Below are 121896 nucleotides of genomic sequence, written 5' to 3'. Positions count from 1 at the left end.
TTTGCAATTTGAAATCATGATGGAAACTGTACAGAGGAAAGATTGTGTTGTAGCTACAGGCCTTCTAAAATAATGCTTCATGGATAAATATTAATAGTCAGCACTGACTTCTATTTTTGCAAAGCATAACTGAAAAGTTATACATATGAAACTCAACAAAAAATGTCTTCCTAAAAAAAGGAGAAAAACCAACTTCAAGTATAAACAAAACAGAACGAGTTATTTCGGGGCATGTTTCCTTCTACTTTTTTTTTTTTTTTTTCTTTTATCATTACTCTATCTGTGAGTAAAACCCCAACATGGGTTTCTTTGGGAATCTTTGAGGCTGTGTAAATGTTTATTTCTGCTAGGTTGTGAAGCATCCCAGCTCCATGGGATACACGCTGCATCTGCAGAGAAGGAATAAAACTATCAAAGGCCACAGATCTGACTCCAGGTTTCTGCCACAGCAGCCTGGAGATGGCAGCAGCAAGCAATGGCCAGATTCCTTCTGGTAGGAGATGCACCCCTCAAGGAGGTGCATCCACCTGTGACAGAGACACTTGCTTTGGGTAGTATCTGGTCTAGGAACTATAATGCTGGTCTAAGAACTTGAAATACTCTAAGACGAGAGCCAGCAGCATTTATACTAACACTATTGCTCAAATTTTTCCAAACGTGATTATCGTTCCTGCACTGAGATTTTTCTCTTCACCCTGTTCAGTCCCCTCCAGGTTGCAGCCTGGGACATTGCAATGAGAGGACAGGATTTGGCCTCACCAGGTTGGTGCATCTGGGCAGCAGAGAACCTTCTTCAGCTGAGTAAGAGCCTGTACAGTAAGGTCTCCCTGACTCAGTGCCTGCTGAGTGACTCACTGGTCACTCATCTATTGCCTCCCTGGCAGCCTGTGTTAAAGCCTTTCACCAGATGCTTCTGGTTTCCCCCCTTGCACACATCCCTCAGTGCTTTGCACCATCCAAAATGAAACCCCCTCCAAGACCTGGTGCGCAGACAGCATTTTTCCTCTCTCCAAACTTGCCTGTCTAGGACATTCCAATCAGCAGAAGGCAGAAACAAGAAATTATGGGATTGCCGCTGCTGCGCTCCATGTGCCATGCAGTAAGTCCCTGACCTGCTGAAGAAAAAGAAACAGATTGGAGCCTGGCAGGAACAGGCACGGCCTCAGAGGCACAAGTTCAGCCAAACGTCCCCAGTGAGGATGGGTGGCTAATGGTGCTGGCACTGCTGATAATCAGCATCTCTGGGTCCAAGAATGCAGCCAGACAGAGCCTGGAAATCAGCTGGGATGAAAGTGATGCAACTTCACCTTCTCTGAAATCAGCTGGGATGAAAGTGATGCAACTTTAAAGAGCCAGGATGGGGCTAAGGCACATGAATTTTCCCTCCTCCAAGGCAGCCAAAGGGCAAAGAGCGTAGCACAGCTGATGCACTGACCTTTCTCTGGACTGCAATAAAGCTAATTGTCTTCTATTCCCTTCACCCTTTCTCTGTTTCTTGCACAACATAGCTTTGATCATAAAGCTCTGGAGAAGCAGGATTTTGAGCCCAACTCTGATCTCACTTATTCTGGCATAATTCAGCAATAACTACAGTCGTACTTGTAGAAGATCAAAATCAGTCCAGTTCCTTTTAACTGGGCAATATTACTGGTCCACAGAAAGAAGAAAATAATCAAAGATGTGAACAATAGAGCCAGCTGAAGAGGGAGACTGTTTTCCTCTTCGAAGTTCAATATTTTTGGCTAGCTCTTTATATGATGCAAAATTTTATAGAAGAAAACAAAAATTGAAAAATTCCCATCAGCTGAAACTATTCCTGATTTTTGTCTCCAGTAGCAACTTGTATTATAAGACAGAGTACAGCACTGCTGGGATGGGTGTTTTCACTTATTTAAGAGTGCTGACTGAACCCATTGACCAAAGTCAAGTGGATATTCAGAAAACAGAGCTGGGAAAACACTGCTCTTTTCCCATCCTCGTGTGTAAGGTCAGTGCTGAGGATCAGCATCCAGCAGGCAAAACTTGTGTAAGCCAGCCTTACTGAGCTGCCATGATCAGTCAGCTACAAAGCCACCAGGAGCTACAAAAGCTCTGCAGGGATGAGTGAGAGTCCTGCTGTGACTGCCATCCCTGCAGGCCCGGTTTCAATGCCAGCAGCACCTGGGAACCACCGGGGTTCAACCCCGCTGTGCCCTGCGAGGCTGTCGGGGCGGCTGGATCCTCAGGAGCTCACAGGGATGCACGCACAGCACGCGGCGTGCTGACAGCACAGCCAGGGAACGGGGGAAGCTGTGGATGTGGTGCCTTGCCAAAGGGTGTCTGCCTGCCAAGCTACAGGCAGCCACGCTGGGAGAAGACGGGAGGAGAGAGGAACCCCAGGCACTGACTGGGTTTATCTTCCAGCTGAGAATCGGTCCAGATTGACTGCATGTGTGACCACAGAGGCTTAAACTCGTTCCTCGTCGTGGTGGTGCAGCATGGCTGTGAAGCACAAAAAATGCAAGAAACAGAGGTATTTAGAGCCTTCACATAGTACAGTCCGGTGCTGCTTCGCGTGACTCGCTGGGTTTAGCAAATGAGAGGCTTTATGTGCAGTCAGCCCACTTAAGCATGGAAAAGGCCCAGGGAGGCTAAAATCTTGATTTCTTGAATCAGAAGATCCCAAAGAATTTTGATGCCAAGAATTTTGACCAACTGCTGGGTCCACAGCAGTTCTGCAAGAGCTCAGCAGCATCAGGACTGTGTTTGAGGGAGCCAGTGGCAGGAGAGGCACCCACAGGCAAACACAGGAACCCTCTGCTCTTCTGAAAACTGCTCTCAGACCGTGGAGGCCTGACTGAGGCAGCCACGAGAGTCAGGATAAAGCACCAGCTTCACGTAAAGCACAAACTCCAGGGCCAGGCTGCCTCAGTGTCTTTCCTTTCAAGGCGAGCAGTTCAGACACATTAAACTGATACATATCTGCCTCAAAAGAATAGGCCTTTCTGTGTTTTCCATCACCCAGCACGGCGGGCCGGTGGAAGTGACACTCTGCAAAACCATGCTGTAATCTGCATGGGGACTGAAATGCGTCAGCAGACACGCGCACGGCGTCTGTTATCCCACACTTCACAACGCCGGCTGTGAGGAAAGGAAATGGAGGTTTTGGGTCAACCACCGGGCCAGTAGGTAGCAGTGATGAGTGATGTGCTCTTCCTAGGCTTGACCACTGCTTTAGAGCTCAGACTGTGCACTTGAATCACCAAAAATGCACATTCTTCAGCCACAAAAATGTTTTAAGGACACAGTGTGTTATATAAGAAGTTATTTAACATTATTAGTCAGTCTCCTTAGACCTGTAAAGCTCATACAGATCGTGTGCAATGGAACCAGAAATATAACAATAATTTTCCATTATTATTTTTTAGCACCAAGGCTTAGTTCTTTAATTACTGTTTGGTACACTCACATATTTTAGAAAGGGTGGGGTAGGCTTAACATTTTTTGTTGGATATAAGCCTTTATGATGCTCTTTATTACAGGACAATCTGCTTCACAGACATATCCTGCTAATGCAATGGTCCTGGCCCTCTTGGTTACTGGCAGCAATACCAAGGGACTGGCTTGCTAAAGGCAGCACCTCCCTCTGCAAGCTGGGATCACTGAAAAAGATGACCTGACACCCCGTGCCTCCAAACATTGCTAAAGGTCTCCAGTGCCTGCCAGCTTACATAGAAGCAAGAAGAGTGCTGCTATTGAATCATAGAATCATAGATTGATTTGAGCTGGAAGGGACCTTAAAGCTCATCTGGTCACAAACTCCCTGCCATAGGCAGGGACATCTTACACTAGCCCAGGTTGCTCAGGGCCCCATCCAACCTGGCCTTGAACACTGCAGGGATGGGACATCCACAGCTTCTGTGGGCTGTTCCAGTGCCTCACCTCTTCCAGTGCCTCACCAACCTCACAGCAAAAAATTTCCAGCAAAAAATGCTGCCTAACAACAGGCAGCTTCAAGAAATCACATGTCTTGAAAGTGGGCCTGCGACGAGCCAGGTGCTTTGCCATTGTGCTTCAGTGCAGTGCTTGAGGGGAGCAGCCCTGAAGTGCTGTCTCATCCCTCCAGCACACCCCCTTGCATTATATGGATTAAACTTGAAATTACTGATTTTCTAATTTGTGAGTGAGAGTTTTCTCATCTCACTTGTGTCTCTTGAAACTGGCTTTTTTAAGTGTCAGTGGCAACATGCAGTTCAGGGAAAACAGAACCAGAAACTCCTACACTGGTCTGAGTGTTTGTGTCGTGTGGCTGGGGTGACCAGTCATGGGAGGGGTTGCACCAGAGAACACCTGAAAAACTCAGTGCCTCCTTCTTCCAGGGACACTTCCCTGATGAAAAAACTTTGCTCTTGAAGACAAGGAGGGACAGGGAAAGAGTGCTGGGCTTCCCCACTCCACACCTCCTCTGCCCAGACCACACTGCTCAATTGGAAAGTTAAAGAAAATAGATGAGTTTTCATACACCCACCTCTGCAGACTCATCCTGCAAGTGAGGCAGAGTTTGTTCTCCCTCCTTCCCACGCATCGCCTCTGCTGCTCAGCCTTGGCCCTGGAGCCCCTTCTCCCATGCTCCCCCCGCCCCACTCCTGGGTGGAGAAGGCACCATAAACCCACTTTAATTGCTCTGACCAGCGTGGTGTCCCTGGGGCCCGTCCCAGGGGCGCACTGGCAGCGGGTTTGTTTCCACAGGTGCGCCGAATTGTGGCTGTTCTCAGCCCACGCCCAGCCGGCCCATGCTCAGCTCCAGGGGGGCAGCGCAGCCAGGGCCCCATGGGCTCTGCTGTGGTGGGTCTCCCCTCCCTCCCTCCCTGCCTGCCTGGCTGACGGCGCTGGTGGGAAAGGCTGGGGCTCCTGCTGCCTTCTGAAGCTTGCTGCTGGTGCCATCACCATGTGCTGGCAGGGCACATGGGGTTCAGCACCACGGGAGTAGCTCTCTGTGCTGGTGGGGGAAAAGCACCAGAGTAACTCATTATATACACCAAAAGGTGCGGGCTTAACATAGTGTCGTCATCTGACCAGGGCTGATTTGTTTTGTAAAATAAAATGTACGAGAAACCCGTGGTAAAAAATGAAAACAATAAAAAGAAGAGATTGCCATGAGGATGAGAGCTGGATCAGCTCAGCCCAGGCAGGAGCCCTGGAAAGGGTCCAGGGTGGCCGGAAAGATCCGTGAGGAGTTTCCTGCAAAGAAACTGTTCAAGAAATTGGGCAGAGGCAGCGTACGTGTGACGCCTGTGCGGCTCTGCTTGGGTGGAGGGGGAGCTGTTGTCTGGGAAAGCAGCCCATCCTGGAGATTTGGAGGGGAGTGAGTGGGAAAGAAGGTGCAGTCTGGATCAACCTGATCCAAAATATGTGGTTTGTATTTTCTAAGTAGAAAATTAAAGAAAAAAGGACCCCCAACAAGTAACTAGAGAAAATGATTTCATGTTGGAGGAAATGTAATTTTTTCTATTAAAAACCAAAACAAACCAGACCAGAAAACTCCCAGATTTTACAGTTAAAAGATTCATGACATACACTGAAATATTTTCTGGCAAGGCCCAGAGGTCTCTCCTCCCCCCCAGTACCATGAAGCTGCTGTTATTGGAATGTCCCCCAGCTGGATGGGAACACTGTCACAGGGAGCTTTGGGACCCCACACCATGTGTTTTCTTGGAGGTTTTGCAGCTCTTCCACCAGTACCCACTGCCAGTGTTTGCTTTGTTACTCTGGACCCAAAAGCTCTCCATCAGCAGCACTGGAAACAGGATGGGTACAGGAGCTGAGTGTGAAACTAATTCAGAAGAGGTGCTGGAAACTGACGCTGACGGCATCTTTGGAAACTCTTTCCCCAAGCTGAAAAGAAAGGGATTTCCTAAAATGACTGAAAATGAATTTGCTACATCTGCAAAGAGTGGCTTGTGGGTTATCTGTCCCTGAAAGTAGCTAAGGAAGCACTACAGTCAGCAACTTTTCAGTTCAAATGACAGCTGCGAATGTACCCATGGGTGATGGCAAGTTCCAGGTACACTACCAGTTGTCTTAAATCCTGAAAACACAACCATTTGAATTGTTCAAGCTCTACAAGTTTGCACAGTACAAAAAGACAGTCTCTTTGGCCAAAAAAAAGATACTTTTGGATTCAAGGACAGCCTGAAATTAAAGCCAACAGTTTGAGAATCTGTAACTGATCTGCTCAGAACAAATTATTTGGCTACCTGAAGAGAATCAAAACATTTTTCTTTTTTTGGAAAGAAATGCAAAGAAGGAAAATATTAACTTTTTGAGAAAGAGGAAATTGTATGGACAAACTAAAACAGGCAAGAGCTTGACCTCCATATTGGGCAAATGTGTGTGAAGGTGGAGAAGAGATGACTCAATTTGGTTTGAAGAACAATCCAATCACTGCTTATGACATAGAAGTATACTCTATGTTTGAAAAAGAGCTACAGAAACAAAAATGATTTTGTGCCATTGACCTTAACGCTCCTCTGTAATGTACTTGATGAGGGGGATTTTGTTTTATTTTTACTGAGACAAATTCAATAGATTTACAGTGATGAATGCAATAAAATTATACACATGGTGAAGGAAAGCTTAGCTTCAAGGCAGTAGAACTCTGTCCAAGAAACTTAACTCCTCGAAATTTGCCATTTTCAGCTGGAAAGGAAAAATCTCAAAGGCATGACTCCAGCAAGGCTATTTAGTCAAACAGCACCAGATGGATGTGTGGGATTCACCTTCTGCTTTGGATATGAATGGAAGTAGTCACTTAGGAGTCTGCTGAAGGCTATTTTTGCCTGGAGAAGTCTGGTCAAGACATAGTTAATGTAGCTGTGCTTGGGTCTGCTGTGCTTTGAGTGAATGATGTGTGGAAATGGGAGGGAAAGGAAGCTCACAGGAGGTCAGGTAACACAACGACTGAAGTAGGTGCTCCAGTAAACTCAGTTTGTGACATTTTACTGTGATACAAAATGTCATGGTGTCCAGGAGAATTTGTGACTGAGTTTTCAGTATTTTCCTTTTTCCAGGAACCTCACCAACAATACAGCTCATGCTGCCCATGAGGCACAAATAACACTGTGTCCACCCTCCAGACTGGGAAGAAGAGAAAGAGTTCTTTGACTAATCTCTGAAGAGCTGGGCCTATCTGGGTTTTGATGGGCTTGGAGAATCTGCCTTTCTTTAAATGGCCTGGGGTTGGGTACCAGCCCCAGGGAAGGTAGATGTGATGTCTGAGCAGGGAGTGATACTTCATACAGGAAGAGAAACCCAAGGCAGAGCAAGTTCTTTCAACAGACTTCAATGCACATTTGTGTCTCCCTCTCCCTGAAGAATTTTTGAGTGATTTTCAAGTGCTTATATAAACTCAGACTACTGTGGTAGGCATGCTTGTATACTTTTCATCTTGCCTTCTGTCCTGAAAAATTGATGCAGCTCAGGTTTTCTCAGCATTTCATGGCCCAGCAGGTGTCAGATGTTGGTAAATACAGAGGCACCAGCTGATGAGCTCATGGAAGCCCAGAGCTGTGTTCAGCCCAGCTTTGACTAAGCTGACACCCTCCTGTTGTCCCTTCTCTGGGGCAGAGCAGTGAGGAGGTTCAAGGAGCAGGACACATCACACAGATCAGATCCATTGATCACATCATAAGCAGCTGGTGGCCAGCGATCCCCTCCTGCCAGCCCATGGCCAGCCTTTCTCTCTCAGGGTTACCGAAGCCTCCAGCCCAACAAAAATATCTCCTCTATCTTCTGCACTGAAGGCCACAGATCCCAAGCCTACCCTTAGCAACCCACGTGTTTCAGAAAAGTTCCAGGGAGGGCAAAAGAAGCTGCTGTCCAAGCAATGCACACAGATGCCAAGTACTTTGTTGGACGATTAATAAGGTAGCTTGTTTCACCACTTAAAATTCATCCAGAGGGCTCAGTCAGAATCCTCCCTGGCAAGGGTATTTTTGAACGTTCCTATTTTTGAACATACCTACGCTCCAAGTTCAGAGTGTTGTGGCTTTTTTGGTTTTGCTTTGTTTTCAAAAAGGTTGATGAAAACCATTTTCCTAAACTGACAGCAACAACCATAACACATGTACAGAAACAAGATAGCAGTCTCATACAGGAAGTATTTCTGCTTTCGTTTTTATTTTATGAATACATATATAACAGATGCATAATCTTCCATTATCCAGGCTTAAAAGTAACAGGTTGGGGTCTTTTTTTTTTTTTTTTTTTCCCCAAAATAGCTTAAAGAGGAAAATAAAAATCAGAATGAAGGAGATGCAACATAGCCAAACCATACATTTGAAAACTTTGCTAAAATTACTGCTGTAATGTGCCTTTGTGTGTGTGTGTGTGTGTGTGTGTGTGCATTGTCCCACATGGTTAAAGCCTCACCCAAGATATTTAATACATGAATAAAAAAATGCTTTGGCATAATCAGAGATTCCTCCATGCACAGTTTATTGACATTTCTGAAATAATGAGAGAATAAAATCTGAGTATTATATCATATATAATTTCCTCTTCCTGGGAGCAATGTCTTTAAATGCAGTGGGGAAATGAAGAGGAGTTCTGTTGACAAGAGACTTTGCTTCCATACTAAGATGATTATATTAGCAGGATGCAAGAAGCTTCATATAGAAGAGATGGAGAGATATATGTATATAATGTAAAAATGGTATTTTATATGAGAAAAGAAGATTTTTCAAGATAACATAAAATGAACCACTCTAAGACTAGCTTCCAGCAAAACATTTTGCTTTATTAGTTCTATTTTCTAGCTACAAGTCAAGCTGACATCTGTCGAGCTTTTTAACTTTTCATATGGCAGTCTATAAGAAACGTTTCATGCAACGTCTACAATGCTAAATACAGGGTAAATAATTGGGATTAAACAGGTGAGGAATAACAGACTATCATAAGGACCAGTAACAGCATATTATATACATAGAGCCATATTATATTCTCATGTCTTCACAGTAATGTGCAAATGTGACAAATATGGCTTTCATCTTTTTTTTTTTTTTTTTCCCTAAAGAAAGTAAGACATAATTATACAGAAGAATGTTTTAAAACACTTAGTTGGATTTCACCTTTTTGTGAAACCTGTTCAGTCTTCATTGCATCGGGGTTAAGGAGCCACCCCAACTCGGGGGTGTAGTTCGGGTGTGTTTCCAGGAGGGGGCACAGATTCCTAAGGCACAATATTAATGTTAAACATTTTTAATTTAGTCATGCTATTTTATTTTAGTTTTGTTTTTATTTATTTTTTTTTTCTTTTGGTTATGTGAATTAATAGGTTGTTGCTAGTTATATAATAAGCAGTTGATTGTAAAAAATACAATGTTGAAGGCTACACTACATGCCTACCTGTAGCTCCAGGAACATTAGCTAATCTGAAAACACACTATACAGCGCCGCATGTGAAACCGAGGTGGGTTTTTGGTAACATCCTTTTCCATACACGTAGCAGAGAGTTATAAGGCTTCTGCGGAATAATAATATTATAACTGAACAAATATTTTACACTCTTCCATAATGGTATTTACAGTTACTACAACTCATATTCTGACATTTGGTAAATAACATGTATCTTGTATGCATCCTTCTTGCCTATCTAAAGTGCTTGCTTAACTGCGTGAGGAAAGAAAATGCATACCTGCTTTAGGTGCAACAAACCCTCAAAAGAAGTAGCTGAAATATTTGCTGTGGATTTGAAATGCATTCTCAGAAATTGAAATTATTGCTAAATTCAGTGCCCTTACTAGGCAATCATCTATATTATTTGTCATATATAAATATATGCATATATACTAGTATGTATGTACATGCATACACATTCATCTATCATGTAAAAGATAGATTTCAATTTTTTGTCCATCAACCTTTTTTATTTTTGTGCTATTCAACTCACTTGTGCTATGACAGAAGCCGGATCAAAATCAAAATCTTACCATGCTACTACTACCAATCCTATGATTCATTAGCACGTAATAAAGGCAATATGCAAAAAGAAAGCTGAGATGATGACGAATCAGGAGGCTTTTGAAATGCACTGAGAATAAGGCAATAGGCTGTACATTACAGCAGAGGAAAAGCTGAGGAAATTCTGGAATTCATGAACGTGTCTTACTGGAGTCGGGATTGCTCTCCCTACTCTGCTGCAGAGTCCTTTGCTTTTTTCCAGTATCACTCTCCAGAATTCAAGCTCTAGAGTTTCTGCACCTACCAACACTTTTAATGGTAGCGAATTCAAAGCTTATTAAAAATGCCCTGATGCCATAACCTGGTAAAATAAGGCACTTCCAGGGCTGTATTCCAGCGGTGCCATGCCAAAAAGGATCAGCAACGGGAAGAAGTGCTCAGATTTTGCTGAGTTTCCTAGTTTTGTCCCATGAAATGCGCCGTCTTGGAGCATACTCCCTTCTTCTCTCTTTTGAGATGATTTTCTTTAAAAAAAGCTGTTTCATCAGTTGAAGTTGAGGAGCTACTTCTTTGCAAGCAAGAGGTAAATCTTCAGTTCCTGACATTCATTAAGGTGAAAGATCGGAGTGGTACCAGGCAACGTCTTCAGTTCATTCGGCATCTCTCGACTCGAGGTGACGTGCCAGCCAAGTCAAAAGTGTGTATTTCATACCAGGCCCACAGTGAAAGCTATGAGTGGACATTGGTACTGGAAAGGTCATTCCTTATAATTTCATTTACTGCAAAGAAAGAAGACAAGAAAAGGAATCGATTAGCATCCTGCTGCTGCAGGCAGTTGTCCTCAGTCCACAACCCCCCTGAACTCGCTCTCTTTCCTTGACAGCTTCAGTACAGCTCTGAACAGTAAGTGTGACATCACCAGGCAGCTTGTACAGGCTGATCACAGTGCAAAACCAGCAGGATTAACCAAGGTTATTAACATGCTAAATACCATGTAAAACCAGGCATCAAAAAACCAGCAGCATCCTGGATCCCTGATTGCATCAAACATACTTAACATTTCAAATTGGTTACAGGTAGAACATTTTATTTGCTCTAGAACTGCCTCAGAAATGTAAAGCCAGGAGGACCATAGGAGATCCTAGAATAATTTACTCCTTCCACAAAACGCTGCTTGGAAAGTGTATTAGCCATGGTAGGTACTGGTGGCAGAAAGCTGCCAGTCAACCACTGAACCTGGGTATGTGCAGCTGCAATGCCTAGATAGAATAGAACTTCACATGCTGATTTTTTCCACTGTGGGTTGATATTAGGAAAAAAAAAAAATAAAAGAAGAGAGGAAACTGCTGCATGCTTGCCCATTCCCTGGAGTTGATAACATGTTTAAATATATACCCTCCCATTGTGGTGACCAACACATGTGGACATGCACTCTTTACTTCTATCCACACAAACAGATGAGAGGGACAAACAAGTTAAAAAAATTCTCCTGGCAAGAGTCAGAGGAGGGAATGAAAAAAGTCTGCTATCTCAGCATCAGCCAGTCAGACTGCATCTCCCCTGATAAAGTGTTGTTTTCTTTATTCACGAGTCTTCTTTCTTTCTTTTCCCCCCTCCCCTGAAGATCATCAAGCAATGCAGTTTCCCACACTCCAATTATGTCCATGTGATTTTTGGCAGATGGACAGGAAATGACTGAACCTGGCAAAGGTCATCGACAGTGGACTACACAACATCCCTTTTATTTCCACTCCACCTCCCTACAGCAACTGCCACCACCTGATTTACACGGAGATAGACAAAATGCCATCAACAGGACTATCACTGCTTCTGAGTTTCTCTAACATTGCCAGGACTGGGAAACACGTGCCCACGTCATGGAAGCACCACGGAAAAGCCTGCATTTTCCTTTCCTTGTGGGCTGGTCTTCACAGTAATCCAGATAACTTCATGTGTTTACTGGAAAAGACCAAGCCTGTGTAAAACCAGCTTCCTGAAGCAATTAGTTGGGTACGTTTGGTGTTGGCTTTTATGGCTGGTATTTTTTTCCTGCAGACCTATTGCCCACTTAGTAATTGCAGCACATGAATCAGTCAGGATTTGTGTCACAGGTCCTGGCCACCAAAACCAATTCTACCAATGGATACACACACCATACTTCAGAGAGGAAATGTCAGTTGCATTTGTAACTATCTGTTTACAGCAGCAAGCTAAGAAGTATGGAAATGAGCTGTGAAAAGACAAAGCAGTTCTTCCTCTTGAGAGTGCCGTGGAGCTCATCTTTAATATTACCAAACAGCAAAAACAAATTGAAGCGGCAAGCCCTGCACTGAGGCAAAGATTGTTTTGCACGCATCCAAACCCAGCCAGAAGTGCCTCCCCATTTACATGTGGCCAGACTCCAGAGAGCCTCAGGGACTGAGCCTCTGCCTCGAATGAGAACAGCATACTTCTGTGGAATGATTCTGCCATGATTTTTTTGTAAAGACTGCTTCCGTGATGAACTTGTCAAGGCACTCTTGGGTCTGCAGCAAAACTACACAGCGATACCTTTGTGTTTTATGTGACAATGAAAACGAATCCTCCTACCAGCCAGGCAGCATCATAGTCTTGCTAACTTTCCCTCAAAGCTTCTGTTAAATCAAATAAAAGTAAGACACTAGTCAGGGCTATCCTCACTCTTGGTACAGTTACGTTGTGCTTAGAAACATGAAACAATGCATCTTCACAGTGCTTCTGTAAAATGTGAACATAAACATCACTGGTATTTCATGGGGACAGGGAGGTGGAAATGTGAAGGACCTCCCCATCAGGATTAGCACCAAGATATCTCAAATCTCTGACTAATGCTGTAGCACTTGCTGAGTTACTCTTACTTGATTCTTTCAGTAAAACTTTCAAAAGCGACAGCCTCAGCCTGCCAGCTCATGCTTTCCCCTATTAAAGCATGTAGCAAAGGTATTTTGGAAGCAACTTGATTTGAAGGTCCATCTCCAAAACCGGCTTAGGCACTCAAGAGGCTGCCCCTTCCAATCACTCCAGGTACCCTCAGCTGATCCTCTGTCACTTGAGGGCTGTAGGACACGTCTTACTCCACATATGACACGACTTTTCCTTTCAGCTGGGAGCCCATCTGCCTTGGCTCAGGGCATAAGACCACGGTGCTCCTTGAGTCACGCTCTCTCCATCTCTCAGCAGCCAAATCAATTTGCCCCCAGCTGAAATCACTCATATTTTGTTATTGACTCACAGTAGTTCATTGCTTGTTTTTATTTTATATTACTTTCTTAAGAGAGGTGGACTTCTGCTATCTTGATGATTAAGCCTGGTGTCCTCATGCAACAGCATCTGGCAGCTGTTCAACAATAGTCACTAGACAATGTCACCATGGACTTGGGAGACAGCTGAACCTCAACATAAGCGCATCCATTGCCACCAGACGTCACAATCAAACAGGGCCAAAACCACCAAGAGGACTCTCGACATCTCTCTCCTCCACAGTGGTCTGTGGACAGCGTGGCTCAGACACAGCTCTCTTTATTTCACTATTTCACTTGCCGTTTCCCTTTTACCCAGTGCAGTGTCAAAACCGCAAAATATTCCCAATAATGCAGTGGAAAAAACCTGCAGAGAAGGACAAGGGTGCATGCAGAAGTCCCATGCGGGGGAATACGTGGCAGCACAGCTGATCTTGCAGCAGCAGACCGCTAGCAGAGATGAAAGGGGAAGTGTGATCTGTGCGGGCTTTCCCTCACTGCCCGCTGCGACACCTGAGGCTGCAAGGAAAACCCTCTGGTGGGTGGGAATGGGGGAAAACCAGGAGGCAAGCGCATTTGAGGTGTGCTGGGTAGATGCTTGCTGGGTTTGGCTAGAAGGATGCTGCCCACCACCCTCAACTGCATGGTCCAGCACTCCCATGAGGACTCTCCACGTTTTTTGTTTCTGATTTCTGGAAAATTTGCTTCCTTTTAATATTCCAAAACATGTTAACATTTTTGTCGCATGCTAGGAAATGTTATATTTTGCATCAAATGGGAACGTCTTGGAATGTTTTGTTTGCCAAGAAAACATCAATATTCTTGTTGTAGGCTGACCCAAGACTGACCTTCCCAACAGCAAATCAAACCTCTGTTACTGAAGTATGGTTCTGCTGGAGCATCCTGTGCACCCATCCACACCAGTGTTACAACTACCACTACTGTTAGCTCCGTGGGAAAGAGCACACCTCCAGTGGTGCTTTCCCTAGTACACCACTGCTCTGCTGGAAGACTTTGTGAGCCAGAGGGCTGCATCCTTGCTTCTAATGAACTTTGATGAAATTTCTTCTGTTAAGTTTTCTAATAACCTTCTGAACCAGTGTTGGCCTTCAGTTTTCCGTAACGATGGGTTCTGCAGTGTAGGGATGTGAGGGTGGAAAAAGTACTTTTTTTTTTCTGTTTTAAATTTGTTTCTTGTAAATTTAACTCATGTTTCAAGTAAATGAGCTGACTGTTCCCTGTTCACCATCTCCTTCGCTATCTATCCCTGTGGTATCCTCAGAGCTCCACTTGGTCCTGTAGGATCACTGCAGAACTTCCTAGAAGGAATGATCTGATCCTGCAGATAAAGTAATTGGCATTTTTCTCTTGGCTCCCACATTTGTAACAAAGTATTTTTTATTTAGTTAAAGAGAATCAGCTGGTTGCAGTCTTGAATGCTCAAGTTTTGACTTCTAAACCTGCTACTACTAGAAGAGGATTGTGCATGGTCCACAGAACAGCAGCATTCCGTGCAAGCAGTATTTTGGCCCAGGTTTGAGCTTCATTCCTAAAGCAAATGCTGGTCTTTGATTTCCCAGCTGCTTGGATACACAACCATTCGTGTCTGCAGTACCATTCCAGGAGTAGCTGGGTTTTGAATAAGCACAACATTCTTCAAAGAAAGGTTGCAATTTGTACTCATTACAAGGCTTTACATTCATTTTTAAAACAGCATAGCCTGAGTGCTAACGAAGACCCGTTTTATAACCAGGACAGATGAGATGCGAATGATTACCCAGCTTGTTGCAGGCCCTACATACAGCTCTAGCAGCAGATCTGGGATAGCATGCAAGAAGTTTAATCTTCAATGCCTAGAGTAGCACAACACTTCCCTTAAAGCACCAGGTTGATCCCTATCAGACCAAACAGCTGAGTACTACGATTTACAGTGCCTTTGTCATCAGATTTCTTTTTTCACTGTTTTTCTGCTGGCTTTGGGGGGGTAGGCCACTGTCACTTTCATCGCTAACACCTACGGTTCCCCACAATGCCTTCTCTCAACTGGTATTTTCCATTGTCATGTTCAGCTTTTCCACTGTCAGAAAAGTCAAAAAATAAGAATGCTGAGAAATGCAGTTAACATGTGACCTCTCTACCTGTCAAGGCTTTTGAAAGAGGAACCTTTCCTTTGCTAAACAGCAGATGCCACAGTAGCAGGATGTGGTGAGCTGTTACCCCACATTTTAGTTTAATAAGGAGTTTTTTTCCTCTTGTATTTAATTTTGCTTTGAAATGCCCTTGCAATGGAAATTTCTGCTTTACTAATTAGCAAAATCAGTGTCTTACCGATGAACCAGTTTGGGTTCCTGCACGGAACAGGACAGCCAGATATATCTGTACAAATGTGGGTTCCATATATAGATGTGAACTTCATAGGAAATGTAATATTTTTAACATTTGGTGGCTGTACATGGATTCCATCAACTGGCAAGACTTTAAACTTCTGCAGATTTCTGCTTTCCTTGCATCCGACTACTAATATGGATAACAATGTGGCCTTCTGTTTTAATAAAATACCTGTTCCTCTGAGACAAAGTTCTGCCTTCCAGCTCAGACACTGATTCTGCTCGGAGCAAAGAAGTTACAGGGTCAGTCGTGCAGGGAGTTGGGAAAGGGCATATGCACAGGGTTTCCCCAACTGGGGGGCTTTTTGGGGATACAAATATGGGAGTTTGGAAGACTTCATACTCCTAAAGGTGAATGTCCCCAAAGAGTCTGAAAAAATGGGAAGTGAGTTGAGAGCCATGGTCAAACCCACAATTACGAAGAGCTGAATCTACAGTTTTGCGGGTGAATGGTATCAGTTTGAAAACATATCCCATTCCTTTTTCATTTTGCCAGCAGTAACATTAAGTCTCCGGTTTCTGGCTGTCTTGCTGTCTTGTCACACATGTGGAAGTCAAAGATCATTGTTCCCATGACTTCAATCCACGTCAGCAGGAGCCCAGAAAGGCTTGCACAAGGAGTCTGAGTAGTGGAACTCTAGGTTGTATTTACTGTTGTGCCCCTTTATGCCCCTTTACTCTTCTCTTCCATAAGCATGCCTTGTGGCTCTTCACTCCTTTTTAATAGACAGACAGGTGTGATAAGAGTTTAGCCAAAAGGACATTCAAAGGTTTTGCACTGAGCTTTGTGATTCACATGCCCCTGTTGCCCTGGAAATAGCAATGGCATCAACTCAGCTCCTTCAGCAGTTTTTGGTTTTCTTATCAATATAAAGTGCCACATGGCATGTCCCAAGACATCCAGGCGTGCAGGGTCATATGAAGTTTCTATCCAGAGCTGACTAACCAACCTCTGCTCGTTACTTCATGTCCACCTGTGTCTGCTGGGGACCACTGCCTCTAACATGGAGCAGAACTGAAGAGACTGAGATGCCGTAACGCCCTCTTGATGAAAATGACACAAAAGCAGCCTGCTCTGGCTCGTTCACATGGTGTGGAAAATACAAGTAATACCAGCTGCACCTTTCAAGCTACGTGTGTGGAACACCTGCAGTAAATCAAACTCCGATTCTGCCATGTCCGGACAACAGCGCTTCATCTTTCAGATGGGTGTAGCTGCCCAGCAGTACGATGCCATGACTGGAGACCTCATTTGGACAGTGTTTGATACTGGTCAGACTGCACAGCCTCTGTGTCACAGCCTCCAGAAGGTCTGAGCAACCTCCAGAAACAAGTAGCAGTCCTGAAAGCAAAACTGTCTTGGTTTTGGCTCACTGTTTTTGGCAGAACTCACTAGCTCAGGTCAAGCTTTACATGGGTACAATTACGGCGACACCCAGGTCAGGGATCTCTCCACACAGCTCATTACACAGCGTGGATGTACCCACAAGTGCTCTCAATTTCTGCTGTCACTCTTCAGCACAAGAAGACAGCCAGGGACACATAGCTCTGGAGTGACTACGTGAGTTTGACGCTGACACCACGCTACCTGTAGTAAAGCTTTGTAGTATGACATTCACTTTGCTGCCTATAATTATTGCCCTTGGATTTTTTCCACCAGCAGTGATGCCATATCTTGCTCCATCAGGCTTCGGTGCTCTCGTACACCCTTCTTTTAGATGAAATGCCACATATTAGAATCACTGAAGAGGAATTCAAAGTTGCAAATGAATGCAGAGGAAGCCGAAATACAGGAGGAAAGGGGTTTTTTTTTCATATCTCCATGTAGAGATTTTATTTTAAGAGAAAAATGGTTAAATATAGATGCATATACAGTGACTAAAAAATTTAAGCCTCTAGTATAAACCATCCCATGACTGAAATTCTACAGTTTTTATCAGGGTACCTACTTCCTCACTATTAATACTTTTTGACCTATGAAAGCTGCAACAAACAACACAGTACTGTTACTCAAATCACAGAGAAAAATAGGTTTTTCTTACAGAAACTCTTTTCTCAAAGCTAGTAAGTATTGTCCAGTGAGTGAGGCAAAACATCAGAAAACAGTGATATAAATTCCTGAGGTGCCAGACTGCAATGCAAAACTATAGATCACATGAAAGCTTACTGAATTAAAAACCAAACAAAACAAGTCTTGTGAAGCAGTGGAAAATATAACTTCACACGTTCCATAAAGAAGTCAGATCTTGTTTTACCTCAGGTGTCCTGGATGTGTTTAAACCTTAAGCTTATTTTTATCTGTTTAATCATAATAAGCCACTACCACAGGGCATGCTATTTTTGGAGACAGCGAATAGGACAGTGGAGCAAGTGAGTGACAACAAGTAGCAGGTTTTAATAAAACATGATCCTCCCATAGGAACGTCAGCTTGGCACAATGGGAAGGCATTGTTGTGCATGACAGCCATCACCACGGAGTCATTTTCCTACCTGCTCTACCCTCTGCCTTATTTAGTTTAACAACTCCAAGTCTCCCAGGGTGGCTGCGCTGCGGAGGGCTAATGGGAAAGGTTCCTCGTAGTGTGATGACAGCACTGTGCAGCAGCAGTTTAACTGGGGCTCTTGAATAGGTGCCCAGACTAAATGAGTCCCATCCTATCGCACCAAAATTTCTGGGTTTTGGTTTTTTTCATCCCTCCCATATGCAGCCCTGGAAACGCCCTGCGTCTCTTGCTCTGCAGACACTTAGGGATGAATTCCCCAGCTGCTGGAAATTAGCGCAGGAATCAGCAGAGCTGCAGTGATTTCCAACACACTGGAGTCTAAACTTCAGCTTGTTTTTACTCTTAGTCTGAGGATGGCTGCACTCAATCTGATTTGACCTTTTTACCAAAGAATCAGAGACCCAAGAGGAATTTCAGGTAGCCCTCACTGAGGCCAACCTTGCCTGGGGAGACAGGGGTTTGGGCTGTGCAGAGGCTGCGGGATCTGCCCCAGTATGATGCAACGCTCATCTTACACACACATACACACATGTGTGAGGGTAAGGCTGGGCAATGAACAAATAAACCACATTTTAACCAAAACGATGTGTTTACGTTCCTAAGAGCATCTGTAAGGGAAACAAAACAGACATATTTTATGTTTTACACAAAATTTCCACACAACAGAAAAACTACACAAATGTTACCTAAGTCAGCCAAAACCTGAGCTCAGCGCTGCTGGAAGCTTTGCAGGTACCAGTCCAGAAGGAGTAAGGAAGACCATGTACTCCTTTGCCATAGACAACAGGACTTTTGCCCTATCATGAGCAATACAGTAATGCAAATTGATCCTGGTGAAGAGTTCTCCTTTTCAATCTAGTCCCCAACAGTGAAACAGTGCTGTCAGAACTCAGTGCTGGCATTCAGAACTCATGATTCGTGCCCTGAAGCATGACAAGACTACATTCAAAATCGAAACAAATTTTAAGCAATTCTGCATTTGCATATCCTTTTAGCCTCCAGACGTCTCTGGCAGTGTTAAATCCTGAATGCCACCGAAATGAAACTTCCTTTTTTTGTCTTTTTACTCTCATTTTCCTGATCCCATCTCCCAAGGTTTGCTGTACCTCAGAACTGGCTGTCAACTAAAGCATGGATAACACTTGAGGCTCTCAAAGTATTCTGCGGTTAGAAAAGCAAGGTTAAAGCCCACCTGATGGTCCCAAGGGCTCACAGCTTCTAAGGTTCACCAGCAGTGAATGGGAGAGGGGAAGTGGGACTGGACCATGTCACAAAGCTCTGAGCCTGATGCTGAAGGCTGCTACTTGGAGACTTCATGCCCTGCCAAAGGAGCATCCCATGTGCAGGCATCCAGCTGAACACTGCTGATTTCTGTGGGCAGCTGACACCACCCTTTAAGACCACACATGGCCGTCTTTATCAGGTCACACCTTTCTACATAACACAAGAAAGGGCTTTTCTCCACATGCTGGAAAAGTGACAGATTACCTTTAGAAAATAAATAATTCTGGAGGTACAGGAGGGAAAAAAAGGGAGCAAGAGAAGGTCCATAATCTCTATGGCTTACTGATTTCAGAGTTTAAAAAAAGCCAAATAAAACTGAATTTCTCTATTGATTATACAATTATTAATCTTTTTAGAAGCTTTTCCAACATTGCACGTAATGAGCAATTCATCAAAGCATATTAGGTGCCACAGAAGTTGCATTCAATATAAAGGGGTCATTAAGTTTCTTGTAATTGCACATTACTGAAGCTTTCGTTAGTTCTAAATCAAATCAATGGGATGTGCATGTATGCTCTTTAATTGACTTTATGTAATAATAGTGTGGCCCCTAGTGATCCTCTGGAATCCTCCAAAATGAGCCACTTTGCACTGCTGTTCATAAAAAACCAGCTCGTGTGCAGCTGGGCATATCAAGTAAAGCAAAGAAACAATAAATGGAGGAAAGAAAGAAGCACCTTAGGTCACACAGTAGTATCTGCTGAGTGCCCTTTTCTTTCCATGGGTAAATGGCCAAGAGACTTTACTCTTCTTCCACTCAACCAGCCTCAAAGTCTGATGAACTTGAGCAGGAGTAACATGGTCTCAAGAATGAGAGTGTCCTGGAGACAGGTTAAAACAGGGTCTATATGATCTGTTTCTGAGCAAGAAGTGTTTGGTTGTCTTTTTCTTCTATTATTGTTTTCTTTTTCTTTAATGGACCCAACTTGCCCTATGATCATCACCATATCAACTCCTCTTTCCCTCATAGCCCTTTTCATCAGTGAAGTGCATGCCAAGCAGAAAAGATCAGTGTCATTATTCACATCTCCCAGGAAAGAGGGCACCTTGGCAGGGACAACAGGAGGATGCCACTGTGTAGACTATACACAAAGTGCCTATGGAACAACGGGTGGCCACCTCTGGGACACATCTGTGCCTTGCCTGTGTGAAGGCTGAGCCTTGTTTGGTAACCTCTGATTCACAGGGGTTTTGCTCAGTCAGATGAAATGATAACCATGAAGTGACTCAGTGAGTGGCCACAAGCTGCTGAATGGAAGAGAAAGGCTGGGTGGGGCTAATAAAATTTTTATGTGTTTGATAAGGGAAAAGAAATCCACCTATGTGCCTGCTGGGGACTAGGCTGGGAAAGGTCACACAAGCTGGGGGAAATCCTTAGGTGATGGAACACAGCTGCTAATCTTCAGCAGTGGGCAAGAACCTGGGCTGGCTCTGGGAATCTGGACTGGTGGCTGCAAACAGCTGGCAAAAAAAATGGATGCAATAAAAAACTGTCATGCAATAAATTTGCCTTTGGCGTGATGACCTGGTCACCACCATAATGTGAGCTGTAAGTAATGCCACAGGATTTCATTTCAGCCATGGCAGCATCTGTTGCTGGAGAACACTACAGTTCAGAGAGGAGTGCATGTCCTCCTCATCATGGCTCCTTGGACAAGAGCACTTGGCAATGCTTAATGACACTCTTGCAGTGGCTTTGTACCACTTTGTACCTTAACTAGGGACAAATCTTTTCATAACGAAACCCCCATCCAGCTTGGCTGGGAAGCTCTGATCCAAAGGCTGATTTAAGTGGACTCACACTGGAGACATATCAGTGGCAGCTTGGGCATAATGGGGAAACCCCCAGGATGTTAGTGGATGCTGTCCCCAGTTGGAGATGTGGCTGTGAAAACCACTGCACCCAGACTTTTCCTGGATTCCAGTACTCCTCGGATGCTAAACCACCTACAGCAAGCATCTCAGATTATAGCAGCTGGAAGAATACTCTTATTTGTAAGTGGTCCCAGTGTGACAGAGCTGCAAACATGACAAAATGTCTTTTCCTCTTTTCTCCTCTCCCACATGCTGTGCCTAGCTGCAGAATGGCTCAAGCTCTGGCTGGACTGACAGAGCAATGTCAACAGTAAAATCACCACATGCAGTTGCAAGAATTCAGTAAGAATCACAGCTGGGCTCCCAGGGAATACAAAACCTTCCCCCTTGCAGCTCAGTGCTTGACACAAGAACCCTGCTGATGCTCAGTGCTCCCACTAGAGAGGAAATGTCCCAAGAACGAAGCACTGTAAATCTGCAGCCAGTACTAGAGAACTAGGGAAAAGGCACTTGAGAGCAGGTGTAAAACACTCATCTCTCAAACACACTTAAGGACCTGATATTTTATTCAATGTGTTTGCATTGCACTTTCCAAACAACCGCTCGCAATGTGCAACATGCTTCTTTTTTGCCTCTTTTTGAGTACCTGGACTTCAAAACCCTTGCTTCTCAACAGCTGAGAAATGACAGGGTGCTTCCATGGCCCACACTGTGATTTCATAGCACATCCAAACTCCAGCAGGAGTTGGCCTGCACTTTTGAGAGGTACTCCAGGCAAAAAAAATAAAAAAATGAGTGGAGGAACTTTAACGGTAATTCAAGAGGAGCTTTAAAAATTTAATAATGCTTCAATGAAGAAAACTGGCTGCTTTCATGAGATTCAGCCAGGTCAAATCAGCTAATTCAGAGCAGGAGGTAAATGCATGGAGGCTAACATAGCAGCTTTGGAAAATCCACACAACTACACATTGCTTGAAGGGGCAGGCAGGTCCCCTCTCCCTGGGAAGCCCAGCCAGGACATGCAGACCACAGGACCTAGCTATGGGCATGCAGATGTGCAACATCTGGCTCTCCCTTCAGAAGCATCCTTGCAACAAGAGCAACCCAGCAAGGGTCAGCTCTTGCTGAAGGCCCTGTGAACCAAAAGCTTTTCAGTCTGGAGCTTTGGGGACATCAAGGAAATTCCACTGATGAGATAAAAGAAAAAAATGCAACAAAGGTTTTGATGAAAGGCCATGCAAATTGATTGTTGTTTGCTCCACAGAACAGCCTTTCTGGTGCACCACACCTTTTGTAAAACACAGTTCCATGAAACAAATTATTATCTCCAGTAGCTTCCGTCTACTCACATTTCTGAAATACTTTCATTCTGAACTGTTTCGGGAGGAAACATTAAAAAGAATGGAAACCTGGCAATTCATCAGATGGAAACCTTTGTTTCCATTTTACAGAATAAGAAAAAAAAAAAAGAAGAGAGAATTATAAAAAGAATACCCAACATTAACTGCTAGGTAGAGGAATGAAAGATAAGCAGAGGTCAGGGACTGGGAGCACTGATGTGCTGCATGCGTTTGTCTGCTCCTGGATGTGGTTCTAAAGGGTGGGTCAGGTCTGTGTTTGCTGTTCTCATTCAAACCCACATAAACACCTAGCTAGAGACTGGGTTTTGACAGATGAAAATTCTATTGCCTTAAAACTAACAAAATAAAAACCTTGAAAACTTTTTTTCAAAGCACGGACGAAAGGCTCTCCTGCTCAAGACACAGAGCAAATATTTACAGGTGCTGGGGAGACACCATTTCCTCCCTTTAGGCTTCAACCTGGTGTCTGCCACATGATTTTATCCATTCAATGAATTTTTTTTTTCCAGACATCTGCCAAGAGGAAATAACTTTGCTGTATTGGGAGTCTGGGAATCCTAGAAAACAATCTTAAATCCATAAAATAATTGAAGTGCAGTTTTACTGAGCTGTTCAGTTCGATTCTGATTTTTACTACAATGTCAACAAGAGTTTAATTTGTTTTAAAGTTTAGGTTCTTAAATCTGAGTGATATACGGTAGTTTACAGCTTGCTGGCAACAGCTACTGTGGAAAAAAAAAATGGAAAGTGCATATAAAGGCGGTTCTAACTTTGACATTGTGAAAGCAGGGAGCAGTGCCAAGAGCAGCAAACAGCATGGCTTTCCCAATCCTGGCTGGCTTTAGGGACTGCTTGCTATTGACATCAGTCGCTATGGGATACATTTCCCTGCCCTAACAAATCTCATCTGGAGCCTGTAATTAAAAAAGAAATGTCTCAAAGTGTAATTTCTTTCCCTAAAACATTTACAGATGTTAACTAGATTGCTAATAGTGTGAGATGTCTGTGGGTGGACATCTTCCTCCTTATCTGCTGTGTCAAAGGGGACAATTTATTTATTAAAACCAGTCCTAAAGATAGTAATTTTTCTGCATGCATCTTTGTGTATGGGGGTGGTGGTGTCTTCTTCTCTAAACTGCTTGCTGAATGAACGAATTGGAGGTGTTTTTCTTTATAGTTTTTTTTCTCTTTTCTTTCAGAAGTCATCTCCCAAGTCAGCCTGATTTAAAAGGTACTCACAGTGACTAAAAATGTCTTTCCTAAGCAGATTAAGAAGTATCACGTCTGAGCTGTAAAACTGTAATAAAAATAACAGAGCTAATAGAGAGTAATAATAATAATAATAAAAATAATAATGATAATAATAATAATGATAATAATAATAATAGTAATAGAAACAGTGATGTAAGTTTCCTGCTCCAGTGACTTTCCACCAGTGTCTTTGGCTGGCAGCCCTTGGTAAGTGCTGCTGAAATCATTTACAGGAGCTGCTGGATGGCCATGGAAGCTGATCTGCTTCAGGTGCACACCAGACACGTGAGGGGGAGAACATGAAAAAGGGATGAGAAACACATGTCTCTGGGGAGGCAAGAAGCTGTTTTCTTGGCTGTTGGAGAGGGTGGCAGCCCCAGCTCTGCCATGGAATGCTGCTCCCAGCCAAGCACTCCCCATCCCACATGGCCCTGTAGAGCATCTCCTTGGTACCCCGCAGGAGGTGATGCCCAGACGCACAGCCCAGACACAATTGTCTGCTTGGGTCTTTCCCTCCACAAACTTCCCCCACTCTCGCTTTTCATTTTCTTTCTTCAAGCAGCTTTGATTGGAGCCAGAGCCTGGGGTAAATCAGAGGAATTTCTAGATTTTTCTGAGTGCTGTGAGCTCTCGCTGTTTTCCGATACCTACTTCCTGCCATATCTAAAATAACAGCAGCTGCAGGGGCCTGATAGAGAAGAGCTCCAGGGGAGAAATTCTCACAAATGGGGTGGGAACAAAAAAAAAAAAAAAAAAAAAAGGAAAAAAAAAAAGAAAAAGAAAAAAAAGACTTATTAGGGAGATGATAACACAGAGAACCAGCATCAGATTCATTGTTGGAGTTGATAGGCTGTGGATGTTGTTGTCAGAAGCAAACAAATCCTGTAAAATGGCCATGGGAATGATAAGTCTCCATGTTTTCTGGGATAACAGAGGTAGCTTTACAGCACTTGTCCTATTGTATGGAGTATCATGCCTCGATTAGCTAATGTCTCTGAGGGCCAGATAAGTGAGGATGAATGTCCTGCCCTAGAAGCTTTCAAGCTTTCTCTGTGGTGTGGCTATCTATGGAGAGCTGCAACAGAAATCTTTGTACACAAACAGAAGGCCCCCTCTTTAGAGAAAAACATCACAGAAAATGGAAAATTGTTGAAATTACATTGTTTTCCATGGAGAACACATGGTGCAGTGTTGTCATTGTCTTGTTACAGACCACATGAACGAGTACAGCCACTAAAGAGACTTCCAAAATGGTCCCACAAAGGGACCTTATATATTTGTATGTGAACAACTGCAGGAGAAGAATGTCTCTGTCCTACTGGCACAAAGGGGCACACTCAAACAAAATATACTTATGCACCATTCAGCATGCAAGAATACATTGAGATCTCCTCGAGATCCCTTGCAACCAACACAAACATTGCTTAAAATATCAGCACATCCAAACAACCAAAGTGAGCATGTTTGAAACACTGCCAATCAGTGAAATACAGGTAGAATTTCAGGTTATTGTATGTGTCATTACCCTAACATATTAATGTAATTTTACAGTTATTCTGGGATCTATGACTTGTGTCTGCATCAAGTTTTGAGTCCTTAAACTTTCACCCAATATTAGAGATTTTAATGCATTATTTCTTTTCAACACAGGACTTTTTAAAAGAGTATTAAATGAAGGTTATCATGATCGTGAATTGGAGCCTGATCCAAAGAGCACAGGAGACAACTGAAGAATTCCTACTCGCTTCAATGAGCTTTGCATCAAGCTCTTATAAAGCACAGACAGACATCTGGAAAGGTAGTCTACAAATATGCAATGTACTGGTCGGATGGCTTGGCAGGAAAAAATACCAGTCACTGTATTGTAAACAGTCTATTTTGTTCATTATTGCCAGAAGATCATTTGAAATGTTTTAATGCTGATACACAAAAGAGGCAAGAGGATGAGTTCTCTTATTTTGCCTGAATTTTGAAGCACACAAGACTTCCCTGAGGTTGGCAGACTTCTGATTTCCACCACTCAAACAGAACAAGCACATTTCTGTGTTTACTTCAGTGTGCTGGTTTTAGTGCATATGCATGTGGGTACAGTGTGATCCTAGAGCCCTACCCACTTCCCAGGGAATAGTGGAAAGCCATGCACAGGGTTTTAGTAGCAGAATGTAGTTTTTCTTTTCTAGATTTTAAACCAATTCTCTAGAACTAAAAATCTTTGCTTCACTTGAGTACACAGCACAGCTGCCAATTTTTAGCTGCTAAAACAAGATCATGTTAAGGTACTTGGTTCTTCCCATCTTCAAGAGAGACTCTTTAAGATATGAACCATATTTGGTTCATATTCAGGTAATTAAACAAACTGACCAAGTTTAGACAGACTAGATAATATTCTGGCAAAAAAATCATAAAACTGAAACTAGCTAAGCCTTTTTTTTTTTTTTAATAAGTCACCCTTGACAATACAAAGAGAGTGAATTTGTATTCCTCTACAAGTAGAAGTAGTTAGAAAATATGAGGCATTGCCTAATCCTGTTTTAAGCACTGTTATGGCTGTGCTGCATTACATATGCTTATAGAGCAGTACATTTATAGTAAACTGGGTAAGGAATTTGGGAGTAGGATTAACGAGCTTTCCTTTCACACTAGACTAGATCAGATCACAGCAGGAGTTCAATCTGCAACAATTCCTGACTTTTGTTAAGAAAAGCGAGCATAGTGAAGGTCGGAGACAGTCTAAAGAGCAGCATGGCAATTATTTACTGACATGAGACTGGAAAGAATATCACATGGAGCACAACTTGGACTTTAGACACGTAGGAAAGAATGGTTCGTTTTATGCCACTAATCACAGCCAAGGATTAAGATATTTTGGAAAAGCCCTATTATTTCTCATTCTGCAAACCCGGATTTCATTACTGGTAAATCATGAAGTTTATGAAGTCCATTCATACAAATTGATTTCCTTTCCTGATTTCCATTGGCATGTGAGACAGATACATAACAGAAAAGTTTGCAAAGGAAAAGCAGAAGAAAAAGATACACAGAAATGTCTGGTAGTACTTAAAAGCAAGGTAATCTCAAGTAAGAATGAAGCTAGAAGAATTGTCCCTGCAGCTAATACATTCGTTCTTAAATAAATCCATTTTGGGTCTGAACAGGTAGAAATCAGTGCAGCTGCACTACAATTAGATGGATCTATGCTGACTTACTCCAGTTGCCTCTATCAAAAATATGCAAAGGTAGGTTCCCCCATTCATAAGATTTTCATTTTGCAGCAGCAATGTAAAATCTAGACGTCTTTCCCATATTACGAGAAACATTCCCACCTACACATCTCAGCAAAGAATTCTTACAATCATTTTAGTGTCACAAGATGTGGGGCTTTCCCCCTTCAGTGGTGCTTCCCCCCAATGAAAGTTTTTCATATGAAATGTAAATCTGTCTTCACACAACTTTCTGAACACAGCTATTTTTCCAAAAATAGGCACAGGGAGGTGGTGGTCACATCCCTCAGGGGATCATGAACAACAGAAAGCACGCTACAGCCTCATCTGGCGTCATAAGCATCTGTCAGCTCCTCCCTGAAGCAGGCTCTTAACTGACAGCAGAGAAACCGTGTTGGTTGCTGCAGAAATCCAGATTTTATTGTCAGAGAAACTATAACAATAGCCCTGAAACATCAGGTGTACATCTGGCTGACCTCTGGCTGGCTGACCAAACGTTTTTAGGGTCACAACTCACACCATGTCTTATCTATCTTATCTATCCCCTTCCTCACTAAAATAAATGACAGTAGATTTGCCGCAAATTTCAAAAGCAGATTTTTTTCCTGAACATTAATCTAACAACCAAAGAAAAGGTCCATGCATTTGTAGATTCCTTGGCAGGAAATCTGGCATCTCTATCGAAGTCTGCTCACTTTTCATACACTCCTCTGTGCTGAGTGCTTGAATCCAAAATATTCCTTATAATAATAAAGTCTACCCTACAGTTAGCTAATGGTACTGTTATGCAAGGGCAGGCCTTGGCTCCAGCAAAGTAATTCATGGCAGCAGAAGGTGCTGTGGTTTAAGATGGTGATGTTCCCAACGACAAAATTCAGTGGAAGGGGAGGGATTAGAGAGGAGTTTTCTCTTCTATTTAGCAGATGATTTTTTATTTTTTTATTTTTTTTCAGAAGTGTCCAAGTGATTTTGGTCTGGAAACACTTAAAAATTTTTGATGAGACACCATTCAGTCCAGGTGCTTTTCCTAAGATAATATTAAATATAGCTTTGGAAATTTCAGCAGATGTTCTGATTTCTTCTAGTTCAAAATTTCTTTTGCTACTACTTTGCCTTTATGTAAAGAGCTGACTCTAACTGATTCTTTAATACAGTGATTCATAATCTGTTGTGAATCTTCTGTTAATTTACTTGAGAGTCTGTTATTATTTTCCCTGATTTAACACATCCTGTTTTAGAACATACATCAAAGTTGATGGAAAAAATTTTCATGGCACTTGGATCACATCCTAAATGTAACTTGAATGCCATCTTTCAAAAGTTGAAAAGTAAGGGGATTTCCTGTTTTATTCTTCAGTTTATATCTTTGAAAGTGAGATTTTACAAATCCTCAACTGCCTTTTCAAGGTCTGATCACTTCTACTCCTTCTAGCACTATTTTTTCTGGGTAGTTCCAACTGGGGAAAATCAGTAATAAATTCTTATTTTCCTCATTTTTACTGAATTCCCTGTTACACTCTAAGCCTTAAAACTGATATGAAAATTTCTCACTAAGTTCAGGTGATGAGACTATATTTATTCTAAGACTGCTTCCCACCCCCTTCCTTTCCACCATATTTCTGAGGGGGTTTTGGTTTCCCTATGGGAACTTTCTTCACCCAGAGGCAGCTCTGAAGCCTTTTCCTTGCCCCTTAGAAAACCTGTTTATAGAATACAGAAATAAGCTATGGGGTTATTTGAAGGCCCTGCCCTAGGGGAGCTGACCGACAAACCTTTCCACCTGCAGGCTATGCAGCCATCTCACTGCAGATCAATACAGACAGAAAGGCTCCTCTACCCTCTCTCCTTGGATCTATTTAAGTTTAAGGAGCACAATGCTCATTTCATCATCTCCTCTCATTTTTCTCTACACTTAGATTATTTTGGGGCAAAGTGAGGTGTTCTTTAGACACACTTTTCCATGGCAGTCAAATCCTGGGCTCTTACTACTCATATGTACCATTTCACTTTTAGACAAACTCCTCTCTCTCACACCCACACTCATCCTTTCCCCTCTTCTTCCAGAATTTATCTATGCTTTTTTTTTTTTTTTTTTTTTTTTAATGGGTGTGTTATATTTAACCTTCCTTTCATTTCTCTTTTTCTCAGGCCTTCTTTCACTCTAATTACGCCATCAGGTAGTTTCACAGCCATACTCGAAGTCTGAAACTTTAAAATGCTTGCTGACCGTGACAGCTTCATGAGACAGCTTCTATGTTGTTTGCTTTGCTAAGTTTCCCAAATAGAATAGATTTATAAACACACATTTACTTGTCACAAAGGGCCCCATCCCCTCATCCCTTCCAACGTGCTGAATCCTTTGCAGCCCATGCAGAGCCCCAGCTTTGACTCAGGGTCCTGGTGTCTTGCAGCACAGATCTGCCTCTGCCAGCAAGCACACACCAATTAAGCTGAGGGCTGCAGCTATCTCTGGAATTGTGCGTTAGCTACTAAAATAGCACCAAGAAGCTGCTTTCACATTAGCATGTCCTTCTGGCAAACCTTTCCTTAACTTCAGCACTGCTGGTTCCTCTTTAAGGCTTTAGTTTACCATTGAAATGGCATGAAATATCTGGGGTATCAGACTGTGAAAAGGTGAGCCTGAACCCTCTAACCCCAAAGACCACGGTCACCCGTATCTCTACAGCTCTGACTATGTGCTGAACAGGGCAGAAATCAGCAGTTTGGTAACAATGGAGGTTTGCAGGCTCCTACCAAGTGGTGACAGCTCATCCAATTGTGAGTGAGTGGTTTAAATAGATGGTAGTGTGCTTTTCTGGCCTGTAAAGGTCCAGTACAGGTTTTCAGAAACAGTGGGAGAATTCCTGGGATGTTTTCGAAGAAGCCATTGCCCCTGGGCTTGTCTGCTGAGGCAAAAAGCATAGTCTCTCTGTAGCTGATGGCACTTTCTGCCCTAGAATCATCTTTACTTCTTTTTCTTTTGTAATGAGGTGTTTCCTCATCCTAACATACTCTCTGTGGAGAAGAAAAAAACAAGAAAAAATGCCTGAGAACTCTTTCAAAGTTACCTAGGAGCTCAGGGTCTGGAATAGAACAGCCATCTCCATTTCTGGTGGCCCTTCCAGAGAGATCTTGTGCAGTGTCTGGCTGAGGTACAACTTGGCAAAACTTGGATTCATTACAACACTCTGCAAAAGCTGGAATTTGCGTGGCATCAATTCTAGCAAATTCAGGGAGCACTAGCCTTTGATTGCTGGGGTCCATGCAGTGGTTAACAGCTAATGAGTCAGGGAAGTTTCTCAAAACAGAGTGTTACTGAAAGAAACCAGAACCAGTTTCTCTTCTTATATGACAATTCCATACAAAGTCACATTAGATTGAGAAGAACATTTGAACCTCCAAGTACTACTGACCCAAAGACAGTACTGTAAGAAGAAGATGCCTGGAGAAAATGTTAATGCCTTGTGCAGAAGGCATTAACAAGTACAAGAGACTTAGATCATTCTTGCCCATCACAACTACAACAATTAAAATAATTATAACACGAAGTCTTACAGACTTATAGACTTCAGACACTTTGTCTATGTATGTATTTGCATATGCAGGATAGAAATAAAGGTTAAAAGAAATATCCTTCAGTTTGTTATTTTTGGAGGCTTCTCTTGTGATCTAAAATAGCAATTTTTCTACTTCTTAAGTTATCTGCAGAAGATTTTGCTTATGAGGTGGCACCAAAATACGTATTTTCCCCAAAGCATTAGAAAAGGAACCAATTGCTGCTCCCAGGATATCAAAATGGATTCATAGTATCTACAGCAATACCTATTCTGCAACCCAAAGGCTATCACAAGAGTTATGAGATGGAGCAGATCTTTGGCCCTAGCTCCCACAGAAATCTAACATCAAAAGTAATCTAGACAGCACAGACATGAAGAGTAAAATCTTGTCTTCTGCATTCTCTGCAGCAGTTTGGCTGCAGGAGAGCCAAAATTAAGGAGAGAAATCATGTTTTAGTTGTGCAAAGGAAAGGCAAGTGAGGAACATTCTTGCATTTACATGAGGCTTAGATAATGAGCTATGACTACCTAAGGATCAAAGAATTAATCCACTAATTATGGATTTGGATAGCCTCTAGCATTGCTTTTTCAAGACTGTTCGTTCCAGTGCTCACACAGCAATTTATGTGCTCAGGAACAATACTGTTTGGGAGTTTGGACACACTTGCAGCACCATCTCACTCAGCCTTCTGCTACTTGTCTTGCAGTAGGTTTCATGGTGTGCAAAATGTAGAAGACCTAGAAGTGAAGCCTGTAAAGGAGACAGAGGGCTGGTCCAGCTCCCTGGTTTGCTGCCAAACCCAGCCAGGCTGGCCAGCGAGGAACAGGACTGCAGTTTTCCTACTGTATTTCTTACTCACTGATTGTTCCCAGGTATTTTCAATGCCCAGGCTTTGCAGACTTCCTCAGTGACAGAGGAGGAGGGGAACATTTTGAGGGTCTGCTTTTTTTCATAGGCTTCCTCCCAGCCTGGTGATAAGCCTGTTGTGGAAGCTGTGCCCCCTTTGGTTGCAATCAGCATCAGCTCCTCAAAGAGGAGGAAAGACCCGGAGCCAGGTTATCAAGCAGCCTGCTCTCTGCAGCGATGGTCAAGCCACTATCAGGCCCCTGACCAGCCCCCAGCTGTCCTGCAGACACAGATGAAACAATGAGTGGTGCCGTGCAGAAATCTGCTTGGGAAAACTCCCTCTCTGCCTGTCTATCAGGGACCAGGCTTCCATGAATGCAGCTATTATGTGTGCTTTAACTACCAGCCACGCTCTTGGTCCTGTTCCCAACGAACCCAAAGGGAACGGTGTTATTGACTTAAGCGGGAGCAGAGGCAGGCCCTCCACAGCTTGGGGATCCAGCAGCTCGCCAGTGCCTCTCCACGAGCGCTGTATGTGAAGTCAGGGAGGCTGCTCCCTCTGACATGGATGTGTTTGCTGGGCTGAGCTGCCAGCCCAGCTCTGCGGAGGTGCTGCGGGGGCCTGCGCCGTATTCTGCTCCCTTGAGAAGAGGGGCCTGCTACCACAACTTCCCCACAAATGTTTTGACAAGAAGGGGGTTCAGGACACGAGAGCACAGAGGCCAAGGCACAAGGCCACACCTAAGCAGCTAATATTGCTCAGCTCAGCAGAAACGATTCAAACAAACAACATATTCCTAAAATAATTTGCATCGGAACAAAGCTTTCTCACGAAGCTTGTGCTTCTGCAAGCCATGTATTTTCCTTGGCACTGCTCCAGGCTTAAAAGCAGATGTAAATGTTACCAAGGCTCAGACACAGCAACTTCTTCTCTCCTGACTGCCAGGGAAAACTTACAGAAAATAACCAACAAAACCTTTACCATTTGAAATGGCAACACCAACAGCCATTGATATAGAAATGGAAGAATGAATCTGGCATGGGAATGAGAAGCGACTTCTTCCAAGCTGCTCTCAGCTGGAAAGAGGGGGAGCAATGCAGCTTCAGACAAACACTTAATAACTCCAAGTGTTAACGTGAAGGTGTGTGTGCAGATGCAAATCAGCCAGAGGCTGCTTTTTCAACACTGCTTTCTGCAGCTTTCCCGTCGCTTGGTGTCAGCCTCCTGCTCCCTCCACCAGTGTCTGGCACCACTGAATGGGGCTGGAGCCACTAAGAACTTCTCCAAAGGGACGGGACATTTTCTTGAAAGCCTGAGACTCAAGGACCTCCCTGGAAATGTAAGTGCTGACGCTGAAAGAAAGCAAAGTTCCCTACTATATTTCACAGCATACCACAGCTAAGAGGTAGGCAGGTCTGCTCTGTGGGCAACTGCACACCTGGGGCTGCAGAAAACCAGGAAAGACACCTACTCTGGTCATCTGTGCTTCTGGGGGCTTTCTTCTGGCAGGCCTCCTGGGAGACCCAATTCATCAAACCTGCTAGCAACAGCAAAACGCATTCCCGTGGGCGTGCGGTTTCGTGTAACAGGATCCCCCTCCAACCCAGACGTGCAAGTCCACCGAAGGTCTGACTCGAACGCATTACTTCAGCCCTCCCTTACTCATCGCCTACAGCCCAAGCCCCAAATGTTAGCGACTCAGCATGTTTTATCACAGTAGCATGTACACTTTCAATCATCATTAGACACGAGGAGGGTCTAGGCTCAGGCACCACGCCAGGTTAAGTAAAACTTTCCATGAGGAAAGCTATTTGTTTTCTCCCAGAGCTGCGAGGCTTGGCCAAAAGGGAGGAAGGGAAAAGCTCGCCCAAGCCAAAAGTGTAGACAGTGTTACTGGACTTCACAGACTACCTGCATGTTGTTCTAATGACATTGGGACTACTGGAAATCACTGGGTGAACTCAGGAGTTTTCAAAGGCATAATTGTGGCAGAAGCAGACTAAACTTAACGCCTCAAGAGCCAATCGCTTTAATCATGAGGCTGAGATGTATGAAAAAGGATACATTTCAGCGAAAGAATAATTCTGTCTGCTATGGTTCCTGTTCAAATAAACTATATCACCAAACCACGTGCATTTCCAGAATACAGAGAAGTGAAAAAAAGGACATATGGTTTAGGCGCAAAAAACTTTCATATATACTGTATAGGAGATATATGGACTTGTCAGACATCTAACGGCTCAACACTGTAAGCAATTCATGGGAATGACATTAGCAATAGCTCATATTACATCCAGGAGTTACAGCTTTTACTGCAAAAGTTATATTTAAAAGAGCCATGTTTAAAATGAAATGGCTGGCAGGACTGCAGCTTTCAGTAACACTTTACCTGTGGTTTTGCCACTTTTACATACTTATTGGGGGCTTAATACTCCCAATTTACCTTTTCAGAGTAAAATACAAGTTGCAATGAGTGCATTCATTGGCATGGTGCTATAAAACTCACAGCTGTGCAAAGACAATCACAAGAACAAAAGCCTCCTTGTTTTAAAAAAGATGATTATGTGGTTCTGATACTTTCTGCTAGCCACATATCCAAACATCAGATACCTTTGTTTATGGCCTGTGTATTTTCATCTTACTGTGTAAAGATTTATAGATCTGATCAAGTCAAGATCAGGACTGAGACCTTTATGAAAGCATTCATGTGGAGAGGAGGAGGCTGAATTAATATACAAAACTTCAGACAGGAGATCTGTCTTTCAGATACTGTTATTTCAGTTCTGGCTCCTGCAGAGGACTCAGGACATTCTGGAAAGCATTTTTTTTCAACAGCATATGGAACCCTGGCCTCCTGACCAGTAATGGGAGTGTGCTCCTGATTTTAACAAAGCTGCCACTGCATCTCAAAAGTTGAGATTAGAAGCCAGGCCTTCAGTACTCAAGCACGGAATAATCAAGTACCTTGATTAAAGAATCTTCCAGGATGCTGATTTGCTTTCAATTAAAAACTGCTTTTGTAAAGTTTTGTGCATTAATATAACAAATGAGATTACAGAATGTACAGTATACCTTGACATCTGCTGAGAATATAAGTCATACATTTTTTCCTGCTGGTAACAATGTGTTTCCCCCTTGCTTTTTCAAAATAGCTTCCTTTTCATCTGTAATGAAAACTACATTCTAACAGCAGGAAATAACTTCACAAATGAGTGTCATTCTGCTGCAGGTAAAATATCTAATAGCTCGTGGGAGTGCCAATTACAACCTAAAAAGTACTTTTGGCATTCTCCATCCTGGTGAAAGACTTGGAGCTCAGTTCTGTGTTCCACACAGGCTACACTAGGTTCAGAAAAGGGAAATGGGGACGAGGAAGGTGATTTCAAGTCACCTACAGCATCTCCTGTTGTGAGCATGGCCAGTTCCCAGCTGCCTGGATGTCCGGAAAGCTGTGTGAACTTCCACTCTCCTACCTCTGGCTTCAGGTTTCTTCTACCACTAAGAAAAGCATTTAAAATTCTGAAAAATTGTCTGAGCTGCCCTAGTCAACAGAAAAGGAGGATTAGTTCAAGAGCAGACGAGCAGAGCTTTTGACCCAAGTACTAGTCAGGTAACTGCAGAGAGAAACACACTAAAAATATAAATAGAAAGATGTCAAAGAAATAAATTAGGTAAATTTTCACATCTGGTTAAAGGGGCCTGGAAAAATTCTCATCAGCTTGTAGCTTCCCCAAACTATCCATCTCTTTGGGCAATACTAATTCCACTTCATGTCTCAAAGGGCTGTATAGAAGACACATCAATATCTAAATAACATGTATTTTCTTTTGTAATATAATTGTAATTTAAAGGAAATTACAGCATGGACAGATCACAAGCCTGCCTGCCTAATGATTTTCCATGAGCTCTAGCTCCCTAGCACCCCACACTCCTCCCAGGTTAGATCTGAAAGGCAAACATCGCTTTAACATTCACTGCCTATGGCAGGAGTGGCACACGTACATGGAGACACCGTCAGACCCAGCATCACCTACCAGGGTGCCCCAGTGTCCTGCAGATATTTGCAAGAGCTCCTGGTGCAGAGGACAGGAGACACTCCCTCTCCTTCCTGCAAAGGACCATGGACTCTTGCAGAGGACCAAAACCAGGCATAAAAGTCACAATTTCAACCACTTTTTATCAAATTTTCCTGTGAAAGCAGCAAAGGCAGTCAGCCGTAATCTTTGCTAAGAGGCTGAACTCAAAATGATTTGAAACGGGTGCTGGTATCCAAGCCAGATCCCTTTCAGTATCAAGAGCATAGCCATAATATATCAGGTATCACTTTACGGCGTGAGTTATAAATGCGTTCTATATGTGGAATCACATAATTCACATACTGAAATGGGCAGCACATTTAATGAGTAGCCCAGGTGGCTACTGTAGATTTTGATTTAAAATAAGATTGCCAAGACCAGAACTTACTTGCCAAAATGGAATTCTCTTTGTGTGCTCTCTTTATATTTCTTCAGCTACCTGCCTTTACCAAAGCAGAAAAATGTCATATAAAGAACCTCTATTTATATAAATTCTTTGATAGTTTATTTCCATCTATACTTTGCAGTGTAAATGGTCTATATTTGGACATATTCCAGAAGTAAAGGAATGAATATTACTTTGAACCCATAAGATGAAACCAAAAGATTTCTGCTCATACTGGTACAAAACTGCTCTATGAATATTAGATACATAAATCAATTGGTAAACAAGCAACTAAAATTTTATCAGTTATAATCTGGGAATATCAATTGGGTATTTTATTTTTCTGGTAGTTCCCTAAATATGTTAGATGTCAATACCTCACACTTCTTAAATAATTTTAGATAAAACTGGAGGTATTAAATAGCTACAAGATACTATGAAGATATACATATTAAAATGACTGATGCTTTGAGAATTTAATTTTTAATGTCATTAAAATACTTTATTAATCAGGTATGAGGAAAAGAGTTGTTATACTTGGAGCAGCAGGCAAGGAAAGCAGTTAGAGACACCTGACCTGTCTCAGGCTTTCATATCGTTCACAAGTGCTACAGATATTCCACCCACTCTTCCAACAAGAACACTTATAGGTGGATATACTAGTAATTAAAAATGGTGATAACTTCAAAAAGCTCCTATTTTAATAAAAAGGCACATGGAAAACTGAGTTGCTCCTATTTGGTACGAGCCACTGGCCAAAACTCACGATCCCTTGTTCCACTGTTATGGTCAGAGGTGTGAATGAAACAGCACCAGGCACCAGGGTGCTGCATAGGTGCTTTGCCTTTCCCATGCTGATCTCAGTGAGCAGCACCCCCTGTGACACCAGGAGCAATCACTAGTGGTTTCCAGGCAGTCAAACTACTCTTTGAGACCGTGCAATGTTTTCCTTCCATAATTGACAGGTGAGCACGAGAAGGGGATTTTTAACCAAAACAGGATGAGTGACTGGACAGATGCTGGGGAGGATAAGATCACATCAGAAGTAGCTTCAATTCACACCTGACCTGGCCTACTGGTGGGCTTCTGACACCCAGAGTGACCCTGTAGCACCCCTCGACTCACAGCACCAGGCTTCTTGCCCTCCTCTCGAGGGCTGGATCCAGCTACTGGACGTGATTCCACGAGCTGACCTAACAGAAAACTATGTGGATTTTGCTATTTTGGGCAGGCTAATTTTCCATTAGCCTGCTCTGCTGCTCCATAATCAATTGATATGACTCGAAGAAAGCAGCAAGAACATGTGACAGAGCAAGATGGATTGAGGCCACCCTTTCCATAGGAGCCTGCAGTTTCATCAGATTAAATGTAATGTGAAACCAATGTCCGCAGTGGTGGTGACAATGCTGCCTTCATGAAACGCATATAGCATACACCTAAACAGGCTTCCAGCCTGACTCACAGCTTCATGCTCCTGTGCTGCGTGTCTGAAGCATGCCAGAGCTCTGCATGGTTTGAATAGGGTGTTTTGGCCAGCACAAATCCATCAAGAAACACTTCCTGCCTTTAGCCCTTCGTTCAGATACTGAGGCAAATATGAAGTGGGTAGTAGTCCAGTTCAGATATACATAGAGTGGATGACCCTTTCTTTGGGCAGTGAGATAAGGTTTAGAAAGGAAAAGACAGCTCATGTGGGTTGAGCTCCATCAGTGCGACACCTGAGACAAACCTAAAGATCATTTTAGCCATTTCTGATTGACCTCCTTAGAGGGAATTGGTGATACTTAATTCACTGAACTACAAGGGCTTGGGTTTCTTCCTATTACATACGGTTACCAGGACTGTTACCTCTTTCTTGGTCTACAGATCTTGTGGTCAGCCACAGAATGATTCTGAAAGCCTGCTGGATGCCAAAGGGAAGTATATCTGGATTTGGCTAGCTGAAGAGATCTTCAAAGTCAACCTCAAGTATCAGTGCAGATGTACATCGTGGCTTCTACAATTAGTTCTGATCATCTGTTAGAGGACTGGTGTGCATGTTTGTCCAGAGGAGAGTGATGGAACAGAGATGAGGTTAAAGGCTAAACCATTTACACTTTGTCAGAGAGAATGAGCATTGATGAAAATGCTAAAACCACTCTCTCAGACCACATGGCATCCAAGTTCCTCTGTTCCTCCATGAGAAAACTAAAGCAGACATGGCTGAGGAGCTTCATTCACCCTTCTACCTCGAGAAACAGTCCCATCTCTCCAGTAGGGACCAGCCAAAAGCAGCTTTTATGGTTCTGTCAGAGAAGAGCTTGATGGATTTTTGAGAGGTCAGGCAGGAAGGCTGCCCCTTTATTGCGCTTTCTTACAAAAGACAGCTATTCTCTAGGTTTAGATTGATCTAAACTCTCCTCCTTAAATTCGTTTTTTTCTCAAACCCAAAACTCTGGCGTGTCTTTTTTTGGTTTGTGTACATTTCCCATTTAGCTTGTTGAAATCATGCTCCTTGCAGCATGGTAAGTGATAAAAATGCACACTGTGTGAAGAAAACCTTGTCAAAAAGATGTGCTGTGCAAAACTAGTGACCTTATTTCCTAATTAGGAGACGTTCCCTAGACCTCTCTATCATGCAACCAATAACTTCTGTAAAGAAAAGTAATTTTCCTAGAGTCGAAAAGCAAAGAGCTGCTACTCAGGCTCCAGAACATTAATTTGCAATCCTAATTCAGTGAGTAGCATGCTGTTTACAATAGAATGACAAAATGTCCTTTTTTAAAAGAAACAGTGCAATGAATTGTCCCTAAATTCTCCCTGAAGGACAATAACATTCAGATGTTCCTTGGCACCAATTAGTTTCAATGCAGCCATTTAAGTGGCATTTCTTCATCAACTAGCATGATATGTTATATAAAGTTATGTGGTTATTGCAAGGGAATTCACATTAAAGTAAGGGTCCAGAATACAACTACGATAATTAGCAGCAAATGCTAATCGCAGTTCATCAATCGCAATTGGTGACATCACCAAATTCCATATTATCCCTTTTATTACATTCAACTAATAAATATTTGGAAACTAGGGTCTTACAAGTTTATCACAGCATTTCAACTTCCAGTGCTGCATGTAGAATATATGTACATACAGGATCTTACAAAACCAGTAAAATCATAAAAAAAAGAAAATGCAGCAAGGCCACAATAAAAACAGGGAAAAAAAAGATAGTCTTAACATCAGATTCAAACAGACTGAAAAGTAATGCTGAAAGATATGCCTCCATTTTTAATTTGAAGCTTCTCAACTGAAGTAGAGCAGTTGAACATTTAGTTTGAGTGAACAGGTTTGCACATCCGACGTTTCACCGCATTATGAGTGGGACAATGTTAAATATGTTTTCACTGCAGCTCCACAGGTCACTGGCATGGGCGTAAGCCAAGAACATACAGTTAAGATTATTACAACATAGCTATTGGTTATGCAGCTAGAGCTCTATGCTAACTAACAACATTTAATGCTTAGATAATGTGTTCTCATTATTGCAAATGAAATGAAAGGGCCCTTTCCTGTATAAAGACAATCCAAGCAAAGTCCACACTTTTCCACCAGACTATTAACGGAACCTTTTTTCCACCAGGATTCAAAAGAAGGGGAGGTTAAGGGAACTCACTGATAGAGCAACATGGTGAACGCAAACCTGTGCTGTGGAAGACTTACCATCATCCAGGTACATCTGGTCCAATTCCTCAGGTTCTCGCTTGATCGTTACAGGAATAGGGGCCAAATTATGATTACTTTCCTCATGCAACTCTGGCAATGACAGTGGTTGGGTTGTTGGAGACTCATTTCTGTGAACCTTCGGCAGTTGCTGCTGCTGTTGACCCATTATGGATGAGTGAGTTGGACTGCAGGACTGCAAATAGGTTGGCTCTTGGGTAACAGATGGAACTGGAGAAGAGGGACTGTTGGGATAGAGTGTTTGTTGATAACCAAGGGGACAGCTACTGCTCAGATGTTGACTCACCTGCGGCTGCAGCATGACGTGAGATGATTGCTCGGGGGGGCTTGGGTGCACAACTATAGACCTTGGCACTTCCTGTATGGTGGGGACACCTCCAGGGGGCTGCTGAAGTCCGAGGTGACTGTGGCCCGGGTTGGGGATGCACTTGTAAGGAGAGGACGAAAGGTCGTGCAGCTTGGGGCTTGCGTTGGGAGAAGGTGACATCACAGCGTTTCTCTGCTGACAGGAGGCAAAGCCGGCCACGAGGCACGAACCAGGATCAGGGGGCATCATGATCTGCTGACTGTAGTACGGTTTAGAGAGAGGGCTTAAGCCTTGGTTCATTGGTCCACAGGTTTGAGCAGGCTCATAGTCATCTGTGGGTTCTGTTTTTATAATTGGAACTGTTAAAAGAAAAAAGGTTTTAAATAAACATGAGTTGCGTATTGGTATGATCAAGTTGGCTTGTGGCTAGGATACCCTTTGCAAAACAAACAACGTCGTGAATAAGACTCTGTGTGTCTTTTGCCTAGTTCTCCCACCCTATAAAAAAAAATGAATGAGTCATCAGCACAAGAAAGTCACAGCTGGTTCTAATATTGAAAAGGACTATTTTCTTTGGACTCTCCTCCAGCACTAATGTGCTATAAAAATCTATTTGCAAATAGCTGTGCTTCAGTGGAAGCTTTGGACCCAAGGGCTCCATGGATTTGTAGTAATCAAGGCAAGAATTTTAACTTGGATAGACTACTGCATTTCTACAGCTACCGATGGCCCATTTGATAAATGTCTGTACACGCAGTAAACTGGAGCATAATCAGGTAGAGATGGGGCTTTTAGATTTCAATGAAAATAAAGTTGTAAAGATACACGACCAAGTGTCCCAAACGATACCCTAAGCTGTCATGTCTCTAAAAAGTACCACAATGTGGACAGAAATGATTGTTAGTGAGCATCAACTCAGTCATGACAAATGCAGACCGGCTTTCTCAAATCAAAGAAAGACCCTCTCTCAAACTGAAGTGTTTTTTCAACATTTGCTTTCTCTCTCAAATCGAAGGAAGGTACCTGTGAAGCCTCTCCTACAACAGATGCAGTGCACAGGTAAAACTGACCCACTTTGTCTATCAGGAAAATTACTAATAATAGGACCAAGCTAGACTGTAGATGTATTTTTTTTTCCTAGACGCATGCAACTCTAATTCATATGATCAAGTATGGATGCACAGTGGCATTTATCTTCTTTCTAAAAATTTTCTGGTGACAGCAGAGAATAGTTTTCATAATATTCTAATAATCAACCCATTGTGGCATGAAGTTAATAATGAAACACCTTTTCACAACTCAGCTCAGATACATGTGTGTTGCATGAGTGTCTCTGACTGTATTTTTATTTGCATGTGTTTTACAAAACCCTTACACATTGTCCAGCCATTTATTATGTTTGTGTATGAGTCTTTTTGAGCCCCTTAAAACACACGTGTCCATCTGCACATATAAAACCTCTTTTAACACTCATAGATTTTGTTGGTGGTGAATGCACTTCACTACCCTTGTTTTACAGTCCCCCAGCCCCTTGTAAACTTTGTTCCTTTTATGTTCTTTTACATGTAGATGCTTGCAACACTTGTTTCAAGATTTCTAGCACCCTAGTAAAAACAGGCCTATATTTGTAACAGATGCACAGGTGCTGCTCAAGACAAATACTCTAGGTGTGAGGGACTGTCATTGGATTTCTCATAATCTTATTTTCACCAGCTTGTGTGATGCACATTGGCTAGCAGGGCTAATAATGCACTTGGTTGCAGAGAAGCAGATTCCAAGTTCAGTGACAGCTTTACAAAACCACTATCACACCCTTTAGGAAAATGCAAGACTGAAGAAACGCACCTAGATAAACACAACAACTCAGATATTGTAAGAAAATACCTTTAACAAGTTCCTGAGCTAGCAAATATTCTCACATGTTTTATATTAGGTTCACTGTGCTAGCACTAACCACAGCACAGCTGGAAATATGATGGTTGTTGAACACTGAATTTTCCCAATATATCACTGTTATAGAAACACCTGTGCTAAATAATTTCAAGCTCAACCACTGGCAATTACAACTCCAATAAACCCTGGAGTTGTCTGACTTGTTATAACCTAGGGAAAGGTTATAGCCCTGGTGGCAGGCAGGCTGGAGGCTTTACAGAAGGCAGGCTCCTGATCTCAGGCTGGCTTTCCATTGCAGCCCTTCAGCAGAACACCTTTGCTACCTGGTGCACCAAACACTTTTTTCTCACTTCAGTGTGAGTTTCTCTTTACAAAAGCAATGCCATGGGGTCCATTTAGAGGTCTGATTAGTGGTCATGAATGCTATGAATCTCTTTTTGTGTGTAGCTACACTGAGATACACACACTGCAGCCACCACGGAGGACCACCAGTAAGTCCTGCTCTGCACCAGAAGAAGGACTGATGGGTGGGAGGGACTCTATTCCACACCTGTTAGTCCAAAAAAGTCACTTGGAGTTGGTGACAGCAACCAAAGACACTGGTGCCTACAAATTCAGAGGGAAAACAAAGACTGGTCAGGGCAAGTCAGGGTTGTTTTGCTTTGAACTATTACTTATGGGCATCAGTTATTTAATGCAATGGGAAAAAAATTGTCTTTAAATGGACAAATGCTACCTGCACTTATGCTTAGAGTTGCCTGAACTTGTTCAACTGTAATGTCTTTGTTATCTTTTTTAATGTATTTTTTCAACACAGTAAAAAAAGTCAGCCCTTACTCGATATGATATACTTTTGTTTGTATGTGAATCTCATCACTAGAATAAGTATCACACTGGAAGACAGGAAAAGTATTCCTGCTGAAATGGTGAAGGGATTTGTATCTGACTTTTCTGTGTTTTGCCAGCTGCATAGCCATTAACCCTGTGCAGAGTGAGTGCAAGCATCACACAGACTGGGATAGCAGCCACTCAACCCCCTCTAAAAAACTGCAAACATCTTCATGAGGTACCAGTTGGAGAGTGAAGGTCTGTAGGATTTTTTTTTTCCCCATGAGAAACCATTACCAGTGATTCAGGTGATCTGGAATCAGTCCCGTAAAGCTGAGCATGTCAGAAGAAACACAAGACACTAATATTCCCCCTTTCCGGCCAGATCCCATCTTCAGTATTTTACTAAAATACAATTTTACTACAATAAGTATATTTATGAATAACTGTAGTACTTGACTTGTGGAGGACACAATACCACAAATTGCTACTTTACATCAGTTAATGGTTTATTTATGCTACTCTGTCCCATTACCTGCTTCTCCCCAGCCTATGCATCTTCAACAAACAGAGTAACAAAGGCCAAAAATCTCTGCCAAAGTTTGTATTTGCAAACTCAACTCAAACTACCTGTGGGTCTGATCTGGTCATTCTGAAAATGCTCTGATTGTGTCAAAAGTTGGTGTAAATCACCTCATACTCTTTTTTTGAAAGGGCAACTGTTTACTTCCACGTTTCAAAGGACTTTAGAGGCACAAAGTAAGAGCTAAGGGTATTTCAAGGCACACCTCCCCAGCCCAATGCAGGAACAGGCTGTAATTTACTTGCTGGCTACCCACTCACTATCACAGTGTCTTATGGTGCTACTCCAACACTGTAATGAGGCTACAAGGAACTAACACACCCTCACCCACTGTCTCACTGACTTCTGGGGAACTGAGATGCTCAGCTGAGGCGAGCAATTGCACCTGACTTAGAACAGGATACAACCTTAGTACCCGCCTTCACCGTTTTCTCCTAGATAGGAAAATCACAGAATACCCTGACTTGGAAGGGACCCTCAAGGATCAAGTCCAAATCAAGGCCCTACACAGGAGAACCCTGGGCAGTTCACAGGGGAATCCCCTGCACGAGACAACACAGTGGACAGGACTGGCCAGCTGGGTACTTGTGTTACCACTTACTTACTGACTCAGGCTTGACAAACTGCAAGTCTTTACAAATCCAAGATCAAAAAAGAGGTTTTGAGTCCTGTTATACACCTCCATGGAGGCATGGTAAGCTAGCTGCCATAACACACATCCATTTCCATTTTCACTGACTTCCACAAGCAAGTATATCACACAGGGAGATGCAAGGTGACATAGACAGTACTGCTAATTTTCTCAGGATTAATATTTAACAGAGAACGGTATCAGCCTAACCACTTCTGGCTCAAATATTTCAAATCTTGAATGACTTGGTAAAACCCTGCCAGCTAAAAGAGAAACTCCTAGTCAGTCACACAGCAGGCCTGGGCTGGCAATTAACTGCAGAGCCCTACAGCTGTTCATAACCTGTGAGCACTTCCAGCGGGAACAGTCACTTCTTAAATCCAGCAGAGATTAGAACCAAATAGAACAATTGTTCTGTCTCAGAACTGCTCCGTGGTGCTGAGGTAGCACCCAGCCTTGCAGACTCTCAGCTGACTAGAAGGAAAAACTGTGACTGAATTTGCCATACGCCGAGTTTTGCCTACAATAAACTGCATCAATGAAGCCAGAATTTGTGAAATTGTAAACACAAGAGATGATACTTTTTCTACGTACGCTCAGACTCAGAAGCAACATTATTCATTTAAGAGTGTTGAAGGATCTGGCCCTTGCCCTAAAAAGGCAAAAAAGAATGAAAGTTTGGTTCAGTGCAATTTTAAATGCCTGTTATTTCTCAATGCATTAGGTCAGCTGACAGTTTTAAACAGTCCTCAATTTTGAATATTAAAATATGACAGAGGTCACTGTTCTAAATTAGTCTGATAAGCAAATTAATTTCTAATTGGTTTTCAGTGGTTTGGTGATGCCGTCTTAGACTCTGAACTCATGTCATTATGTCATCTAATTTAATATGAAGTTCTGAGAACCATGAATTGGCAGCAGCCCTAGCTATAAATCAAAGCTTCTTACTCAGAGAGATCAGGGTTATGACATCATACCAAGGCACTGGTGGAAGACAATGGTCCTTCTGTGTGTGTGTCTGAATCTGGGAGAAATATTTCAGCCAGTTCTCCAAGCCCACATTTCAATGAAAGGCCTTTCTAGCAGGTAAAAAGTTAATATATCAAACTTAGAAGAAAAATAATAAATCATGCACATTCAGTAAAGGGAGTCAGAAAGTGCACAGATATAAACTATATATATTTTTTGACAATTCTAAAAAGTGTGTGTTTGCTTTCACACTTCAGCAATCCAGATGGGTTTTACAACTCTTTTTTTTTGGGGGGGGGGTGTGTTATTAAAATATGTGAACTGAAAAAATAAAATCTAATCATGTTTATCATGATTAACATGCAACTATAAAATTCCCATTTCTATGTAGTATTATCAGTGTAGACATTTATGGCACTAAAATATATTTATTTTACCCTTAAGTTTGATTGAACCTATCCAACAAAATAGCTTCCTTTCATGGTGCAGACTATGATGTAGCTCCCTGGCACCTGCACACAGATTTCAGTTAAGAGCATGAAAATCAAAACACTACTTTTTTCATCATGTGCACACACACATTTCTTCAACTTCTGGACTAAATGTCTGGCAATTGGTAAGAATTTGGGATGAGACTTTCAAAGAGAGCTGAGGAGTTAAGTATCTAAATTTCCATTACTGAGTTGAGCTCCAAAAGGCTGTTTGTGCCTTTGAAATCAATCTGTGTCAGTCAGTTTTGATACTGGCAGCACACCTTCAGAAGACACTGCATAGATCACCCCAGCTCCCGTCACTGCTTTGCTGCTGGTCGACCAGAGACTAATTAGGGATGTGGACACATCTCCTTGTACAGTTTAGCTATTCTGGATTTGTGCAAAGACAAAATCCTGGCTGCTGCCTCAGCACTGGCTGGATCCAGCATACTTGAGGCCTCACCCCTTGCTCTGACAGTGGAGTGGCTGCTGCTGGGGAGAGGCAAGGGGCTGGCTGTCCTCACAAAACATAATCCTTGCTTCAGTAACCCCCGAGCAGCAGTGGCTGAGCAAAGCTTTCTGAAATGCCCTGCCAACACATGTGCAGCAGTGGCAATCTCAGTGACAAGGGCTGAGCACTCAGTCCCAAGGATCTTGTGAGACAGTCAACTACAGGGACCTGTGCAGATGCTGTCTGTGAACTTGGTGTTTTCCCTAGGCACCTATTAAACCAAAGCATTTTTAAAGGTCAAGCTCCTATCAAGCCTTTGCTTTTAGTTACTAAATCCAGCACGTGGTGACTCAGACACAAAGGAAGCCTCTTGCTATCAAGACAGTGCAGGGAGCACACGTGTGTGTGCAACTTTTATCTGCAAAACTATCTGAACTCACCCTCTCTTGCTAGTACACTACTACTGGTGCTGCTCATCATGAGGGCTAATTCTCAAAAATGTCTGCCTGCCTGCCCTTTTTGGGTTTTTGTATAGGTTTTTACAGGTTCAGATGAATATGTACAATTTTATACAAGAATAGCTCTGGGGAGGTGGAAACCTTGTACATACACCTCACCACATAATCTCGGACAGTGACATTATCTGATTTGGAAGTGCTTTGCAGCTAACTCATTTGCTAATGCTTTTCCACAGCTGTTAAACTATTAGGTTATTCTACACATATTTATGAGACAGAAGATTATATATGGTAGCTTGTTGCATGCCCTGCTAAACCAGGTGGGGAGAAGTAGAAGGTAGGTGGAGGGCATTTTGGGTTGTGCTAGTACAGGAGATTATGCATTAGCTTTCTTTCAAAAGAAGGAGATAAAAATTCTTAAAAGGCACAATTTTCCACCATAACACTTTGTTAAATCCTCCAGTGTTCAATAGGAAAATAGTGTTCAATAGGAAAGTCTTGTGATATGCCCACTTGGGCTGTTCTACTGCTGCTTCCACAGTGTGGTGCAGCACCTGGCTCCACTACTGCCTTCAACTGGATATTTAACTGTGCACAACCCCCTGCCTCGGCACAGGCTTGGCACTTGGGCACTGCCCAAGGCTTTCTATGTCACCTCTGTCAGATGTTAAAATCCACTGGGTTGAAGTCTTTTTTGATGATGCTACACGTTACACCACCAGTGCTGACCTTATCTTGTACTTGCATATAAAATCACCGGGAAGCAAGGCAAGGAATCCTCAAAATGCTCATGCAGAGGAGTTCAATGACCAAAACTACAGGCTGAGTTTTTTTAGATCTGAAGGGGAGTATTTGAATATTGAGGTACTGACAAAAGACAATTTTATGCACTGGAAGTTAACTATTAGGGGTGATCACTGCTTATGTTCAGACACAGCCAGGTGTTTCTACATAGTGCTTGTCCACTCCTGCCTTTCTCAGGGCCATCACACAGGTGATGCTTTTTCCTGGCTTTCCAGGAAGTTGGAGCACCACAGAGAGGCAGCGTTCTCCACATGCCTCTCCCTACAGATCAAGCCAGACTCTGTCTGCAGGTCAGATGCAGCTGGCTGGGCTCTGACTGCTGAAAATGGAAGCCACCTGGATGAAGTGTGGGCAATGCACAAAGCGTGGGCAGCTCCAGTGGGTACCCAGCATCTGAGGTGAGTGCAACACGTGCCTCCTCTGCTCCTGCACAGACCTCCCATGTGTCGCCCTGAAAACTCAGCTTTTGAGCTTGCTAACATAGTTTTCTAAGGACTTTCCCAGGACAGTAACTGTAAACATAGATATGTGTACATACTTTCTGTTACACGTCCTGTGATGGGCATCTCTCATGGCCAGTGCAGTGGGAAAGTGTTATCATGACCATCCAATCCCTGACCGTGGTAAGAAGCCTATAAATCCTGGGAGGAAAAATAAACTTTCTCTTCCTTTCACCACACCTCGACCTGTATCCATGTGATCTATTAATCTTCAGCGGTAACACCCATGGCTCCTGGATGGGAGTGGAGGGGCTGATACACCCAGCGGTGAGGAACTTCGTGATGGTCATAAATGAGAACAGGGCTATGACAAAACCTCACCTGCTTTTAGTTACTCTGCTAAATGACAAAAGTAACCATCAGCCAAAATGAAATAAACTGTGTCAGTGTACAGTGTAAAAATGAGTAACCATGATTCCTATTTTCACCGAAAAATAAGTCTCCTGGGTCCAACCTTCCACGCCATCCCTTCTGTTGCCCTGTCCTGGCTTTTCAGCAGTCCAGATGCTCTTGGGGATGAAAACACCTCCAGCAGGTCCAAGGCTCCAGGCCTGACTCAGCCACACTCCATCCCCTCCCCTTGTTGAGGCACTGCTGAGGTCGTATTGCACCAGCCACCGGTTACGGTCCCAGCATTTGGCCCTGCTCCCCCAGCAGCCCCCAAATCACCATTGTTCTGCATAAAGGACTAGGCTAATAATTTTGCCAACTTCAATTAGGAAAATTCAACAAATACTGAGAGGTGAGAGGTGTCAGGAGACAATCAGCACAAGCCACAAGCTGTGTCACATTAGAGTGGTAACACTTTGCATCCTCATTTCTGCTAAGGGGGCTGATGTCATCTTTTAACTTAGAGAGAGGTGTGGGTGGAAGGACTGAGGTGAAACAGAGGCATGGCTGCTCAACGAAGCCATGACAAAAGTGTTGTTGCACCCATCTGTATGGTGATAATTTTAGAGGGGGGATAATTTTAGAGCAGAGGCAGTAAGTCAGGGGAATGCTGACAACAATGTGCCATGGGCAGCACTCAGCTTTTTCAGATGTGCATCAAGGGGTGGTCCTGCGAGGAGTGGGGAGTTGGGCATAATAATCCTCATGGGTCCCTTCCCACTTGAGATATTCTATGATTCTATTCTACAGTGCCAGGACCATCACATCTTTGCCCCTGGGCTGTAAACCCCAATATTGAGACACATCTAATCACCACAGGCAGGTTCTCAGCACGACTCCACACCCACAGATTCAAAGGACTGCCATCCCCACCAAGTCACTGTGGCCAGGTTTTCAGAGGAGCTCAACATCTCAGAGACTTGTGCAGATAACTGCAAGGAGGCAAAAGGAATTGCAGAAAAATTATCTCTGTGAGTGATGGCTGTGCAGTTGGAAATCTGGCCCCGTGGGTAGTGAAACGCATCTCAGAGTAACAGTTACCCAGAATATCAACACCATTTTAATAAATACTAGAAGCAATGAAATGATCGTTTAATAATGCTTTGACAATTAAGAAGCCTGACAGAAACAGAAACTGGAAATACTTCATCAACTCTGCAAAAGCGTATTTTTCATTCCAGTAGAAGAAACACACCAACTTTCCTTTTTCCTTTTTATTAAGTATTTCCTAGACAAACTAGCCTGTCTTTGGTTCGTCAAATATCACTTCTTGTCTAAATAAAATTCATAGAAAAACTTTCCTGTGTTCAACATTCTTGATATCAATACTTGTTGAATAACAGAATACACAGAGAACACTCGCTCCTATCTGAAAAAATAAGTTCTTGAACACATTTCCTCTATTTTTTGTACCTACTTAAAAGAAATCTAAACAGACATACATCTAATCCTTATCATTCATTGTTTAAAGTCTTCAGAGCAGGAGAAGTCCTTCAGCTTTCTTAGATGAAAACACAGGATTTGGAACCACAGCACACACTCCCGTGTTCTTCTTCAGGGTTAGTTTAACTTCTTCAGGGTTAGTTTAACTTCTCTGGGTTAGTTTAACCCTGAAACACGGTTTTCCAAAATGTTCTGCTGCACAAAATGGACCTGCAGAGCCCCCCTGTGCAGAGCCACAGCAGTGGAGGCACTTTAAAAGCTGAACATCCAAAGGTCTGCTCATTGTGCTCTGCTCAGACTCCTGACTGTAGTGCCTGGTCCAGGGCCCTCCTTCTCAAATTCTGGTGGGATGTGGCAATGCAAAATGTGTCAGTACTTACCATATGAGCTGCAGGAATTCACCTGTGTCAGAATGGTATGGAAACTACTTATATTTCTGTGCCAGGCATGTCTGTGGAGGAGTCTCAAGAGACTACAACCTGCAGGCTCCAGGACAAAACTGATATGCAATTGCTCAGTGATGCATATCATTGAAGTAATACTAAAAAAAAATGACATTACAGTCATTTCTGTACAATACAGGATTCAGAAGTTGCTCAAATTTAGCAGAACAGTAAATCAAAATTTCAATGAAAAGTGGATTATGAGTACTTAGGTTTACAGTCTATCCCAAGCCAAAGACTTAAGCAAGCCTGTTTTCAAGATCTTGGCTCCTTTTGCGAAGCATCTACTTTCTGTTTTACTTTGTTATTTAAACTTTACATTTACAGAACAGTAAGGTTTTCATTTTTACAGCAGTTTCTTTTTATTACTGAAGCAGAAACTCATCTTCACCATGTAAGTCCCTGCTCTGCCATACACTTGAGCTAACAGAGGGAAGGTACAATCCTGCCGCATCTCCACAGCACGGGAGAAGCCCTGTGGCGGTGAAATAACACTGCTGGAGATGGCAGCTTGTGCTGGCTGCATGTCACAGAGCTGTGCTCCATGGAGATGCCATGGGACCATCCATGGGAGGTGGGATGAGTGAGGTCACGTGTCCCTGGATCCACTGGCTCTTTTCCCCTAGGGAATGAGGAGAAATAGGAGCTCCTACTGCCCCGCAGTGGGGGTGGGAGCTGCACAGTGAGCCCATGGCTCTCCCACTGGTCTGCATGTGCCCACACCCACCCCAGCAGCACAGCCAGGGGACTCACACCATATTTATTCTTTAGTCCACATCTGGTATTTTGCTTTGGCACAGTCCAGTTGAGCTGTAAAATCTATGTCTGATGTGCATCATGAAGTTTTAAAAGCTGCCTCACACAGAACTACCTGCAAAACTACAGTAGGCACTGAAATATAGCATTTGATTAGTCCTAAAGCACAGAAGAAGAAGAAGAAGAAGAAGAAGAAGAAGAAGAAGAAGAAGAAGAAGAAGAAGAAGCAACAGATTACAGGATACTGTCTGATTTGTGTAAAACCACATCTTACACTTCATGATCACTGACATTTGCTTGTCAAAACTCTACACGTTCTCTGTTTGTGGGATTTGTTTGAACAACAGACAAAGCATTACCTGGGCCAAAGTCATGCTTATCTCATCTACATTTTTTCTGATCACCCAGTGGTTCTTGACTCAGGTAATTTTTTCTGCATGACCTAAACTTTGGTTTTCCACAATGCCTTGAAACAGTAAAAGAATGTTGTGATTGAAATCAAATTAAGCCTGAAATGACTCCTAGAAATACAGCAGCATAGTGACTGATTAAATTACTGTACATGGTTTCAAAATATATAGTTGAGATGGTTGTATCTATCTTTGAAAGGCATGATGTAAAAAAATACCAGCCACAGAAGGACAAAACCTTACAGCTGTAACACAGGCATTACAGCACAATAAAAACATACTATACTATTAATTCTGATGATTGCAGAACCACATTCACTTTTACCACTGTTACAGGGGAGGCTACAAAGAACACAACATGTTCTTCAATTACCTATATGTACATATATGTATGTGTTAAGAGAATGTGAATGGAGAACCACACAGGAATGGAAAGAATATTCACTAGGAATACCTACTTTCCTTTACTCCACCCTGGTGTTACATTTTTTCTTTCAGGTTTCCTTATACTGAAATGAAAAGATTTCACTTGAATTTAAATTGGTACAGCAAATCCTAATGTAATGTAAGGTAAACAAAATTCGTAATGTTTCCAACAATTACCATAATTAAAGATGCTGTTGCAGAATAAAGCTGAGGCTGGTTCTCTGTTGTCACTAGGTATGTATTCCCATCTCTTCACATCAAATGAAACATCAAATGTTCTAAACATAGAATAGTGACAGCATAAACCAACTATGCAGGAGTGCACACTATTCCCAGGGTTTAGAATACAGAGGTAAAAAAGGGCCTATGTAAAGGCTGGAGGGAAGATGCTGATTAATAAACAGCACTTAAGAGGCCTGAATCTGAAATAATTATGAAGGTAACTTGGGTGACAAGGCAATACCTGATTGCCTCCACAACTGATTTTTGTTGCTGAAAAGTGTTGTGAAAGAGAATAACAACTCTTTCTTTCCAATTTAAGAGATGAACAGTCTTTAAATATACACAGACATCCCCACTGGGAATGAAGTTTGCATAAGTAGGCTGATTCCGTGAAGCATATGCAATAAGCACTCCGTTGCCATGTCAGGTTTCCTGTAATCTTATTTTTAATTTATGTCCCGATAAAAGTGCACACATGCTAACTGGGTGAAACTCCAAATGTGTACTTTATGGGTTTTCACCTACAAAAAGTTAGCATGTCTCTTCAAGTCATGTGACATGACTTGAATATTGCTTTGTTAGCATTTCCCACAGAAGACTTATTTTTGCTAGGAAAGTATACAAAAAAGCGTATCTTAATAATTTTTCTAATTCCTCTTCCTTCCCAAACAACAACAACAAAGCAACCATCCTCCTTCTGTTCCTACTTTTCCCCCAGAGAGTGTTTTCAGTATAAGGGCCATTTCAAATAATAATCAAAAATAAATTCTAAATTTACTAGCTATTAAAATCTTCATACAAGCCTGCTTGGAATTCAGCTATAATAAGTAACTTTATTGTCACTTCACAGCTACCAATATAAGCTAAAAAAAAAAAAAAAAAAAAAATAATTCTGAACATTTCCCATCCATGAAGCATTTTACACAGAGCACTCCCATCTCTCCCCACATTGTCCATCTCAATTTTCACACTGTGCAAGGCAGCAAGGTGCAAGATAACTGCAAGGAAGAATCCATACACCACCTCCAGCTCAAAGCCCAGCACGCTTAAAATATTGTGGTGTGAATTCAGAAATGTTATTTGAATGCGATTTACCTCTGGGGTTAGAAAGTCAGACCAAGAGTTGACAGCAGCTTAGCAGAGAGCTCAGTGCCTTCACAAACATCTGAGTTTATACTGTAGCTCTTCAGCTCCCAAAAGCAGAAGTCCTTGTTTCAACAGGTCTCTGCCACCAATGCAAATGGAAACAACCTGCAGAGACGGTCTCTTGTGTGAGCAGCAGAGACAAAGGCAGCTCTCCTGGATTTATTCTCACTCTCATAGCATCAGATATACTTCCAAAATATTCAAATTACTGAAGAATTAATAGAACCATATATCATCATTATCTCTCACTTTTTCTAGCAGAGATAAGGAATTTGTTTTGTTACCATTAGCAGGAAGATAGGTGAAAAGCTGGTACTGGCTCCTCTTTCTTTTCCCGTTGCAGACATAGAAGTTGACCTGAACAGGGCTGGTAATTCTCTGATTGCGGAAAGGTGGTATCTCAACCACCAATGAATTCTGCAAAAGCAACAAATCAGAAAGTCAGGGCACAACTAAGGCAGCCTAGCTGTACAATAGCATTGAAAAGTTAACCCCAGGAAGGAAGAGAAACACTCTCTGAAGGGAAGCTGGTGGGCTTTGTGGGCAAGGATGGCTTCCCACCAACCCCAGTGCCCATGCCAAGGATTCTAGAAATCCTCGAAAAGGAAGTTATTTTAGCATGGCTCGGATCTTTACAAAATCACTAGCCTTCACTTCTTCCCTTTGGACAGCAAATATGATACTGCATATGGACAAGGCTCTATCCTGCCTGCCTCTGTCAAGAATCTGGGATCGCAATCAAATTGTGGTCTCAAGCTCAGCAGGAGAAAGCACAACGGCTGGGTTGGCAGGCCATCCCTGATATATCTGAACCTAGCAATATTTCCTTTGAAAGCTGTTAGGACAGCATTACTCAAATATTTCCATTTTCCACAGTGAAATATATTTTCATATAACAACTCAGGAAGTTTTAAGCATGCTAGCTTCTGTGGATGGGAGGTTCACTGTTGCAAGCACATCTAGTGCAACATGAAAAAGTGCTGGAGAACGTGTAGATGATCTTCCACTATCAGAAACCAAATGCTCCAGCATGGGGCTAAGGAATGACTTAGCTTCTACAGCATCAGCTTACACATATGCACAGTGAATCTGCTACGACCATCAAAACCTCCCTTGGCGCTTTTTGAAAGAATAACAGGGAATGCTTTTCCTAGCATTTTTCCTGAATTCAGATGAGATCTTTAAATTGTTTGCCTGCAGGTTTGCAAGTATTGTATATTCCTGCAGACGTGGAATAGTGGACATACTTCCCACTTAAGAGTTATGGCTGAAGGAGCCACGCTTCTCCAATGTGGAGCTGATCTCCTGTGAGGGGACTCATGTTTCTTCTGCTGAAGATAGAGGAGAGCCAAGGAAAATGATCAGAAATTGCTCTGGGAGCAGTGGAAAGAACTGACCCAGCAAGACAAAAGATGAGCAGATGGAACTGGCCCATCCTGGACAATGAAAAAATATTTTCCAAATGGTCTCTTCTACTTTCGGGACAGCTTCCAGCGAAGGCTTTTTACCCCATGCTCGCGTTAAAGAAAGATTTCCAGGAGGGGAGGCCTAAGTACTTGTTCTGTTTCAGTGCCAAAGCCTTGGAAATCCCTCTTTAGTAACAGTGCTGGAGAAGGCAGTATATATTTTTCATCTTGATGTTAAAATATTTAAGGCAGACTTACTGGCTTGCACATTTCTTTGTCGGTTTTGGCTTCCATTTCCCACACATGGTGACCATCTAAAAGACAAAAGAAAAAGATACCTAGTTCTGTCCTTTTTTCCCTTCCCCAGCCAAGAAAGGAGCAACTTTTGCAAAAACCATCTCTTTGAAGGGGCACTGCATGTGTGAAAAGGAGCTCTCACAACACAATTCCCAGTGTTGCCCAACTAAGAGACCATCTGGGTAACCTGCGACAGAAGCCCCTTCAGCTTTTCTGAAGGGAAGAAACACAATCCAGAGTGCATGATACTGTGATAGGGGGAGAGCCACTGGGAGTCTGCTCTGCCACTAGCCTGGACAAAATATGCAACTGTTCTACACCTCAATTCGCTGAGCTTGCAGACAACAATACTGCCAGCTATGATGGCTTTTGAACACTGTCTAGGCTGTAAGTCATATTCAATATTAATATTAAACAATGCAAAAAGAAAGGTAGTATGAAGGAAGCTATTCAGCCATGCAGGATTTGATTTTAGTACACTCCTAGTCTGGCTTGTCATAATTCTGCTACTTGGGTCAAAAGGCAATGTCATAGGCTGGGAAACATAGCTTTAGACTTCATTTTGAAGTTGGTTTTGTTCAGCTAAGGTGGTCCCACTTCTGGAGGTGCTTTTAGTGGTGTGTTGAGTCCTCCAAATTTACTGAATTTCTGTTCTCAAGCAAATATAGATTTAAGCCACAACTATAACTTTTTCTAGGAACATGTCTTTTGGAAGAAACTGACTTTGGTCATTTTTCCAGCACATTATTGATACAGAAATCACTGAAAAACAAGGTGGGGTTTTATTTCCTTTTATCTTCAGACCTCAACAGGAAAGAAACGAGAAAAATAATACAGAATGTAAGGTTTCCACTCTGCAGGCCTAGAAAAACACAAATGAAAGGCCATAAGCAGACTGCTGGATAAGCTGGGCAGTGGAGACACATGAAGCTTCATGAGTCCCACCACAGTCAGATGTTATCGAAACGAAGGGGAAACTGAGACTTTATGTCATCTCTTTTGTACATTTATTGCAGCATTGGGACATGCAAATGCAAATATTAGTTATTTTGAACTTCATCACACGGACGTGGGCCTGCCCTAGAAAAACAGCCCTGTGAAAGGTGAAAGAGTGAATGCACTTTTTCTTTTCTCTTTGCTTTCATGGCCAGGATGGAGGTGACGCATTTCGAACTGCCTGATTTATTACAAATGTCTGTAAACAATATTTTTGTGTACAGCTGTCCTACTGTGAAAGGAATGCTGCTGAGGGACTATCCCTGGCGATTGTTTTAATGCCCAAAACCCCCTTCTTTTTAATGTATGGAAAGAAGCATAACATGAAGGCTGCAGCACAAATACCACAGTGGATTTGGCAGGTCTTTCCACAGGAAAACAGTTAGCAGATCTTCCCTCAGTTTCTTCCTATATTTTAACTTGTGATGCTGGAAGAGGAATCCCTCTTATTGGTACTGCCACATTCAGCTGCAGGGAGAGAAGGAGCAGCCGGACTGTGCTTGAGACTCCTAAACAGTGCCTTTGGAGAGTGCCAGAATTAAAGTAGGCTTCTTGGGAGGACTAGCGATCACTTAACAATTTATCCAACAGATGCTTCCCCTGGGCTGTCAGTAGAAAACCCTGACCAAAATTCAGCAAGCCAGGACACATCCCCAGTCTGGGAGCAGCCTCCTTTATCTCCAGCCTCTGTAGCACTCCCTCCCTGCCCCAAATTAATTCAATCAGTTGTAAAAGCAACACAACGCCGACATGATCACACATTCTGTGAAATGCAGGAACTTCTGCTTTGGAAGGGGTTTGCTGGGCTGTTTTTTTTTTTAAAACCTACAGACGTCCAGACTAGTAGTTAACATGTGTTCAATTTGCCTTTGTAAATGGATTACCAGAAGTTCAGGTTTTTTGCTATGTTTAATTTGTGCTTTGCAAGACGAATGATCTGATTCAGGTTTCTGTTTTTTATTTCCTGCCGATACTTCAGGAAAATTCAAAATTACTCAATTTCCAGCTAATCTTTCAATTACTTCATGCAGCACTGCCTCTATGCATTTTTGAAATTTTTATGATGACAAAAGGAGTTTGTTCACAAATATTTTAGATGCTGTAATCTAAACTATTAGGAAAATAACAATCCAGAGTCGTGGCTTGTCTTTGGAAGCTAGTAAGAACAATACAGGTTTTCCTCCAAGAAATTCCCCTGGGACTGTCCAGACCATCAGCAACAGAGGGGAAAGGGAAGACAGGGAAGAAGTAGGGAATAGACAACTCATTAACAGCTAATGGCATTTCATTTACAAAAACACAGGGAGCAAAAGTTGTTATGAAGCAAGAGACAGAAAAAAAAAAAACAAAAAAAGAAAGAAAGAAAGACAATTCCTCATATTACGTCTGGTGAACCAAGAGGGAAATCTCAACGCCCACGGACTGGGACCAGCTCCAGGAGGGAAACCTTAGACCACTACGTCAACCTTTTACAGTAAACATGTTTTTCAGGTTTAAACAGTTCAGCTGAAATTTAAAAAAAAAAAAAAGGAAAAAAAAAGGAATAATGGCCTTGGAAAGGTTTGTGGGAGCCCTAAGCCTCAAGATAGTCTGCCTATACCAGAGAAAATGGTTTTGCCCCAGTGCCCATCCGCCGGGGAGCCTGGCGAGCAGGCGGGATGCCGCCTCCTGTCAGCGTGTGCTGGAGAAGTGAGGGCTGCTCGCCCACAAAAGTTTCCATTGTACGCCTGCCACATCTGCAGCAACACGCCTGGTCTGGGCCCGAGGCAACTCCCTCCTGGCCGCCAGCCAACCCAAGTACACCAGAGCAATTTATACCTTTCCAAAATGCAAATAATTCAAATTACAGACATAACACAAAGCTGAAGCAGACACATTTCAGGCATTCCCGTTAAAGTTTGCTCTCTGGAATTACCGTACCCAAATGGGCAGTTGTTATACAGGGAGCGGGGGAGATGGAGTCAAGAGAGGAAGGAGAGGAGGAGGCATGAAGGAAAAGGGAGAAAACGGCTCTTCCAAAGGTCTTATTTCATTCCCTTTCATTTCACTATTTACTTTTACGAAGTAATAAGAAGTGTCTTCTCCAAACCAAATGCCTGGCTTTGTTTTGGTGTTTTTAAGATTTATAGTGCAATATTTTGTAGAGAAAGACAGTTCTTTATATAGCTAAGAAGTTGGGTCAAGGTATTATACTGGTGTCTTATGTTTTGTGAGGGCGTTTTTACCAAATGGGAATAAACCCAAAACATCTGTGCACAGAAGGGCAGGGCAGAAGCCCTGCAGAGTCCCCGCTCCCTCGCTGCCAGCAGCAGCAGCCATTAACCCAACAGAGCCAAGGCTTCAAGGGGGAACCACGAACGGGCTGCATGAATGACCCTCAAATCCCTCCTCCTCCGCAGAGGCAGAGGCAGTGCTGTGGGAAGGAGAAGCCGCTCCCGCCCATTCCGCACAGGCTGAAGGCTGTGCTGACAGGTGGCCATCAGCCCTATTGCCGGCTGAAGACACCAGGTTTGTCAGGAAGCCTGACATTTACAGACCCATCCCTGTTATTTATAGCCATCCGTGCTCCGTGTGTGCTTCACCACTGTCCCCTTCTGCCTTGTTTTCTTCGTTGCCGTGAAACTCGGAGCACCTGGGATAGCTAATGATGAAAATGCTGTGAACCTACGTGTTATGGGGGGTGGATTTTCAGCTCTGCAAAGCATAAACACCCTGTTTTAACATGGGGTAGCTGAACAGTGAATGGGCCTTTGTAGCCTGCTCTTATCGGCAGCTCGCTCTGGCGTTGAAGGAAACTGCGCACAAGTCCAGAAGTAAAAATACTCTAATTCATCAGGGAATTCCCTGCAGTATGAGTCACCAAGCGGCTTCCCCACCACACCCAGCTACAAGATTTCCACATAAAAAGGCACTGTAAAGGTCTGTTTTAACACAGAAGTAGGGCTAAAAACTAGTTGTGTAAATCTAGCAGCTTCAGTTATTCACCCATAGAGCCTCACAGACCATGACATACAAATTTTCCTCATGGAAGAGCAACACAAAGAGCTGTAAAGACTTTCCAAAGACATTTTTGTACCATCTTCCCCTCATCATTGCCCATCCAAAGAGATCCCCTGGGGTTTCCAGGGCTGCATTTACTTTTGTATCTCAGGGAACTGCAAGAATAGTCTCAGGGGTTTGCAAGTTCAAAACAATCAAACCACCAGCATAACTTTCCAAAATGATGGAGTGCAGAAAGGGGGAAGAATATACAAATGCAAAAAACCCCCAAGCTTGGAAACTCAGGAGAGTATAACATCTGTCAACCACTGAAATCTTGCCTCTGTGAAATGGGTGTAATGAGAACGTGCAGATATATATTTAAGTGATTCCACTTTACTACAGGAGGTTATAACAGTCTGTATTCTTTAGTGGACCTGTGTTCACTTGAGATATGAGAAGAATAGACATTATCTAGGATTTCACTGCCTATACACAGGGTGCATTTTATATTCTTCCAGTCTGTACTTCAACACAGTTTGACTGCACTGGCTGCACTGTAAATCTGTATTTACATTCATATATTCCTAGTAAAATGGTGAAACACGCCCTACCCTCCCAAAGGAACCCTCTACTTGATTAATGTGTTGTGAGATTACCATGAACAATAATTCCTGTGTTACAGCCCAGATTACTTTAACATGTTCACAACAGGCAGGGCACAGATGCAATGCAGCATCACTTTGAGGTGCTCTGCAAAGGCTGTCTACCCTGCTATTTGGCCTAAACAATGCATACCTAAACCCCCAAGGAATTTACAATTTGAAAGCTTTCAACTTGCACTGCTACCCTTCTTCCCCGGTGAGCACCCTCATGACAGTGAGAGAACAGATCTGTGAAGAGGTTCAGAAGGAATGGATGAGTTTCTGTGCAAAGAAGAGGATGAAGACTATGGCAAAGTCTCATCATTTGGACTTCTGAGTTATCCAGTTCTCTGCAGACATGCCACCAGCTTCAAGGGGAAGGGCAAGATGGACTGGCAATGAAAGAGGCGAGGAGGAAGCTTTGTTGCTTGGAGGACAGCACTCCCCATGGCAGTCCTGGGCACAACCTACTGGCATCATCTCACCAGCGGGCACTTATGGTTTGGCACGGGTGTACTAGTGCCAGATTCTTCAGGGGCAGCAGCTTTTGGATTTGGGGCTGCCACAAGCAGTCAGGACAATTTTCTCAGCTGGTCCTACAGCTGTCTTGCTGCAAAAAGTGTTCCCCCAGCTGGACACCAGCAAGGGAAGGGGATCTCATCAAATGCGAGGGATTCTATGCCTGTCCTGATACGCTGCTGTACATCTTAAAGACATTTTCAAGGGTCAGGCACTAAGGAGGGACCAACACCAGCCAAGCAGTCTGACATGGGATGTACAGGGAAGATGGGGCAAGAGACCAATGAAACACTCAGAGATACAGTGTGTGCTAGCAGAGAGTAAGTATCTGAATTGTAAGTGGCAGGACCTTTCTTTTAATCACCTCAGTGACACTTTGCTCTCCTGAGATCTCAGCCTCTTAGGGACCTGTGAGGAGTGTGATGCCTCCTAGTCCCAGAGCCACCTTCATAGCAGCTCTACCTCCTGGTGCAGCTCCTGCTGGTGCCATGGCCTGCCTACTGCCCAGCACGTTCTCCTCAATTGCCTCTCCAGCCACCCTCCTCTCTACTCTTTGCTCTTACACTACTTTTGCTATGAGACAGCACAGCTGGTCTGATTTTCACTTTATTTCCGTCTCCCATGCCAGGAAGTCCCCCAGATGTTGTTCTGCCCTCCTCACAGCCTACTGTGCCGCTACAGAGACTTCCCCCAGCTTTCCTCCCCAATCCCTGGCATGCCTTCTGGCATGCCTCCGTCCATGCGCGGCAGGGCTCAGGCATAACTGACCTATTTTTATTTCCACATCAAAGGTGCTGTATTTGCTGGTGTCTTCTCATAAGCATTTTTGCAGCATATGTATTTTGTCCACTCCTTCAGCTATACATTTTTGCAGTATTGAACTGAGTGCCATGTAGACTTAGGTCTGTTTGCCATCAATACGATATTCTTGAGTAACTTTTTCTCTCTTCTTCACCTTGAATTAACAATAAGAATGTCACGCAGCGAAGAGGTGCAGAAATCCAGCACAAAATGGATCTTATGGTACTTTGGAATCAGTGCCAGGCACGCGCTTCCCCTCTGGTTGCTCAGCAGGGCAAGCCAAAAGCTGAGGCTCACTTTGCCTGAATGGTGAGGCCTTTTTAGCTGCCTTTTACCACAGTATGTCTAACAGACGTAATTATTCTGAGTTCCAGTGTTTGCAAATGAACTGTAATTTTAGTCCAGGTAATTAAAAGGAGGCACAGTGCTGACAACTGACGGATCGAGGTTCATTTTGAGCCAAAACCATTGGAAAGACCTGCCAGATACTATTTTCAGCAGAATGGAAGCCGGTTGTGCAATTTGTGCTCTCTGGCACCTCCCCCTATTCAAATTATCGTTGGTCTGAGGGTTTTATTTAATAACTTTAAGTAATTCCAGGACTAAGACACACAACTTCCAAGTAAAACTGCAGCTTGACATCCCTGAAAAATCTCTCTAGAGCAGGCAGGTCAAACAAAGCACACCCAGCACAGCCACCCACCAGCAGTCATGACAGCACTTCACTCTGGTTTTGATTACATTCACGTCATCTCCTTGTCTTTACAATTTTACTTTCCTCTAGGAAACTCTAGTAAGCTGAACCTGTGACTCTGCAGCTGAAACTGAGTAAAATATTCCTGGTCCATCTTCTTCAGTCTAATCTGTCCCATATTTTCTCAGGCTATTGGAGTAACGAACCTCACAGCCAGTTTAAATCAAGTTCCAAATTTTTCTTCCATGAACAATTCTTTTCCTCTACGTCTGTGCTGGATGCCAACACCACCACCTGTACTATAGCTACTTCTTGTTATTTCTCATCTTAAGATGTAAATTTGATCCAAATGCTTTTAAATCTTCCTTCATTATTTTTTGAGACACAAACTCTTCGACTGTATGACTGCAAATTCTCAACTTCCAGAAACTTCCCATTGTGGCGACTCCTTGTGACTTTTTGGCAGATACTGTTGAACACCATTTTTACTTTTTTCCATCCCATTGTCCCCCTCATGTCCCTTTTCTTGTTTCTCTTGTCCAAGAAGGTCAGGCTCAATCTTAGAGGTCCCTCCTACTATTCTTTGATGTTTTGCCTTGACATCAGCTTCCCAAAAAAAAAGGCACACTTTGGAAACAATTTATCTCTCTATCCCTCTCTTAAACCTCATTATATTTTCTTACACATTGAAGGTGTAATCTCACATCCTTAACAGGCCTAAAAGGAACATGCTCCTCTTCCCTCACTCTCCCCACATATCCTGTGATACCCATCTGAGACATGAACCAATTCTTAATGATGTCAGGAAAGCAACAGAAGACAAAAAGTTGTCGTTTTCCAAAAGAGGTAGGCATTCCCTCCAAAAACTAAGTACTTTGAAGGCATCCTCTTGAATTGGTTTACATTGCAAGGTCTGGCTAGTGGTTGGTCTACAGGGGTGGAGAAGATTCCAGAAGCTGCTCCCATGTCTGACAGAACCAATTCCTGATGGCTCCAAGATGGACTCTGAGCTGGCCAAACTTGAGCCCATCAACAAGGCTGGTGGAACCTCTGCCAACATACTTAAGAGGAAAAAAACTGCAGCAGCTGTGAGAGAGGAGTGAGAATAAGTGAGAGGAACACCCCTGCAGACCTCCGCAACGGTGAAGGAGGGGGAAGAGGTGCTCCAGCAGCCAGAACAGAGATTCCCCAGCAGCCTGTGGTGAAGACCATGGTGAGACAGCTGTGCTCCTGCAGCCCATGGAGACCACACCAGAGCAAAGATTCACATGCATGCAGTCAGAGCCCACTCTCCCGGCAGGAGCTGCAGCCCATGAAGGGAAGCCCAGGCAGAAGCAGGTTTTCTCACAGGAACGATGGCTGTGGGGGACCCACGCTGAAGCAGGCTATTCCTGAAGGACTGAACCTTGTGGAGAAGACTCATTCTGAAGGAGAACATGAAGGTCTGTCTGCCATGGGAGGACACCACACTGGAGCAAGGGAACAGTACGGGAGGGAAAGAATGGTAAAGAGGAGCTGTTATGGACTGACCAAAGACTCCATTCCCTGACCCTCTGCGCCACTCAGGGAGAGGAAATAGAAGTCAGGAATGAAGTGAAGTTGAGCTTGGGAAAGGAGGGAGGGGTAAAGGTGGTTTTCAGTTTTACCTCTGTTTTCACTAACCTACTCTATTTTCAATTGACAATAAATTATTTCCCCCAAGTGAAGCCCATTTTGCCTGTGACAGTAACTGATATGCAATCTCCCTGTCTTTATCTTGACCCATGAGCTTTCTCATCTTATTTTCTTCCCCCTGTCCTGTTGAGGAGGGGGAGTGAGAGAGCTGCTTGGTGGTCACCTGGCAGCCAGCCAAGGTCAACCCACTATACTTCTTTCCTCCACTGTCTTTAGGCACTGATCACTTCATTAGACTCAGATCTCTTGTAAGGGCTGTGAATTCCTGTGGACAGACAGTCCTACTGGAACAGTAACAGTAAAAACTATTGGAAATCTTGTGCTAGTTGTAAAAGTTCAGAGACAAAGCTTTGATTGCACAGATACGGCTGCTTGAATCAGTCTGGAAGACAGGAAAAAATAAACTTGAAGCATTCATCTTCATTTTCTATAATAATAAAAAATTTACAGGATTACTCAGACAAGTGACTTTTGAGACCATGTGGTTTTTCCTTACTTCTTTGTTGCTCACAGTAACTATTTCTGATTGATTGATCTCTTTCTTCACTGTGAGAGGAACACCCTGGATGAGACTTGCTGCTGCTGACACCATCTCATGTGTATGGCTGCTGTCCCACTCTGTCTTCACCCTTCCCTAGACTAACCAGCCAGGAAAAACTGAAACGTGCTGTCATTTCCTACAAGCTGCATCACTACTCCTCTGTGCGCGTGAAAGGGTTCCACCATCAAATGACTCCAGCATCTGATGACACAATTCGCCCGAGGATATCTATTTCTGGGCAGTGGCCAGAAACCCCTTCAGCTATCAATACATCTCTAGGATCTAGGTTCAAGTGACCTTCACGTGAACTCCAAGCTTCCAACTCATCTGCCTTTGAAGTTTCCAGTTTATCTAGTTCCCCAAATTTTTAACCTCACTGCGCATGAGTCAGCATGCAATTGCTCGCTGCCAACTGGAACGTGTGTCCTAAACTTGGATAAACAGACAGATAAAGACAAAATTAAGTAGTATCTGTCTATCTGACTAGAGGGGGAAGGAGAGTTTTGCCACTTGCTTATTTATTATGTGAGCTACAGTATGATTACTGGTGTGAAACATGACCCCTTTTTGGCCAGCTGCCCCCCAAACTGCTACTGGCAATGGAAAGAGCAATGGAAAGATCTCTGAGAATGTGAGATCTTTTACCATGTGGAGCTCTGCCAAGACTCAGGTCACCCATCTCACCATCCCATCACATCACGTCAAAACAGACTCCAAACCCTAAGCTCCACAGTGTATCTGAGTCAAACCAAAAAGCCCACATGCTCCCTCAATGCATCTGTTCCATTCACGTCACTCAAATGTTTTGTCAACGTATCACTTCCCAGAACTTTTTCTCAGTTTTGCTGAAGCTAAAGGACTGTCTTTGAGTTACCTGCCATATTACAAGGTAAATTCTGCACACACAACATGTGGGAAACAGAACTGAATTTATAAGACGTGTACCTTATGGCAGAAACTGATTGATTCTAATCTTTGCCAGAGACAGGGAAATTTGAGAGGAACAAAAAAACCTGTGAAATGCTAGTGGACAGTTACATTCATCCAGCTTCCTTCTCTTTTCTGTATCACATTTCCCTTGTGCAAAAATTCAGCTGACCAAGCTTGACCACACATCTAACAGGAGGCAAACTGTTAAGTTTTCCCATCTGAAATACTTACAGAAAGCTATGATTTCCTTAGACATATATATACAAAAAAATTAAATTGGTGATTTCACCCTGTTATCTTTCATCTGCTCTAGTTATAACTATTACACATCAACACCTTCATGTTCTAACAGCAAAACCTCTTCAGCAGGGAGAAGGAACAGTTTTGGCAAAAAAAATCCATTTCACAAAATAAAAACAAGAGCAGAATGAAGAATTTGATGCAATAACTAATTCTGAAAAGCTTCCTAATTGTTTGAAAATATTCAAAAAGAAAAATCCCTGGAGGAAATGTTGTTTACACACAGTTTATTTCTCTTTCAGGAACTTTGAGACTCAAAGGCTTTGGGCACAACAGCTGAGGATATTATGCAATTAGGTTACTGAAGTGTGTAGGTGCCAGGATTACTGTTGAAGTCTGAGTAATTAACAAGTTGTTCAAAACCATTGAAGTCTGTAAGTCTGGAGTTATCCAGAGATATTTTGAACACTACAAATGTCCATCAAAGAGAGTGATGCAACTTCAGGGAGGGGCATTTTTTACAGGGAAGATTAGACACAGCCTTTGACCAGGACAAAATGGCCCTCAACATCAAAAGCCCAGAGTCAAAGTACCAAAGTCAGTGTTATTTGAGAAACTAATCTCATAGTGAAGTTGGGTGTTACATTTCTGCCTTTTCCCTCTTTAAAACCCTTGAGAGCTCTCATCACTATGCACAAAAGCAAAGAAATGGGTTTGGAGCTCTGACTTAACTAGTGGCACATCAACCCTATGATAATTAATAGTAATACATCCAATGACCATTTCTGCCCATAAATCACAAACTGATTATCAAGATTTCATTGGTTTAACCTGATCTTTTAGGTATGTCTAGACTTGGCCAAATCCGTGAAGTCTGGAAATACTTGAGCTAGTTCCAGTGTTAAAACTACAGGAGCAAGGAGCACTTTTTGAGCAAGGAGGGATTTTCAGGGCAGATTAACTCTTTCAGATCTCAATAAGAGACTTTTTCAAACCCTCAAAATACTATTTCTATCCCAAAATATCCTACAGCATGGCAGGAACTATAATCCATAATTTACCATAACGTACCCGTAATTTTCCTGTGCATTGTTCCTTGGGATACTGGGTTTGTGTCTCATCACTGAGCTTTCGCTTATCAGTTACAGGATACATTTTGTGAACAGAGGCATGAAAACCAGGGGTTTTTTTCAGCACAGTTTTACAGATTAATGATCATAATCTGATATACTAAGAGCCAGTAGTCAGGTTGTTTCACTTAGGCTTTTGTGCTTCTTTGCATTCAGTAACTCACATTTCCTTAAAAAAATTAGCTTTGAAAAGAGTGTTTGCAGAAAGTGTTGCCAAAAAATGGTAGCTGACAGATATGCGATCCCTAAAACACACCAAGCATCTCTGCTTTTTCTGAACTTCCCTCAAGACTTTTGCTGCCTGGTACATTTATAATCTACAAATGAAATACAAAGTTTTAAATTTTTAAGCAACTAAATCAGTCTTCTGTTATAATTCCAGATCATGACCCATGCAGATGCACATGTTAACAGGAAGCATTTTCACTCCTAGCCAAATACTTCTCACCATAGCTAACAAACACCAACTTCATTTCACCTGCTTTTGTAACTAAAATGCACACCTTGCTGCCACAGCAAACCCTGGCCTATAGACATCAAGGGCCCTTGCCAGTAAGGAGTTGCAGACTTTTCAATATTTTATAAAGTACTAATTCTTCTGGTCATGAACAGATGGCTGGCCATCCTGAATGTGGCACTCAACAACCATGACACGCATGAGACACTTTTGAACCTCAGGGAGAGAAATGCATGACTACAAAGAGAGACAGAAAGTGAAAGGAGATAAGGAAAAAGTTATTAGTGTAATTTTTAAGTGTCAAGCCATTGTGGGACTCCCCAGTCTAAGGAAATTCTGTATTTAAAAGAGTGAACCTCTCAAAATACATTTAACATTCACATTTTCACTACTGCTAAGTTTCTCTGATGGTCATTTTATACCACTGCTCATCAATGGAAAATATGGTCTGATGTGCAAGCAACAGAATATTGCCCAAGATCTGGTAAAATAAGGCCTCACATCAACAGGTAAGAACTTTTTTACAGTACTGAAGAATCTCGAGAAAATTTTAGTCCACTTCTGAACACTCATTATTTATCCAAAGGGGTGTCTTCTGCCTAACCTCACCATGAGGGGTTCTCCTTCCAGAGAAGGTACTCACAGCGTTTCTCCCGTGGTCCTTTCAATGTGCCATGCCTTTGCCTCCTGGATACCTCATTTCCCTGCGTGAGACAGTCACAGGACTGCAAAGTTTGTTTTTCTCTGTTTCATATGCTTCTTGGCTGAACAGCAGCTAGTAAGGGGTTAAGCTGAAAGCAGGAAGCCACTGCCGCCCCAGCAGAAAGATTGATTTGATCATTCTTCAGGGATTCCCTCTTGTATGAGTCACTGCTCAGACTGACTCCCCCACCAAAGGAGGCCAGGATAATGCCATTCCTCCAGAGACTACAACAGCTGAGGGCTAGCCCTGAAGACTGAAAGCTTGGGACTCATGCTTGGAAAAACATTCAGCAGACCACAATGCACTCAGCAGACTTAGGGAAAGCTGGGGGGAAAAAAAAGGCAAACAAAAAGTGTTCTCAACCTCCTTGCATTATCCAATTAAGTATGCAGACTAGGAGGAATTAGACAAGCTCCAGGAGACTGCCTCCCGGCTTGGGGACTCTGCCTGAGTAAGGACTGGAGACATGAGTTGACGTAGTACAGTATTTAAATTTTATACAAAAGATATGTTCTCTTTATGAGCTCAACGATCTATTACTTTGATCTATTACTCTGTAATAGCTGTGTTTGGCTGCTACCTACTAGGAACGTGATTAACATTCCAAATTCAAAAACAAAAGTGGTAACAGCAGCAAAACTAATGAATGTCTCCAGCTAATCACAGAGGTTCATAACCAGCTCTCTAAGAGAAAGAGAAACTATGCTGGTGTTCCTTCTCTTGACCTACTTTCACTGATGTTCAAGAGCTGAAAGGGAAAGAAACACCCTGTGCTGATTTACAAAAGTGAAGGCTGCTAATGCTTGTTCATTTGACGTTAAATACAGTGACTGTTCAAAAATCCAGCCAGAGCAGTCTGCCACTAAGGTAGTGACACATTGCTCTTGTTTGCTTCTGATGCATCGAGGTGAGTGACACAGCATAGCACACAAACCATGGAAGCCTTAAAAATTGCTCAGCCCAGATTAGCCAGCAGCTTTGCTTTTTGTGTGTCATTTCTACTGACACAATTATTGTGGCTCCTAAAGATGCTACACACTGACTCTAAGGGCTCAGCCCCTGCAGGCTATACTGCCCTGCAGCTGCAACAAACCTACAAACTGCTAAAAAAAGGCAGAACCTTAAATTCTGTAATTGAAAGCTATACACTGAATACCTGCTTTTAGTGTACCTAATGCAGTATTAGGGATATAGGAGTAGGGACAATGTTCAGATCCATGCTGTAGTGCCTGCTGTGGGCAAGCAGCATCACCATCACAATTCTTCAGAATGCAACACTTAAAAACTTTCCAACTCAAAAAAGGAAGAGGAAAGGAAATAAGTATTAAGGAAGGCACCCTTTAATGTGGTTTCCTTCTTGTAATGAGAGAGACTGAGGACTCCTGACATGTCACACTAACCCAGTTTTGTGCAGTAAAGGAAGTTTAAATATAAATAAAGTAGACATTAACTTTCTTCCCTCCTGTGTGGGAACACAGAGAACTCATTTTCTAATTGCAATACCACCTTTTTCCTATATTTTTTAATTTTCTTAAGAAACAAAAAATATTTCTACTGATGTCACAGGCACATCCCTACTGTGTGTGCTACAGTGCTTGGGGTTCACAGAAATGTGCCAATTGGCTCTCCCTGAGAAGCCAAGGCATTACCTCTGCCCAGGCACTTTTGGCAGCTTAAACCACCTCAACTCAGGATTCTGTTGGGGAATTTCAGGGGTGTCTTCTGCTTTTGTCCTGAGCTTGCTGAGCCTAAAGACACGGGTATCTCTGCCTCCAGAGCCTCCCCTGCTCTCCCTGACATCCTGCCCCATGGCCCATGTGGTGCCAGCAGGGGCTGTGGGCAGGAAAGCAGCGTGGGAACATAAAGGATTTAACACAAAGGGTTAAACAGGCCAGTGTCAAAGCTGGTGCAGGCAGCCTGAGCAGTGCCCAAGATTGTTTTAAGTTCGGGGGGGTGGGGGGGTTCACTCGGCAGCTGAGGAATTCATAGCTTCTGCCAGCGCCAGGGAAACCCTTTCCAAAACAAGACTCAAAACTATCCTTAGCAGTCTCGTTTCAGAGCCTGATTTTGATTCCCAGCTCCACTCGCACTGCTTATTCCCGCGGGGGGGGATTCACACCCATTAGGCACTGTCACCCTGTGATCCACTGCTCCTGCACACACATCCTGCCCCAGCCCCAGCTCCCATTCCATGCCATTTTCCCTGTTTCAGCCTGGCCTGCCACTCTTCTCCAGGAGAACCACCACCACAGCACCGCAGGAACAGCTCTGGGCGAGGGGAAGTTGTGTTCAGTCCTTCCCTCAGTCCTCGAGGTAAACCTGTCCTTCAAATGAATGTGTGTGCTCCAAGTCCTCCTCAGCCAGAGCCCTGTAAATGCCATGGGAGACACAGGTGCACACACACACACACACCACTGGCAGCACAAATTACAGAACTGTTTTAGAAGATGCACCATACTGCAGGCTTTAGGGGGACATGGCACCAGAGATTTCGAACCCCTCTCACAGGTATTGCCTGTTACACTCGTGGTTTGCTACAATAAACAAACGCCAAAGGTTGACTTTCGGTATCTCTGCTGTCTGCCTGTAACTACAGTTGCCACAGTGTGAAACCTCAGCATAAAGGCATGGCTCAGATCCTTTCCACAGCTTTGCCCAGTGACATGGAAAACGTGTTACGCGCAGAAGAAAATGTCATTACCGTATTTGTGCTTTCATCATTTGACACAGATGGGGTGGGGGGGAAGGCAGATTGGAGCCTCGATTGGAAAGACATACCTGGTGCTTTCTCCACAAAGATGACTTTGGAGTCTTGCAGAAAGTTATGACCAGTCAGTACCATTTTCTTCCCTCCAGTAACAGGAAAACTGTCGGTACTTTGCTTCTCCACCAGAGGCAGTTCTTGGGCAGATCTCTGAGCTGGAGAGTTATAAAGAAGATTTAAAAAAAAAAAAAAAGGCAACCACAAACACACAAAAAAGTAAATACTGCATTAGTAAGTAACTTAATGCTTACCCTCACAAGATAAATTGAGTTTGATACAGAAACAAAGGTCACAAGGTTGACAGGAAACATGGTTCATTTTCAAGTGCTTTGATTGTAAACAATAGTCTTAAACAGCAGTACAGATTCAAAAGACTCACAAAGAACAAGTGTTCTAAAATGAAGCTTGATACGTACTATTATCAGAAAGTGTATTTTTATGGAAATTAATTTATTTTAAATAATTTTCTCTCACTCTGTGTCTAGCATATATGCTGTGTGTGTACAAGGCACACATGACAAGGTAATTACATGCGTCCAAAATTTGTTTCAGTCTGTATACACCCTATTGTTGATTCTGCAAATTGTCTTGTTACAGCAGCAGCAGCAATGGCCCTTGTGATTCAGCACCAGCTCACACTATAGAGAGAGTCTTTCCAAAAGAACCTGAGTACCCAAGCACACATGGATCCATGGAAACTGAATCGGGTATCCTTGTGGCACAAATTTGGGACATGAACTGGGACATGAAGAGAGTGCTGCTTCAAGGGATGATTTTATCCAAGTTATTTGGTTCCTTCTGGTGTCACATGCACTAAGAAATTTACAAAGTTTTTGGCACCAGCTTATTCCACATTCTGCACTGGAAATAACACTAGCACTTCTTTTTTTTTTCTGTTCTCCACTTCCTTCAGCGAGCATGTGCCATGCTTGTGCTCATTACACAACACTCAAAGCTACAGTGCCCTGACTCAAATACAATCAGCTTCATATTTAGTGGCTCCTTGAGCTTGGCACCTTGCACAGACCAGTTCAGCATAGATTCAAACTGTTCCCTATCCTGCAGTGTAGCAACAGAAAAGCTCTCATAAACTTCAACCATTAAACTATGACTCTTCACATTTCTTGCTCTGCCCTCCAGCATGAATGGAGCTAGGAATGGTCAGACCTTCTTTCCCATTTCCTCTGCCAGAGCTCACCCCTCACATACCTGCCAGATGTTAAGCTTCCCCCCTTCTCTGTCAGCATCAGAAAGATACACTTTGTGGATGGAATTCAACAAAACCTTAAAAAATTGCTTCAATCCATCCAGCTAATCAAAACAGCACTGGGAGTTAGACTGAAATTCAGCTTCCACCGCTTATGCTGGAGAATTAAAGCTACACAAAGCAGATACATTTTGTTTTGTGCAGGGGAGGCTAATGATGCTTACAGACAAAAAATGATATAGGTATCTTCAAAGGGTGTCCCAATGTATCTGATAAAATACAGTCTGTACATTTAAAGCGCCCCCAGTGCAGAAACCTGGTTTCTGGAAGTTTTCTGAAGCCGCAGGCCAGTGTGTCAGCTCTAGTATATTGCTAGCTCATTATCAAAGTGTCTGGGGTTTTGTTTGCTGGTTTTTGCTTTATGATGGGGAGAGAGAATGAATAGGACATGAGAGATGTCTTCCAAAACTTCTACAGCAATTACTGTTGTGACAAAGAGTCACCAAAACTAAAGGCCCTGTCACTCCCAGGTCTACTATTAGTTTAACTGTTCTTTACTTGTAAACTTGTGTTTTTCTACAACACTCGATGCACAAAGCTACACATATTTTCCTAAGACACAGATATTCTGTTCTCAATGTAAACCACGTACTTTTGGAAAGCAGATTAAAGCAGATTAAAGTTCACTAACCAGACAGGTAAAGCAAAACCAATATAGAGGGTGTTGGCATGGGCAAAGACTGCACATGTGGCAGAAGTGTTAAAAACTGTTCCAAAGGTGTGTGGAGATGGCAGTGCTCAGTTAACAGCGGACTCAGTAATCTTAGACGTCTTTTTTAACCTTACTGATGAAAAAATTTTCTGATAATACCCAGCAAGAGGAGGATGTTTTCTGCTACTTACAGCACTCAATGGGGTTGGAGGCTACTTGCAAGGAGAGGGTCCTGCCATTGGCCTGTGGGATATGAACCCTGAAGACCAGACGCACACGTGTGTTCTTCCGACCGATGTCCGTCTCTCCCTTGCGCAGCTCGATATCAGAGTTTCGGAGCTTTAATATCCCAGCACAGTCAATGCTATCCAAAAGGAAACACAGGGCAATTCAATTCACTTCAGGGAGACACGAGTATGCATTATCTTCCTACTCTCCTGCATGCTCTTCTTAAAAAACTGTGCCTGGCACAACCCAATGACCAGGCTGAATGCAGCAGACTAAGCACTCCCAAGCAGCTGAGTTGGGGCTATCTGTAGCAGCAGGTAGTGGCTGCTGTAAAGCACACAAATTAAGGATGTTACTTCAGTTCCCTGAGGAAGAAAATCTAAAAGACCCTTCCTCCCCAACACATCCTGTAAGGATTGTAGTTAAAGAATAACCATAGCCCAAAGAAACACTGAGACTAGAAAAGTCAATGGGATGCAACAGCAGTGCAGGAACTGTTACTAACCCAGAATGCTGGGCTACTTACAATTTTACTTGTTACAGCTAATTTGGACAAAAATCAGACAAGATTTTCAATCTAGGGTGATGTCCTGAAATTCTTCTTAATGAGCAGAGCTCTCTCTGAGGTCTGTTCTACTGTCAATTTGTTTGTGTTTCAATGAGTTGGAAATATTCCCGAGCTGAGCGCTGAGCTGATGCTCTGCATGAAAAAAACTAAACTCAGAGTCCTCTCCCCACATTAAGGAAAAACGTGCTTTTCATCAGATACCACTACTACAATTCCTGATCTCACTATCTTTTTTTTTTTTTTAACTTTGGCTTTCTTCTGGGTGAGTATACAAGTCAGGATTTTTGTCGAAGAGTATTTCAACAGAAGAAGCTCCCAGAACAAAAGACATATAAACATACACACTCAAAAACCCACTGCAAAAATACCTCTGCCTTGGCCATGACTACAAAGCCTACATGGCAATTTCTTCTGGGTACTGGTCTCTGGCATGCATTTTATTACATTGAATATGCTTAGTTAACTTTATTTTGCATTCAAAGAGTTTAATTTCCCCTCCAAACCTTTGAAGCTCTGTTCTGAAGCAAACTGCAAACAAGCACGATGGCAGCACGATTCTGATCTGCATTTTTACTAAAGTATGGATTTCAGAATTCAAAAAATGCCCTTGCTGATACAATCAAAGAAACTAATGAAAGTAGTAAAGATTCCTAATAATGCATATTAGCAGATGAAGCCGTAAGAATTATAGAGTATTTGTACCCATGTCAAGATTCTATGCAAAGATCTATAAAATATGGAAGAAAGAGTGCATTTCTCCATTTTGTCTCTCCTATAGCAACACTTGTAAATTGAATAATTATTGACATACAATTCATACCCAAATATTCAGAGAAGAAAATGTATTTAAATTCAAGCTTGGAAAGTCATGGACATTTAAATCTGAAGTCAAAAGGAACAGCTAAATGTGCAAAAGTTTAAATGGGCAGATGAGCTCTGGTGTTTCACTGAATCAAGGCCTGAACACATAAAGTGTAAGAAAACTCCTTGGCTCCAAATTTCAGTTCACTGGTAGTGCTACATGAGGTTTCAGACTATTGACATGTAAGGTTTATATATGCCAAAGCATTGTTTGTGATTCTTGAGTGAGCTGGACTACAGTCTGGCACGCATTCCAAAAAAATATTCAGCTTGGCTCCTAAACTGTGTAACTTACCTTTATTTCAGGGAGAAAGATGAATGAAATGACAATAATGATCATAGATGGCCAAAAATGTGATTCAAACTGGATAAATAAAGGGCCAGATAAATACTGTGTGGGTACAAATTGGTGAAATTTTCTTAACCCCGGTGCAGCCCCACCAGCTTACGAGGGCAGTGAACAGAGCCAATAATTTTGAAGGCTTGTTATGACTTTTAACACAATGCACTCAGAGAGATCCTCAGGTCTTGAGTGATTACTCTAAGCCCAGCTGGCAATGCAGCTGAACACATTCTGGCTCTTCTATTTACACAAGGCACTCCAGCGCGTGTTGTACATGACACTGCAAACCAGCTTCTAATAACCACTCTGTGTGGAAGGACTTTAAGTGTCTGATAGCATTTTCCACTTTGTTAAGGAATGGAAAACTGTATGAAAAACAAGGAGTGAAATTGTGATTTTCCTGAGGTATTTTGTTTGGCAGAGGTCAGGATTTCTTGCTTGCTACCTTCCTATATATACACATAAAAGGTGCATGCACCTATATATAAATATGAATACATTTATATTTATACACAAACACACACCAATAGCTGTACTTGCACGTGAGCACACAGAAATTCCTCCCAAGGCAGACGCCTCAGATAATGATTAGGATGATTTGAATGAGGGGGGAGACAACTCAGATAAGGGGCTAGGTTGATTTGAGGGAGGGGTACAGAGAGGACAGGATTAAATAGCGTGGAAGGTCTCACGTATGTCACACTATTTTAAACTTTATATAACATCCTATAATGATGTTTACAGATCTTTAATGGATGTACAGGGCACTTAATTATCACTCAGATATCCTAACATATCCATGCCTGCTTTTCTGCATAGCACTAAACTTAGCCCAGTTTAACAACTTGATCTGTAAACTGCATCACCGTCAAATAAAGGTTCTCAGAGGTATCTCTTCTCAGTTCTGGAAGATTTGCTTGTAAACAAGTGCCATGAAAAATGCTGAGTTTTATTATGTGAGAAATGAGTGGTTTTATTTGTCTCAGAAAAGCCACGAGGGTACTTGGAAATGCTCTCTAAGAGTTTCCTTTGACATCCAAAGATAAATTTTAATCAGCTCTGTTCCTTGCGCTAGTGCGTATAGGAGCAACAGGTGTCATATTTAGAAACTAAATGCAGGAGCTGAGGTAGGAGATATTTACAGCTCAGTAACCGAGATACTTATTTTAAATGGCAAATAAGCACATTGGCTGAAACTCTAGAATGAAAGCAAATCAGTTGTCATAAATATTTGTGAAGTTCATTTTGCTGTTAAGCTGATTAGAAGCAATTTGTCTCCGTAAAGTTGTGAAAACCTACTATTACAGAGAGAAAAGTAGGGGAAGAAAGTAACAAGACAGGGGAAAGGAAAACTGTGTATAAAAAGAAAGAAACAAACCCTAAAGAAATTAAGTGAGGTGACTAAGACGAAACTGCTAGGAGTCAGATATGGTGCCTTGGTCTTACATTGCTCTCATGTTGTTCTCTGGAAGAAGTGGAATTTCCAGGACTTTGGTGTTGGAAAGTATTGTTTCGTGGCTGGTGGTGGAAACGGTCTTGCCGGTGATCCGGTGAACCTGGTAGAAGGCATGGGGTCGCAGCAGGCGGTCGTCTGCAGTCCCAATGAACAGCTGCAGCGTGAGCGGCTCGCTTTCTAAGTAACCATGGAGCTGGCAAGAGAACAGAAAACGCCCACTGAGCACCACGCACATAAACTGCTAGGAATCAATTAAATCTTTATAAGCAGGAGAGCCTAATTCAAGGAGAGAACTTGTGACAGGTGCTATGTGTTAAGTCCCCCCTTTCCATTTTTCCTGTAATGTAATATTGGTACAATAAAAAGGTGCACTCACAAAATGTCTCATTATCCTAAAGGACCTGAGGCACTTTAGATGGGCTGAGCTTTTGAGCACTCCTGCTACATCCATGGAAAACTCCGCATAAATTCTGCTACAGTGTTCAGCAGAAAAACCACAGTGAACTTGATTTTCCTTCACAGTACTGAGGGATGCAAAACCGACAGAGTTTGCAAATGGAAAGGAGCTCATCCTTCCCCATGCTTCCTGGGACATCCCTCATGCAGCAGCAGTCTGCTGCTTATGACCCGTTCCTCTCATTAGCTGATTTTTATGCTCGTAAATACTTCCTGGGGCAGCATGGAGACAGATCACATATACATGATTAGTAGCTCACCATGTGTGTCAAATTCTTGTTATAATCACACAAAAATCTCATTGAAGCTCTTGGGCCTGGCTTGAACCTCATCCACATTACAGTGACTGCTCTGATGACAAGTCTTATTTCTGCCACAAGATGCAGAGGAAGCAGAGCCTGACCTCATCCACACCATCTCCTGTGGAAGCTACTCAGGGTTCCCACTCCTGTGGAGTCCCCAGACATCATCCCACTTGTGAATGCTGCCTGACATTGGGAAATGAGTCTCACAAAAACAGTTTTCTTGCAGGGGTTAGCGGTGAATCCCTGTCCCAAGGGAAGGGAGGATGCAGCAACTATAGGAGAGAGGAATGATAGGCAAGGTGTGCTGTCCCAGGAGATGCCCCACCCTAGAGCAAACCTGCTTACTTTGTTGTAGGTTCAGGCTCCTCTGTGAATGGTTCAGGTGGGTTTGGGCATGAGTTGTTCACCATCACTGAATATTACAGATCAAAATTTATCATAATTTGGTGAGGAGCAACACTAGTTTTAAGGTAGATACAAGTTCAAAGCTAAATAAAGCTTTTAACAAGTGGTGAAACCCATATATCAAATACTGCTTATATTTGTATTTTGTCTGTTTTCACTCTCCTTAAATCTTACAAAGCAATTTCATGTTATCTCTCTATGGTATTTTACCATCTGATAGCAGGAATGCTATTAAAAACAAAGATCTTGAATCACTTTTACTCCTTGAGCCCTGCAAAATTCTGGTGGGTGCTAACAGGCCCAAAGTCCTCCCTCCACTATCAAACATGTTGAATGGCAACAGCAACTCATAGTGGCAAAGTTTCAGGTGAAACCTGCCACAGTGACCAATGCATGAGGAAGGGAGGACGATGAGCCCCACCATTTTTCACCCCACACTTTGGTTCAGAAAAGCAAAGAGAACAGAAGCATTTTTCTTTGATTTGGCGCAACAGTTTTTATATCCTTACCTAAGGCACATGAATGCTGGGAGGATGCAGGGATAAGAGGAGGGCAAGGCTCATTTCTAGCACTACACTATTTTATCAGCTCTGCATTTCTGAGACACCGTACGAAGGCAGCTCGGAGCCAGGGGGTTGTGACATGTTATGATATGATACGAGAGCTCCATGATATGATATGATATGATATGATATGATATGATATATGATATGATATGATATGATATGATATGATATGAGAGTTCCATGCCAGCATTGTCAAATTGAAAACACATTAGTGGCAGATTGAAAATCTGCACTATCAGCAAAACAACAGAGAGCAAAGCAGAGCCATGCCTGTACACTGCCTTCAGCAGGATGCCACGGGCTGTGTATCTCCCTCCAGCTCCAGGTGGAACACCCACTCCTATGGCCCCTGACACACACATCAGCACTGTGCTGCAAACAGAGGGATTCCTGGCTTTCTGCCCCAGAGACAGACATGCAGCTTGAGCTGCATGTGGACGATCACAGGTGTGCTCCTGGTACAGTCAGTGGCCACAGGGAAGCCACTGTCCTACTCATTTACCACCCTGTTCCCCCCACATGACAGGCTGGCTGCTCATTAATTCCAATGATGTGTGTGAGCACGGCTGGTGAAGTGACCTGGATTTGTCCCAAGCTGATCTTCCCTGCCTCACCACTTCCAGAGCCTCAGCAGCAAAGCTTAGGTAAGGGAGGACACACAAGTTATCCCAGGGTATTTTTGGTCAAGACAGCACGTGGGTTTGCAGGGGGAAAAGTAAGACAGTGTGACATGCCAGGCAAATAAATTTCTATGTACTGCCAGCGGTCACTTCTCCAACTCGTCATGGAGGAAGCTTTTTATGGAGAGTATAAAATTAAAACAAACACATATTGAGTTACAAGGCTGCTTAAAATGTAAAAATAGACTAGCGAGTAACTCAAACCTCAATTCAGCAAAAGCAAAATCGCACACCAAGGTACCCACATGTTTTACTGAATACGGGCAAAGAGGACCAAAAATGTCCGTCTTGCATTGGATTCTGCTATTTCAGGCTTTATCTTTAAATCTGAACTTGGCTCCTGCCATATCTTGTAACCTACTGCTGAGCCTCAGCTTGTGCTTTTCCCACAGGTTTCGTACCAGGAGGCAATCAAACACCCATAGTCTTCAGCTTTGCACACCTGACTTCCCCTGAAAAGCGTTCACATGCTGGAAAATAAATAATAAGACCTCAGATGCACGTTTTGCACTGTTTTTTAAGTTTTGTGATCTTCAAGCTAAATTTATGTTTGCTTTTTTTAAAGGCCCTGTCCTAGAGCAGAGCCATACTTTGGTTTGGAGCCATTGCCCAAAGTCACTTACTCCCTGACTTAGAAAGTGCCAGAAACATACAGAAAGGCTCATGTAATTTCTATATGCTTGATTTTGCTGTCTTCAAAATAAGAAAAATTCACACTCACGTCACTGTTACTGTCGTAAGTTTTATGTCATATTCTGTGTCAGGAAGCGACTGATCTCCAATTTGTATTTCCCTTTGAGTTTACCCATTGCATCACATTATTTACTTTTATATTATGTCACATAATCGCATACGCCAACAGAAGCAATAAAAGAAAGCGATGCAAGGATTAACATTTAAAGGGGCACATGCTGTGAATGACTTATTTTAGATTATGCACCCAGTGCATTATTTCCGTGACAGACAGGGTTGAGCCTTGGGAGTTTTCAGCACGCTGCAGATGTCTAGTGAATGGGAAAGATCCTGCTCACTGTCATCTGGGTGCAATAAGAATAGCCCACTGAATCCTCAAAACATGGGAGACAGGTATTATTGCCACATGTTCCTAAGTGAGGAGAAGTGGCAGTAAAAGCAGAGTTGTGGTACTTTAGGCTGTTAGGTTTGCCAGCAGTAAAAGGGAATATCAAACAAGATCATTATAAAATGAGATGGGGGAAAAAAGGGTGACTGAGCATTTTTCTTGGTGAGGAAAGATCTCACATGTTCATATCCATGCATATTTTCCATGTATGCTCTGGGGTACTGTACTTGGTGGAAGAGCGATTCAGTTTCCTGGCGTACAACATGGGATGCATGCGTCAGACACCCTATTTTTATCTTTTTCTCTGTGTAACATGGTCCAAAGCTCTTAATAACTCAGCAGTTGAGTACGGGTGACAAAGGTGCTCTCAGCTACAGCATTTATAATAAGGGATGTGTCTTTCTTACCAAGCGTGCTTTCCTTGGCAATACACAGATCCAAGTGGAAAGAGGTGTACTTTCCCCTGCTGTGGAACTGAAAAAGGAATTAGCTGCAAAACAGGACCAGGAGCACAATGTTCCTCAATGAGTTTCCCTTCCCAAATAAAGACAGTGATACAGCAGTCACCTGGTTCGGTACAAAGGAAAGATGCAGGAAAAACTTAAATATGCAGATAAAAACTGTGTGGCCAAGTATTTGGTTCTGAAATGAAAGTAGGTCATATTCTCTTGTTCTGACCAATCACTGACTACTCCGCTCTTTTCCTCTTTGAGCAACACTGTTAAAAATACTTGAACTCATCTCAAATTACATTTTCATTTCTATTGTCTGAAGCTGCTAAGATCAAAATCAGACTTAATTGCAGGCCTATTACACACTCCTCTAATTCTATCAAAAGCGATGCAGTCACTGGTAATTAACACCAGAACAGGACCGATCACAGCTAAGCTCTTCGTCACCTCACATCGTCTTATGCAAGCGTGAGGAAAAGGGCTGCACCGGCTGAGCCACCGCATCAAGCCTTCCCTGGGATTCCTGCACCTCTCTGTCATCGCTTTCCCAGCGCTATCTCCCACCAGCCTCTCTTGATTCTCACCAGTCGGCCGCTGCTCATCTCAGTGCAGGGTGGCAAAGCAAACACCAGCCTCTTCCCGAGGAGATGCACTGCGTGCTGGGGCTGGATGTTTTCACGTGTCTAGATGCCGTGGCACTAAACACCTGGAATCTTCCTCCAGTGGCCAGTGAAGTGTGAGGGAAACAGGGCTGTCACCTCTCACAGCCATGAGCTGACTGCAAGGTAGTATCTGATTCAGTCCTACAGCTATGATGACCTCTGGTTTATCACAGAGGTGAGCCTATTGAGGCTGCCTGGATTCCAAATGTGCGCCTGGTACATGTCTGTTAAATCTGCCAATTGGAATTGAACAGACTTGGAAAACGATGAGCAGAAGGAGATGAGGTGTTTCGAACATAAGCGTTAGGGGGAAAAAAAAAAAAAGCAAAACCTCCCCAAACCTTGCTACAGTTATTAAATTTTGAGGAAATTTTGCAAACGCCACATCCAATAACTCAAATGCTATTTTCAGTTTCAGTGGTTATTCTACAGTCTGTGAGGAAAACTTCTATTATTTAAGCCACAGCATTTATTTTAAGAAACGCAGTTGAAATATTCTGCATGTTCCCTTTCCAAGTGCTTTATGCTTTTGGCATGCCCAAGCATCTGTTGAAATGCTCAGAAAGCTACCTGTCATAACAAGGAGCCCTCTGTCTGGAGAGGCTCCTGGAGGCCACCGAAAGAATGGTCCTGTTCTCACGGGACACATCAGGCAGATACGCCCTCAGCACCACCCATGACATCAGCCAGGAAGAAAGGGAGCTGTGCTATGCAATAGCTTTCAAGGGTACCTACTGGGCACTTGGGCCAAGGACTGCAAAAACCCTACAGTGGTGCATTCCTCCAGACCCGGACTCTTTTGCAAATATATTAAACAAACATTGGGGTATAATTTAAGGCTTAGCCTGTCCCAATGCATTAAAGACAGAGCTCCCACTAACAATAAAGCAAGGCATGACCAAGGACTTAGTATTCACTCTCAAAACCAGTCAGCAGCTTGTGCTTGAGACTCCTGAGGCCTGTAGGAGCTGCCTCCTTAGTGAAAATGATTTGCCAAAAAAACGCCAAAGGGAACATCCGTATCAGCAATACCTCCTGTGTGTGTGCCTGGCTTCTTATGTTTGGTATACACTAAAGACAACAGGTAAATACACTCAAAAAATATGCCTCTAAAAATATTAAGAACAATAAGTACTTATCTGACCATGTAACTGGTTGCAGCAGGTACCACAGTACTTATGCTCAGCAACACCTTACACATCCATCTGTCCCTTTTGCGTTTCCAGAACTGTTCAAGGAATACCTGAGTCAGTCTGGTGAAAATCATCGGGGAGCCTAACAACCCAGTCTGGTGTAAGGGGACTTCTTTCCGTTTTATCCTCAGCAATGTTTTGGAAAGCAATTGCAATGCTTTCAAAAATGGTCAAACAGAATAAAATCTATAAAATAGGGACATTCTAAAGTCAAGACAAATGCTGCTTGTCTCTTTAAGCTAGAGCTTCAGAGCTACACACTAAATAGCTTTATTACTAACTTTCTCAAGCACCAGTTTGTTTGTTTTTTTCAGGAATTGCACATGATAAATGATAAAATGAAACAAATTGTCATGTTTTAAAAGTGTACCTAATATACAGCCTCAATAAAATACCATCAGTGTGTGCTTAGTGTCCTGGTTTTTTAAAACCAAATCAAAGCACAAGCTGTTTAAACTACAAAGAAGGTGTACTAACATTTTGGATATTGGTTTCAGCTGTTAGCACCGAGCATGCATAAAAATAGTGTCATGAATCTGATTTTCAAGAAAAAGAATTTCCTTTCGGCTCCCACACAGAAGCCCTGGAAGACGTAAGCCACTGCATCATGGGTTTGAACGGCAGGAGGGAAAAGCTGATCTTGCAGGCAGTGACTGTCATGTGAAGCGCAGGCACAGGGGGTGAGGTCAGGAGACCAGGGCATCTATTCTGGTGTGTGCTGCAGAGATCCTGCCCGACCTTCACCTGGGCAGCCACCGAGCTGCCCTGCCACTGTGCCCCCAGCTGAAAATGCCCAGGAACCTGCTGCTGAATGCTCAGGGAGACAACACACTATGCGCCTCTGGGAAAAAGAGTCAGGAAAAGACTGCCCCATTCATCGCAAAATTCCCTAATACCTATTTTGACCTGGTTTGGCCCTTAACTTTTTTTGCTGGGGGAGGTCTGAGAGAAAAACACACCTCAGATGCCCAGAGGCGGAGGACTGCAGCAGCTCTCCTCTCGAGTTCCTCTCCCAGATCCCAGGTGCCATGGGAACTGGTTTATGGAACTCCCCTTGACCCCCCTGCTCCAGAGGGAAGCTGATCCTGCAGATCAGGGGTGTACTGCGTGCTGAAGGGCAGCAACAGCAGGGCACAAGCAGGCAGCTGTACCCCGAGCCATAAAGCAGGAGCCAGGGAGGGGCTGGCAGCCCCTGCTCTGGGGATTCAGGTCCCACAGGACAAGGAGCAAGCAGCCCTGGCAGTGCCAACGAGGCAGACAGGCAGCATCAACAGAGCACCAGCAAACCACTGAGGCACACGTCCTGCTCCGTGTGTTTCAGAATTGCTGCCTCTTTCCAGCTGTTTCTCTCCACCTTCAAGCTCACACTCTGCAGGTGTACACGTTTCTGTCACTGCCATACCACCTGGCTCTTTCCACATCTCTAGATGCAGGCCTTTGTGTACCTACGACTGAGTGAGGCACATCATCCTGACCAGGAAAACCTTCCCTTTGCCAGCAGCCAGGGAAGCAATAGGGGGTGCTGGTTTTTTGGATGAGGTGCACAGTTCAGCTCCAGACTCTTTGTCAGTGACTGTTCAGGTGCTAAACTTGGTCTGCACAGACACTCCTGTGAGAGCACAAGCCAAAAAAAGGGAGCATTTTATTCAAAACAGCAGAGCAGACAGACTTCAGAATGAAAAAAATGAAACACAGCAAAACAGAATAACCCCTCAAAAAACAACAAAAGAGAAAATAAAGCACTTCCTTAGGAGCTGAGATGACCCCCTAGCTGTGACAGATTTTGCTGTACTTCATCTGATGCAGTTAAGCATAAAAAGAGAATAAATTATGCTCTGTGCAATGAAATATGTTACTAACTCACAGTCTTTCACTTAAAATAAAATTGTAACAGGAATTCCTACAGATTTTTGTGCTACTTTCAGGATTTATTTTTTCTTTCTGAAAGTGATTTTCCTTGGATTCACTCAAACTCTGTTTTAAGATCCAAATGTAGTCAGAGCTGGTCCACAAATAAAAATAAGATGGCTTGCTCCTGCAAGGGGCCAACCCTGGGCTAAAGACTAGAGCTGGATGGGAGAGCAGTGAATGGAAACAGCAGGAGTGTGTTTTATGTGGCACTTTCTAGTGCTGCCACTTGGACCTTAACTCAACAGAGCAGCAAAAGAGCAGCTGTTCACATCATGATGAATAAAGATCTATATAAAACTTCCAGCTGCAAATACGCTGAGGAATTATTAATCTTAATGTAATAGAGATGCTGTACACTCAGGCAGTGGCTCACAAGTAATTTCAGTCTCTACCCAGGGAAAATCAGCCTTCGTGGCTGCTGGCTCTCGGCAGAGTCATGAAATCTCCTTGTCTAAACCGCCGCAAGACGCTGATCCCTATTTCTAGGAAGGATTTTCCTCCTTAAAAATACACAAACCAAAAAATCAACCTGTGTCACGCTCCTCCTAAATCTGTTAGACTCACAAGAGGGATGCCCATCAGGAAAGGAGTTACTAATGGAATGAATTTGTAAGTCCTGGGCACCTTATTCACTGAGACACTGAGAAATCATTACTGCTCTCATGACATTTTCTACCACAAGACGATAGAAATGTTCTTCCCTTCTATTGAGTTTCTACTCAAACATTTGCTTTCAGCATCCATCATGGTTTTCAGTTTGGACAGTTATACCCATGGCCATGCCTGGGTTAAAAAAAAAAAAAAGTATCACAAGAACCCTGTAGAAGGAATTTATCACATGTTCATAGGCCCATACCCTGGACAAGCTCATACTTGTGAGCCTGCCTTTCGCCATGCTGCTGACGCACCACTCGCACCCAGCACGCTCCTGTTTGTGGTGAGCACAGGCTGGCCCAGGATCCTCGGGCGTGTGTCAGGTGCCGTCAGCATGATGCCCTTCACCAGTGCCCATCCCAGCCATCCTACAGCGCCACTGCCAGCATCCCTCGGTGACTCCTCCGATCGGAGACACACCCTCAATGCCACGTTTTAACTCGGTGGCTCACGAGTGCTGCAGCAACTGCGTGACTTTGAATTCTCACCCTTGTGAATTTGAGGACAATGGGACACCCATCTACCCACAATAGTTATCTGATTAAGGGACAATGTTTTTGAGGTGCACGTCAAGATTAACGCTGGCTCATATGGGACAGGGACAACAGAGTTTCAGGCATAAAACTTTTGGAATTCAGAGACACCAGTGAGACGATATTAGACTAGAAATGGCTGCCTTTCTCCTCAATTTTAACTTCTCTCCAAATGACATTTATTTAAACAGCTACTGAAGACAGAAAGCTGGGGCTATGTTTAAAGGCTTTATCTCTGTAAATATTTGGAGAGCTATAAATACTGAGCCATATTCATAATACGAATATTGCACTTACTGTTCTGTTGCCATGAAAATTACTACAGATGGACTTCCAACTCTTAATTTCTCTGATTTGCCAAGTACTTGTTTAAAAAGAAAAAAAAAAAATCTTATGTGAGACATGTTGCTATTTAATTAGCCAGTGGAGTCAAAAGCCACAGCACGGAGCAGGAACTAAACACCCAAGGGTGGAGGCAGACAAAGCAAGTAGTGCTAGGTATACAGCTGTATGCCCCAAGTGAGACTTATTATAATCAGACAGTCCATGAATCAAGCCCTGCCTGCTTTCTGTGTTTGGGGAAAGGAGGGAGCAGGAAGGGAGGCTGGCTGAAGGTCTGAAATAAACTCCTTGCTTCTTCTGAAAGTCACATAAATACTGATGGCTTCCAACTTTCACAGTACTTCTGTCCATTTTTGGCTGGTATGGCTTTGTTTTTGGTTGTTTGTTTGTTTTTTGGATATTTTTTTGTTGTTTTGTTTATGGGGTTTGTTTGTATGAATGTAGGAATGAATTCAAAGACAGAAAACATTTCAAGGCATTTTACAAAAGTACAAAGCAAGGATGTCTTAGATGAAGGTGCGGTAAGCTAGGCACGGAGCGATCGAGTTCCTATCTCCAGCTCTGCCAGAGAGTTTTTGCCTTATCAGAGATCATGACTTGATTAGAGCAGGAAAAAAAAAGAAATCATAACAACTTTTTACATATTTCCAGACTTCTTTGTTTAATCAATGTGTGCTTCAGTCTCCTCACAAAACAAAGCCAGGAGACCAGGTACCCTTTCTTTACCATGAAAATGAAGTACTAACAGAGCCCTGGTTCCAATCCTTTCACAATTTACAGCCATGTTCCTTGGGGAATAAAGCAGATTATTGCAATCCCACTGCTCTTTGGAGTCAGAAAAGTGCCACCTGCATGTGTATGTTCATTAAGACAGATTCTGCTTCTGCTGTTTCAGTCCGAAAGAAGTGGTGCTGTCACAAGCACGAGATTCATGAAAATGCTCTTTGTGACTCCTGTCTCAGAGCAGAAAGGGGTAGTGGCTCTTCCCGGCCACTTCACACTTCTGGTCCTACTCTACTTCCCCAAACCACCTTTGATCCACCTGCTTCTACAGCTCTGATTATGCTGCAGTTTTATCTGACATCATGTCTTCAATAGAAAGCTTCCAAATGCAGCAATAAATATAGGGCAGGTATATCTTACAGCTCTGATTCAAGGTTTTGACCTTCAGAACAGCCTAATTAAACTATGAGAAATCTAGAGATATTGGATTCCACACTGTAAGTTGCTTGAGGGTGATGCCATTGGTTGATGTCATTTTTTTTTTTAAATGAAAAAAAAAAATCCCCAAAACCAAATGGATGGAATAGACAAGACTGACCAATGAGCATGCCATGAGGTGCTCTGCCACCAGTGCTACAATGAACTGAAAGGCTTCAGATCTCCAACTGTAAGTAAATAAAATAAGCATGAAAGACATCTAAATAAACTTTCTCAACATACAGGGACTATTTTCAATCAATCATTCTAAATACTGTCACATTGAGTAACATTATTTAGCAACAGCTGTTGCACTAGAATTTCTGACTTGAATACTGACAAGCTAACACCACAACCCTACTTAAAGGAAGTAAGATGGTCAAGTAAAATCTTGCAAATATTAATAGCAGAACTTGCCAATAAAGCCTTATAGAGTAGCTTATCTGATGCTGCAAAGGGAGGAGACTCTGCTGCAGTCAGTGGAGCAGGACGTCAGTGCATGACTGGGAACCGAGAAGGATGGTGAGGGTAACAATTTCTCTTCTTTGAAGGGAGGTATGATGAGGAGGTGATGGCAACCAGAACCTTGGTTTTTACACCTAAAGACTGTCTCTCTACCAACCTGCCGACTTCAAACATGAGGCTCTAGTATGGGTCAAGTTCCAAGCCAGAGACAGAAATGCCAAGGTCTTCAAAGGCACTGCTCCTCCCAGCCATACTCCAGCCTTACCTGGGTATCCAACCTAAGAAGTACATCTCAGTCTTGGCAAACGGGTAAGACCTTAAAGCCTGCTGAGAACAGTTAGAAACAATTGTACACAACACATCCAGTCAAAAGAAAAAGGGAAAAGCCAGGTGATTCATGCCACCTAACTTTTAACATGTACAGGCTGGATGACAACAGGGTCTAGTCACTTCAGCTGCCGTCACAGCCAGCAAAACGAGACAGGCACTCTAAAGGTGTGATTTACCCAAGCAGCTTCAGATGTTCACATCAGAACAAAATTAATAGCTCACTAACCTCTATACCAACGAGCCTTCCCCTGATTACAGAGAGAAACCAAGGCAATTAGCTCAGTGGCAGACATGTAATGAACCCTGAAATGTGGCCTTGCCCCTGTCACTTGCCCAGGCCACAGTTCAAAGCATGAGCGTCCCACAAGCCTGGGGCAGTGCTGTGAGGCACACACTGAGCTTTATCTGAAGAGACACAGAGCAGAGCTCTCGGCCCCCACAGAGTCAGAGCCCACTACAGACACAAGGCTTGGCAGTTCATCATCAAGTGTTTCATTTCAGGCAGCTGCCCACAGCTTTCCACAGCAGGGGTACAAGACCATCGCCTCAGACAGTGGTACTTTGCAGCCCCTTCCCCTCCCAGAGGGAAAGATCAAAGTCAGCTCCACCCCAGCTTAAATTCAGGGCTCTGGCTTTTCCACCCTGATTTTAGGGGCTGGCTTTAGCCTGGTCCTGGAGTCAGCCTCAGCACAGGCTGGGCACAAGGTGTCATGGCCAGAAGACAGATGCTTGACCAGCTCTCTCTGCAGCCTCCATTCCTGTGTCTGTGATGGGACTATTTGCCTCTCCCTCCCTTCCTCAGAAGGGTGTCACAAAGCAGCAGCTCATTGCCCTGTAAAGACTCTAGCAACCCCCCTAGTCCCAGCAGCGCTCCCGACCTCTGCTCCGGAGCACACAGGGAGTTCTGGAGCACCATCACATACAGTTCCAGTGGTCTTGCTGTAATCATTGTTTCAAAATTGGATTACATGCTTAAATCATAATAAAAATATAATCCTGAGCCCTATTCTTGCTAATGACCACTTATACATTCAATTCAAACATGTATTACACACCTTTTTCTACTACAAAAATGGAAAAGACGATTTAATAATTGGAGAGCCCAAGGGCCAAATTTCATAATATTTGTCTTTTATTTTTACTCAAACTGGAGGAAGAAAAATGCTTTTACTCACCAGACCATTTTCCTACCATCTTCCATCTGCTATTACAGACAGGCTTCCAGGTTAACACTGCCCTGTGATTAGAGCAACTATCCCTGTAAAATCTATTTGACCTAAAATAGTTTCAGGGATTTCATTTGGGAATGAAACTGCAGAGCCATAGCCCAGCTCCAGTATTTTCACTGCACTGCCTTGCTCTTTGTGAAGCATCTCCAACCTGCTTCCATCTCAACTGGGGCTCTTGCAGCCAGCAGTGGGGCTGTGCCACATATTTTAAGGTTTTCCTCACAAATGTGAGGAATTAGAAAATGAAGCTTTGATGTATTCAGGACATGTGCTTGAGATTACTTGTGTACCTAGATGCTAGCACATGCTGCCTGCAAGTTGTGGTCTAAATTTGTTTGTCCCTGGAAGCTCAAGTTTGCAGCTGTGGGTGGAGTTTGTGTACAAGTCTACAACTGTATGCGAGTTTGTGGTCAACACCACTCTACAACCTGTATTCAGTAACAACATTTGGGTCTATATAGAAGAATATTATATTATTGCAGGGTAAGAGCTACAGCACATAAGGCCCACATAATGAAAACAACGTCACTGCAAAAGAGGTAGTTGAAAATTAATTTGAAATCCATTTAGAAAAACATTTCAGGATAATTAAGAATTGATTAAAAAATGCCATCTAGAATTCTTTCTTTTTGTAACTGCTTATTCTGAGCAATTTTATGAGTTCCTGCACCTATGGGAGAGATTTACATATCTTTTATAGTTGGTTGTCTTTTTATTTTTATTCTGATATGACAGGCACTAGCTAAATATTCTTGTACATATAAAAAGGACTGATCCATGCTGCATTTTGTTACAACCAGACAAAATACTCTTCACTGAAGAGGAGGTGTTACAAGATCTTAATACGGAATTCTGCAAGAGAAGGCAGGAATTTCTTGAGGTTTTGCCTTTTGTTCAGCAAGTAATATCTTCTGTGGACTTTTCCAAGATGAAAAACCAAACTGATCCATACCAGTTATGCTTCTTCAGCACTTCACAACCTTTAGATACGCTATTCCTGTTCAAGTCGGTAAGAGTTTTACAGCTAAATCTAACCCCGCATGCTTTGCCCATATTCTCTGGTGATTTTGTCCTAGAAATGCAGACACTTGGTTCATATATACAAGTGAGACTGTACTAAAACCCACAGCAGGTAGAAGATAATACGGCCCAGGGAAGTTTTGTTTTTGACTCTCCTCATAATCAAAGCTATGCACAAAGCACAATGAGGCACAGTAAATAAAGACATTTCACACAGACAAGCACGAAAATCTTCCAAAACAAAGAAAATTAAATTATCTTTCAACTAAAGAACACACTGCAATGAAAGACTAAATGAGCAGTTCTAATTAAAACCATGCTGTGAATCTCCTACTTTCCACCACCACAAAAAAAAAAAATCAGCTAGTATTTGTGCATATACAGCCACCCTCCAAAACCAGTCAAGCAGCTTTCCATCCAAACAATGCAAGACACAGCATCTCAGAGCTGTGAAACATATTGAAATTATTTCCATAGCAATCATAACAACAACACGTAAGGCCAGGATATGCAGGGAGGAGGGGTGGCAGTAGGAGCTCAGCCCCTCACTGGCCCCGGCACGCTGCTGGGAGCACCGGGCACCATCAGTCCCCTTGCCCCACATCCATCCCGTCGCCCCACGGCTGCATCCAGTGCCCTGCTGCCCTGTGCATCGGTGCTCGCCTTGGCAATGGTCGGTCTCATCCCAAACCGGCACTCGCATCCCTTCTCTGCCCGTGCTCAGGAGCAAAGCGCTGCATCCCGGAGAGCCAAGGCGCTGCCAGCCCTGGCTGCCGGTGAGCACAAGCAGCAACGTGCAAGCCCTGCTCACGCTTCTTAATCCTGACATGTCACAACCATCTGAGGCTCCGGTGTCTCTGCTTGCAGTGCTAAAGCAAGCAGCTGCCTCAGGTGAAAACGCTAAGAGGGGGGATGAAAACTCTGCGTGAGCTGCACCGGGGCATCATGCACAGCTCCTCTCTGCACAGCTCTCTAGAAACGAAACATGATCTCTCTCCCACTCCGCTCCCTTCTAGCTGTTTATCTGTTTGTGCAGTCACCATGTGCTGCAGGCTTCCCGAAGGCGAGCCCTTGTCCTTCCATGGGCAGAGAGCCGAGGGGACGGGAAGGTGCGGCTTATTAAGCACAGCAAGCATGGGCATCCGTGTCCTGTGCACAACATGCTTGCTGATGCTGCTGTTCTCCTGCCGGCACAGGGACAGCAAGCAGCTAAATACAGTACTCTAAACCGCAGACTTAGATGACATGAAGAAAGGTACAGTTTGCCCAAAGACAGAGGAAAGTAATGGGAAGATTTTGCACAGTTATGGAAAGCTCAGCTTCAGTATCATCATGCCTGACTTGCTATCAAGCCATCCATTAAAAGCTTCAGAGACTTCCTGCCCATTAGATGTGGACAGGCACAATGGTAACGGAACAAAAACAAGTGGCAGTCATCCTGAGGGATCCCAAAATCACAGGGACTGAAGACAGAGGAAAAGGAGGATCCAGACAGTAGCATTCACCTGAAACCATCGAAAGGAAGTAGCAATATACAGGGAACCTGCAACTGATGCCAAAAAAGCATCGGGTTTTTAAGAGGGAAAACCTAGTAGGTCTCCTGAAAAGCATCAAAGAGGCCTGCAAGAACAGAGTGCAGCTACTGCAACTTGCTCCCCTTTATCATGCTATTTTGGGGCGGTTTGCAGCCCCACACACTCACGCCTGACACCCAATCTCTTTTAACACCCGTGGCAAGGCAGAGAAAATGTCTTATGCCAGATTTTGCAGCCGAGTAACCTGAGTGACGATACATTGCACAATTAATTGCCAGTTAATCAATGTATTCTCACTTAATAGAAAACTTAGGCACATATTCAACATCTAATCCCACTTTATGAAAGTTTAAGGACATATTTAAGTTCTTGGTTTCACTGTAATAGATCACATTGCTCCACCTCCCATATGTTTTTTTCCCCTCTCTTTATACAGAACTGGACCAGCAGTGTTTCTACATGAGTAGGACTGCAAGTGGCAAGGGAGCAGTTCTCTTTCTCGTGAGGACTGCGGGTTTTCACCAGGATTCTCATTTGGCTGTAACACCACGTTATCAGTGTCACAAAGAGCAAAACTCATTGAGAGAGACTCCAGAGTCTGTAACTCCCCAAAATGTACCCACACTGCGCCTGCACGTGCTGTTTACTGCATTTGAAACCTAGGCAGCGGACTTCTAAATCCCAGTGTGCCTAACGTCTGCATGCAAACCAAAAGCAGGAGTTCCTCTCCTTTATTGGGTATTGAAACATTAAAAACAGGTGTTTAAAAACTATATTACAAATCTGTCTGCAACCTATATTATTTTTACCATGTGTAAGTAAATTGATCACTAGCATGTTTCAACTGTTTTAGTGAAAATATGTAACTCCTGCTAAATTATTTCTTAAACGTGGAGGGAGGAGAAAGTTTATTTTGATTTGATTTCATTTGAAATTTTATTTGATGCACTGACAGCATGCAACAGATTTTACTTCTGTGTATATATACAGCAGATGATGATCAAAGATGATCATCTGCCTTTCGTGGAATGTATCAAAGAAGATCTCAAGCTGTTCTTCACAAGGAAAGAAATTATAAAATCCTGCTTATAATGGAAGATGCAAAGTACTTTGAGAGAGCAACTGAGTACTTGGACACCGTATTTTCCACTGATTCAGCTTGTTAGTTGAAATAATGACTAATTAAAATGGAAAGTCTATATTAAAACCATATATACTGATATTCCAGACCACAAGGTGCGTTACAGATGTAATTTTTTACTCTTCTTACATATAAAAATTAGAAAGTAAGAAACCAAAAATTCCATTGGAGTTAGCTTGGTGTAAAAGGGATCTGAAACATGAACTGGCCCCCAGTATATCTTCATACAGAATGCAGGCAATATAATTTTAGTGGAATATGTTTTATGTAATTTGGAATACCAAGAAAAAAAAATTGTTTGCCCTAAGATATTACTTTTAGGAATAGAGGACAGATGTCTAGTTCCCAAAGCAGACTTGTAAAAAATTAATCGCCTGCCTCATGCAGGTTAGCAGTATTTGGCAGGTAGGTTAGCTCAGCTCATAATGAAGCATCTGGCTTCTGGTAAAGCTGCATTTTAATTTTAACTGTGTTTCATTTCAGTTTTCGGGTGCATGTTAACGTGCAATAATCTGGCAAGTCTGGAGCAGATTTGCTGAGTGGTAACTTTGGTGTAGGTCTTCTCAATTGCAACCAAAACTAAGTCAAGTGACAACTGTGGTTTGTGCCCAGACCACACCCTCACATATCACCTGAAACTCCATGAAAAGCTCTTTTAAATCCAGTTGTCAAGACTCCACCCATCCAGTCTTATTTTCTCAAAAATGGCTAAACTTAGAGTCAGCAAACCCCTGAGCATGGGCTTGAATTAAGCAGGCTAAGTTGTCTGACTTCAGGAGAGCCCCAATTTGGCTTTGAATGGAATCTGGTTTGAGTTTTGGAGTTTTGTTGTTTTGGCTTTTTTTATTTCAGGTCTGGTAATCTGAGACAAGCAAAAGATCTACCCAAGTTGTATTCTTCCTTAGAAAAGTGGGTAGCCATTTCTAGCACTACTGGTAGCCTCTTCTGGCTAATCAGAAGCATCTGCAGCTTTGTCTCTTTCTGATTCTGTGACCAAGCAAGAGATATGGCATCTGCAACTTTTAGCAGGAGTGATGCAATATTAAGCACAGGACAAAAAGGATGAAATGGGCCAGAAAAAGTATCACACTCTAACAGTGAAGGATGAGTCTTGATTCTCCCTGAAAAGTTGTAATACACATTTTAGAAGTACTTCCAAAATTATGATGAATCAGCCTTTTAGACAACATGCAGAAAAAACCCTCTGTTCACAATGACAAGTAAATGAGGAATCAGAGAGGACTAACTACACTTATGTTCTGCCTTTCTTGACCTTGCAGAGACTTCTGTCACACTGATTGTAGACACTCAGAGTGCTGCTGGTTGCCAAAACCATCCTGACAAGGGAAGCAGAAAGGATGGCTCTGTGAGCAGTGTTGGAGATAAAGGTGATTCCTCTGCTTCCTCTCTAATCTAGGTGGTCTTTTCCATATCAACTGCCCCCAGAGGACAGCTAGAAGATAGTCCACACAGTGACAGCAATGCCACTGACTCCCTTATTGCAAAGAAGATGGAAAGGAAACCAGAAGATGCCAATGAAAAAGAAATTTGGGAGCTGATGTCATCACCCCCTTTACCAAAGGGATGGAGACAGCACCAGTGGAGGAATGGGAAGGCTTTCTTTCAGTCCTCTCCTTCCTCAAGGCAATAACCAATTGCTGCTTTGCCTGCAGCCACTGAGTCCAAAGTGAAGGCAAACCTAGGGCTGAAGCCTTCAGGCTGGAAAGCCAGATTGAACATCTCAGCACGCTAACAGCCGGGATATGTACTGTGGCGTCCATCGTGCTTAGCGTGAGCAAGGCATCATTCTTAACAGAGAGCAGTCTATCCCCCAAGCACTGGCTGATGGAAACTTCGTTTTTCATTTGTAAAGGGCCATTGCATTAAACAGCAGAGGCCTGTCCCCAGAATGGCTCATAAATCAGAACTGAAGTTGCATTATCAGGGTCATGAAATCTTCTCCAGCTGACAGCAGCACACTTTCCAGGATGGCTCCCTTCTGGACTTACCCCTCCTCAGGGAGGCCACAAGTCAGTGATACAGCTGTGCTTGTGGAGCTACTCTGTGGGACCAACTTCATGCAAAACCCAAAAATGAAGAACTCTTTCCTTTCCAAAATACACTCTCATAACAACAAAAAAAAAAGAAGTTATGAAAAGCTTTCAATGGGCATTCTTCCATTTGCTGGATTTATAGAAGCAATAGCAGCCTTAAAACATCTGCCAAATCATTCTACTTTTCAGTTTTGATTATCTGTCTGCTAGTTTGAGGTTTTGCTTTAACTATACAGATGCAAGAAGTGAGAAAGTCATTCAGCTCAGATTTATTCTTAAGAAGTACCGGCTGTCTAAAACAAGGCTATAAAGTGTAGGCTCCCTGTCTGGTTTGTTGTGTGATTGCATGGCTTTGTGCTATTAATTGCAACCTGGCTAACAGGTGCTTGCCAATGTCTTTATATGTCCACCAGAAGGAGGGATTATATTTCCATCTGAACAAAAGGGTGATGCTGCCTTCTAAAAAGAAGCAAAGAGTAGCACAGAGAGGAAGTCTGCTGTGGCATGATGAGTTGAATCACTGCTTACTAACAAGAATATGCCCTCTGCTCTGACCCGATATACCCAGAGAGGGAAGGGGAAAGCAGCTAACACTAATTTTTCCACATCCTCTCCTCTTGCTCAGGTGTCAGATGGCCATGAGCTGGACCCACTGGGGTCTGCTTTTTTTTATTAGCCCCCTTGACTCACTCAGCAATGGTGGAAGCTCTGTAGTTTAAAACAAACTTGCAGCAGTGGGGACCCCTACCAAGGAAAGCACTTATGAACACACAGCAGGTGTCTTGGCTTCCTTACAGCTTCATCTTCTTCCTGTCACCAATGGTGAACACCTCTTTCCAGTCTTTTCCTTTAGTTCTTCAGTTCTCTCGTTCCCATCTAGCCTTCTGGTTATCACAGGACTGTCTGACCTCGTGCTGCTGGCTGTGAGTCAAGTGCATGAGAGATGCTGTTCAGTGTGATGCCCCTGAAGTTACACTGCTTTGCCAAAGAGGCTTTCTGCTCCCCAAGGGAGCAGAAAGGTATAAGCAAAAGGTATTCTTTGCTTATAGGTCTGAAGATTAAAGGGCTCTAGCAGATACCTGTGGTGGCCAGCACCTGCACTGGGACTTAGTGCTTGTTATCTGAAAGCAACACAACCAACTGATCCATGGGAAGCAAACAATAAGACACTCCATGTGCTGCTGAGGTGCACAAGTGACTCAGGGGCATGTTGGTGCCTAGTTAAGGTGATGTGGAGATGTACATAAAATACCGAGGCAGTGACTGTCATGGAGGAGAGTCTGACACTTGTTAGTCATAAGGGGATTAAAAAATCCCAATGTATGCCTCAAGGCCTTTGAAAATCAGACCTGAAATGCCTACATGAGACCTTGTCAAGAAAGGACACAGGTGACTCCTGTAAGCAAATCTCCTGGCATAGACAGCATTTTGACTATGTACATCAGCAGACAAATCATTGCGCTTTGCCTGTAAAACAAGGGAGTTCAGACTATTCAGCTCTTCACAGGCTCAGATGAAATTCTGTGTTGGAGCACAGGAGCCTCTAGCATCTACAGCCTCTACCATCTCACACAAAGAGGTACAGTGAAAGGCAAGGCAGCACTCCTTAATTATGTTCCAAATTAATTTTTCAAGAGGAAAACAAATTCTGGATAGTACTGGTTACTTAGATAAAAAAGGAAAACCCTTACAACTCCTTTTCTTTCCTTTTTCTAACCAATTTATTTACTTCATGTTAGAAGTGATCTTGAAGAGAATTAATGGCATATTTTGTATCTAAAAGTTTAATAGTAATCATGGCTTTTGAAAGTGCTTACTAGACTACTCCATGCACTTGAATATTTTCTTTCACCATTGAGTACAATCTTCTATGGGAGTACATCATGCCCTTTAATTAAACATTCTTGAGTATTTGGATTTTATCTCACAGATACACCACACCCTGCTTGTAAAAATTCCATCTCAGGCAGTCAAAGGGCTTGACTTATTTCAAAGATGAGTTATTAATTAGAATATCTACAGAGCACGCATTTATAATCTGGTGCCATCCCTCCCTGAGGAGCCCAAACTTTTATCTGCTGGATTACTTACCTGCAGCTGAAACAGAGCCATCGCTGCCTGGAATGCAAACCCCGTCTTGTGCAACTCCTCACCACTACTCTCAAAATGAAAAATTGGGAGATAGGTCCAAACAGAGGACATTTTTAAGATGTTTTGGATGTAAACCCCTTGAATTAAAATTCACCTCACTTAAAATGTGTCTGTAGCTATGAAATGCCATTCACTTCATTTTGCTTTGTTTGAAAAATCCTCACTTGAGCCATGAACTCCTGAGAAGCAGTAGGTGCCAGCAGGATGCTAACAGACAGGATTTTGCTCCTCAGAGTGGTCCCAGGTTTAGCGGTCACCTGACACAACACGCAGCTTCCCAAAGCCTGATGCCAGCCAGGGCACCATCCCTGTTCTGACTCAGAGGTGGGAGTACTCCAGTCTGAAATCACCAAAGGCAACAGCAAACTCTCAAAATACTTTCCCAAGCCAAGGGGTGAAAGGCGGTGCCAGCCGTGAGCTCACCAGCACTGCTCCCCAGCACCACTCGCTTGCCAATCCTCTGCGGCATTTTTAGCTCGCCAGGCGCGCCGGCTCATCCCACTCTCCGAACGTTTAGCAATCGGGAACAGCGATAGCTTGGAGCTGCCATGGCAGCCAAACACCCAAACAGGCAAAAGCAAAATGTGTGAGAGAGGAATATTGTGTTACCAGGCTTATGAGCCTTCACAGGCAACTTGAAGCGCTCCAAACCATATCGTTCTTAAGTGCAGCGGGGAAGGTGCTGCCACTCCACAGAAGGAAATCCACAGGAAATCCCACTGGCATGAAATATGCCTGGGAGATGGCCCACAGGAGCTTCCAGTGAGCAAGTCCCATACATGATGCAGAGATGATAAGGTGGACATGACTGCTGCCACAGACAGCCCCTAGCACGCACCAGGCTTGCCCTCTGCATGGCTCGCTATGAGCTGCTCAGGCACCCTGCCATGCTCAGCTCTGCCTGCCCCTTCCCATGCTCAGCTTTGGGGCAGAAAAGCAATCTCATACAGTGGTGGCGTTGTGCACAGTGCCAGGTCCTCAGCTTTACATGTAGCCCCCTCCAGCTACACAGAAAAGTCACCAGCCCGGAGGAGCCAAGGAAAAAATTGGTCCCCAAGCTTGGGCTTCATGTCAAACCCATGAGAGACTCCTGCCCTCCTATGCTACTGCTCTCCTCATCCAGCATGCTTGACTAAGAAACCTTTGATCCTCAGACATTCCAACTCCTAAAAGAAGAAATGGATCAACAGTAAGGAAGCTCATGTTGCCTGGGAAAAATAGATAAACCTGCTCTGGCTGCAGAGAAAGCAACCTCCTGGCAATTTTTGATTGGGAACCATGCCATGAACAGTGGATGTTTTTTGGATTTAGTTCTCCTCTGCCTTAGCATGCCCAACAGATTTGTAGAGGTATTAATGTGAGAACCTCTCCTAGGGAATGGGAAGCCAGATGCCAGTGAGAGGGGGATTGAAACAAAGAGAGAGAAAAACAGAGAGAAGAGAAAGACCTCATCCATATTCTCTCCTTGTTAAAGCTAAAGGGGGAAGAGCTTTAACAACAGCAGAATTAAAGCCAGTTTCCCTAAAGCACTGACATAAGAAAGATATGACTGTCAACATAGGAAAAATGTAACAGAAGAGGGTAGTACAAGAGGTCAAGGCAGTTTTATGACAGTTTTCCCTGAGTCAACAGAATAGAAAACACCAGAAATATTAAAGAGCGAAAAGCCTGATCCACAACTTTTCTCCTGAAGACACTTAGATTCTGTTTGAGCTCACATCTGGGCTTGAACTTCAAAATTTGGGCTCCTTTCTGTATAACCTAGTGGGATGAATCAAACCTGACCCAAATATCTGCAACATCTGGAAATATGTTGATGATTCAGAGATGCATTTTTCAGGTTTTGCCAGTCACCAATTTAACAGAAATTACTCCTTAGATTTCCTTCCCCTCCATTTATTTAGACATACTTTTGTTTTTTCAAGTACTTCTTTATTTGCAAGTACTTACTATTCCTCTTACAAAAAATAATTATGAATACTTCCTTTCTTTCTGGAAGTAGTTTTAATCCGTCTATTCAATTCTGCTTTAAGTCAGAACTTTTATGCATTTCTTCAAACAGGTAACTGGCCATGATGGCAATGCTAGCACAGAAAAGCTTTTTCTGCACCTCTTTACATTTCTGTTCTTTTTGGAGAAAAGGATGTTTGGGTTGTAATAAAAGGACTGAAAAATACATTAATCCTTATTAAGCCGGTAGAGACAATTGACAGGGCTGGGACTGTCTGCTTCCTCCTCTCTCCCTTCATGGCCTTCCGTAATTTCCTCTCCTCTCTTCTGACACTAGTTTGTGTTTGGAAGCAGCATGCTCCCTCCTGACAGACCAGGACAGGGGATGAGAGGGGAAATGTCTGAACACATTTAGTCCAATTAAATGTTGGCATCACATTCAGTCTTCTCAAAAGGCACGTAAGAAACTTTAAATGCCAAGCTAGCCATTGTAAATTGATGCCTCCCATTTGCATTTCCTTGCATCAAGTCACAAATAGAGTAGGCATTAATTGTAAACAAGCATGTCTGCCACAAGCCCCTCTTTAATATCATTCACAAACGTTCTGCTAAAACCTTTTAAATTCCAGCAGACAACTTCCATAATCCTGTGTCACTGACGAGTTCTGGCAGAGCTGAAGTGTGTTTACTGCCGACAACTCCCCTCACTTTCCTTTTCCAGCTGCGGCAGCAGCACACATTTGCACAGCAGCATTCTCTGCCCAGCGCCGTCCCAGCCTCCCATTGTTCCTTCCACAGACGTGGCTGCTAACAGGGGCTTACAGCAAATAAACAAACATGCACAGCCCTGCACGTGTGGTCCCTACATCCCCTTGAGCCATCTGGGCTCCTACAGCACGGCTTGTGGCATGAGCCCAAGCAGTCCGAGCATGGCAGCAGTGCCCTGGCATCCATGGGTCCTGTGGCATCTGGGCAGTGATAAAACCTGGGCTCTGCTGCACAGAGGGTCACAACCCTGATGGGCAGCACTGTCAGTTTAACTGCTGGGTGAGAAAGCAGCAGCTGAAGAGGGACAGGCACTGCCTCCCACTCTCGCCCACTACACTTTCTTTTTTTGTTTTAAACAACCAAACCCTGTTCTTCCTACTCCTGAGCAAAGCCCTTTAAAAATGAATGAGGCTACTCATATAAACAAATTAAGGGTCAGTTTAGAGTGTTATTAAATTAAATGCTTTATACAGAGTAACTAAAGAGGTTGGTAGAATTCGTGAAACTAGATTCAGACCTCAGATGCTTTCAGACCCAGAGCAGCTGGAAGGCTTTTAGTAACTGAACAGAAGAAACTCTAAAAGCCTTTGCTCAGAACTCACTGCAACAGCCAAACCAGCGACATACTTCTACATCACTGCTACAGCTCTGCACTCCAACATGCATTCACAGTTCTGATTAGATCCAACTGCAAATTAAGGACTAAATGTACTGAGGCATGTCCCCAGCTGATTTCAGTATAAACCGCATGTCTGGAGCTTAACTGCACAAATAGGTCCATGGTCACCTCTCGCCACTGAACACTTGCTGAGACCTACACAGACAGAGCAGCAATCTGCCCTGTATTCATATTGCTCTTGCACTGTTTTTACCAAAGGCTTGGTCTGCTCTGAGATGTGTTCACATGCAGGAATCTCTGACGACAGGAAAAATCTCCCATTACTTTTTGGTTTTTGAGAAGAAATGGTGCTCACCACAGAGCACTGAGATAAACAACCTGTGCTGCTGTGACACAGTTTGGTACCTGCACAATGGGGTGGCCCCCCGCAGATGCCTTCACAGCCCCTCGACTGCCTTCTGTCTCGTAATGAGCTCGGTGGTGGGATTTCGGCTGCACTTCGATACGTAGCTCGTAAGGTCCTGAGTGAGATGGCAGCTGCCAGTCAAGAGCAGGCAGGGATGGGCTACAATGGAAAGGAAAAAAGATTAAAAATTAACATCAAGTACACTATCACAAACCACAAGCAGCCAGCACTATTACTTTAGACACAGTGGTCTTGCAGTTCATCCTTCACCATCTTACAGTTAAAATTTCATCGATAAAGGATAATGTCATGGCATAAGTAATTTAGAAGGTAATGGCTGTGTTAGGAAGATTTATGGGTCAAGCATATCTGTTGGCCCAGATGCTATCAGATTTGTATCCAAAATTGAAATTTTTTAAGACACAGATTACAAATATCTTATATATTAACTCTCAAAGCAAAAGGAAAAAGGCAGAAAGGCACAGGGGAGTTTTAGGAAGAAGATTTCTGCTGTGAAAGTGAATGCCAAACTAGTTTGGCATTTAATGGATCTAATGGGTTTCAACAAATCTGATCTGTGTACAGGGGGTGGAAAGAAGGAAAAAAGCAATTTCCCTGCTTCATTCCCAATACAAAGCATGCCTGAGAGCCTCGAAGCAAAGCTGATCTCTTTTGGTGCACTGCAAAGGAAAAAGCTCTGAAGTCAGAACTTGCTTATGAATCCTATTGATGGTGATGAGCAAGTCTGCAGAAAATGCAGCTCACTCTTCTGGCTCAACACTGACTCTGCAATTAACTAAAATACTAAGGACTCATTACCATCAAGCAGTCTCACAGCATGTAATGGTGGAGAAGTTGTATTCTTAGAAACCCTCTTCCAGTATAAAACCACTCTTGAAAATAGCTGGGAGACCTCTAAGAAATGCCAAGTTGATGCTTTGAAAGAAAAGAAAGAAGGACAGTAGAAACAGCAGCCCTGAGACAGACTTACTGATCTTAAAATTGAAGCAATAAGCTTTACAATTAAAAGTGTTAATTTCACATCCACTCTATATTCTTTGCTTTGGTGAATTCTCTTCGCTGAATGTCCTTCAAAAGTCTTTACAAGTAGTCTTTACAACAGCACAACTGCAACACACTGCCCTGCCCTTTCATGTGAAACTTAATTACTTCTCCCATCAGCCTGGAGAAGATAACCAGCAAGCAGAAAATCGTGGCCCTTTGCAGGTGCCATGGCCCAGGGCTCCCTGGCACTGTGAGAGGACTTGTGCCACCAGGGCCTGCAGGGGAGGGCTCATCAGCTCTCCCCAGCCTGCGAGGAGGCTGGGTACTGGGGATTCACTGGATCCTCGCCTCCCTGCTGCCGCCTGGGATCACAGCTGAAAGCTTTCCTTTCCCTGTGAGCTGCCCGATGGGGAAAGGATGTGGAAGAGCTTCCACACGGGATGTGTAAATTACAAGCACATGTTCAGCTGGAGTCTGGATACTCCATGTTACCGTCCCAGTGACCCACACTTGATGCACTTGTGGCTTCGCAGGCATTACAGCTCTCAGTAGCCCTGCTGGCTCCACTGCAGAACTGTACTTCTACCACTAGCACAGGCATTTTTGCTTTGCCTTTTGGGTTTTTGTGAGTGCTTGCCCAGCCGTGTATCATGAGCATATTGAACTCACATCTGCTACTGCCTGTGTGCATATGCACTGCTGAGACTTCAGGTGGTGCTAAGTTTCCCTGCATTATCTTTCTTCATCGTTTACAAGTCGGAGCCATTTATTCGCATGCCTATGGACACACACTGTACATATTACAGGGGTCAGCTGGAGCCACCAAGCCTCATCCTGGGTGAGGACCAGGATCACCTCTGCTCCCTGGGCACCTCCTGCTACCCCAGGACAGCTCACTGGCAAGCTGCAGGCTCCAAACATTAAGCTATTCCGTTCTCCAGCCTTCAGGACATGGAGACAAGTAACAGAGAGGAAGAGAAGCATCCCTCCCAGTTCACCCTAGGTGGGAGCTTATCTAAAAGAAAGACGTTGTTTCTGTGTGGGTTCTGAGCTTCCATGAGCATCTGGAGTCAGGAGAAGCCAGGGGGGCATTCTCTCCACTGGCAAGATCCTGCCAGGAATAAACTCTGAATTTTCCTTCTGGCCCTCCACACATGGAAGCTCCTGCCTCAGCTACAGCCAGAATGTTGCACCTTCTGAGCTCCTGTGCAAGCCTTTCCCCCAAAATGGCCAGGGCCCACACTGGAGGGGAAGTAAAGCTCTTCTGCTACTACAGGCTCGTACAAGGAACAAAGAGACGGGAGAAAATTACGGACAAATGGCCATTGTATGTAGCCACTGCTCTTTGCCTAGCACTTTAGGTACACGTATTTTAGTCTGAAAAAAAAAAAGCTGGATGAAGCATATTTGAGTAATGATAAATGACAAAGAGTAGAGCAAAACAGCTGTGTCTCTCCTGGTGATGATCAGCACACATTTTTAAACAGATGTTTTTGGTTTTAAGTAAATTCTCACTTGATGGATTTTTTTTTTTTTCTGAGGATAAAACATCTATCAGATTAGAAAATTTTAACACTTAATTAAAAAGGACAGCTCTGACTGACAGCATGTAGCCCTCAGGTGAAGAGGGTTGTTTTTTTTTTAAGATACATAAAAGTGATAGTTTTGTAACTAATGACATTTCTTTAAGAAAATTAACCGAATTAAAAACACACACCCCCCCCACACCCTTTCAAATCAGCACCTGAAAACATTAGTATAATTAAGTTGTAAAATTCATGTTCTCAAAAAAAGTCTGAAAATAAAAATACAGTTTGCTGTTAGCCTCACATCTACAATCAAAATTCCAAAGCACAACCCGCCCAATCATAAATTGATAATTAATGGGAGTTTTCCTGATAAAGGAAGCAAAGTGATGCATTTAGCAGTGTCATGGACTGGGGCTGTCAGAGCTATTTCCTATGTTAAGTTATCTTCATCAAGCACTCAATTTTCTGTGGCTAAATGTGGTTAAAGGAAAAAGCCACCAAACAAATGGTGTAGTGGTAAAATCAAATCTGGTTGCTGCAAATATTAATTTGAAAAGGTCCAAACTACCTCATCAAGCCAGCGTCACGTGGAGGGGAGAAGAACCCCACCACAGCAGTCAAGAAGAGGAATAAAAGGTCTTCATGCAGTCTTCCTATCAAATACACATCAATCTTTTTCCCTCAGATGACATTTTCCACCAGCTGAAAATCTGTCCCATTCCTTTCTGCACCCTAATAAATCTCACTGTAGTCATCCTAAATGCTGTAATGAGGTACGGTTGCTTCAAGGCAGGTTCACAAAACCTGATGCTAGGCTGTAGAATACTGGCTCAATATAACTCCATTCTACATAAATCAGATTAAAAACCAGATGAATAGTGATTTATTTTGCATACACCAGATACACAATATGATTAAATCAAAAACAGATTATCTAGTCTGGCTGACTTCTGCCTTTAGCAGAAAGATTTATCAAGTTACAAAAAAAACAGGAAAAAAAAAAAAAAGAAAGATACTAAGCAGCCCACTTGAATACAGACAGGGAAGAAACAAAGCCAAAAACTTCTGCTAAGCTTTGTAAGGTGTTTAGCTCCATTTTCACAACCGCTATCCATTTCGGAATTAGATTATCATTACGCTTTCTAAGCTACTAGGTGCCCAAGGACACCTGAAAAAGAGATTCACATTTTTGCCCCAAACTGCAGAAGGTTTAAGAACTGCTGCCTGTCTCAGCCTGGGACTAGCCCTGCTCGCGGCCAAGTACTACAGCAGGGAGTCATCTACCCCGGACAGCTGCCTGAGAGTGGCATAAGCCACTGCCTAGAAGGGGAAGATGTTCAGTGCCTTTCAGCACCCCAACTAAAGTGAGTGACCTAGCAGGAGTACAGCTGAGACTGAGCACCCTGGGCTAAACTTAGTTTTTTCTGACAAGGAGTTTTCCTATAGAAACAAAAACACAAACTAGAGAAACCACAGGGCTGCTGAAACTTTTACCAAGCTGCTAGCTTGAGCCTGCTCCAAGTCTGCACCAAATGAAAACATGGTTACAATTTATTATTTATTACTTGTCTCACATTGAAGTGGATGCCTGTGAAAGATCCCTGTGTGTGATTTTGAAAGAGTATGAAAACAACGGTGATGGCTACGTGTCCACCAACTTGATTGTGGTCAGAAAAATACACCTGCTTTATATTTCACCTATGACTTATCATGGGCAGATTTTACTCTCTCTCTTTTTTTTTAATTTCCTGTCTGACAATTGAGCAATCTGGCTGTGAGCTGTTAAAATAGATGCTGTGTCTCACCCCAGACTTGGCTGTATTTTGCTGGCATGTGGAGCAAGTAGCTCCTCTGTGAAGTGCATGAGGCGCACTGGAATTCCTCATGCTGAAAACATGAGTCGTCGTCATTCTCCCACATAATACTTCACCCTTCTGTCCTAAAAATTCACACTCAGAGGTTAGTTTGCATGGGAAGTTTCACATTTGATGGCCTAGAGAAAGGACAAGAAACTAATGCTGCAGGAATGGAGATAACAAGTGGCTGGCATCGCATTTCTGCTTATTCTGAATTTAGAATCCTGGGGTGTTAAAATGAGCTGGTGAAGGAAGGCCATTAATAAGATGCTTACAGGGTTGTTTGAATGAACTGAAAAACAGTCAGGAGAAAGCGTGGGAAGGATTAAATCAAACAAACAAAAATATATCAGTTTACTGAGACAGGCTTCCAAGTAGTCTTCAGCCTTATGGTACAGCAACCAAATGTAATAAAAAGTCACTGCTCTGTGATGGCAAAACAAACATGTTGAAAGCGTCCAAACATCCCTATTCAACAAGAACATAGCAAAAAAGAGAAAAAGGTTAGCGGCATTTTAGGCTCTTCCCTGTCCACTTCCCAGGGCCAGCCCCTCAATTAACACTAAGGAGTCCCAGGAGATGGTCACTGCCACACAACCACGGTCCCCACTTCACTGAGTCTTGCCCAGACAGCCCTGCCTTTGCTTTGTCTGAGGAACTTCCTCTCGCCTGCCATAAACACGCAAGTTTGCCATGGATGCACAGGTCAGCAAATCCGGTGCTGCTGCACCGCTGACCGTATCTCATCTCATCTCACCTCATCTCATCTCATCTCATTTCAAGATTGCTGGTGCCTTTTTCTTGAGAAACTCAACTTTTCCCAAGTAGAGTTGCTCTCTATCTCATGAACTGGAACAAAACACCTCTAAAAAAAAAAAGAATCAAAACCAACCAAACAAAACAAAAAACCTCCCTGCAAAATCAAAGGCATCTAAAAGGTCTGCAAATCAAAAAAAAAGAAGAAAAATGTCTCCAACATTTTAAAATCACAGTTTGTAAGAAAATCATATAATTTGAGGCCTCAATTTTTGCATGCTAGAATTTAATACTGCCAGAGTCCCAAAGGTAGAATCCAAAAAATACACAAAAAACCCAAAAAGCGTTCACTGATGCAGACAAAAATTAAATGTGCTTTTGCAACTTGCAGAGACGTATCTAACCATACATTCTCTAGGTACAAACTTCAGACTCCATATGCAAAATTATATAACCACGTGCCTGTCAGGTCAAAAACATACATGCATGTTTTTGAGGTTGAAAAGGAGATTGCAGCTAAAGGAGATGCGGCTTTTGACTGTTAAAAAAATAAACTGTGGAAGAAAACACCATAGGGAGCTTTTAAAAGTCACCTGACTATTTTGGAAACTCCTTTTGGTGTGGTAGACCTCATATATACCATACACCCAACCAACAAACCCAACCATTTCTCTTTCTCTTGAGAAACACTACATTTAGTGCAAGCTCAAGTGTTAAAGGTCAACACACTCTTTGGATTAAATTGATATCACTTGATATAAATACAATGAAGCACTTTTCAAAGAGTAAGAAACTGCCTCCAGGAAATCTCGGGTTGTGTTCAGTCAAATACAGCAGGTGAAGAGGAAGTCATATAAAGTGTGCAAGATACTTAGAAACATGGCACTTTGGTGAGTGCCTATACTTTATGTTGTGATCTAGGGTGGTTTAGGACCTGCTTATGAGCAGGTACAGAATACAAAAAATGTGATTTTAGTGTGGAAGTACTCAGTAACAGTGCCCCCATAGCTGAGGGCGTAAGTCCAGTCCTGTACTTTCATTTTGGCTTTGACATTTTTGCCCATAAGACATTCTGCATCACACAGCACTCAGGAGAGATGGAGAAACGGCACAGAAGGAGCACCACTGACACAGCTAGGGTTTGAGAAACACAGAGCATCCCTTGCTTGTATAGTAACTGCCCTGTAGAGTGCTTCTCTTAAAATTATTTGCTGCAGTAACTGTAAGAGACATACTACAGACAGAAACTTGTTGCATTTGAGAGACAGCACAATGCACAAATACCAAAATTTAAAAAAAATAAAATCTTGGAGATATAAGCTGAAAGACTGCTTCAGAAAGACCATCTCTTGACTCTCTGCATCATGATTTACCTCCAGGGCTTTTAGAGGCAGACTGGTATATTAAGATAACTATTTTCAGTCTAGAAAAGGTTATGATTCCCATTGTTTACCTTGGTGTTTGCTCCAACGCTTCCCCTGAAATCTCTTGGTCTTTAAGTATTTTCTGCATCCAAAGATTTGGTGCAAGGCCCTGGGCTACAACCAAAGGACTGCAGACAACTCTCCATCCGCATCCATGGGTTAACCCGTGCAGCTCAAGCCTCAGCTGCGAGGTCAGGCTCTACCCTCGCACCCTGTCCTGTGACCCTCTGCACCCGCGTGCCGAGCCCCGGGCAGGAACAGTCACATGTTCATAGTCCAGAGGGAGATGTGTGAGCCCAGATCTGCACCACAGAGCTTGTGGCCTGGGGACTGGGCTGAGCATCCAAACTCAGGAAACACATAAAAGACTATTTCTGTTGAGGCAGGCATTGTTATACTCTCATTATATGCTCCTATTATTCCCCTGCTCCAGGATTTGAGAAGCCTGAAGTGGACTGAACTTTAATTACAACAAATTAAAAACACCATCAATTTTAGTAACAATAGCAAAAAGCAGCTTCCTTTTCAGACTGATTCCCACTATTAAACCTTGGGAAAGGAGACAGCACTCAACCGATGGTGTGCCTGAGCCTGCTCCCTCCCGCTCCCAAAGAGATGGGAATTCAGGAGAGGGAGGGAAAGGCATCAGTGATTTTCCAAGGGATGCTGGCTTTTGATTAAAACTGTACTGCATACGCAGGAAGAGGCAGAGGAGGTAATCAAATCTGGTTATCTCAAAATCATTATGACCGGGTAGATTTTGGAACCTGAGTTGTTTGCTGGAATCCACCCCTCCAGCCCTCGTGTTTGAAATAGAGCAGATGTGTAACATAACAGGAAAAAAATCCAGCTCTGTTGTGACAAATTCTTAACCAATTTTTTTGGAAAGATTTAAAATAACAGTTTCTGTTGCGTAGGCTGTGATCCTGTTGACGTCCGTGCTCAGTTGCCCAGCACTTTCATATACATAAAATGAGAGGTATTTTTGGTGGAAGGAAGCACTGTCAGAGTATCTGATTGGTAAAATAACCTAAAAATCACATTTCAACAGTAACTTCCAACTGCCCTAGAGCACGAGTTAATGAGATCACATGGAAACATATTGCAAACCAGGAAACATATTTTATACAAGACCAAAACAGTGGAAAAAATGTTAAATACACAACATAGTGGGGCTTCATTCTGTGCACTTCACCTTTCTTGTTTGTGTTAGCGCACAGGCACGCCGGGTGCCTCCTGACGGACCGCGGCACAGCGCCTACGGCTGCTTGCTGCAACGGAAAGATAAAAGCCTGTTTGGTCAAACTGTCCTATTCCTGCCCTTGAAGTCGTCGGCAAAAAGCTGCCCCCGACACAACAGCCGAGGGCCGGCCTCTCTGATGAACGTGGGCTACTTGGCACTGCAGTGGGTGAACATAAAAGGCTTTTTCTAAGTAAATGGGAAGGCTCTGAAGGATTTGCCTGGTGTTAGAAGCCTCTACCTCAGCTCTGACAGGCAGTGAGTGCCTAACTCTGGGTGGCCAGATCCAAAGGGGTTGCTGCGCTGAATTGAGCCAGGGTCTTGAAAAGAGATTGGCAATGCAGAGGGGAATGAGAACGATGAGGAAGGGGAGTGTGCTGTAACATAAAGACCCATGGACTACTTCACGTCAGTTTTGGGAGACAGCACATGGAGAGAGGTGCTGGCTAAAGAAAGGTGAGACTGACAAGGCTGATAACCAGGGAACACATCGATAATTAAAACACTTCAGCTACACACTTACTGCTTTCATTTTGAGAAAGGCAGCTTCACTGTCAAGAGCAAGAAGCCAGGTGTGTTCGGGGAGGAGGAGGAAAGGAAAGGGGGTGACCATCACAACCAGGGACTAGGAACAGCCTACTAACCCTTGGAAAGCTGAACTATTTTCCTGCACCACATGCTTCTGCATATTACAGCTTCCAGAAGACTCCAAAATAAAGTCAATATCTACGACAGAAAGAGAACGCAATGAACATAACTCAGATTTCAGCTATTCTGTGCTGCTTCCTACCCAGAGCCCTGTTGTGATAAATAAATTTGATGAACAGATTGAGCCACTATCAGCTGAAAAATCAGGTTTTCATCTTTAAAGAGTAGTGGGGAAGACAGAAAAAACAGAGAATCACTGCCTACTAGGCACAGAAAAAGATTGATAGACAGTCTTCAGATGAGCTGAAATAATTTCAGATAAGCTGAAATACTTCACAGAAGAACCACATTCTTACCTAACTCTTATTCGCCGTGCACAAAGCATAAATGTAAAAGTCACCATAATGAGACAATATCCTTGTCCAGCTATATAAAAGTACTGAGACATTATAAACTTCAAGTAAAGCCACAGGTCTGAGGGCACCAAACTGTCCTGCTCCCTGAGCTTCTGAATGCCCGATTTCCAGACTGCCCAGACCGGGGCTCATTCCCTGGAAAGCGGGTAACTGGTTACAACCTATGCATAGCTGGCTCCTAGAACAGCCTCTTTTACTCTTCAAGGCTTGACTCATGGTCACACCACACCAACAACAGAGGCAGTGTCACAAGACACAATTAAGTGGAGTGAGTGGATGGGCAGATTTGGCAGGAAACAGAGACAGGAAGGGGAAGGAGGAAACAAAAGCATGCAATAAAGATACTACTGGGACTGCCCTCTAAGTTTGGTTCCTTACCTCATGTAGGCTGTTGGAGATAGAGGCTTTGGTTTGGCCCACTGGTAGGGATGCTGTGGCACAGACAGGTACTGCTCGCAGAAATTTCCTTTCCTGATGTGCTGAAAACTGGAGAAGTCTTCTGGTGACAAATCAGCAGTTGGCGATATGGTCCCATGATCCTCGCCAGCCGGTTCAGTTTTGAGAGTCATGGACGGGGTGTGATCAATGGCAGTCTTCCTTGACTTGATGGGAATCCCATCGTTCATATCGATGGTGCTGTCAGTGGTGAGGGCGTTGATGGCAGCGACGATGGCGGAGCTGGTGTACTGGTTTGTGTTCCCCAGCCACGTGTCATCCGTGACACTCACCCGCGGCGAGTTTTGCGGAGAAGGAGTGGGGGAGTGGTGTGGGGAATAGGAGGTCTGCCGGCCATTGAGGCTGTACTTCCTCTTGTTGCAGGGAGACGGAGGCCTGGAGTTGCGAGCCCCCAACCAGTTCTCCTCTGTGATGCTCGTTCTGGGAGATGTTGATGGAGAGTGCCTTGGGGAACTGAGCAAAGTACAGGCCACCATGCTGCGTTGGTAGCCCTCCTCTGTGTCGGTGGTCTTTGGAGAGACACACGGGGACTGCCACGGGGAAGTCTGAGGTGAAGTGTATGGATATGAGTAGTTGGACTCATAGGAAGACGCTTCGGAGTTGCAGCTTCTGGAAGACAAGCTACTCGCTGGACTCAGGCAGGACGGGTCTCTGTACGCCTCAATGTTCGGCAAGTTCAAAGTGGCAGTGGAAGGAGACCGCTTGGCATTAGGGATGGCCTCCTCCACCTCATCGTGGAAAAACTGGTTGTTGTTATGATGCAACCCCATGTAAGATGTGATCTCAATTCTGGGGCTCTCCAGTGCTGGAGCTCCATTAGGTCTCATGTTTGGTGGCAGGTAGTACTCAGAGGCTCCGCTGTCAATGTGTCCTCCATAGCCAGAGGGATGGTTTGTCGATGGGACAACTGAAATGACGGGATTTGATGTCTGCAGGCCATGACATGGAGTTGACAATGAGGAATGTGCCACATTTAGAGGCAAGCCAGCATTTACATTTGAAGATGCATAATTATAGTGTTCTGGAAGAAACAAACAACAAAGAATGACATGAGGTGCTGCACAAATATACTCACTTAGTAGCATACCCAGCTGAAATGGAGGGACATGGCACAACACACAAAAGCACAGCTCTCCTTAACAACCCAGCCCACAAGCGTACCACACTGGGGGAGAGGTTGCAGACTAGCATCCTTGAAAATGCCACTAACTGAATAGAACAAGACATCTTGGGATGGGGGACGCAGACAGACAGAGCTGGTCTTGAGAACGTGGTTCTTAGGTGAACCTTCAGAGCAAAAAACTGCATCTTCAAACAACATCATTTCAGGATTCTGGGAGACTGTGGCATTCAGAGATGCAAGAGAAGAGACGTGTTTTTACATTTTTTTTAAGTGAGCCTAACTGCCTCCCTGAAAAGTTGGAATACACAAAAAACTGGACAAAAAAAAAAAGCAGAAGTGAAGGCAGACTAAAGCAAAGAACAAGATCAACTGCATTCTGTTAAAAAAATTATACATAACTGAAATTTCCATTACAGCAAGTTTCCAACTGGTTCCAGTTAACTAGGATTTTGGAAAAAGATGGATCTATTGATCTGCTCTGGTTTCTGGGACCATTTATCCTCCAGCCCAACTGGCAGAAGCCAGGTGAAGGATAAACATGGATGTCTCACTACTCAGTGACAGCTGAAATTCCACTGAAATTACTGGTTATTGCGCACGCCACGTTAAGCGCTGCCAGCAGTGCACTCTGGGCCAGCTCTCCAACCATTTAACAGTGCTGGGTGTATAAAAGCAAGAGCAGAGTTGCACAGCCACTGTGGAAAGCCTGGAAGGTGACAGATCACATCACAGCCTTGTGCCAGTGGGCTCCCTGACTGAGCACAGGGAACAACGTGCCCTTCACATGCCTCCATCCCTGCTGCTCTACAGGAACCACCATCTCAAAGCTGGTCCACATAGGATCATCTCTGCCTTGCCTCACTGTCTGCCAGCTGAAGGGACTCCTCCAGCTCTGCTCCCTTGTCCCAGGGATGCATATGTGACTCTTTTTGCCACACAGAGATACTGGTGGGCTGCCCATGGGGGAAGTGGGCATCACTCAACCAAGGACAACATGCACCTGGTGCTCTGAGGTGTGGTGGGATGAGGAATCATCATCTCTGTTCTTTCTGATATAGGGAGGCTCTGTGTCACCAGGACACATGAGTCAGACATGTAAGCCCTAATGCCAGTATCTCTTACTTTACTGAGAAAAGAGAGCAAAACCTTTGTATAAGGAACAATGACTGCTGAATTCTGAGTCTGGGTGATGTTGGTGTACAGGTTCCTCTCAGCAGTCTGGAAATGCACCCAGCTCCAGCCCCAAGCTGTGCTTGCAATGTATCAGCCTTCCCTGAGATTTATTATGGCAGCAGCATCACTTTCCTGCAGGACAGAGGGAAACTCTACATCCCCTGTGGCCACAGCCAGTCCACGCAGGAAACCTGTCCCTTTCCATCCCAGGAGGTGAGTTCCCTTGGCAGTCACCTTGTGCACCCTCCCTTTGAAGATACGGAAAGGCTGTGTTAATTACTGCAGCTGCTATTCCCGAGGCAACCAGGGAGCTCTGCAAATGCAAACGAGCCTCCGAGCTGGTAACCAGCACAGCCAGATATTCTCTTTCTCTTGTTTATCAGCTCAGCCCTCTCTGGTGTCATCCACCTGTGATCCCACGCTCACCTTTCCTGCTGGCAACAACTCCAAGGCAAACGGTACTTAGGAAAAATTAATGTGTTGTGGCAGCTTCACAGCAACTCCAGCTGATGTATATCATAGCAGGTAACAGTCAGGAATGATGAGAAACAACACCTTTTGAACTTGCTTTCTAGTCTGCCCTCAGATACTGGCCATTTGTTCAGGAAGGGTCATTAAATTACACTGCAGTGTGCCACAAATAACACTGGATTATTCAAAACATGTTGCAGCTTCACGCTCTATTCAAATAACCAGGGAGGCAGGAAATACAGCAAAAGAGGTGCAACTTGACAAAATCCAACTGCATTGATCACAGCAAGGTGCCGATCTGTCCAGGGGATCAGAATCTTCTCCTTCCGAAATCAGTTCCCTTTTGTTGCTGCCATGCCACTTGGCTGCACTACCCAGTATCACCACAACCACCACGTCTCTCCTGCCCCTCATGGGAAAAACCCCCGAGATGGTACAACAGTGGTAAGACCTTATCTGTTTCAGAAATTAGCTCAGATAAAGGGTCCAGAGTAGTGCCTTCAGAGCAGCTTCAGCCCCTTCACTGCTTCCTCCAGCTCCAGAGGAAGGTGATGTCCATGGCACCACACCTCTCTTCTTCCACAGCCTCCTGCTCTGGCATACAGCTGGAAGGCACTGGTGAACATGGCACAGCTGGGACTGCTCCCAGCCGGTCCCTACCACGCAGCCAGACAGCCAGGAGGGCCCTGCAGGCTGCCCCAGCTCTGCACCCACCAGGTGGGCTTTGCCTCTGCTGACTGCAGAATCAGTGCTTTTAGATCTTGTATCAAAAATAAATAAGTAAACAAACAAAATAACAGGGATAAGTACTGTGAGCCCAGCAGTTTGCTCAAATTCTAATGCATGACTAGGGTGAAATTCAAACACTACAGTCTGCTGGAGATCTGCAGCCCAGGCTGAATAGGCAATACAAAGCTCAGACAAGCCTTTGGAATCCAGTTTAAAAAAAAAAAAAAAAAAATTATTAAAAGACAGGCTCAAGTACTGTGAGCAACAAGTTCCCTAATTCACATGACAAGGAATAGGCACTTTTAGAACTATTATGCATTTTCTTAAAGCCAACTTTTAAAAGGTCCAAGAAAAATAATGTCATGTAACTCATATAATAGTACCAAAAATAAAAAGATGCAAGATCCAAAGCCTTCCAAACATATTTAGGTATCTTAAAACTATAGGCAGCATGTAAAAAATATGTCCACCAAAAATAAAAGCCTCAAAGCCAGAACTGGGAACAAGATAGAGACCTTGGTTTGTGGGCTAAAAACCATCAGCTACAATTTCTGAAAAAGCTCACTCTCCAAAACCTCCGTATTTACAAAATTCACCAAACACACATCCATAATCAGCATTTATAACATACTGATGTTTTCCTCACCAGGGTGAATGAGACATGTAGAAATAAAATGCTGCATCACATACCGTAGCTATATAGGATATTTTGACAGTCTGATGTCAATGGAAGGCAGGTAATGCCTTTGCCATGGTGTTACTGTTATGACTGTGATTCACAGAGGCACCCAAGACTAGTGTACTGATTACCAAGACACATTTAAATAGGGTATTTTAATATCCTGAGCCAAACCCCAGTATCAGATAGACCAGTGCAGGTTTGAAACAGTTCTGTTCCAACAAATCCACGCTTAACGTAAGTATAACTAGGACAAGAAATCGGACCCTTCTGAGTTGTGAGCACACCTCCAGGTATTACATTTCCCTTTGTAGCAGTTAAAAAGCTCCTTTTTTTCCTCTAGTTAATTTCACAGCAAGCAAGTTTTATTCCTTTTTATCATTAATGGGCTGATCCTGCAAGGCACTGAGCACCATCTTTTTTTATTTACATACTTTAAATAGGAATGCTAACACCTGCAGCTTGTAGAGTCTTTAGAGACGAATAGGGCTGTCTTACATTGCTCAAGATGAATCCACATCTACGTCTGTGTTTAAATTCATGCTTTCAAAATTGCCTAATGGAGTTAGGTACTTTTCTCGGACTAGAGCTTTGCAAAATTTGCTTAGGCCCCTCCACTTTAGATACTTAGGTATCTAATCACTGGAACACTTATCTGAAAAGTTTGGCGTGAAACTCTAAAAACTGCCTTCTTCTAAAAACTAGAAGCAACTATTTGGACACCGACATTATGCCAGAGAGGTGGGCAATTGGGGAGAGCTAAGAAGGTGCAAACACGTTCCCTCATATCCTGGAAGTGTGTGTTAAGCAGACAATGATTTGCAAACCTGCTAGAATTTACGGGCAAAAAGATAAGGCACAGAGCAAACACAGCCCTACTCTGAGGCAGACAAGTCACCCACGTGTACGAGAGCTCTTGCGAGTGACCCTCTATCACCGACACTGCAGCGAGTTAACCACGCATCAGGAAGCGTCAGCCTTCTCTCTCTGCCAGTCCCAGGCTTGTTCGCCTCATTTCCACTTCAAGCATTACTTAAAGCCGTAAAAAGAGACAGCCGGACCGAGACACCGGAGTTGGGAACAGTTGTGACCCGTGACAAATTCACGCCCGTTATTTTTATTTGCGGATGACCTTCAAGCTAAACCCTGAGCCTAACTCCGGTTCATGGGGGGATGGGGAAAAGGGGCTGAAGTGAGTTTTCAACCGGCCCATCTCTGTCACGGGCAAGACCCGAAGACAGAGGGGGAAGCCGTGCGAGCGGCCAACGCAGGTCGTACATCTCAAACAACTCCAAACTTGTAAAAACTCTGTACCGGCGGCCCCCCGGCTCATCTCCCCTTGCACCTCCTTCGGCTGCTGCCAGGGCCCCGCCAGAGGAGCGCCGGCCGCCCGGGCAGGACTCTATCCCGCTCGCCGCGGCTCCGCTCGCCGCCTCCCGGCGCGGCTAAGGCGACAAGCGCCACCCGGGGCAGGAATGCCGGCTCCCCCGGCCCGCTCCCCGCGAAGGGAGATAGCCTTTCCCCCTGCCGAACGAGGCAGCGCAAAGAGGGCTCCCCGCAGCATCCCGCCGCCAGCATCCCCGGAGGTGCCCCGGCCGCCCCGCCGCGACCCACCTCCACCCTCATCGCTGTGCTTGAACTCGAAGAGGAAATCGAAGTCAAACTCCTGCTCGGCCTCCACGCCCGTCATGGCTCCCGCCGCGACCCCCGCCACGCTCGGCACCCCGGCAGCGGTGGTGGCGCAGTCCCGAGCCGCCCCGTCGGGCTCGCCCCGTCGCGCCCGGACACCTGCTGCCGGCGGGCCGGGCTGCGCGGAGCCCCGGCACGGCGTGGGACGGCGGCCGCTGCTGCGCTCGGTAACGTGACCTCGGCCCCGACGGGCGGCCTGTCTCGCTGCCGCCGCCGCTGCCGCCGCCTCCGATCCGCCCTCCCGCCCGCTGTTGATGTTTCCGGGTCGATGCAAACAACCGCGGTGCCCGGCCCCCCCCGCACCCTCCCGCCGGGGCTCTGCCCCTGCCGCGCAGCCCGTGCTCCGCGGGGAGCCCTCGCCCCACCCGGAGCACCCGGCAGCCGGGGAGACCCCGGACCGCCGAGGGCTCGCCGTGGCCGGGATGGGGAGCCCGAGGTGGGCGGGGAGCGGGACTTCACCTGCTCCCAGCCGGCGGTAACGGCGGGGGCCGGAGCGGCTCCTTCCGCGCTTCGGCGGGAGGGAACCGGGGAGGGAGGGCTGCCCAGCCCACTCAGAGGGCACACCGGGCTGTCCCCCTCTTCGCTGACGACTGATAAGGTTTCTTTCGTGGGTGCCCACCATGCCGCGTCTGTGAGCCAAGAGGCTCCGCTTTCATTTATTTATTATTTATTTCACTTAGTCGCAGCACCCACTAGTGCCAGTTGCTATAAAAAGCGCAGTGAAGCGGGGCTCGGAACGCTGCCGGCCTCCTCCGTGCGCCGGGCAGGGAAAGGTCCTCTCCGGGCCGCCGCCACACACCGGGAGGGCGCCTGCAAAGGGCTCCGGTGGCTGTGCAGGAACGGCGGTGCCCAGCCCGTCCCTCTTCCCGTTCATACGGGATACAAATTAAGGAAAAAGTAAATTAAGAAGTTCTTTATGTTTCGAGGTGCTTTTCTGTCATAATACATCGGGCCGGTCTAAAGGTCCCCGCCAGGCAAAGGAGCGCCTGGCCCAGCAGCTCGGCTCGGCTCCTCACTTGCCGAAGCTTCAGGCCGGGTTTCAAAAGGAACAGATTTTAGAAGCAGTTATGGAAATAGTATTACCTTATAAACTTAGGGAATACCATTTTCCAGGCTTGCGACCGAAATCTCAGTCCTAAAGTTTTCCCTGCCAGGAAAACACTTTTTTTTTTTTTTTTTTTTTTTCCATCTGAGCCCATTATACTTTTCCCCCTTCTCGCCGGGACGAAGCTCGCTGCAGGCTGGGCTCTCGCAGGGGCCGAGCTGGGCTTTGCCCCGGAGGGGCCGTGAGTGCCGAAGTGCCTGGGCTGAGTCACCCGAGTGTGCTAAAGGCCTTGGCAGCAGGGGAACCCCTCTCGCTGCGCCTGCCCCTGTGGTCGCTCCGGGGTGCCGGGGACGTCCCGCTTCACCCGTGCACGTCCCTCAGCCTTTGCCCCGGCCGCGGGTACGGATGTGCCTCCTATCCCCTGGCCCAGGGCCTACAGGCGGGACAGCCGCCTCGCCCCAGCCGCCAGGCCCTCGGTTCCACCAGTGTCACCCCTCCCTGACACCGCTCTGCTCCAGACGTCCCTCTGCTGGATGCTGCCCCGGAGGGGAGGCGAGGAGAAGATCCCAAGTATCTGCTGCCCTCGACCCTTCGCCTCTCCCGCATGTAGTACCTGCACGGCCGGTGAATTGTCCCACACTATTTACAGACGGCTTGATTTGCCAGTGACATCAGTACTAGTGCTGTCAATTAAATATTTCGATTGGCACTCTTCCCGTGGGGAAAGAGGAAAGATACGCCGTGGAAAGGTTAGAAACGAAGTGATACCACATTGTGGGGACAGAGCAACAGTGGCCTTCCTTCTCACAGTCTAGTTCGAAACAGTGTCATTGAACTGAGGAGAGCGAAACAAGCGATTGGGGGGGCGGGGTGCCGGTGCGCCCTGGCAAGGCCATTTCCGTGTCACCGGCCTCCCTTGCACCAGCCACGGAGCGACCCACCGGCTCAGCCGCTGCCCACCCAGCCTCTCCTTGGAGTTAACTGGAATTGTTCCAACTCCATAAAGCAGGTTCAACAAGGGATGCATCGGACGGGCTGCTCCAGCTGCAGCCCCCCAGCCTAGAGGGTAATTAAACTTGTCCATGGCATTAAACCTGGCATAACCACTGGCATTTTCAAAGGCAAAGGTCTCCACACCTCGCTACCACCCCAAGAAAAAAAAGAGGTCCTGCCACTGAGACTCTCTGCGCATTTCCTCCCAGACTAAACAAGAAATAAAGTATTTTCTTTGACTGCTGTAGTTTGGCAATCAAATGGCACCTTAATTTGCAGGCAATCCTGACGCGCAGGGCTCCCTTACGTGTTTCCTGGATTGGGTCACTCTTTCTGGCTGGACTCATTTTCTTAGTCCCTTACAAAATACACCAACAGGGAAGATAACTATGTATGAGGGCTGTCGCATTTTAACATAGGCATCAGAAATGCCACAAAAATAAAGAGGGGTATTTTATTTTTTCCTTTACACGAGGCTGCAGAATGCTTTTTATGTCAGCTGCCTCCAGATGTAATTTTTACAAGTGGTGTATTCAGTGCCCTTGGAGCCCAGGGCATTGGAAGCACCGTGCACGCAGCCCACGGATGTCCGAGTGTACAACTGGCACGCTAACCACTTCTATTAAATACAGTATAATTAACTTCCATCCCAAAAGGTTCTCCGCATTGCAAGCAGAGCCACAGTCAGAGCCGCGCTTATAGATTTCGCACTGGCAGAATCTTGTAAACTGCAATGAACCCCTAAGGTGAAAACAGCTGTGTAAAAATAAAAATAAATCTAAATATAAAAAAAAATATATAAATTAAAAATGAGATGGGTCTTGAGCTCCCTTCCAGCTTTCCGGGGATAAACCCGGGGAATGGAGTCCTGCTGTCCCACGCTGCAGAATGAACGTGGCAGACATGGACAGCCCCCCCACTTCGCTTCCTCACAACTTTCTCTGTCCGGGACGTGCGGGCTCGCTGCGCCCTGCCCGAGCCCCAGCAGCAGCCGCTGTAAAGCGGCGGCACCACCGGATAGGGAGGAAACTTGGGAGTCGGGCAACAGCCGATAGGGACGACGGAGCGCGGCACAGGGCAGTCGCCGGGCCCGCAGCGAGGAGCCGAGAGCTGCCCCGCACCTGCCGCGGCGCGGAGGTGATGCCCGGCGGGGATGCCCGCGGGGTCCCGCTGCCGGGGCAGAAAGGCGCCGTAAGCAGCAGCAAGGTCCGAAAGTTTCGGCAGAGCGGTGCTGGATAGAGATGCTCCGGGGGGAGAAGAGTGTCCCGATTGGCAAGAGGGGAGAATGAAGTCGGTCACCTCTCCAGCCAGACGCTACCCCTGGCAGGGCCAAGTTCAGCCCGGAGGAGCTGCGCGCGTCCCGAGCCCCGCGCCCACCATCTGTCTGTCCCTCTAGAAACTTTGCTTCTATGTTTTCAGGGCAGTTTTCGCAGCAGGGGCAGGGAAAGAAGCCGTGATTCAGAGCTGGGATATCGAGGCAAGCGCTCCCCCGGAGCCGGGACGGCGGCGGCAGGGCGCCCGCCTGCCAGGGGCGCGGGGTATAAGGGCGGCAGAGCCCCACAGCCCGGCCGCGGCGTGCCCGCCTGTCTCGGTGTCCCGGCAGCGCCGGTACGGCGCCTGGCACTGCCCGGGACTCCTTCCTTTTCCCAGGAGCGTGGGTTGGCTGCAATGATGGGCTGCATACTGACTTCCCCCAGATCAAACCCCGGGATGGGGAGGGAATCCCCGAGCCTGAGTCCCTGACCGGGTCCCAGACGCCCTCGCAGCCCCGCCGGGAGCGGGCCCCGGCCCAGGAGCGGCGGGAAGCGGCCGGGAGCAGCGGCGCTGCCGCGGCGGCGCCGTGCGAGAGGCGAAAGAGACACCTATTGGCAAGCGGCCGCCGGCGAGCCTCCGGCCCGCCGCGGGGAAACACCGGGGGACACCGCCGCCCGCCCGCCCTCCGCCCCCCTCAGCGCCGCCCGTTACCTTCCTCCGCCGCCTTCATGGTGCTGCCGAGCGGGCGGGCGCCGTCCTGCGGGGCCGCCGCCGGCCTCTCTGTCCCGCTGGATGGGTCCCGCGACGGCGGCGCGGCGGCGGCCGGCGGGGCAGCGCTTGGCATCCACCCGGCGGGGCGGCGGAACCCGGCGCCGCGCCCTGGGCCACTGCCGGCCCCTCGCCCTGTCCCGCCTGTCCCGCGCCCCCCGCCCGCCTTCACGACCCGGTGACCGGGGCCGCGCCGCCCCCGGCGTGGTAGCCGCGCCCGCGGAGGCACAGGAGCTCGCCGCCGCCGCCCCCCCGGGGACGGGGCATGGAGAGGAGGGCGGGTGTGCGTGGGGACTTCAGAGGCACTGCCCGCGCTGAGGCGGCGGGACGGGGCGGCGGGCGCTGCCGCCCGCGGAGAGCTGCAGCCGGGGGACGGGGGCAGTGAGTGTGCGGAGCGGGGAAGTCTCGCTCTGACGCAGGGCTGCGTGCCCGGCGCCGCCTTTTTAAAGCTGGAAAACACCCCCCCACCCTCCCCCCCCCTTTCCCCTCCCGGCCCCTCTCCCCGCCCCGGCCCCGTGATGTCAGCCGGGCTCCGGCCCCGCCGCCGGCGGGCGGCCAGCGGGAGGCGGGCACCGGCGGGCACCGACGGGCCCCGGCCGCTCGCCCGCCCCTCCGCGGGGCACGGCGCCCGCCCAGCCCCGGCCCCGCCGCCACCGCCCGCGGGGTCCCCTCAGCCTGCGGGAGCCGGGTGCCCTCCTGCGGGAGAACGGGCGGCTCGCCGGGGTCGCAAAGTGAAGGTGGGGACAGAAGGGAGACCGAGGAGCCAAAGAGGCAGGCAGGGAGAGGGGAAAAAAAAAAAATTAAAAAAAAAAAAAAAAAAAAAAAAAAGGCGAGGCAGCCTCGCATGCTGAAATCATTATGTAAAAAATCGCAGGCTTCCCCCGCTGTGGAAATTTGGAAAAGAGCATCAACTGGCAGGCGAGAGAAAGGAAAATCCCATTCTGCTAAATTACTAACAGACCCGCGGACTGAGTTTCAGTCGCTCCAGATTTATTATTATTATTTATTATTATTCTGTAAATATCTCAGCAACACAGTTGCGTCCCATCACTTCGTAGCGGGGAGAAGGAGAGATTTCCATCCCACAGCGACTCCTCCTCCCACCTCCCATCTCCGGGATGCCCCGTCCCGGCCCCCGAGGCGGCCGTGGTACCCCAGCCCAGGCGGGAGCCTCCCGGACGGGAGCTGCTGAGAGGGGCCGCGCCGCCCCCTCTGCCAGCCCCGCTCCCGCTCCGTCCTCCCCCACAGCTGGCAGGAGGGGGCCAGGCTTTTGGAATGGGACGTGCGGGGAGTTGGGGTGGTTTTGAGCCTATCTGGTGATTGAAGAAAAAAAAAAAAATAGTAAATCAAATCATAAATCTTATGCCTGACACCCGTGTGTGGTTGGAAATGAAACCCAGTATAAACGAAATCCCGTCTGCTGCTGGGGAACGGGAGCCCGCGGCCGGTTCTTCCAGGCCGGCTCCTCCACGAAAGGGCGGTGGAAGACGGTGCCCACCAAGGAGCGCGCCCGGCGGGGAGTGCAGCACCCTCCACCGACCTCGGTCGTTCCGTCGGGTGGGGAAACCCCAAAACCTAATCCAAAAGGGGGACTCTTTTCTTTCAAGGAAAACTGAACGGGAAAGCGGAGGGGGGAAGCCCTCAGCCCCCGGGGCCTTTCCCAGCCTCCCGCCTCCCCTCAGGCACGCGGCGCGCGCCGCCCGGACGTGGCGCACGCGGGGCCCGGGGGCGCCGCCAGGGGGCGCCGCGGGGCGGGCGCGGGGCGGCGCTGACGGAGCCCCCCCCGACACGCACACCCCGACGGGGCGGCCCCGGGGCGGCGCTCAGGGGGGGCCGCCGGGCCCGGGCCCACCGGGGCGGCTGCCGGGGCTGCCCGGCGCGGGGGGAGGCGGAGGGAAGATCCCGGCTGCTTCCCGGGAGGCTGGGGCGGGGGCGGGCGAGAGCCGCGCTGCTCTCGGCGGGACTCTCCTTTCCTGTCGCCCCCCCACCCCCACCCCCCCGCTCCCCGCCGAAATGACGGAATCCCCCGTCTGTTTCCTCCTGTTTAATGCCGTTGCCCGGACCACCGTGGCGCCGCTCCAAGGCCCCGCCAGCCGGCGCGGGCAGCCGGCGGCGGCGGCGCAGCGCGGGCCCCCCTGCTGCCCCCCGACCCCCGCCCCGGCCCCGCCGCGCCGCTCCCGGCCCCGCCGCCCCCGCAGCCCCGCGAGGCCGCCCCGGGACCGCCCCGCCTCCGCTTCCCTCGGCCCTGCGCCTCCTTCCCGCCTCCCCGAGTTTGTTTACAGCCGCTACTAGGAGAGACTGTTACACGGAGCTTATTTTGGGAGCCGGTGATGACTAACGAAGTTAAAAGGAGCTTAGTACAGAAAACAACCTTATTTTTAGACGGCTGTTGTTTCAGTGGATCATTGTAGCAAACGCGCCCCGGCGTTTCTTAAAGCCACGTCCCCGATGCCAAGTCTCTTGTCCTGTGCTGCCACCGCGGCTTGCACACCGGCTGGCGTCTTTGCTTTGCTTCCCTACATCTCCTCCCTAAATCCTACCTGTAAGTGCTACCATTTGCCTTCATTATTTTGAACTTTAAGACGTTTTCTTTCAACAGACGTAAAAACAAGCTAAAAGATGATGGGGGAAAGAAAGTTATGAAAGTATTTGGAGTACCTTCCAGTGACCTCTGGCACTGAGTTAGCAGGGACCAGTATAGGCCTCCCCCTTGACTTTTGAGACAGGGCTGATGATTTTGTAGGGCTTCTTAACCTCCCAGGGAAGATGCAAGAGGCAGGTGTCCATATCTAGCTTCATTCTAAGCAACTCTCTGGGCCCCAGCATGACATGCTGACCATCACAGCTCACACATGGGAGAGGTCAGCCATGGAAAACAGGGAGATGTGGCTGCTGCTGCTTCCTCACTCGCCATCAGCCTTCTTTTCCCCGTGTGGGTATCACAGCATGCCAGTTTGGGCACTAAGACCAGACACAGGGCTCCTGCTGTCCAAATCTAGTCACTCACTGACTGGTCCTAATCTCTCATGGGTAAATCCCAGCAGAGCTGTGGGACCTCAGCAGGCTCTGCTCTACACAGGGCTGTACAGGCATGCAACCCAGCTAGAAATCTTCCCTTGACACAAGCTGTGTCAGGAGGTGTCTCCCCCCATCACTACCATGCAGCCAGCCTTCTCTGGCTTTCCACAGGAATGCTTCCACTGGGCCTTCTCTTCTCGCTGTCCACGTCTGCCACAGAGCTGTACTGAGCTGGGCTGGGCAGTACCGCTCCATCTGCATGTCCCACAGCAAGGAGGGGGTGAGCTGCTACTTCCCTTCCCCTCCACAGAGGCGACTGTGCTTGAAAACAAAGGCTTGCTGCACTTAACCAGTAATTAGGTTAATCAGCTGCCCTGCTCTACCTTTCCTCCGTGGCTGAGACAGCATGCAGTGGCTTGTGTGGCCCGGGTCAGGCTGAGAAACTTGTCTGTGCGGCTGCACGTCGAGGCGATGCTCGTGGGAGACAGTGTACTTGGTGCACTGCAGCTCTCCCAAGGGAAAGCAGCTGGACTGGGATAAGAGCTTGGTAAGAAGGGGGACGGAGCAGGCCACAGAGCCTCTGCCATGGGACAGAGCCTTTCTGGGCTCCCACCCATTTTCCACTGCC

At 44.6% G+C, this 121896-nt stretch overlaps 1 protein-coding gene and 1 long non-coding RNA gene across 7 annotated transcripts; both read right to left on the bottom strand.

Moving 5' to 3' along the window:
* Positions 1–304: 304 nt before the first annotated feature.
* On the bottom strand, positions 305–4712 carry LOC147655749 (uncharacterized). Its single transcript, XR_015274193.1, has 2 exons — positions 4508–4712; positions 305–2481 (listed from the first exon to the last, which is right to left on the bottom strand). It is a non-coding gene; the product is annotated as an uncharacterized LOC147655749 (long non-coding RNA).
* A 4522-nt stretch (positions 4713–9234) lies between these two features.
* On the bottom strand, positions 9235–118375 carry NFATC1 (nuclear factor of activated T cells 1). 6 transcript variants are annotated; one of them, XM_086842994.1, is made up of 11 exons: positions 114650–114820; positions 108249–109347; positions 98996–99155; positions 74879–75081; positions 71624–71796; positions 69528–69668; positions 54403–54458; positions 53023–53155; positions 39892–40271; positions 39585–39780; positions 9235–10718 (listed from the first exon to the last, which is right to left on the bottom strand). In XM_086842994.1, exons 1-11 carry the CDS (start codon positions 114810–114812, stop codon positions 10669–10671), a joined length of 2754 nt encoding a protein of 917 aa, XP_086699120.1. In that variant the 5' UTR covers positions 114813–114820; the 3' UTR covers positions 9235–10668. The 6 variants fall into 6 exon arrangements, with proteins under 6 accessions (XP_086699120.1, XP_086699109.1, XP_086699132.1 ...); XM_086842983.1 differs by lacking the exon at positions 114650–114820 and adding an exon at positions 118194–118375 and having other exon boundaries at positions 39585–40271; XM_086843006.1 differs by lacking the exons at positions 39585–39780; positions 114650–114820 and adding an exon at positions 118194–118370.
* Positions 118376–121896: the final 3521 nt, after the last annotated feature.

The sequence above is a fragment of the Cyanistes caeruleus genome, chromosome 1 (genome assembly GCF_971803275.1).
Source record: "Cyanistes caeruleus chromosome 1, bCyaCae1.hap1.1, whole genome shotgun sequence".
NCBI classification, from domain to species: domain Eukaryota; kingdom Metazoa; phylum Chordata; class Aves; order Passeriformes; family Paridae; genus Cyanistes; species Cyanistes caeruleus.
This window is presented reverse-complemented; position numbering and strand designations above follow the sequence as displayed.

What these genes read in the sequence shown, in the direction of transcription:
- NFATC1 (XM_086842979.1), bottom strand. Translation starts at nt 114,812, where the DNA reads ATGGTGGGCACCCACGAAAGAAACCTTATCAGTCGTCAGCGAAGAGGG. An exon ending in TTACCGCCGGCTGGGAGCAG is followed by an intron (nt 109,348 to 114,649) that starts GTGAAGTCCCGC and finishes TGTTTCTTCCAG; the next exon opens with AACACTATAATTATGCATCT. An exon ending in GGGGCCACCCCATTGTGCAG is followed by an intron (nt 75,082 to 98,995) that starts GTACCAAACTGT and finishes TTCTCTTGCCAG; the next exon opens with CTCCATGGTTACTTAGAAAG.